At 43.4% G+C, this 110,253-nt stretch overlaps 3 protein-coding genes and 2 long non-coding RNA genes across 9 annotated transcripts; 3 read left to right on the plus strand and 2 right to left on the minus strand.

Moving 5' to 3' along the window:
* The first annotated feature begins 10,730 nt into the window (after window positions 1–10,730).
* LOC115340410 lies at window positions 10,731–11,990 on the plus strand. Its single transcript, XR_003923045.2, has 2 exons — window positions 10,731–11,013; window positions 11,474–11,990. It is a non-coding gene; the product is annotated as an uncharacterized LOC115340410 (long non-coding RNA).
* Window positions 11,991–18,262: 6,272 nt separating this feature from the next.
* Window positions 18,263–25,939, minus strand: LOC115340409. Its single transcript, XR_005932195.1, has 3 exons — window positions 23,760–25,939; window positions 19,174–23,309; window positions 18,263–18,385 (listed from the first exon to the last, which is right to left on the minus strand). It is a non-coding gene; the product is annotated as an uncharacterized LOC115340409 (long non-coding RNA).
* Window positions 25,940–34,703: 8,764 nt separating this feature from the next.
* On the plus strand, window positions 34,704–36,502 carry CCDC166 (coiled-coil domain containing 166). Its single transcript, XM_030012003.2, has one exon. It carries the CDS (start codon window positions 34,927–34,929, stop codon window positions 35,968–35,970), a length of 1,044 nt encoding a protein of 347 aa, XP_029867863.2. The 5' UTR covers window positions 34,704–34,926; the 3' UTR covers window positions 35,971–36,502.
* A 2,409-nt stretch (window positions 36,503–38,911) lies between these two features.
* MAPK15 (mitogen-activated protein kinase 15) lies at window positions 38,912–65,794 on the plus strand. Of its 2 annotated transcripts, none has more exons than XM_030012381.2 (14): window positions 38,912–39,108; window positions 42,877–42,975; window positions 43,425–43,454; window positions 46,118–46,208; window positions 46,757–46,887; window positions 47,061–47,224; window positions 48,156–48,295; window positions 49,675–49,732; window positions 54,759–54,896; window positions 55,149–55,254; window positions 59,405–59,705; window positions 60,167–60,318; window positions 63,324–63,551; window positions 65,114–65,794. In XM_030012381.2, exons 1-13 carry the CDS (start codon window positions 39,040–39,042, stop codon window positions 63,528–63,530), a joined length of 1,686 nt encoding a protein of 561 aa, XP_029868241.1. In that variant the 5' UTR covers window positions 38,912–39,039; the 3' UTR covers window positions 63,531–63,551; window positions 65,114–65,794. The 2 variants fall into 2 exon arrangements, with proteins under 2 accessions (XP_029868241.1, XP_029868240.1); XM_030012380.2 differs by lacking the exon at window positions 65,114–65,794 and adding an exon at window positions 64,760–65,011.
* A 1,404-nt stretch (window positions 65,795–67,198) lies between these two features.
* Window positions 67,199–102,006, minus strand: FAM83H (family with sequence similarity 83 member H). Of its 4 annotated transcripts, none has more exons than XM_030012544.1 (5): window positions 101,704–102,006; window positions 77,370–77,830; window positions 76,189–76,353; window positions 75,710–75,834; window positions 67,199–72,029 (listed from the first exon to the last, which is right to left on the minus strand). In XM_030012544.1, exons 2-5 carry the CDS (start codon window positions 77,814–77,816, stop codon window positions 69,383–69,385), a joined length of 3,384 nt encoding a protein of 1,127 aa, XP_029868404.1. In that variant the 5' UTR covers window positions 77,817–77,830; window positions 101,704–102,006; the 3' UTR covers window positions 67,199–69,382. The 4 variants fall into 4 exon arrangements, with proteins under 4 accessions (XP_029868404.1, XP_029868407.1, XP_029868403.1 ...); XM_030012547.1 differs by lacking the exon at window positions 101,704–102,006 and adding an exon at window positions 97,198–97,392; XM_030012543.2 differs by lacking the exon at window positions 101,704–102,006 and adding an exon at window positions 80,053–80,832.
* Window positions 102,007–110,253: the final 8,247 nt, after the last annotated feature.

The raw sequence follows: 110,253 nt of genomic DNA on the forward strand, positions 1-110,253 counted from the left end.
AAGAAGGTGTCCCAGCAATGTACAGATGTCCTCAGGGGATGAGCGACTGAATGGAGACATCCAAGATAGCAGTGAATAAGGTAAGAGTGCTCTGGGGCACAATGAAAGCCTCAGAAGAGTTGTCTCTGAATAAGAAAGAAACAAAGCCTGCTACAGAACTCAAGGATAGTGATTGAACAGAAGGATGCTCGCAGGAAGCATTGTGACAGAATAGTGGGGTGCTGAGGTAGACAGAGACACAGAAGAAGGCTCGAGGGCACAAAGATACTCGGGAGGAGATTTGAACATGGTAATCATGAGGGAGACTGACCCACTGGAGGCAAGCGAGATGGAAGAGAGGACAAAAAGACTGCTCTGAGGAAGAGGTGATGTTCTGACAAACCAAGAGGGGTGCAAATTACACCCCAGAGATAAAAGCGTGCTGAGGAGACCCTCTAAAGCCTGAGGATGAACCAAGAAAAGAGCCCCCCAAAAAATAAAAGTAGACATAGAAAGAAAATTTTTAAAAACCAAAAGGGTACAAGGCACAGGAGAAAAATTTAAAAATAGGGACAGAAAACTAGATAAAAGTAGACATAGAAAAGAAATTCAAGAAGGAAGGCATTAAAGGAGGAAAAAAAATTAAAAATAGGGACAACAAACTAAGTAAGTGGAGACATAAAGAAAATTCTAAAATTGACAACCTACCCTACTGTTGTGGTTTAACCCCAGCCAGCAAGTAAGCAGCCGCTTGCTCACTCCCACCACCACCCAGTGGGTTAGGGGAGAGAATCTAGGGGGGAAAAAAAAAAAAAAGTAAAACTTGTGGGTTGATATAAAGACAGTTTAATAGGACAGAAATAAAGATAATAATAAAATAATTGGAGATAATAATATACAAAACATAATACTTGGAGATAATATACAAAACAAGTGATATGCAATGCAATTGCTCACCGCTCACCTACCGATGCCCAGTTAGTTCCTAAGCAGTGATCAGCATGCCCACCCCTGCCCCCACCCCAGCCAACTCCCCCCAGTTTATATACTGTGCATGACATCATAAGGTATGGAATATCCCTTTGGCCAGTTTAGGTCAGCTGTCCTGGCTGTGTCCCCTCCCAACTTCTTGTGCCCCTCCAGCCTTCTTGCTGGCTGGGCATGAGAAGCTGAAAAATACTTGACTTGTTTTAAGTACTACTTAGCAACAACTGAAAACACCAGTGTGTTATCAACATTCTTCTCATACTAAATCCAAAACATAACACTATACCAGCTACTAGAAAGAAAATTAACTCTATCCCAGCCAAAATCAGGACAACAACAGACAAGAAAGAATTAAAAAGTAGGGACAGGAGGTAGATAAAAGCAGATGTAGGAAAAAAAAATTAAAAAGCAACAAGATTAAGAAAATAAAGGAAAAAAATAAAAAACAGGAACATCAAACTAAATAAACAAAATTTTAAAAGTGACAGCATTTTTAAATTACATAGCACAGACTAGAATAAAATATAAAGACAGTGAACTGGATAAAAGTAGATAAAAAATAAAAGCAACAGGACACAGGAAATAAAAAAAATAGGGTTAGACATCTTGATAAAAGTAGACATAGAAAATTTTAAAAGTCATAACGTAGAGAACAGATAGGGAAAAAGGAAACAATAGAAACAGAAAAATACATAAAAGTGAACAAAGAAACAAAATTCAAAAGCGAAGGCATTAAGAGAGGAAAAAATTTTAAAATAGCAAAAACCCCTAAATAGACAGTGTGAGAGGCTGAAAGAGTTAGTGTCTCAAACATCATGGTGGGGCAAGTTCTGCTTAACAAACTCTGCATAACAAGGAACCCTGCTTAGCAAGGAACCACAGGTGAAAAGAAGCAGATCAGCACCCATCAGCAACAGGAGAGGGAGAGCATGCCAGAGGGTGCACAGCTCCCTGTTCTGATAATGCTGTTCTGATATGCCGAGCAGGGCAATTCACCATGCTGTTCTGATATGCTGAGCAGGACAGCTCACCATGCAGGACAAAAAGATCATGTCTGCAGGAAAGGGGAAGTTACCCCCCAAACGACCCCCAAGTCCCAAAGACTCACACACTGCTGCTCAGGACACCGAATTAACCTAATAAATTCGAGTGCCTGCCCAAAGGAGGGGCAAGGACAATAAAAGGACACAAACTGAAGCCCCAGGTGTGCAAGCCCACAGGGACTGGACCCCTCAGCTGACTGAACCAATGCTGGACCCAGGACTGGTGAAATCTCTCTCTTCTCTCTCTGTCTTGTTTCTCTCTTTCTTTTTCCTTTTCTGTAATCCCTACATCTTATCCCTGTAAACATAAACCATTGACCAAGTTTGGGACTAGGAGTGAATCCAGCTGCCCCTAGGCTCCTCTGTGAGAAGAAAAGCAAAGGGGTCTGCTCTGAACCTCGTGACTCAGCCGGAGGGCTCTCCTTGTGTTCCCTGAACTGATCCAAAAATAAGCAAGGCCTGTAGTATATGTTTGGTGATGTAGGGTTAGCACATGTTACACAGTTTACTGATGTAGTTTCATGCGAATTTTTGTGGTGAGTGAATAAAGTTGAGTTTTGTGAGTTAAAGGATCCCTGGTGTCGTTTCACTTTAATCCTGACCTGGGAATCAGCAAACCTGAGTTGTCATCCTGAGAAATTGAGACGTGACAGACAGAGACATAGAGAGAAAATTTTAAAAGCAAGTGGGTATGGGACATACTAGAATGGATTAAAAAATAAAGACAGCAAACTGGCTAAAAATAAACGCGGAAAGAAAATTTAAAAGAGATGGTGTACAGGACAGACAGGAAAATTTTAAAAAAGGGAGTGACATCTTGATAAAAGTAGACATAGAACAGAAATTTTAAAAGCGACAAGATACAGTAAACAGGAAAAAATTAAAAATAGGGACAGAAAACAAGATAAAAGTACACCTTGAAAAAAAGATTTGAAAAGTAAAAGAATTATGAGAGAAAAAAATTAAAAAATAGGGACAGTGAACTACATAAAAGTAGACATAGAAAATGTTAAAAGCAATGCAGTTCATGACAGACAGGAAAGAATTAAAAAATAGAAACAGATACTGGATAAAAGACGACATAGAAAGACCATATTAAAAGCACAGCATTAAGGAAATAAAGGAAAAAAAATAGGGACAGCGAACTAAAACAGAGACATAGAAAGGAAATTTGTGGACACATATTTAGCTAACATCGGCCGCAAGAGCATTCCAGAGGCCTTTAGAAGACCTTGAACAGAATAAACAAGAAGACAAAAAAAGAAAGATGCCAATTAGAACACAGGTGCGCATTCCACGATAAAGGGAACTTGGCACAAAGAACCTCAATTCGGCAGTTTATCTTGACCAATTAGACTGAGACAAGTTTCACGTGTTTTAATTGGTATAACCAATTATGTCCTATGTTTATGCGCGTGTACAGAGTTAGTATAACCAATTATATCTTATGTTTATGCGCGTGTACAGTGTTGATATAACCAATCATATTTTATGCTTGTGCGCGTGTACAGTGACTTTGCAGAATATGTGACTATAAGTATGTGTGTGTTTTAGCAATAAAGGGTCGTCTGTTGTCTGCTCTCAAGATTACAGGCGTCCGTCTACTTCAATCTCCTCAAATGGTGACCCCGACGTGATTGCGGGCCGAGGAAACGCTGGAATTGCTGGAAGTGCATCCAGAGGAGACTCTAGCCGAACGATCGTCTAGCCAGCTGGACTGAGCGGACAACTTTCTCCCGGGAGATCAATCACCCTGCTCGTTTGGAAGTAAGGTGAGCGGCTAGAAGGATTAAAACGGGTGCCCAGATGTCTGTGGAAGAAGGGGCAATTGTACAAATGCTTTCGCATATCCTCTCCGTGAGAGGAGTTAAATATGATTCAAATACTTTACGTATGATGCTGAAGTGGCTTAAGGACCATGGTGCCCCCACTTCGAATATAGAAGTCTTTGAAATTAAAAATTGGGAAGAAATGGGAAAAGTAATTTGGGACTTTATATCGCATGGGGACGTGAAGGCTCAGAAAATCTCCGCTACGTGGAGACTGGTGCTGGAAATGTTGAAAGCCCTTAAGGCAGAAAAGGAGGTGGCTGCTGCTGTAAAAATTTCAATTGAAAATACCCCAGAAAAAGAGAAAAGTGTGTGTGGCGAGGTGGTAAATAATTCGGACAGTGATGAGCAATTAAACACCGAGGGAGATGTCATTAATGGAGGCAACGATCAATTTTTAAATAACCTGCCTCTCGAGTAGAGACCTATCCCCTCTGCACCTCCCTATGAGGCAGATACATCCCCAGGAGAAACTATAAAAAAGTGATGGAAGGACATAAATGATAAAATGTTAACTGAAGGTCTAAATCCTGTGGCTTTTCCAGTTACAGTCAGGCAGAATGCCCCAAACGTGTGGCAACCTTTCAATTGGGATTTAATAAAAGAAGAACAGAAAACAGTAATGGCTAATGAACTGTCTGCTCCGTTTAGTCAGGCGTTATTGGAGAATATATTTTCTGGTCAAATTTTAATGGGCTTCACCTGATCACATTGGTCTGTGTGTGATGTCCTGAGCCTCCGCAATTGGTGCCCGAACAAGGGACCCTCGGATCTGTGTTGAATTTTTCGACGGGAGCCAACGGAGAGAGGGAGCGGAGAGGCCGGCCGAAATTATTCCTGCTGCCCCAGCAGGATGACCAGCTGAGCTGGGGAAGACAAGGAAGCGCGCGCAAGTGAATAGAAAAACGGAATCTCGCCCTAATCAGGTGAGCGGTCGGAGAAGGAGATGGGGTTGGACAAAGAGCAAGAAGCGGTCCTAAATCTCCTTCAACATATTCTCTCTAAGAGAGGCATAAAATATGATGAAGCTTGTTTAAAGCGGCTTTTACAATGGAGCAAGGACAGAAACCTTTTAATTAGTGTGGGTACAGCTTTTGAGCTTAGTACCTGGGAAGCTATCGGAACCTCCCTATGGGATGAAATTAGTGACAGGTCTAAAGAAGTTAAAGGTCTTGCAACTTTATGGAAATAAATTAAGACAACTCTGCAAGAAATGAAAGCAGATCGTAAAGCGTCTGCGTCTGCTTTTGCTGCTCTCTCTCCAACCGCATGCGAAGGGGAAACGCAGGGAGAAAAACATAATGCAGCGAGAGAAACTTTTGGCTTCTCCGGAGCTTGTCCACCTGCTCCTGTGCCCTTGACTTCTGCTCCACTCCCTGGGACTGCCGATATTAATCAGCCACCTGACAGTTCCCAAGCCTCCCTAACCATACGTTTTAAAGGAAACCCTACAGAATCAGGAAGCGAGTAAAAATCTGCCTAAGAAAAAACAGCCCCCAGATATCGCCGCTCAACATGAACAAATTATACCTAGCATATACCCTCCGTTGCCTTTGTTTACGCCCAGGTTGCCTCAAGAGCACGAAAAGGGGCCGGAGCTCATTTCGCAGCAGTTGCAGTCAGTAATAGAAAAGCTGGCACAACTGGAAGCTGCTGTGAAGTGAGAAAAACCACCAGCCGTATCCTTTGATGCACCCCTTCCCCCCCCCCCCCCCCCTCCTATCTCTGCCCCTTCCTTGTCCCAGGGAACCGATCCCCACCTTTCCAGAAACAACGGACCCCCGGAATAGATAGTGAGGAATTATTCACGATGCCTTAATTGAGGGGGAAATCATAGCAGCTCCCACAGCGTTTCTGGTTATTGCTGGGGCTGGGGGTAAACCTAATCAATGGGTTCCATTTGATTGGAAAATCATAAAAGAAGGTTGCAATTGCTCAGTATGGTTTAAAATCACCTTTTACACAGGCAGTTTTGTCCCATACATTTTCTGGGTCAACCTTAACTCCACATGACTCGCTAATGCTTGCTAAAACCTTGTTGTTGACATGGAAATTTATTTATACTACGCTGGTGCATTTACAGCCGGCAGAGAAAATCATATCAATACAACCATCTCCTTCTCGCTACATTTAACCTGTTATGAATAACACACATAGTGAAGAATGGATGATCCAAAAACCAAAACAGAATGTATGGGTAACTTTGACAAACATGATGCATCAAGAAGCTATATGTCTTTCTGTCGCTACCCCTGAAAACCCTTTTTCTACCTGTTTGGTGGGGTTACCTCTAGACACCTGGCCAGATCCAATGCCTGAAATTTCCCTTTGTACTAACCCACAATCCTGTATCGATAATTGGGACGGTGTGCATGCACACCTGCCTCAAGTATTACAAGAACCTCAAGAGTTAGAGTTGTTAAGATCAGTCATCATGAATCCCTGTGTGATGTTTAATTACATCTATAACACCACTCGAAAGGGTCAGAATGTAAATGCTATTTTGCCTGTATATAGAAATGCTACAGCTTGGTGTAACTATATCTATTCCAGAATATCACACTATTTTTTCTATTCCAGCTGCTTTACCTATGGAGATGCGAATCTTAATGGGAGGCCATGTAGCCTCGGACAACTTACGTTACTAACACCCGATATCAATATGATTCACAGTAAAAGGCTCACGATAACTGACACAGGGTTAAGTGGATGGCTAACAAGTTTTGGAATTACGGGATAGTTGAAAGATTTGCTTATGCATGGCTTAGTTATTTTAATTGTAATATTAGCCGTTGTAATGATTGTACCACGTATCATAAAAATAGTTGAACGTATGATTGCAAAAGCGTTTCTTGTAACTTAGCTTGCAAAAAAAAAAAAAAAGGGGGGGGGTGGGAATTGTGGGAGATTTCATGGAAAATGGGGAACATTTCTTTAAGCCTGATTATTTAGAGTTAGCATAAGTAGGCCACAGTTAGCATGAGTGGGCTGGAGTACATGACAGCTGCAGTATGAACGGACTTTGAACCACCAGAGAAACAACGGACATGAGGAACTTGGACAGTGGAGCAATTAATAAACAAGGTAACAGAACTGCAGAGGCAAGAAGGAGCTGCAAGAGTTTTATCGTAATTAAGAAAGCTGTCATTCGGCTTAGAGCATTTAGCTGCGGTATGGGGACTTAGGAGTTGGTTTGTATCTTTGTTAAAAATCGCGGTTTCTTTTATTCTTGTGTATTTTATTAGGTATAATGTTGCTTTTACTGTGTTTAATTAATTGTGTTCATAGATCTTGTAGGTCACCTTGGCCAACATAACAGGTCAAGATTCTCTGTGCATTGCAACCGCATCACAAAGCCCATGAACCAATTAGACAGGATGGCTATGACTCGTGCAGCGCGCCTGGCCAGCGAGCGCATGCGTCATAGGCTCCCCATGTTGCAACCGAGGCGAATTTTGGCAACCGCTGGCCATGTGTGCTGAAATCCGTTCCTCTGCAAATGTACAAATACCGGGATTTTCCGAAGAGCATCGGGTTGGTGTACGGCAAGGCCATCGCTGCCTCTGTGGGGACGCCCACGTAAAGCTGGCACCTACTGATTGCTGGGCTGAGTTCGCGGAACAAGACAACACAAGAATGTACGGATGGTCCATCTTCTTCACAGTCCTCGGAGGGACGTAGTCATGGATACCACCGCAAGCCAAAGAAAACATCTGGATGACCCTGGCTGACATGACCGGACAAGATTGCTTATGCCTCTGTACAGCAACACTAAGCAATCCCTTTTTCACAGGTTTAATAGGGGGTTCCACTGGCATCAGCAAAGTTTAAGAACTTATTGATGGAGACCCCTGTGCAGCAGGTCATGGACTCAATGGATGGGAATGCCTGGTTTCCACGGATCGGGCATTCACCCTCATTGCCACCCCAGGAATCACAAATTCTGGGATCCCTGAATACAGATTGGTGTAGTATTATCTGATTTACTGTTAGATGTATATAGTATTAGACACACACAACCTTGCAAAATAGAGCTGCTTTTAAATCATGGGTTAAGATAGTTTTGATTTATCTCGTAGTGGGGTTTTTTTGTATTTTAATTTGTGTGCCTTGTATGTTGCAATGTGTTTAGGAATTAATTGATGGATCAAGTAAGGCTGTGTTAATTGACAAAAAACAAAAAAGGAGGAATTGTGGACACATATTTAGCTAACATCGGTCGCAAGAGCATTCCAGAGGCCTTTAGAAGACCTTGAACAGAATAAACAAGACGACAAAAAAAGAAAGATGCCAATTAGAACACAGGTGTGCATTCCACGATAAAGGGAACCTGGCACAAAGAACCTCAATTCGGCAGTTTATCTTGACCAATTAGACTGAGACAAGTTTCGCGTGTTTTAATTGGTATAACCAATTATGTCCTATGTTTATGCACGTGTACAGAGTTAGTATAACCAATTATATCTTATGTTTATGCGCATGTACAGTGTTGATATAACCAATCATATTTTATGCTTGTGCGCGTGTACAGTGACTTTGCAGAATATGTGACTGTTACTGATTTGTCATTGATTTATTATTAGAATTAATCATATTTAATTTTAATATTTTAGCAAAATCATATGTATGTTGTATTTTTTACATTTAACCACCAACCAGTGTCTGCTGTGAAATCCCCTGTATAGCCCCATACCAAGACCGGAGAAATTGGCTAAAATCATCTAGTAGGAACATTTAGAACTTAGATAACAAGATAAAGAAATTAAAATCTGATTATAAAAGAGTTTGGTTTGACTAAAAAGTAGAAAATTGTGAAGCATAAGTATGGGAGTGTTAAGTTTGAAATGTAGCCTTAGGAACTTAGGAGCTTAGAAAATGTATAATGTGTAACCATAAGTATTGTTCAAAATCATTTAACCACAGAAGTTTTGACAAAGATTGGTAGTCTTGTAGTGTTTGTTTTGAAAACTAAGGAAACCTTTATGGACACCAGTTTGCTGCTTGGAGACACCTGAGAGGTCAAGAAGCGGACGAGTGAGGAAGACTATGAAAGACTACCAGAGAACTCCTGAGGACCACCAGAGACCTTCACTGCGCCTGCATAAAGGACATTTACATATGCTAATGATTTCCTGGAAGTCTAATGAATATGTATAACTTTTCTTGGAAATCTAATGAATATGCATCAATAAGTCTTAATATAAGGTGTATTGTTTTGGTGACAGGTGTGCATGGTTTGTGAGAGGACTCGCCCGCGCACCCGGCCATCAATAAAGAAGTGTCTGCTTATCTACACTAAATTGGTGTTGATAAGTTCTTCATTCCGAGCTTTTCGGTAACATGACTATGTGTGTGTTTTAGCAACAAAGGGTCGTCTGTTGTCTGCTCTCAAGATTACAGGCGTCCGTCTACTTCAATCTCCTCAGAAATTTTAAAAGCAATGGAGTGTAAGACAAAGGAAAAAATTAAAAAATATTGATAGGCTGAAAGAGAGAGAGATACATAGAAAGTAAATTTTAAAAGTGATGTAGTATAGGACAGACAGGAAAGAATTAAAAACCAGTACTATGCAGCATCATAAAAGTAGACATAGAAGGAAAATTTTAAAAGTGAGGGGGTACAGGACAGGAAAGAATTAAAAAACAGGGACAGAACTAGTTAACAGAGATAGAAAATTTTAAAAAGTGACGGAATAAGGAAAAATGGAAAAAGAATGAAAAATAGGGACAGCAAACTAAAGAAATGAAGATGTAGCAACAAAATCTAAAAAGCAACGGGCTACAGGACAGACAAGAAAGTATTAAAAAATAGTGACAGCAAACTAAAACAGAGAAATAGAAAAGAAATTTAAAAGTGATGGAGTGCAAGACAGGAAAAATTAAAAAACAAAGTGAACTGGATAAAAGGTGACAGAAAGAAAATTTTAACAGTGACAGCATTAAAGAAAGGCTAGGAAAAAAAATAAAAAATAAGGATAGAGTGAACAACAGAGAGACACAGAGAAAGAAAATGTAAGAAGTGGCAGGGTACACGACAGCCAGGAAAGAATCAAAAAGCTGTGATACACTGCTTGATAAAAGTAGACATAGAAGGAAAATTTAAAAAATTATGGCATACAGGACAGGAAAAAACTTTAAAAATAGGGAGGGAAAAATAGATAAATAGAGATATGGAAGGAAAATTTAAAAAACAATGGGGTGCAAGACAGAGATGAAAAAACTAAAAATGTATAGACAGTGAACTGTATAAAACTAGCCATAGAAAGAAAATTTAAAAAGCAACTGCTTACAGGACATACAGGAAAGAATTAAAAAATAGGGACAGCAAACAAGTAAACAGACAGACACAGAAAGAAAATTTTAAAAGTGAGATGGTACAGGACAGAGGATAAAATTAAAAAACAAAGACAGTGAATAGGTTAAACTAGGCATAGAAAGCAAACTTGAAAAAAGTGACAGGTGTCATGGTTTAACCCCAGCTGGCAACTAAGCACCACCCAGCCACTTGCTCACTGCCCCCCTGCAGCAGGATGGGGGAGAAAAATCAGAAAAAAAGTAAAACTCACAGGTTGAGATAAAGACAGTTTAATAGGTAAAGCAGAAGCCACACACACAAGCAAAGCAAGACAAGGAATTAATTCCCCACTTCCCATCAGCAGGCGGGTGTTCAGCCATCTCCAGGAAAGGAGGGCTCCATCATGTGTAACGGTTATGTGGGAAGACAAATGCCATCGCTCTGAATGTCCCCCCTTCCTTCTCCTTCCCCCAGCGTTATACACTGAGCTTGACATCATATGGTCTGGAACAGCCCTTGGGTCAGCTGGGGTCAGCTGTCCCAGCTGTGTCCCCTCCCAGCTCCTTGTTCAGCCCCAGCCTGCTCGCTGGTGGGGCAGGGCGAGAAGCAGAACAGCCCTTGACTCTGTGCAAGCACTGCTCAGCAATAACAAAAACATCCCTGTGTTAGCAACACTGTTTTCAGCACAAATCCAAAACGGAGCCCCATACTAGCTACTGGGAAGCAAATTAACTCAATCCCAGCCAAAACCAGCACAACAGGGTACGTGACAGAGACAAAAGAATTAAAAAATGGGGACAGCTAACTAAACAAACAGACATAGGAAGAAAATTTAAAAGGTGATGGGCTACATGACAGACAGGAATAACTTAAAGACTGACGTGCGGAAACGGACTCCACAATCAGTGAGACTGTAAAGTAGGTATGTTTATTCAGCGCTGGGCAGCACGGGGGGTAGTCCCACCAAAGTCGTGCGCACCTGACGCGGCAGTTCGCTTCAAATTTATACAGTCAGGTGTTACATATACATGAAGTTTCGCAATACGCCTATACATAGGCATGATCTATCCCCGCTTCATATTAAAATTAGTTCCAAAAGTCACAAGGCCAGTCTTGGCTGGTTTTTGGGGTGGACTGCTGCTTCTTATCAGGGACTATCTCCTACCCCAGCCAGCCTCAACAATGCAAACATTAAGCACCACTTCTCATCCTCTTGGGCCACGTCTACCTCTATTGAAATTTCTTTAACTTCATTATAAGCTAGATAATTATTAAACAGTTCTTATCTACATCCATATATCTACTATATCTACTAAGGTTCCTTTGGCTCCCCGTTTCAAGACAGTGAACAGGTTAAAGTAGACATAGAAAGAAAAAGTAAAAAGCAATGGGGTACACAATAGTGAGGAAAGAATTAAAAAACAGTGATACACAGCTCGATACAAGTAGACATAGAAGGAAAATTTAAGAAGTGATTGGGTACAGGACAGAAAAAAATTTTAAAAATAGTCACAGTAAACTAAAACTGAGAAATATAAAGGAAATTTAAAAGTGACACAGGGGCACAGGACAGAGAGGAAAAAAATAAAAAATAAAGACAGTGAACTGGATGAAAGTAGACATAGAAAGCAAATTTTCAAAGCAACAGGGTACACGACAGACAGGAAATAATTAAAAAATAGCAATAGGCAGCTTCATAAAAGTAGATGTAGCATCATGGTTTAACCCTGGCTGGCAACTAAGTACCATACAGCTGCTCACTTACTCCCCCACAGTGGGATAGGGGGAGAATCGGGAGGGTAAATGTGAGAAACTCAAGGGTTGATATAAAAAGTTTAATAATTAAAAAGACATTTTTTTAAAAAGTTGTAAGAGGAAAAAAAAAAAAACAGCAAATGAAAACAATTGCTCACCACCAACTGACCGATGCCCAGCCAGTCTCAAGCAACTGAGTACAGGACAGAGAGTGAGGAATTAAAATATAGGGTCAGGGAGACAGAAAGGGGAAGACATAGAAATTAAATTTTAAAAGTAATGGGGTACAAGGTGGTGCAGAAAAAATAAAAAACAGGGAGAAGAAGCTGGTTAGAGAGAGCCATAATAAAAATTTAAAAGGCAACAGGGTACTGGGCAGAGTTGACAAAAGAATAACAAGTTTTGAGGAGCCATACACATAGGTGGGCAGGCAGAGAGGGAGATAGAGGAAGGGAGGCAGAGGTGGGCCAGGATGTAGAGGAGAGAACGTGCAACTCACCACAGCTCCTGGTGCCGGCAGGAGACCTTCACCGCCCCGATGCTGCTCTCTCTGCCTCTGCCCCTTCCTCCTCCCCAGTGCCGGCTGCCTGACCCTCACCCACTCGGCAGCACACAGTGGACGCCTCAATGCTCCTCATCCACAAGGCTTCCTTGATACATGGCAGCTCACGCATGTAGCCAACAGCGGCCAGGGACAGCTCAGAGGGATCCTTCCTTGCCACAGGGACTGGCCATTCCTCACTGCAGGCACCTACCAGCCAGTTCCCCTGCCCAGGCAGCCCCCTTTACAGCTGGAGCCCCTTCACACAGTAGGGCCAGCCCCATCCTCAGCCTCACTGGCCACACCTGGGGCCATCCCAGCCCCAGCTGGAGCCCATCAGGAACAGGGGCAATTGCCAAAGCCCCACAGCACATCATCCCTGTCCCTGCACCTACCCACATACAGGGACACAGAGGAGGCAGGAAAAATTTATTCATTAATGCATATAAGAAATCCTGGCAATGAGTTGGCTACAAGGCTCAGTGCCCAAAGGCAGCAGGATGGGGGGATAAAAGGGAAGAGAAAAGCAGGAGGAAGGACAGAGGGACACAGACGTGCAAGACAGGGAGCCAGGAAATTGGATGCTTGGAACAAGAGAGGGACAAGAAGCAGGAAAACGGTGTAGAGGGAGAAGAGCAGAGAGACTGAGCAGAAAAACAGGGATGGAGATGGAGGAATAAATAATAGGAAGCGGGGGAGAGAAGGGGAAGGGACTGGCAGGACAAGAAGATAAAGACAGGACAAGGGACAGGGAAACATTCTCAAGTGATACAGGAGAAGAAAACAGCAAGAAGGAAGGGGACAAAAGGGAAGGGAGCAGAAAGGAAAAAAAGAAAGGACACAAGGAAAAAGTGACGGAGAAACAGCAAGAACTAGAAAACAGAAACAGGGAACCAGGTAGAGAGAAAAATTTCAAAAAGCAACAGCATACAAGAAACATAGGCAAGAACTAACAAATAGGCACAGGGAGATAGAAAGAGGGAGATGTAGAAAGAAAATCTAAGAAGTGACAGGGTACAGGATGGAGAGGGAAGAGTTAAGAACTAGAGACAGGGAGATGGATAGAAGGAAACATAGAAAGAAAATTTTGAAAGCAACAGGGTACAAGAATCAAAAAGTAGGTACATGGAGCTGCATAGAGGGAGATATGAGAATAAAATTTGAAAAGCAACAGGGTACAAGAAACACAGGCGAGAAACTAAAATAAGGCCAGGGAGACAAAGACAGGGAAAAGTAGCAAGAAAATTTAAAAAGCAAGGGGGTTTAAGAAACATGCAAGAATTTAAATAGAGATGGAGAGGTAGAAAGTTTCAAAAGTGATTACATACAGGAAACATAGGCAAGATTTTAAAAATAGGGACAGGGAGCCTGATAGAAGGAAACTGTGGTGGGTTGACCTTGCCTGGCTGACGAGTGCCCACCAAGCTACTCTATCATTCCCCCTCCTCAACAAGACAGGAGGGTAGACAATACAACAAAAAAGCTTGTGGGTCAAGATAAGGACAAACACCTCACTCACCAATTACTGTCACAGGCAAAACAGACTCAACTTGGGGGAATTAATTAATTGTCAGTCAAAATCAGAGTATGATAATGAGAAATACAAACAAATCTGAAAAACACCTTCCCCCCACCCCTCTCTTTTTTTCCTGGGCTCATCTTCACTCCTCACTTCTCTACCTCCTCCTGCCGAGCAGCACAGGGGGAGAGGGAGCGGGGGGTTGCCGTCAGTTCATCACAAGTTGTCTCTGCTGCTCCTTCCTCCTTCATGCTCTTCTTCTGTTCCAGTGTGGTGTCACTCCCATAGGGCCACAGGTCCTGCCAGAAAACCTGCTCCAGTGTGGGCTCCTCTCCACAGCGTCACAGCCTACTTCAGGTGCCTCCACTTGCTCTGGCGAGGGGTCCTCCATCAGCTGCAGGGTGCATATCTGCTCCACCATGGACCTCCGTGGGCTGCAGGGGGACAGCCTGTGTCACCATGATCTTCACTGCAGGCTGCAGGGGAATCTGCTTTAGGACCTAGATCACCTCCTCCTTTTCCTTCTTCACTGACCTTGGCGTCTGCAGAACTGACAGCTTCTGCACATCATTTTTTTAGCCCTTCTTAAATATCACAGAGGTGCTACCAGCATTGTTGGTTGACTCAGCTTTGACCAGTAGCAGCTCCATCTTGGAGCTGGAACTGGCTGTGCCCAACATGGGGGCAAGTCCTGGTGTCTTCTCACAGAACTCACCCCTGCAGCCCCTGCCCACTCCCCTGCCCCAGCTTGCCACACAAACTCACAACAGTGATTGGCTACAGGGCAGAGAGGGGGGATTGAAAAGTAGGGAAAGGGATACAGAGAGAGGCAGGGGGGGGGGGAAATAGCAATGGGCTACAGGACAGAGAGAAGAAACTAATAAAAAGGGAGAGGGTATCAGAAAGAGAGATGGAGAAAAACAAAGATTAGTGATGAGCCACAGGGCAGAAAGAAGAATTAAAAAAGGGGACAGTGAGGTGGATGAGAGAGACTGAGAAATATCAAAAACATTCATCATCTAAAGGGGAGAGAGAGGGGAAATAAAGAATAGGGACAGGGAGCCAGACAGAGAGAGAATGATAAAGACAAAAATGGGCTATGGGACAGTGAGGGAAGAAGTTAAAACACAGGGACAGGGACCTGGAACAAGAGAATCTAAGAAAGTAAAAGTGTATGTAGAATACAGGGCAGAGAAAAGAATTTAAAAATAGAGACACAGCGTCAGAAAGGTGAGAGTGGCGGGAATTGTGAAGGGCTAAAGGGCAGACAGGGAGGAATTAACAAGATTGGGATAAGAAGACAGACAGATAGATGAAGGACAAAGTAGTGATGGGCTGCAGGGCAGAGACAGAGGATAAAAAAAAAGAGGGATGGGACAGAAGTGCAGAGAGAAAAAGAAAACAGAGAGGCAGAACAACAGAGAAAGAGGGGGACTTGGAGAACAAGAGAGGGAGAGGTGCAAGAAGAAAAAACAAAAAAATTAAAGCAGTGAGAGAAAGAGAAGGTGGGGGCAGGGAGGGACTGGGATGCAGAAGAGGGGTGACACAGCCCCAGGGGTCCAGGACTCACTGTACCTCCTGCTCTTGGAGCTGCTGGGAGAATTTGACAGTTCAGACATGTCTGTCTCTCTCTCCCTCTCCTTTCCTTCTCTGTAGCTGCAGTCACTTGACTATCATCCACCTAAGAGAATAGATTGGTGTCTTACAGCTCTTACAGTATGAGGCTTCCTAGAAACACAGCCTCACATGCACACACACTACATGGCTGTACTGTGATTTTGGTTATGCATACAGACCCTGCCGTGCACGTTGGTAATCGGATCTGCTGAGGACTACACTAAGAAAGATCCATCCTCACCTGGAGAGGCAGGCTATCTCCTGTCTGCAGCTGCTGGCTGGATCCTCTTTATTTTAATCTGCAGCAGCTTTACCACTCTGTGGCCTCTCCAGCTTCAGCAGCTCCTGCCCACAGCCGGTAAGTGCCCCGCCTGTCCCTTTGTGCTCCCGCGCCACGAGGAGAGGGAGGCCAGGCAGAGACAGCCCACGCAAGCCTGAGGCTGCTGCAGTCAACGGCATCCCCAAGGGAGGAAGAGACAGCCATGCCCTCAGCGCAGCCTCTGCGAAAGAGAAGCATCGACTCATTACCGCAGATCGCCCCTGGCCAGAGCCCCTCCTTCTGCAGAGGCTTCTGGAGATGCACTGAGGGCCAGCTTGCTGCCCTCACGACAGGGCTCGGGGGCTGCCTGCGGCCACAGCACAGGCTTCAGGGGAGGGGCTGGAGCTGGGGGCAGCCGCACGGGCCGAGCGGGGCCGGGGGAGCTCTGGCGACTCGGGGAGGCGCCCGCTGGCCGCGCCTGGGGGGTGCGCGCCTCCATCCCCTCTTCCCTTCTACCGGCGGCTCTCGGGGAACTCCCCGGCCCGGCTCGCCTCCGGCGGACCGGGAGCCTGCCGCGGCGGCCGCTTCGCAGCTTCCCGGCCCGGCAGCCCCGAGCGGGCAGGAGGCACCCGCCCTCGCCCCCGCCGGAGGAGATCGCTCGCCTCACCCGCGGTCCCGGCGCTCGCCCGCTGCCCCCGGGGACCGCGCATGCGCCGGAGGGGTGGGAGCCGGCGCGCGACCGCCGGGCTGCAGTACCGCGCTTTGGCCACAAGGCGGCAGCAGCGGAGGCGGCGCTGCTGCTGCGCACCTGTGCCGTGCCGGCGCTGCAGTTCCGCGCTGTGCGCGCCGAGCGCCCGCCGACACCGCGCACGTGGGGCGGCAGCGGGGTTTCCTTACTGGGAGGAAGCAGCGAGCGCGGCGGCACCTCCCGCCGGTGCCGCATTGCCGTTACCGTCGGACCACGGGTGCCGTTACAGGGGCACCACCGCGCATTCGCAGCCTCCGAGCTGCAGTACCGAATTTTGGTTGCCGGGCAGCAGCATCCCCATAACGATCCTCTTCCGAGGATCAGCTGGATGAGAGATGACTGACAGCTCAGCCCAGTATAGACCAGCCACAGGCGGTAACTACTTACTGGGGGCACAGGGCTTACATTTCCCTGCCCTTTCCCCACTCACAGCCCGGGCAGTCACCTTCATTGCCTCCCTTCCAAAAAGCACACGAGTGGCCGGAGCGGCTACAGCAGTCAAGCACAAAGAACAGACAATTCGGGCGGTCGCTTCTGTCCCTGCCCCCCCACCCCATTATCTAGACAGGAGAAGCAGCACAGGGAACCTGCAAACAGGGCGGGGGGGGTTCCCCTGGACCAAGCCCCAGGGACTGCTGTATCCGTCTGCACGTGGCATCAGGGTTGTGGGAGGGACAGTAGCCAGTCAACAGATGCTGGCGAGAGATTTAAAAAAAAAAACAAAAAACGCCTGGTTCAGGTGACAGCCTGAAGGCAGGCCACAAGAGACCCAAAGCTGCTTCGTGCCGGGGGGCAGCTCTGTTCAGCAGGAAACGGCGCATCCCAGCGGACCAGATGCGAGCGGCCCACCTGCAAGCGAGCGATACCCTGGCGATCCTGGGGCTCTGTTGGGGTGGGTGTTTCACAAATTGAGCATTCGGTGATGGAGTTAAGTATTCTTTATTGCAGCGCTGGAAGCACGGGGGATCGCTCCTCCAAACGTGCTTAACCACGAGCTTAACTGTATGGGTTAAATACATGCCTTACATACATATTCACTAGATTTCTGAGAAATGTTATGCATAGTCATTAGTTATCTGAAAAGCTATTAGCATATGTAAATGTCCTTTACGCAAGCGCATTGGAGGTCTCTGGTGGTCGTCCGGAGTCCTCTGGTGGTCGTCCATAGTCTTCCTCACTTGTCCACTGTTTGACCCTTGTTGTATGAGTTTGCGCAGTATGCTCCTCTTCTGGGCCTCACAAACAACTTCTCTGCTTATCTCCTAACTTTAGCTCAGACATCACAAAAGACAGAACATCTCCCCTTATCACACAGCATACCTCCACAAACAAGACATATCATTACATACACAGGCTTATGTCCTTGGCTTGTCTACGTAAATCAACTTATGAAGACAGTTGTTAATCTTCTAACAAATTCCGAAGTCCTTTACCTGACAATACACTGAGTCAAAGCATATGTTCTATTTCTGCATCTACTAGGCCTAGTGTCAGCCTCTGCATCATGGGTGCACCTTTCCTCACCTCTGTGCTATCAGAACTCTGCTCTCCTACTCCTGCATACACCCAAAGCTTTCTGTGCAGGGCTTGTCACTTATCTAAGAGACACTGCACAGTGTTACTTACCACCCTGCCCTCCAGCGTGCAAAGTAATTAGACATGAAGCAGAGAAAGCAAAGAGGCCTGTTGGTATATTAGATGTCCTCAGTAGATGACTGTAGAGCCCTGAAGGTTCCATCTTTGCTCCGTACAGGAGCGAGGCTCCGCACTCCTTGCCGCTCCTGCCAGCAAGTGTCACGGTTGCACTTTGCTGCCTGCAACACACAATACTTAGTAAGCTGGACAGGCCGTTCTGCCAATGTGTCGGGTGAGCAGCTCTGTTCCTTTGGCTGCCTAATCTGCCTCCTTACACACTTCAACACTGGGTTTCTTTAATTCAGACCCCTCTAAAGATCTCCCGGCCTGCAAGCCATTTTCAGCTAGCAACGCAGCTGAAATACACTGCTGGTAGAAATCTAGCTGTCATCATGCTTTGATATCAAAAGGCTTTTGTAGAACCCCTGATTGTTTTGGCATCAAGACTGCAAGGCAAGAAACATGCCTCTACTTGGACAAGCAAGACACCTGCCAAAAAGCTGTGCACAGTGATATGTGCCTGCCTGTGACCAACACCTCTTTCTGCTAAAACCAGAGCACGGTTCCTTTGTGACGAGCCATTGCCAGTGCAGAAAGTACCTCATCTTTCCCTGCACTGGGTCCCCAGAGAACAGCATCTTAGGCTGACTGGAGCAGCAGCCTGTTTTCATCCCAGCTCCTTGCCCTTGAGAAAGCAGCTGCCTGTAGCAGTGGCAGGACTGCTGCTGCCCAAGGGGAAAAGCGCTCCAGGATGCCTGTGACCCATGCAGATGTTACCGTAAGTCAGCACTTCAGAAACTCTCTAAGACTCAATTTTGGAGTTTTAGAAAGCAGGCATTCTTTATTCCAGTGCTGGATGCACGGGGGATCGTTCCACCTATCGTGCATACCAATTCTTTCAACAGTTGAGATTATATACAAAATGGATATACATATTCATGATTTTTCCTAGAAATAATTAACATACTCATCTGAATTCCAGGAGCTCATCAATATATGTAAATGTCCTTGGCACAGGCGCACTCGAAATCTTTCGTGGTCTTCAAGGGTCCTCTGGAGGTCTTCAATAGTCTTCCTCACTTCTCCGCTAGCTGACCCTCTTCTAGTGATTCTCCGCAGTGGGACACTTTACATGTTTGATACAACTTAACCTAAAGAACGTTCGTTAGTAACTCTACTACCTACCTTTTCTTGATTTACATTCTTTTGTCACAAACCATATTGACACTCTAAGCTAAGTTAGCTGAAAAGGGCCTAAGGGCTTTATCTTCTCAGGGAATTTGCAAGGTCGGCCAGAAGTAATTTTCTCTGGTATCTTACACATTTTGCAACATACAGGATTTCTTATCCACCACTAGTCAGTATAACAAAGCCACTGTGTTCTTTTCTTAACACAAGATGTAAAACATCTAGTATCACAGACTCGATCACCTCAGCAGCCTGTACACAGGGCCAGGCTAACAACCTGAGAAGGAGGCACAGGGCGTAGCAGTTTCTGCAACAACCGCACTTTCCAGCCTCGCTGGACAGAGTGAGAGGTGAGAGAAAGGGGCCTGCTGGGTTCCTCGAGAGGCAGAATTGCTGTAGATTGTGCCGTGGCTGTTTTGCTCTTTGCCTTTGGCAGAGAGACTTCCCAGCAGCTGGGAGACGGTAGGCTCCCACGGCCCGAGTACTGCTGCTTACAGAGCAAAAGGCACTCACTATAAAGCAGCAACAAAGAACAAGAACGGCCAGTCAAGATGGTAGGAATAACATGGAGAGCCTCAAGCATTAGCCAGTGTCCTGGTTTCAGCTGGGATAGAGTTAATTTTCTTTCTAGTGGCACCCAGATGGGACAAGGCTTCTGAGACTTGACGGACACGTGATCGCAGGACTTCCAGCTGGCACTGAGATTTCTCGGGCAGACCCTTGATCCCCCGTTCCCCAGGCTCACAAGCCAAGGCCACTGGTAAGATTTTATTCAAAGGCATTCTTTTGATTAACCTGGTTCTGGTATTCTGGTCTGATATTCTGTCTGGTACTCTTACCTGTAAGCCTGACTAAGAGAAGACAGCAAGGAAGAAATGCAAAAGGATCCTTAAAAATCTGGCATTCTGGTAGAAGTACTTTACTGATAAAGGGTAGTTGACTCGCTGATTGAAGACAGAGATACCCATCTGGTTTAGTTTCTGAGAATTGCTCTATTCGGTACTTTGATTAAGGCTTTGGGATTTGATTATTGATTTTGGATTTGACCTTAGATCTCTGACTAACTCTGCTTGGTACTTTGACTTAGGCTCTGATATTTGGCTTTCCGATTTTTTATTTCTGTATATTGAAGGTACTGATAATGGGAACAGGGCAATCAAGTGAAATCCCTAAAAAATCACCTTTGGGGTGCACTTTGAAACACTGGAAACAGCTGGGAGTGTTCCAGGTGGCAACATGCAGAGAGGTTTGATTAAATATTATAATCATTGGTGGCCTTTGTATAAGCTCAATGAAGGGGAGAAGTGGCCTGTGAATGGGATGCTAAATTATAACGCCAGGTTACAACTTACGTTATTCTTGAGATGTGAGCAAAAATGGGATAAAGTTATGTATTGTAATTTGTTCTTTACCTTAAAGAATCATCCTGAGCCGGCAAAAGGATTGTGGAATTAATATACCACCCAGCAATCCTTTTGTGTTATCTTTAGAAAAAGAAAGAAATAAAAAAGTTGACAATAAGCTCAAAAGGTGTTGTTCTGCATGTAGTATTGGGCAAAGATGTTTAAAGTTATACAAGCAAGAATGAGAGGATGATACTGAAATGATAATTGGATCTCAAAAAGCCCCACCTAGAGCTGTTCCCAGAAGTAGTGATGAAAGAGAGCCCATGAATAGTCCTGTCACAGGGCGAACAAGAGCTAAACAGAGCGAAGTTATTCAAGCTCCTCTTCATCAGGCGCTTGGGACTGAGGGTGTGGCAACTATTAAAGTACCCTTTTCTATTGTGGATTTAAATAATTGGAAAATAGAAGCTGGGAGCTATCAGGAAAACCGTGATCAAACAGCCCATGCTTTTGAAACAATGATTCAGACTCAGGATCCTGATTGGAAAGATATATAAGTAATAATGGAAGTACTTTTTGATAGTGCAGAAAGAGATATGATCCAGAGGGTTGCTAAAACCCAGGTAGAAGCACAAGTAGCTTCTGGAGTATTACAAGGAACAGTGGAACAAAATTTTCCATCTACAGAACCCAGATGGGATCCTAATAATTTGGCTCAGAGAAGACTGTTAGATCAGTATCAAAAATGGGTTCTATTCGGAATCAGAACTGCTATGCCTAAGGCAATTAACATGTCTAAATTATATGAAATTAAACAAAATAGAAGAGAGTCTCCCACTCAATTTCTGAGTAGATTAAAAGAAGCTGCTAAGAAATATACTAATCTGGATCCTGAGTCTGAAGAAGGAAAAGCTCAATTGGCTCCATTATTTATAGGACAATCCTCTGATGATATCAAAAGAAACTTACAAAAATTACAAGGAGCAGATTCTCGAGATTGGGGGAAATTATTAGAGGTTGCTTGGGTGGTATACAGAAATAGAGATGAATTACAGAGTAAAATGAATGCAAGGTTAGTGGCTGCTCTAGAAGTAGGAGCTGGCATAGGACAAGGCAGAGGAGTTACCCTCCGAGGAAGGGGACATGGTCGAGGAATGGGGCGAGGAAGAGGAACTGGATTGGGCTCGCCAGTGGGATTATATCAGCCCCTTGGACCAAATCAGTGTGCGTACTATAAACAAGAAGGACACTGGAAATGGGAACGCCCCTTGAGACCTACAGGGTCACAAGTGATCCCAATTCCAACCGCGCAACCTCAGCAAGTTCCCCCTTTTCTGGGAAAGTTGAGTGAAAGTATTTGACGGGGACTGGAGGGGAGGCAGAACCTTGGGTTACAGCTAACCTGGGAGAACAGAAAATTGAATGTTTAGTTGACGCTGGAGCCACCTTTTCAGTTTTAAATACCTTAGAGGGGGAATTAAGTTCTGAGGAAATTAGTGTTGTTGGTGCGACAGGTGAACAAGAGACTAGACCCTTCTTCAAACCTTTGGCAATGAAATTAGGAAAGCAATGGGTCACTCATCAGTTTCTGTATTTGCCAAATTCTCCTAAAGCCCTGTTAGGGAGAGACCTACTTGAGAAATTGGAAGGAGAAATTAAATTTAAAAATTGAGAGATTAAAATTTTACTTCCAGAAACTAAACGTATTGAAGCAGTGGCTTTGTTGTTACAAGACAATTACTGAAAGCAGAAGATCATACCAGTCGAAGTAAATAATGCTGTAATTCCAATCGTCTGGGCTGGGGAAGTTCCTGGTAAATCCAAAAGAGCAGAACCTGTGAGAATTGATTTAAAGCCAGGATCGAGTCTGGTACGAATTAAACAATACGCCCTAAAACTGGAAAGTCGGAAAGGGTTAGTACCGATAATACAAAAATTTCTAAAGTACAAATTGTTAATAGAATGTGAATCCAAATATAACACCCCGATCTTGCCTGTTAAAAAGGCTAATGGAAAAGATTACAGATTAGTTCAAGACCTCAGAGCGATAAATCAAATAGTACAAGATATTCATCCAGTAGTAGCGAACTCTTATACTTTATTAACAACCCTAACAGAGAAACAACAATGGTTCACAATGTTAGACTTAAAAGATGCCTCTTTCTGTATTCCCTTGGAGCCCAATGTCAAGAGCTTTTTGCTTTTGAATGGGAAAATCCTGAGACTGGGAGAAAAACACAATATACATGGACAGTCTTGCCTCAAGGCTTTAAGAATAGTCCTACCATTTCTGGAAATCAATTGGCATGAGAATTAGGGATTTGGAAGAAAGGCAATAATCAAGGAATCTTGTTGCAATATGTTGATGATCTGTTAATTGCAGCTGAGACAGAAGAACAAGGCACAAAGTTAACTATTAGCCTTTTGAACTTTTTGGGAATCAGTGGATATCGAGTGTCAAAAGAAAAAGCCCAAATAACCCAGAAAGAAGTAACTTATTTGGGTTTTGAAATCCTAAAAGGACAGAGACAATTAGGAACTGAGAGAAAAGAGGCAATTTGTCGTCTCCCTGTGTCGTGGTTTCAGCCCAGCCGGTAACAAAGGACCACGCAGCCGCTCGCTCACTCCTCCCGCCCCCCTCCGGTGGGATAGGGAGGAGACGGAGGAGAGAAAAGAAAAAAAAACCAAAAAACTGGAACCTCGAGGGTTGAGATAAGGGCAGTTTACTGGACAACACAACAAAAGTTACAACAACAACAACGGTACTAATGAAAGAGTATACAAAAAGAGTGATGCACAGTGCAACTGCTCACCACCCGGAACCCGACGCTCCGCCACTTCCCCCACCGAAAGTTGAGAGAGAGCCCTCCACCCGCCCGCTCCCCATTTATATACTGGGCATGATGTCACACGGTATGGAATAGCTCCTTGGCTAGTTCAGGTCAGCTGCCCCGGCTATGCCCCCCCACCTCCCAGGTTCCTGCAAAAATTAACTCTATCCCAGCTGAACCCAGGACACCCTGAACCTAAGACTCTAAAAGAATTGCGAGCCTTTCTGGGAATGGTTGGGTGGTGTTGCCTGTGGATTGCAAATTATGGCTTGCTGGTCTGACCTTTATACGAGCAGCTCAAAAAGTCAAACAATGGGTTTATAGATTGGACTGATGCCGGGAAAGCTGCTTTCAAAGAACTGAAACAGGCTCTAATGGGGGTGCCAGCCCTAGGCCCGCCAGATCTCACAAAGACATTTTAACTTTTTACTCATGAAAGAAGGGGTATAGCTCTGGGTGTCCTGGCCCAATATCTGGGACCAAGTCGGCAAGCTTCTCGAAGCAATTAGATAATGTGAGTCTGGGATGGCCTGGTTGTCTGAGAATCGTCGCTGCAACTGTGCTATTGATCCAAGAAGCTCGTAAGTTCACCTTAGGACAAAGAATTACTGTGTATGTTCCCCATATGGTAATTACCGTGCTAGAACAGAAAGGGGGGCATTGGTTACCCACTAGTAGAATGCTGAAATACCAAGTGGTGTAGCTGGAGCAAGATGATGTTTACTTAAAAACTACTACCATCGTTAACCCTGCTGTGTCTTTAACAACTGATCAAGTTGAAGGAGAACTGGAACATGACTGCTTGCAGACAATCGAAGAAGATTACTCCAGCCGACCAGATCTCCGAGATGTGCCACTGGAAGAAACAGTTTGGGAACTATATACCGACGGAAGCAGTTTCATCCGTGAAGGAAAATGTTTATCAGGGTATGCGGTAACCACTGCTGAGAAGGTAATTGAATCACGAGCTTTGCCTTCGAATGTATCTGCCCAAAAAGCTGAATTGATAGCTCTTACTCGAGCACTGGAACTAAGTCAAGGAAAGCAAGTCAACATTTGGACAGACTCAAAGTATGCTTTTGGAGTAGTACATGCACATGGAGCAATATGGAAAGAAAGAGGACTGTTATCTGCACAAGGAACCACCATTCAGCATGCAGAACAAATACTGAAATTGTTAGAATCCGTTCAAAAGCCAACAGCAGTCGTGGTAATGCACTGTAAAGCACATCAGTTAGGTAAGACAGTTCCTGAAACAGGTAACCAATTGGCTGATAAGCTGCTAAAGAGGGTGTAGAAAAAGGCATCCTAGCACTAGTTCCAGAGAAAAGTGTAAATTTGCCTAAAGAAGCTCCAAATTATAATGAAAAAAGATGAAGAATTAATTATTAAATTGCAGGCTAACAAAAATGAGACAGGATGGGCTGTAACACCGACAGGTCAAATAATAATCCCACTTGCAATAATGAGAGAAATTGCCTAAGCGGAACGTAACAAAATACATTGGGGAACAGAAAACCTTGTTAAACATTTACAAAAGTGTATTTTGAATAAAGATATGACAAAAATTATTCGAACAATTACAAATAGATGTGAAATTTGTATACGCAATAATCCCCAAACCAGTAATAAAATCATTTTTGGAATTACTAAGCAAGGAAATTCTCCAGGAGAATATTGGCAAATTGATTTTACAGAATTGCCTCAAAAAGAAGGATATCGATATATCCTAGTTCTAGTTGATACCTTTGCTGGGTGGCCTGAGGCTTTCCCTTGTCTCACCAAGAAAGCAAGAGAAGTAGTTATCATCATTGTTATAATCTGTGTCGCTTTTGGCTGTCTTAAATGAGCTGTGACACGATCTAGTTCAAGTGAGACTACTAAAAGAATTAGTAGCCTCAAACAGAAAGGAGGGAATTGATAGCATATGTCCATACATTCTGTATGGTATGTCTAAATATTTTTATGGGTTTAATATTTTGTACCAGCCCTGGAAACTGGTTTGCTGCTAGATGACTGTAAAGGTGAGATTTGGCAAATAATTATTAGAAATCTTATACTAACACTATGATTGAAACAGTAGACAAAAGTGTAGCCAAGTAATTAACGAGTAGAGGTAGTTACTCATAAGCTTTACAGTTCTTTGCTCTTATGACTGGATGTTCCTGTACATTAGATAAGAAATAATATTGAAACTGACCATATGTGACTGAAACCACGTTAAGCTCCAAGATCAAAGGACAAGGATGACTAACACAGACTTGAAGGTCAGCCAACAGAATTTCAAACGGGTCAGTGGTCGCAAAAGCAGCCCTTCAACTCAAATGAAGAACCATTGCGCATGATCGGATGTAGGCAGTACTGTGATAATCAGTTACAGTAATTTTTATGTATATGTATACTAATCTGATTAATAGGCAATTAGTTACTCCATATAACCTGTTTGTGCTGAAGCTGTGGCACGCACGCTATGTGGAATTATCCCCCGTGCATCCAGCACTGCAATAAAGAATGCCTGCTTTCTAAAACTCCAAAGAGTCTTAGAGAGTATTTCTTTACAGGCCGTGAATTTCGGTATCACTAGTAGCTGGTATAGTGCTACATTTTGGGTTCAGTATGAGAAGAACGTTGATAACAAACACTGACGTTTTCAGTTGTTGCTAAGTAGTGTTCATATTAAGTCAAGGATTTTTCAGCTTCTCATGCCCAGCCAGCAAGAAGGCTGGAGGGGCACAAGAAGTTGGGAGGGGACACAGCCAGGGCAGCTGACCCAAACTGGCCAAAGGGGTATTCCATACCATGTGACATCATGCCCAGTATATAAGCTGGGGGGAGTTGGCCTGGGGGGATCGCTGCTCGGGGACTAACTGGGCATCGGTTGGTGGCTGGTGAGCAATTGCATTGTGCATCACTTTTTTTGTATATTCCAATTCTTTTATTATTATTATTGCCATTTTATTATTGTTATTATAATCATTATTAGTTTCTTCCTTTCTGTCCTGTTAAACCGTTCTTAACCCACGAGTTTTACCGTTGATTCTCTCCCCCATCGTACTGGGTCGGGGGGGAGGGAGTGAGCAGCTGCGTGGTGCTTAGCTGCTGGCTGGGGATAAACCACGACAGCCAGGCAGGGCTTGCAACTAACCTCTTGTTGTGGTTTAACGCCAGCCGGCAACGAAGCCCCACGCGACCGCTCACTCGCTCCCCCGCCCCCAGTGGGATGGGGGAGACAATCGGAAGGGCGAAAGTGAGAAAACTCGTGGGCTGAATAGCCCCCTCTGCCAACCTCCCCTCTAGTTTTATTACTGAGCTTGATGTCAAATGGTCTGGGATATCCCTTGTGCCAGTTGCGGTCGGCTGTCCCAGCTGGGTCCCCTCCCAACTTTCTGCACACCCCCAGCCGCCTCACTGGTGGGGCGAGGTGAGGAGTGGGGTGAGGAGTGGGGTGAGTGCATGGAAGTGGGGGGGGGGTAGTTTGGGGAGGGGGGCAATTTCCATAGTGGTCGCTTTATTTTTTATTAATTTTTAGTTGTTTTTGCTGTTAATGTTAGACCATTTTCTATAGCTTTGGAGGAGTGCTGCCACATCAAGTGCGACTCCTGGAGGACCAAAGGGCACTCCTGGGCCTTAGGGCGGCTTTGGCGCGCGTGGATCGCCTTTTCTGGCGTGCGAGCGGGAGACCCCGGTGCCGAGTGCCGGCCACTCGGCCAACCGAGTCCGGCCACTGGCGCTCGCGGGTCGGCCGTCGCTCCGGGACGGCGGGAGCGTCCGTTCGTCGCCGAGAAGCCAGCCCGTGTGGCGGGGAGCCCGCCGGAGCCCCGGAGGTGCTGGTTAGTCCTCCGGGTGCGGGTCTCTAGGACCCGGCGCCCGCTTTCCTGCGTGATTTCGTTTCCCCGCGCCCGTGGAACCTCTGGCGCAGGCTGCAGCCGTGACGGCCGCCGGTGTCGCGGGCTGCGGCTGCCCGCGGAGCGCGGGCGCCGTGGCGGTGCCGCCGCGGCGGTGCCGCCGCGGTCGCGGTTCTGCGTCCAGGTCGCTTCCCTTCGGGATCGGGGCTGCGGCCGGTGATCGGCAGGGGTGTGTGTGGGGAGGGCACTCAACTGAGGGGTGGGGGGTGGTTTTTAATTAGGAGGCGAGACTCAGGCAGTGTGTGCTGCGGGACAACGCCCTGATTTGCATAATCGCGTTCCTTGCGTATTTAAGCAATAATTGGTATTTAACCGACTTTGCTAATTGCAGGTTACAGTAACCTCCTCTCATGATTATTCTAACCAGTAGTTACTCCGAGTTAGAATAGCAAGTACTAGTATGTGAATGCATGACAGTCTAGTAAGAAAAAGAAGTATAAAAATGACAAGTCTCAGCACTGGTGCACCATTACTAAATGGAATACTCCTTGGGTGCAATTAATTAATTCCTTATATTATCTCATTATTTGATTGGCTAACATTATATTAAATGGCCTAATTAAGTAGTTGAATATTATAAAATACAACGAATGAATGGCTCGCACTCCAAGAGTGCTCCATTTACTACTGCTGCAGGAACAATGGAAAAGGAGACAAAGCGCAAAAACCAAGGGACTGACACAAAAGGAAACATTAATTACTATTCTAAATCACGATTTCAGATTATGAATTAGAAATCTAATTAGGAGTACTTTAATTACCACAATTACAATAAGATTATTTTAATAAAGGTTTTATTTAATAAAATAAAATAAAAGCTATTATTATAATAAACTGCTGCCAATTAGTATTCTACTTCATAACTGGAAATTTTTATTATGGTAATACTGCTTGGGCATTGTTAATGCATACATTTTAATATTGCTATTATTAAATAAATAATAGGTATTAATGATGCCCAATTAGTTTTCTAAATGTTTTTAAAACTAAATTTAACTTTTTGTTAATCAGATTTAATTTGCATTATTTTTATTTTAGCTCTACTTGAAAGTAGTTAGTACCTGTGATTCCAGCCCTCCCCGCCCCCAAATGGCTCCTGCCAGGAGCCTGCTGCAGCACAGGCTCTCCATGGGGTCACAGCTTCCTGCAGGCATATCCACCTGCTCCAGCATGGGGTCTTCCACAGGCTGCAGGTGGATATTTGCTCCACTGTGGACCTCCATGGGCTGCAGGGGGACAGCCTGCCTCACCATGGTCTTCACCATGGGCTGCAGGGGAAACTCTGCTCCGGCACCTGCAGCACCTCCTCCCACTCCTTCTTCACCGACCTTGGTGTCTGCAGAGTTGTTTCTCTCATATATTCTCACTCCCCTCTCTCAACTGCTGTTGCACAGCATTTCTTACCGCTTCTTAAATATGTTATTACAGAGGCGCTACCACTATTGCCGATGGGCTCAGCTTTGGCCAGCTATCCAGCTCCAGTCCTTGGAGCCATCTGGAACTGGCTCCATCCAACATGGGACCAGGGTCTGGTATGTTCCCACAAAAGCCAACCCTGCAGACCCCCCCGCTACCAAACCCTTGCCACATAAACGCAATACAAGGGTGCTTCACTTTCACACATTTTCATGTGAAACAATCAACCACTGCAGAAAACAACCAAAGGAAGTAGTGTAGTCTCCGTTATTATTGTATTCAAGCTTAGCTGCCTTTCTAGAAAGTTGTAATTTAGTCACAAATAGCCAGGTTAGATAAGTAAACCAGTGAAATTCCATGCCCTATGCTACAGAGATGCCAAGTCTATACTGTTACACACCTAGAGAAACAAAATTTCTCATGTACGAAGATTAGCTTGTTTTCCCTACAAAATGCAGGAAATGCCACCCAAACTACTCCTTTCCTTTCCAAAACAAGAAACCCCTCCATAAGTAAGGACTGCATTTGCAAAAATCCTTTCTAGCATTTGCTTTTCAAATATCACAAACATTCCCATGTATACACACCCCTTCCTAACTTTGTGGGACTCCTTGCCAACCTGTTGGAAAGAAACCCCAAATATATGGACCAGAAATGCTTGAGTACATATTGGCACCTAATTCCCAAGGAGGACCATGTCTCAAGTCACACCTTTTCCTTCAGTACATCCTAATAGCGAGCTGAGGCTGTTTCCTTATTAATACAGCAACCACTATAAATCATATTCCTATAAGCCAAACTGCCTTTGTGTTTATGCTTAACTGACGCCAATAGGTAACAAAGCACATCACAGTCAGGCCTCACAACCAAGCTGGGAACTGAAATGGCTCTGAGAATCTCACTGCAGAGCCTCCCTTGTGACTTCACGTGTTTCATCACCATGGACACGCACAGCTTACAAACACCACCATTCTTCAGAGATCACAGTTTGGCTATCAGCAAATGCTGTCCAGGAAAACCAGGAACAGCAAGCCAGAAGCAGCTATTTGAAAAATCTGTGAAGACCACAGGAGCAGGAAAGGTCAGTGCTTTTTTAAAAAAAACACATTTTGTATAATACCATCTTTAGCAAGGCCTGTTTTTTCCATGCCGATATAGTAATTTCTCTAACATTCATACAGATCTACAATTGCCTTTCCCCCGTAACTACACAATTAGTATTAAGTCAGTTCTACTACTTGTCCATTGTGACACCCTTCTACCTCTTCAAGTCTGTTTTCCAAAGCAGAAGTGCACAGATTTCTATACAGATTCTTATGTCTCCCTATACCCACTCTATTTCTGATGCAACTGCCACATTCCCAGCTTGAAACCTGTTCTGCTATTACTATGACAGGCGATTTCAGTATACTTATTCTATCTTGTTCACCTACCTACTTGAATTTTGCATACTTTCTTTAAAAAAGGGCCACCAGCTGTGTTAGGATACAACTTTTATTAGGATGTATTAGGGTGCAACTTTTAGTTGCAAATGTTCATTAAAACCATTAGACTGAGCAGACTTCTCTCCAGTTCTAAATCCTTGATTGCATTGTTCCACTTCTGAGTAAGTAGTTTAGAAATTCAGCACACAAAGTACTACTCACTCCTTTATTTTCTGATTATGTCTGCAAGAATCATTAATACTGATGCATTTTCCTTCCTTTAGTATCTGTTGTAGACTGAACTGTGCCTCTTACATTGCAGGTATCTCAGCACTTTTAAAACATAATGTTGCATGTTAAAAAAAATTAATCCCCCCCTGAAATGAATGCTTAAAAAAAAAAATTAGCAAATTCTTAATGTAGGATTGTAGGCATAGTGCTCACACTGTCTGAATATATATTCAAATAATTATATTACCACTTACTGTTATTTCAACAATTCCTTGCCTCATTCAAATCACAAAAATTACGTCTAATTACTAGACATCCCTTTCCTATGATGTATTATCTTTTAATAACAATATATACTGAAGATGGATTTTTAAAAGCACTATATAGGCATCGACCATTATTCCGTCACCTTCACTTGGTTATCTCACAAATGTTTCAAAACATGTATTAACTTATTTCTCAAATTCAGGAAGCATCTAGCTGTATTTACCAGTGTGAACCTGTGCCACACAGACAACAAGACCAACAAAAGCAATATTCTGAACCTAAAGGAAAAAGTGTGGATTTCAGACATGTACAGCTTCTATCTTGTTGCTGCACTTCATCATTTGTTATTCAGTAATGTTTGACCCTTCCGAAAAACAATCCTGTGCTCTAAACTTGCATCTTACTGTGGCCAATTTTACTACCAACTTGGTAAGTTTTATCATTATTTGCACTACACATGCGTTTTCTTATCTGGGATGTTGTTCTCTTACCATGGAAACCTGGGTGTACATCTAAGAATAAGCACAGAGGTCCTATCCTCATGTATATGGTACCTAGTCCAGAGCTGGCTCTTCCTGCCACCTGCAGCCCCAACCTCTCTGATTGGTCAAAGTTATCTCACTGAGTCTTTTGCACCCTATTACAAGTTACCCTCATAATTTCCTGCAGAACAGATAGCTCTGGCACACTACAAATTAGCTTCTACATTTTGGCTGCTATGATGCACGTACATGAGACAAGAATCCAGGGCACCATTATCAACCTTTCACAGAATCCCAGAGTCGCAGATGGTTGAGGTTGGAAGGGACTGCTGGATGTCATCTGGTCCAAACACCCTGCTCAAGCAGGGCCACCTGGAGCAGGTTGTCCAGGATTGTCTCCAGACAGCTTTTGAATATCTCCAAGATATTTCAGTATCTTTATTCTTGCTCTCTGGGGCCACTGAAGTTTCCCAGGATCCAGTAGGGGTATCCCTTCCATAGATGTTCAGTTTTCAGATAGAAAGTAAGTGGAGGTTTATATATGACACTGTGGGGGTGGGGGGTGCCTTTGCGACTGAGTTCACTTCCCCCCTTCCTCTCCCAGTCTACAGCTGTTCATCAGTGCAGACAACTCTTAAGGGGATGCATACTGCTGGGGAGGGGAGGAAGACAGGATGACTGGAAAAAGGTAACTGCCTGCGTGCACTAACACTAGCACTTGCTCAGCACTGGTGAGGCCACACCTGTAGTGTGTCAAGTTCTGGGCTCCCCAGTATGAGAGACATGTAGCTACTGAAGAGAGTACCAGGAACATGGTTAAGGGACTGGAACATCTCTCATCTAAGGAAAGGTTGGGAGAGCTGGGACTATTTAGCCTGGAGAAGAGAAGGCAAGGGGGGATCTTATTAATGTATATTGATAACTGAAGGGAGGGTGCAAAGAGGACAGAGCCAGGCTCTTTTCATAGAATCATAGAATCATTTAGGTTGGAAATGACCCTTAAGATCGAGTCCAACCATTAACCTAGCACTGCCAAGTCCACTACTAAACCATGTCCTTAAGTTCCACACCTACACCACTTTTAAATATCTCCAGGGATGATGACTCAACCACTTCTCTGGGCAGCCTGTTCCAATGCTTGACAACCCTTTTGGTGAAGAAATTTTCCTAATTTCCAGTCTAAACCTCCACTGGCGCAACTTGAATCCGTTTCCTCTCATCCTATCACTTGTTACCTGGGAGAAGAGACCAAGCCCCACCTCGCTACAACCTCCTTTCAGGTAGTTGTAGAGATCGATAAGGTCTTCCCTGAGCCTCCTTTTCTCCAGGCTGAACAACCCCAGTTCCCTCAGCTGCTCCTCATAAGGCTTGTGGCTCTAGACCCTTCACCAGCTTCATTGCTCTTCTGTGGATATGCTCCAGCACCTCAATGTCTTTCTTGTAGTGAGGGGCCCAAAACTGAACACAGTGTTTGAGGTGCGGCCTCACCAGTGCTGAGTACAGGGGAACAATCCCTTCCCTGCTCCTGCTGGCCACACGATTTCTGATATAGGCCAGGATGCCGTTGGCCGCCTTGGCCACCTGGGCACATTGCCGGCTCCTATTCAGCCAGCTGTCAACCAACACCCCCAGGCCCTTTTCCGCCAAGCAGCTTTCCAGCCACTCTTCCCCAAACCTGTAACGTTCCATGGGGTTGTTGTGACTGAAGTGCAGGACCTGGCACTTGTCCTTGTTGAACCTCATACAGTTGGCCTCAGCCCATCGATCCAACCTGTCCAGAGCCCTCTGTAGAGCCTTCCTAGCCTCGAGCAGATCAACCCTCCCTCCCAACTTGGTGTCATCCGCAAACTTACTGAGGGTGCACTCGATCCCCTCGTCCAGATCATTGATAAAGATACTAAAGAGAACTGGCCCCAAAACTGAGCCCTGAGGAACACCACTTGTGACCGACCGCCAACTGGATTTAACTCCATTCACCACAACTCTTTGGGCCCAGCCTTCCAGCCAATTTTTTACCCAGCAGAGAGTACACCTGTCCAAGCCATGGGCAGCCAGTTCCTCCAGGAGAATGCTGCGGGAAATGGTGTCAAAGGCTTTACTGAAGTCTAGGTAGAAAACATCCACAGCCTTTCCCTCATCCACTAAGCAAGTCACCTTGTCATAGAAGGAGATCAGGTTAGTCAAGCAGGACCTGCCTTTCCTAAACCCCTGCTGACTGAGCCTAATCACCTGATTGTCCTGTACGTGCTGTATCATGGCACTCAAGATGATCTGCTCCATAACCTTCCCCAGCACTGAGGTCAGACTGACAGACCCATAGTCCTCCAGATCATCCTTCTGGCCTGTGTTGGGTGTCACATATGCTAACTTCCAGTCAACCAGGACCTCCCTGGGTAGCCAGGACTGCTGATAAATGATGGAAAGAGGCTTGGTGAGCACTTCCACCAGCTCCCTCAGTACCCCTGGATGGATCCCATCTGGCCCCATAGACATGTATGTGTCTAAGTGGTGTAGCAGGTCGCTAATCACTTCCCCTTGGATTATGGGAGATTCTTTCTGCTCCCCGTCCCTGCCTTCCAGCTCAGAGGGCTAGATACCCAGAGAACAACTGGTCTTACTATTAAAGACTGAGGCAAAGAAGGCATTAAGTACCTCACCGTGACCTGATAGGACAGATTCACAGAACCACCAAATAGTTGAGGCTGGAAGGGACCTCAGGAGATTGTCTAGTCCAGCCCCTTGCTCAAGCAGGGTTAACCAGAGCAGGTTGCTTAAGACTGTGTCCGTGGCACACATTCCCTAGCCGGATCTGGGAGGATGTTTCATTAGCCATTATCCCCTTTATGGTCATTCTTTGACTCTCTCTGTATTCATAAATACTTAGTTATCTGTGTCATATCTCAAATGACGGTATAGTGAAGACGATGTCCAAGAAGATACCGGTTTATGTTACCTCAGGCAGCAGAAGGATAAGAATGTGGTCACTCTCCAAAGTGAGTAAATGCCTTGATTGATCTTTGAAGCCCTAGGTTAAAACTGGTGGCAACATTTCCTTTTCTGCTCTCATTTTGTAAGACAATACTGACTTAACTTTCTAAATCCAGGAAAAGGATGCAGCTATCTCTTCAAATACAAATACAGGAATCTAACATTGATGGAGGGACAGGGCTTAATGTGTACTACTGTCCATAACATTTTCTACAGGTAGCTTCCAGTCCAGCATGATGACTTAGCAGTTGTATTTTAGAATTTGCTTTATGAATTTCTAAGTTTCAGGCATGTCTCTGTTAGTACTTCAGTACTTACCTGCTGCTGAAGTTTTACGGACAACATCTACTGCCTACAGAAAGACAGTACACAATATACAGCCATAATAATTCACCAGTGGAATTTGACTTTGTACTCCAAACTACAGAAATAACACAACATTATATGACCAAAAAAAAGTCTTAAAAAGATGTGTATTTTTAGATTAGCAGAACTAATCCTCCATTAACTAGGAATGTAAAAATGCACATGCACATGTGCATGTGTGCTTCAACTCAAGACATAGACCAGACATGAAAAATTTTAGGTGAAACATTTTAGCTGCCAAAATGATCAGTTGAAAACATAAGAACATAAGAGGGTATGACTAGGGAAAAAAGCAACAGTCATACATGTGGCATAAATGCTCGCTTAGAATTTGTAATTTTTCATTCTGTTACAGTGTGCCAGAGTTTGATACTCCCAGTGTGGAATATGACATCCAAGACAAAGCAGATAAAACAAGATACCATGCGTGCTGGGAAAAACAAGCAAGAAGCAAGAACCAAGAATGGAGATATATCCAAAGGAATAAGTGACATGGAAACACTTGTCAAAGAGAGGAAATTGTACTTGCAGAAGGAATACAAGATTCTCACTGAACATATGAACACATACATGGGAAGACTGGAGCATTTCCTGCAGGAGAACAAATTTCTAGAAAAGGAAGCCCAACGGAATCAGGAAGAGAGCAATGCTTACCTCTCTTATATAACAAAACACAACCAGAAGTGCCAGAATCTGATAATAACACTAAATGACCAGAATCACACTGATCTGTCTCAAGTTCGGATGCAGAAAGAGAAGGTAATCTCACAGTATACAGAAAAAGAGAAGGAGGTAAGGAGCGCTCTGATGAATATGGAGACAAAGTATTCTCTTATGAAAAAGGAGGTTGAAGACCTGCAGCCTTTCAAAGATCCATCTGTTCAGCTGGAACAGATGAAAAAGATTAAAGAGCTGGAGAAGGAATTGTTGGTCACAAAGATACAGCATTCAGATGAAATGCAGAAAATCAAGAGCAAATTTCTGCAGGCCAAGGCTGACTGTGAGATGGACTTTCATCAGAAGATCCAAGTTCTCACCAACAGAGCAGAAGAAGCAGCAATACAATCTCTAATTCAGCATATCAAACAAGTAAAAGCAGAGAATTGGCATCTGCGCCAGGAATTGCTCAGACTCATCCAATACTCAAAAATCCTTAAAGAAACCAAAGTTCAACTGAGAGAGCAGCAGCAGCAGCTTCTTCGGGAGAACAAATACACTCAGGACATGGCACACATGCGCCACTGGTTACACCAGCATGAGGCACACAACACAAATGGCGAAACCTACAGCTCTCACAGCCCGTTCAGATGTGTCCATTAACCTAAAAAAACACTTCTCCACTCCTTGCTCATGCCAATATATCAGTAGACATAGCTGGACTGTCAGCTGTTGCCACTATTAGTTAGTTAACAGAGTATACAGAAGTAAGCGTTCTGCAGGTGGATGAAAGGATTGATTTACATAGCTCATGCTCAGCATGCAATCCAGACCACAGATCTTAAAAGTAACCTCAGCTTTAGCTTTCATGACATCTGTATTAAGACATTTGAAACTGCAATTCTTTCACATCCCAAAATAAACAATGACATTTTCTCTTTGAGATCAGACTTTGATGTTTCATTAATTAGTAATTTACCATGGGCAAATTATATTCTTAGACATAGTGAGGCAATCTCTATGTTACTTTTCACTACAAAGTACATCTACTGATACCATAGTATGAACCAATGTCAGCCAGCTCTTCCTTTCAGCAACATTCATTTTCCCAAATCTTCTACGTGGCAAGGACTTTATTTTACCTTCTCCTAGTCTCCAAAGGAGAGAAAATAAATATGCAAGCAACCAAATCCTTTAAACAATATAAGCAGTTGAGGTATTCGACCGTTGGTCATAACTATCAATAAAATACATTCACTGAATATATTCTTAACAATTTTTACTTTCTTCTCATTCTTTTCTTGCTTTAGTGTTTCACTTGAGAAGCAAGACGTAGAGAGTTCTGTTTCTAATAGACTGCTGCTACCTTCACTTTCCAATTTGAACGCTTCTGGATTTTGATTACCTCATCAACAATGACACCAGAGGTCGCCCTTACTTTAAGTTTTAACATTCACACAGGGATCTTTTATACAGAAGGAGACCTTAGCTGAGATTGGAAGAGACCTCAAAGAAGGGTCAAGCAGAGCAGGGCCACTTTCAGTGGCTTTTGAGTATCTCCAAGGATGGAGACTCCACAGCCTCTCTGTGCAGCCTGTTCCAGTGTTTGACCACACTTACAGTAAAACAAGTTATTTCTTACATTTAAATGGAATTTCAATTCCATCACAAATTTCAATTTCAGAACAGTCCGGCTCTGTCTTCCCCCCTGCTCCACCTGATATTTAAACACTTTAGTAAGATCCCCTAAGCCTTTTCCAGGCTAAACAATCCCAGCTCTCAGCCTCTTCCTGCATCACAGATGCTCCAAGCCTTAATCATCTTTGTGGCCCTTTGCTAGACACAATCCTGTATGTCCACGTCTGTCTTATACTGGGGAGCCCAGAAGCGTACAAGATACCCTATGTGTGGTCTCTCAGTGCTGAGTGAAAGGGAAGGATCGCCTTCTTCAAACAGCTGGCAAGGTTCTTCCTAGCACAGCCCAGGATGACGTTTGCCACCTTTGCTGCAAGAGCACATCTGCTGGCTCACGGTCAACCTGGTGTCCACCAGGACCTCCCGGTCCTTTCCTGCCAAGCTGTCTTCTAGCGTGATAGCTGCCAGCCTGTACTGGTGCAGGGGATTATTCCTCCCCAGCTGCAGGACTTGCCTTTTTCCAGTGATGAAGCTCACAAGGTTCCTGTTGGCCCACTTCTCCAGCCTGACAGGGTCCCTCTGAATAGTAGCACAACCATCTGCTCTGTCAACCACTCCTCCCTGTTTGTATCATCTGCAAACTTGCTGAGGCTGCACTCCAGCCCACCATCGAGCTGATTAATGAAGAAACTAAGCAGTACTGGCACCTGTATTGACCCCTTGGGTACACCACTAGCAACTGACCTCCAGCCGGACTTCATGTCACTGATGACAAACCTTTGGTTCCAGCAGTTCAGCAAGTTTTCAGTCTGTCTAACCATGCACTTAACTAGTCTGTACTTAGTCAGTTTGTCAACAAGGACATTGTGGGAATCAGTGTCTGCCAGAACACGCTGTTACCAAGAAAAGATTTGCATTGTTGGCATTAGCAATAACGGTTGCTAGATTAAAAAAAAGTATGAATTTTTTTTACAGTGCATTTGAATGATACCAGGTGCTGAGAGCAATGTCTGACATCCCCTGCTGACACTAGCACACTTTAAAGTTATCGTGGTTCAGGCCCAGCTGGGAGCCAAGCACCACACATCCACTCACTCACTCCCCCTGCTCCCAGTGGGATGAGGAGGGGAATTGAAAAAAAAGTAAAACTCATGGGTTGAGCTAAGAACAATTTAATAACTAAAGTAAAATAATATATAATCCTAACAACAATAATAATAGTAATGAAAAGGAATATAACAAAAAGAAAAAAAAAAACCAATAAGAAAAGACAAGTGATGCACAACGCAGTTGCTCATCACCTGCTGAGCGATGCCCGAGCAGCGATCCGCACCTCCCGGCCCACTCCCCCCAGTTTATATACCGAGCATGACATGCTATGGTATGGAATATCCCTTTGGCTAGTTCGGGTCAGCTGTCCTGGCCATGCTCCCTCCCAGCTTCATGTGCCCCTGCTTGCTGGCAGAGCACGGGAAACCAAAAGATCCCTGACTTTGGATAAGCGCTACTCTGCAACAACTAAAACACCAGTGCATTATCAACATTATTCTCGTGCTAAATCCAAAACACATCATTATACCAGCTACTAAGAAGAAAATTAAATCTGCCCCAGCAAAAACCAAGACAAACGCTTATCAGATGAAGGCAGAGGACGCGCTACGCTGCAGAAGTTTCACCCTTGGCCTGCGCCGCTCCCCCGCCGCACTCCTGGGAGCGGAAAGCGGCAGCGCGGTCACGGCCCGCCGCCGCCCGAGGGGAGTCGTCCGGCGGCACGGTGCTCCCCCAGCAGCCGCCCATGGAGCCAGCAAGCGCGGCCGAGCCCGCGGCAGCACCTCCGGCCGCCCAGCGCAGCGCAGCGGAGCGGAGCGGAGCGGAGCGCCCGACGGCGAAAGAGAAGGAGGAAAGGCCGCGGTAGCCCCAGCATCACGCTGTGCGCCTGCGCGGCCTGGGGCCGCTTGGCGCACGCGTTGTGCGGCGGGGCTGTTTCCATAGCAGCAGAAGGCAACGGGAAGAGCGCCGCGGGCAGCCTAGCGTGCCGTGCGGCGGGGCCCTCGTCCGCTCGCCGGGCGCGGCGCCAGCCGCCTCAGCTTGCCCGCCATGAGCGTGCCGGAGGTGGAGGTCCTCGTCTCCCAGAAGTATGAGATCAAGAGGCGCCTGGGCAAGGGGGTGAGTGCCCTGGGGGGGCCTCGGGAGCTCGGGGAGCCGGGCGGCGGGGTCCAGCGCTGCCCTGCGGGTCGTCCCGGCGGCGCCTTTGTCTGCGGTCTCCCGGTCCCTCCCGCGGGCCGCCGACCTGAGCCGCGTCTAGTGCTGGAGGTCTGAGAGCTTATAGAGCTGAAGAAAAACTGGACTCTGAAATATTTATTATGCCTAATAGAGAAAAAAAAAAGTTAATCGTAGCCTGATAACTTTCTGTGACTTCTTATGGTTGCTTCGCAGCTAGATTTCAGAGGAAGGTAAGTGTTACGATGTAGTATGTGGAACTGAAAATACCTTTAAATTCCCCATCAGTTTTTTTCCCTGTAATTTACTGGAGAGCTGCCACACAAAGCACCGACCTTGCATGTACACCTGGTTTATAGCCAAATGAATCTGAGTCTCAAAGTATATTCTGTTTGTGCCTGCCACATTCTTTCACATTTACTGTAACCCCATTTCTTCAAGTATTGTGCTGCATCAAGTAATTTTTCCCCATAAAATCATGTATTTTTATATGTGAGCCAATGTTAATTTCTAAGATCTTTTTCCTCAGGCAGCCTTTAAACACTTCCTGATTATCTGCTTTTCTATTCTGGCAGCTCTTTGCCATTGTTTAGTTGTGTTAATACTAGTAGTTAAGTATTTCATGTGCAATTACAAGGGGGCACTTGAGAGAGGCTCAATTTCTTCATTATCCTCTAAGACAATGTTTTGTTTTTCTCCTTTTGAATTCACACTGATCGTTCTTATGGCTATATTTAATTCTAAGTTTGGCTCTGACTTGCAAGGTTTGCTACCATCTTGTTACTAGTTATCAGCTTTCTCCCTTTGACTGAATGTAATATATTACATCTTTTAACATGCTAGGTTCTTTGAACAGAATGACATTATTCTTTCATCTGAAATATCAAATTGTTTGAGAGTTCTATTTGGAGACTGTTTCACAAACATAACTCCATACATTCAGGTCTTGAAAGGACTTTAGTGGCTTCAGGTCCATCATGTAGGCATCACTGACATTATCAAAACTACTAGTCAAGCTCTTAACTCAAGTGGTTCCAGCCTCCTAAATACCTGTGTTTTCTGCCTCTTGTATGCAGAAAGTTCTGTATGTATTGTGTATGTACACAGCTGATGCATGTACCTGAGCACTTAAAAGGCTCTTGGAGTCCCTGAAACACGTGAGGACTGCCCAAAAAATAGAACAGAGAAGTGCAGCAGCAAAGGAGATAAGCTGTTCCTGTACAGTGAGGGAATTCAAAGAGTTCTTTTTTTCACTAAGGGAATGGGAAATTCTACCTGAGTATTCCCTATTCAGATGACTATGTGATACTTGCAAATGGTGATTACTCAGTCTCCCTTGTGGTACAGATCCAGTTTTCTTATTTTTAGGTCATAGATTTGAATCTTAACTTTCCACATTCTAGGAGATGCCTTACATCTGCACAATGGGGTCATTTCTCACTCAGAAATGCCCAGTTAATGTTTAAATACTCATACAAAGTAAAACAGCTACAATATGTGATATTGAGTGATTTTCACGCTTAAATACTCAGATAGCGACATCAAGGCAGACTTCCCAAGAATACATGTGATCCTGGAGTATGGGTTCAGGTCCTTTGCCATGCATCAGGAAGTATAAACAGTTGGCATATAAGTGTCTCGAGTAAGTGCTATAATACTACACTGTTGGCAGTTGGGATGTCTCTTTTCTTTTTTCCCAAGTAACACGTGATAGGACAAGAGGAAATGGATTCAAGTTGTGCTAGAGGAGGCTTAGGTTGGATATTAGGAAAAATTTCTTCACCAAAAGGGTTATCAAGCATTGGAACAGGCTGCCCAGGGAAGTGGTTGAGTCACCATCCCTAGAGGTATTTAAAAGACCTGTAGATGTGGCACTTAGGGACATGGTTTAGTGGTGGACTTGGCAGTGTTAGGTTAACGGTTGGACACCATGATCTTAAAGGTCTTTTCCAACCTAAATTTTTCTATAATTCTATGATACTGTCACTAGAGGCCTTGGTAAAAAGTCTCTCTCCATCTTTCTTGTAAGCCCCCTTTATGTATTGAAAGGCCGCAGTAAGGTCTACCCAGAGCCTTCTCTTCACCAGGCTGAACAACACCAACTCTCTCAGCCTTTCTTTGTAACAGAAGTGTTGCAGCCCTCAGACCATTTTCGTGTCCCTCCTCTGGACCTGCCCTAACAAGTCCATGTCTTTCTTGTACTGGGGACCCCAGAGCTGGACGCAGTACTCCAGGTAGGGTCTCACCAGAGCGGAGCAGAGGGGCAGAATCGCCTCCCTTCACCTGATGGCCATGCTTCTTTCGATGCAGCCCAGGATACGCTTGGCTTTCTGGGCTGCAAGCACACATTGCTGGCTCGTGTCCAGCTTTTCATCCACCAGTATCCCCAAGTCCTTCTCCGCAGGCCTGCTCTGAATCCTTTCATCCCCCAGTCTCTGTTGATACTGGGGATTGCATCAACCCATGTGCAGGACCTTGCACTTCACCTTGCTGAACTTAATGACCATGTACATCTGCTATTGGCTGCTTTGGGGTCCAGGATGCTTGACCTTGTGGACCTTTGGTCAGACTCAGTGTAGACATTCTTAGTCCTTGACTCAAGCAAGTATTGCTCATTGGCCTAACCTCTCTTTCTTCTAGGTAGCTGGTAATTACCTCTTCCTTCAGTCCCTCTGTTGAGTATGTTCTACTTCCATACTTGTCGTGGTTTAAGCCCAGCCAGTAACAAAGCAGCACGAAGCCACTCGCTCACTCCTCCCCACCCCAGCCCTGGTGGAATGAGGAGGAGAAAATACAAAGAAATGTTCATGGGTCAAGACAAGGACAGGGACGGATTGCTCACCACTTATGGTCACGGGCAAAAGACAGGCTCAACTTGGGGAAGAAACAACATCAATTTAATTTACTACAAATCAAATCAAACCAAGGATAATGAGAAGTAAAACCCAAATCTTAAAACACCTTCCCACCACCCTTCCCTCCTTCCTGGCTCAACTCTGCTCCCAGTTTTCTCTACCTCCTCCCCTCCAGCGGCGTGCGGCACAGCCAGACAGGGAATGAGGGTTGCAGTCAGTTCGCCACACATTGTCTCTGCCTCTCCTTCCTCAGGGGGAGGACTACTCACTCTTCCCCTGCTCTAGTATGGGATCCCTCCCACTGGAGACAGTCCTTCACGAACTTCTCTGGCATGGGTCCTTTCTGTGGGCCGATCTTCAGGCACAGGCTGCTCTAGCACAGGCTTTCCCATGGAGTCACAGCCATCTTCGGGGGCATCCGACTGCTCTGGCATAGGGTCCTCCATGGGCTGAAGGTGGGCATCTACTCCCGTTCACCTCCGTGGGCTGCAGGGGCTTTGCCTTCATGGGCTGCAGGGGCACCACCTCCTCCAGCGCACCTCCTCCTCCTCCTTCTTCACTGACTTGGGTATCTGCACAGGGGTTTCTCTCACATTCCAATCTCCTCTCCCGCTGCAGGTTTCCCTTCTCAAATGTGTTCTCCCAGAGGTGCTACCACTGTGGCTGATTGGGTCAGCCTTGGCCAGAGGCAGGTCTGACTTGGAGCCAGGGAAGCTTCTAGCAGCTTCTCACATGAGCCACCCCTGCAGCCCCCTCCCCTGCTACCAAAACCCCTCCACACAAACCCAAAACAACCCTGAAGGTCTGAACTGTGCTTAAGATGTCATAGTACACTTCATCTGTCCTTTTTTCTCCCTAGGCTTATGGCATTGTATGGAAAGCAATCGATCGCAGGACAGGAGAAATAGTTGCTGTTAAAAAGATTTTTGATGCTTTCAGGAACAGAACAGATGCTCAGGTGAGAAATCGTTGTTCTAACATGTCCTGAAAGATGTGGTGGGTGTTCATAGATATTTTCAGGATTTATGTCTCTGAAAGTTAGTTATTTGACAATTATGCATGTAGTAATACAGTCTACAGCTATATTAGGATAAAAGGGAGCAATAAATGTCAAGCTTTGTTATATCATGGCATCTACAAAATACTGTTTGATGTCCCTGAGGAAAAAGTGTCTTTATAGGCATGCACAATTTGATTCTCCCTGATGTTGTTATGCTATAGTGCCTAAGCACAGAGAGCACACTTGTGACTCTCTACTGAGCAACTGGGTTTTTCCTAGCCGGTCTACCATATAAGGGTTTCCTCTGCTTTAGAGATTAGAATGGATTTAGCCCTCTCATTGGAAGTCCATATTCTGTTCTGTCATTCTGTTGAGGTGACAATAAACTTTTTTTTGTTTATTTCCAGAGAACATTTCGAGAGATTATGTTCCTGCAGGTAACATCCATTTTTCCCCTTCCTCTGATTTTTAATTATCTCTGATATTGTTCACATATTTTCTTCCCATTCTTTTTCAAAATGTGCTGATCATTGCTGACAATTCTATTCACTTCTTTTCTGCACCATCTTGGCAAACAGTCTTTCCATCACTGGGCAAAAACACCTGAATGAAATGGAGAGTTGGTCTTATTTTTTCTTTGAGACATGCTCTGTCCTTTCACCATTTTTAGCAGTATGTGTACTCTAGGATAACCATATTGACTTGCACTCTCTGTCACTTTTTACATCTTTGTGGACGGAAGGCTTTTTTCTTAAATTTTAAATGCCATGATTGAGAGGTGGGACTGGGGTGTAGAAGAGATTTACATGCCAAAATTTTTTTCCTCTGTCATGTGGGAAGCCACTTGACCACTTGAAATAATCAAAGCAAAACTAAAAGAGATGTTCTGTATGGAATTACTTAAGGCTGCTTTTGGTTTGATATAATTGATCCCACACTACACCTTAGTACCTTATCAGTGGCATTAAGTTTACCTGTCCATTACTCCACAGACTTACCATGTAGAAACATCAATGTTTTTGAATAGTGATAATGTTGTTATAACTATGATTTTCTAAGGACACAAGCAAGGCAGGGCTCATAGGAAGAGGTATTTCCTAAGACTGTCAAGTTTAAGTAGGAAAGAGATGGGTTTTTTTAACTTTTTAATCATTCTTTAAGCCTGAAATAGAAGCTGCAAACTTAAGAGCTAAAAATGTATGAGAACAATTCCTTAGAAGTTAATTACCTGTAGGTTAGATCGTCTCTGAAAGTATAGCACTTCTGGAGTAGATGGGTGGAGGAGGAGTTGGGAGAAGAAAAAGAAGGATACTTCTCCTGAAGGAAAGGATGAGTCATTTTGGGGGAGGGAGGTTAATGTGCCATTAAGCCCTTACTTTCATGACTTTAGATGCTCAATAGACTTAAGAATTTTAGTTTCCCCCCCTATTTTTGAAGGTATATTATAGCTCTTTCTTGAGGTTCAGGACTGAGAGATCAAAAAGGGAAAGACGTAAGAAATACTCTTTCATTAGTGACTGGATGTTTGTCTTAATTTGCTTGTCTGTGCAAATTCCTTCCTGTGCATAATGATTGCTGAGTTTAATCTGTATGTTTATCATAAGGGCATTTGATGGACTGGATGAAGTTTATTTTAATTGAGAAGTGTTGATGTAGAATCTAGGCATTTTGATGATTTTCTTCTGGGTAATACGTAGTATGCTGCTCATTCTGCTGCTTGCAGTTTTTATGCTTATAGTTCAGTATGGCTGCAGATCTATTTGCTGTATTTTGGGCCACATTTTAGAATGTTATTTTTGGTAATTACTTTAGTGAGAGCATTGTTCTGTAAGCAAAGATAAGTAGGACTGGCTCTGACTAAGATTTTTTTCAAGGTAGGATTTTTTTTAATATAGGTTGAAACTTTTTCATAACTTTCTATTATCAGTTCCAGGGCAAGACAGGGTGAGACAATGGGGTTTTCCTTCAGTGTGAAGTAAGTTCTTAAACAATACTCAAGTAACACTGTCAAGACTGATCTGCATCTCTGGAAAAATTTACCTTTTGGGTAAAAACTTTCTTTAGATTATTTGGATGGGCATTCTGAATATTGTCCTCAGAATAAATGCAAAGGTATTTGATGGCCTGGGTGTATATTACTGCTTTGCAAGTGTATTTTCATGAGTCGCTGCAGGTGAGTGTGTTGGTTTGTGGATTTTTCTAGACGATGTACATTATAACCAATTCTTTTCTTGGCCTCAGAGGCTAGGAAGGTGATGGTGTTGTAAGACTGTGCTGGAGAGAGCTTGATATTATGATTTATGATACTGTTTATAACTGAATTTGTGATAGATATAGATAAAGAGTCTATATTACTGGTTCAAATAACAAAAAAAAATGTGTGTATTTTAGATTCAAGCATAGGTTTTATGGTGCAGCTATTTATGATTTTATACTTGGGGTAGTTCATGAAAATGTTGGCATATTGTGAAGTGTTCACAGTGCCTCTAGCTGCGCAGAAATGTTAGCTACAGGAAATAAAAGTTGTTAAGACTGAGGATGAAGTAAATGATCTTGACAGTATCATCAGTCTGCAAATGTGAGGATAGAATTCACCTACAGTTTAAGATACCTGTATTTAGGTATCTCTTTGTATGCTGACTGTCTGACCTCCAATTACAGTCAGTTCAATCAATGCAGCCTGTAGTGTTTCAACATACCCTCAGATAGACACTTCCTGGTTGGTTGGGTTTTTTAATTATGAACGTTGATGGCAACTTTGTTCTATTTTCACTGCCACAATGTTTCTTTGCGTTCAGTTGGAAATACGAGGTGCGTAAAGTTGACTGGATTTTATTCAGACAATGGTATGGAGGGATTTTTAGAACTAATGTCTCAGACAACAGAGATTTTGAGGTTTTAGATTAACTGGCTGGTTTCATACTGTGGAGCAAGTTTAAATCCTTATTATTATTATTTATTTCATTAGAAACATAATGAAGGAAATAGCATGTTAACATTTGTTCTAGACAATAATACAAAATGCGATAGGTTATTGTCCTTTTTTATGATTCACAAGCAAGACACTTGATTTTGACAGTTGGGTCTCTTCCCTCTGCAGGAATTTGGAGAACATCCAAATATCATCAAGCTGCTTGATGTTATCCGAGCTCAGAACAACAAGGACATCTACCTCATTTTTGAGTCCATGGGTGAGACTTAGCATTGCATCAGCCATTTAAATACAGCCTGTCTTATGAGTTAGTTACCTTTGTTCCCTACTTTGATAGTAGTGTGTTGATAATTTACATGAATATTCATGTAAGTAGACATATAAGTAGGAGCAGTACAGGTTTTTTATATATATATTGGTTGTGATTAGATGGGAATAGCAGTGAAACTTTTAAAGGACTAATAATTATATGAGAAGTGGCTGGTTGAGATGAAGACAGCAGAGAGCAATAAATTAGAAGTCTTGCAGAGACAGAAGAGTTGCATGTGGAACAGACTATGTGCAACTTTATTATAACAAAAGTATGCAATAATAGAACAGTAACTGTAGCATGAGCTGCAAGTCAAACTCATAATATAGAGAGATTGCAGTACTATTAATAATTACAGTGTTAACTTCTGTTGAGAATGCTCTTGAAAGATGACAGTTTCAACTATGATCTATTCTGGCCTTGCTTTGAGGAACTTATATTCACAACTGGGTAATCCTTTACTGATGTAAATATATTACTGATGTAATATATTACAGAGACAGATTTACATGCTGTGATTAAGAAGGGGAATTTGCTGAAAGATATCCACAAGTGTTACATTCTCTACCAACTCCTGAAGGCAACTAAATTCATCCACTCAGGAAATGTTATTCACAGAGATCAGAAGGTATATTTCAGTCATAGTCTTTATCCTTCACTCAAGTTTTCTGTTAAACACTAAATTTCTGTTAAACACTAAATTGAAAAATATGAAAAGGGAGACTAGCAAAAGAACCTTGATAATAATCTTCTGCCGTTCAAAGAGTAAAAAGCTTATTAATTTTCCTTTTTTCAATTCAGCCTTCAAATATCTTGCTGGATGCAGACTGCTTTGTTAAACTTTGTGATTTTGGGCTGGCCCGTTCTTTATGTCAGATGAATGAGGACCAAGGCAACCCTGCTCTAACAGAGTATGTGGCTACACGCTGGTACCGAGCCCCTGAGATCTTACTTTCCTCTCGGAGGTAACTGCTTAATATGAGTAAAGGGATGGGTTTCTATAATTTCTTCACCACTGGGAAGATTTATTGTCTAAAAGTCTTAAATCTTTTCATTTTAGATGTCACCAGATGCAATGTCATGTCAGCAGTCCATTTTCTCAATATGCATTTAAACTTCAGTTCTGCAACATAAAAATCTCTCATTACATGTACATTTCCTTCCTGGCTTCTTAGATTGTCCATTTACATACATTATCAGCTCATCTGTTTGTCATCCTTTCTCCCACTAGACTTATTCTTTCTCCCCTTAAATCTTCATCTTTACAAAATTTGGTTGAGTACCTTAATCCTCTTCTCCAAGTTTAAGGAGAGTTTTTTGATAAACCTTCAGAAAATATTCTGTAATCAAATGTTAAATCAGCTGCCTGTTGGTCAGGCTTAGTCCTTTTTTTGACTTAAATATACAAAATCTTATTGATCAGAAAAGAAAATAAATATAGGTTGAGTTAGTATCCCAAATTTGAAACGTGGATGTTTTGCAAACTGTCATTTACCCTTTGTTTGGCATTTACTTTGCTTAAGTAATTGTAACTACTTTCTAGATACATTATGCCCTGAAAAGTCAGCTGTTTCCAAACAGCAACTTGTATCTTCACTGTTGGTCATCTGAAAAGTATATATTACCTTGTCCTGGCCTTTATCTTTAATACACTTCCTTTTATGGTTTCCTAGAATAGGCTTCTAGTAGGATAAATCTCCTTTCTGTTTTATGCTTGCCAGTTTCATGATTCCCAAATCTCATTCACTTTATAATTAAAACCTGTGAGCATTCGTATTCAAGGAGTCATCAAGCTTGTTTTTCTAGCAAAATAAGCTAATGTAGATGATGTGAATACCAGGTACAGAAAAATATTTGATTGATTTAGTCCTAACTCTGTTCTATTCTTATTTGTAGTTACACTAAAGGTGTAGACATGTGGAGCATTGGCTGTATTCTGGGAGAGCTGCTACTTGGAAAACCTCTTTTTCCTGGAACATCAACAGTGAATCAAATAGAGCAGATCTTGAGGGTCATTCCTGCCCCATCCCCAGAAGGTAGGACTCTTCTACGGGAAAAGGTATTTAGAGAAGAGATTAAAAGAGTGAAAGAAAGCAGCCCAGCTGGATCAGGGAAGAAGGTATCTCTTGTGAGTCATTCTAACATCTTTTCAAGGAAATTAAAGACTTAATTGTGAAATGTTAGTGTCAGAGGAAAATAAGCCCATACTTGATTAGATGAGAAACAAGAACTAGGCCTTCAAAACATTTTTGAGATTTATAAGAGGATGACAGTTTAAAACACAAGTTTAATACTTCTGAGGGATTTTCATAGTAAAGCTAAATTGGACTTTTTGGTCTGGAAATCTAAACACAGAAGTGAAAACAAGAGTAAAAATATGTTAAATCCAAAAGAGGGGATGATGATGATTATTAGTATTGTCTTCCATGAGTTCCAGTCTAACAGCCCATATGCTTTATAAACTAGTACAATATTCAATGTTCTAACTGAGCTAGCAAATAGTTTTTAGAAAAGTAACTACCTTCAGTTTAAGGACATCACAGTTTTGGAGAATTCCATTCGAGCTTAAAGTTACTTATAGTTTTTATTAGAGATTTGGTCACTGTGAATGAAATATGAATGGAAATGTGTGCGTGAAAACACCAAAACAGGAGTTAGAAGAACAGCCAGCACTAATAACAAAAAATGCTATTCCATTCTCAGCAATACAGTTGAGGAATGTGTTGATAATGTCAGAACCAGAAGGTCTGCACTCTAAGACAAGACCACAGGACAAATGACGCAGTAGCAGAAGGTCCTGTATCCTTACCACAGGACAATGGCTGCAAGGTTGCAGCATATCACAGGCACAATTTCCTTTTCTTTTAGCCAAACAAGTGAAAACAGACACTTGTTCAAAACTTTATTGCAAACAAGGAAAACCAACCTATGAGCAGCAACTTTGCCTAGGATTTATGGGGACCAAAGAAGCAAGATTCTGAAGCAAAAAAAACATTCCATAGCAACTGTTGACTCTTTGAGAGTATGACAGATATGTTCAGAGAAGAGTTCATGATCACCAGTCAGAAAGAACCCCAGCGGATGTGATGAGGAAATCAATATCTGGTATCCCTTGTTCCCTGTGTCCCACACAAGTGATCCTGGCCAGATCATTTGGCCTCGAATATCTTGGAGCTTCTGCATATGTGGGTATAAGAATGCAAGTTTATGAAATCTATGATAGAATGAATAGGAATTGAGAAAATCAGCTTAGAAAATTTCTAAGTAAATATTCCATCCCCCTTCCATAGGATCTCCCATTGAGTTTTATTAGCATGATTTCCTACGTTAATATCAAATATTTGCTTTCCTTCATAAACTGTCTAGCTCTGGTAATCCTAATCTTGGCATTAACAGTATCTTTTCATTATTGCAGATATTTTGGCTATGCAATCAGATTACAGAGCCTCAGTTATTAACCGCATGAGTTTCCGGTAAGCCTTGAATGTTCAATGTGTCTCAGAAGTCAACAGTCTACTGTATGACGTTGACGAAAAGTTCCCCTGAAGTTCACCTTCTAGTGTTCACTGGTAGAAATTATTACTGCTCTCTGCAGATTCAACCTACCTCTAGGGAAGGGATGTAAAGTTTAAAAAAATTAAAAAAAGAAGATGAGAAGACCAATGGCAAAATCAGGGAATAACAAAAAATATTAGGTTGGGCCTACATTCCAAGCTATTGTCATGTGTACTTTCTCAAAATTAGAATATTTTCCTATCCTGAGTCATTTGGGTATCTGCTGACATTGGTTCACACATGGAAAGCCCGAATCTATTCAGGCCGACTGCCTCATTCCAGCTGCTTAATGACTCTCCCTGTGATTTTTTTTTTTTTTTTTTTTTTTTTCCCTCCTTATATCTGTCATGGTTCTTTTGGATCCTCCAGTTATGTACACAGACTACCACATAATTCTGCATTTATTACATATCTAATTAGTAAACATTAGTAAACTTAATGCTTTTACACTATCTTATGGCCGCAGCAAGTTACTCACCAGTCTCTAAGTATTCTCCACTGGTATCTGCCATGATACTCAGTGGGCATCCCTTCTCACTGGGGAGTCTGCAATATGCATAGCCCAGCTATGTGTGGTATGAGTTCTCTGAATGTTTACTGATAGGTTTTTATAGGTTTAGCTTAGGGTGGCTCAAACCATAAGCTCTAGCAGGTCCCTTGCTGTTCACATGAATAGCATATGCCTTTTCATGATGACTTTTGCCGACTTTTTCAGTTGGCATTCAGTTGGAGCATTACTCCCTTTCATTCAGGGTTGCCAGGATTCCTGTATCAATCTATGCCAGGTATCTGAGGAACTGAGACCCTTTTGTCCCTGCTGATTCAACTGTCAGCACAGCATGTGTGTTTGACCTTGTCAGCAGGAAGTGGATGGTCACAGTATCCCATAGGAATTTCCCTTGATGCACTTGGGAATGTTGCTTCTCATCCTTTTGCTGTGCACCTGTACTGGGTTTGGTTGGAATGGAGTTAGTTTCCTTCACAGCAGCTTGTGTGCTGCTGTGTTTTATATTTGTGACCAAAACAGTGTTGATAACACAGCAGTGTTTCAGCTGTTACTTAACAATGCTTGCACAGCAGCCATCAAGGCCATCTCTGTTTCTCACTCTGCCCCCACAGTGAGTAGGCTAAGGGTTGGCAAGAGACTGGGAGGGGACACAGCTGGGACAGCTGACCCTTCTGACTAAAGAGATATTCCATATAATATAGTGTCATGCTCAGCAATAAAGTGAGTGGGGAGGAATTTCACCAAAGTAGCTATTGCTTGGACACTTGCTGAGTATCGGTCTGCTGGTGATAAGTGATTGCTTTTGCACAACTTGGGGTTTTTTTTCCATTTTTCCCTTTTTTTTCCCCTCTACTTATTGAACTGTCTTTATCTTGACCCATGAGGTTTTCTTGCTTTTGCCCTTCCGATTCTCTCCCCCATGCTACTGATGGGGAGAGAGTGAGTGACTGGATGGGGTCTTAGCTGTCAGCTGCGGTCAACCCACCAGAGTCCTTTTGGGTGTCCAGCATGGGGCCAAAGGGGTTCGACATCTTAATAGATTTGATTGGAGTGTACTAGACAGGATTTTATAGTAGTTACACCTGTTTAGCTGTTGTTGGTCATAATATTGATGTATTTGTTCTCAGCACTGGTTTATTTGTTCCTTTACCTGCTCCATGGCATGCTGCCTCTCTTGCTGTACATCAAATTTGAGGGCTTGTAATGGCTGCTTTCAGCTTTTGCAGTTTGCTGTGCTGTTTAGCACCTTTTTGTGTTTTGCCTGGGAGAGTTATGATAAAAGCACTAGCCTTGAGCCTAATCTGGTATTTAGGCCCTGCATTGGTTCTGTCCCAGTACTTTGGGAACCATCCCGTGGAGAAAATTAACAATTTCTCCTCTTCTCATCCGAGAGCAAGTTTGTAGAGGAAATGAAGAATGGTACCTCCCCCTTCCTCTCTCCTGGGGTAGATTGTTTTTCTGTCTTGTTACAACAGCTCTTCAGTTTCTTGAACATCCTTGGGTAACTAGAATGCTTATATTGGTATATGTCAAGAATCTGATTCTGGCTTTTCCTAAGGATAAACAACTATTTGTGAATGCCACACAGGGATGTGCCCTGAGGTAGTCAGGTCATGGGTCACAAGTTGTGTAGGAGAATTTGTGCAGGCACCTAGAGCAATTTTCATGTCCGATGGTGTGAGACTTCACACCTGAACAAGCGTGGCATCCTGTTGAAGTGACAAAACACCTGAAGAAAGGATGCCTTGTCTATGTCAAAGAGACACAACTTCTCACACTGTGCTGGGGCCTGGCCTACACCTACCTCAGCAGGGTGAAAGGGTCTCTGGATCTGAGGACATAAAATTGGACACTGTGGCTAAGTCAGAGACCCAACCCTTGAGGATAACAGTTGCTCCTAAACAGTGGGAGAGGAAGTCAATTTGGTTTGTAAGAGAGGAAGAAGCTTCTAAGAGGGAGCAGGAGGAAGAATCAGAAGAGGCAACCAGTTCTGCAGTAGAGCAGCCACAAGGACAAGAGGGGGAAGAGACAGAAATCATGAATGAGTGTAGAAACCACCCAGTCCCTATCCCTGAACAAGCAGCATGATATGCGGAAAGATTACAGCTGTCATCTAGGTGAGCAAATTATCACTTGGTTGCTGTGATGCTAGGATACTGGGGCCAGTGCTGAGTCAGAAATTAGAGGGTAAGAAAGCCCAGCAACTGGGATCTCTCGCTAAGGACCGGGGAACTGGTGAAGGGATTGGAAAAGGGGCAACAATCTGCAGCTTCTGGAGGCAACTTCTGTCGAGCATGAAGGCAAGGTATGCCCTCAAGGAAGATCTTATAAACTACTGAGGCAAGTGGATCACCATTGAGGGAGATATCCAGCATTAGGGAATTGGTGGTGGAGGTGATCTACAGCAACCTGGGCAATAACCATAGATCCAGGTGAAATCCAGTGCACACGGTCAAAAGTTTGTACAGAGCACACCAACATTGTATGTCAGCACCCTGACAATAATTGTACAGACAGTGAGGCACCAACTGTGGACAGACTGGCTGGCCAGCTCTGGCAATACGAAGAGAATCTCTCTACCTCCCCAACCCTATGGTCCTGTATCTCAGCTGTAGAAAAACTGCCCCAAAAGTTCCAGCAAATTCAAAGGGAGTTATGTTTTCCTCCTTACCCATACAGGTTGGCATCTTAGCTATCAAGAGTGTCACATGGAGTCAGCCTTTCTCTGCTCAAAGGAAAGGGAACCATGCATGCCACCTTGTGGTTCTACCTGCATGACAGTGGGAAGGACAGGAGGAGGTGGGACAATGCATCTATCTCAAGCCTAGAAACTTGTGTATGTGAATTGCAAGGAAAAACAGCAGCCCAAAAGGGTTCATTCAGAAAGATGACTGCTCCAATTGCTGTTGAGCAATTGCCCAGATGCAGTGGAAGGACTGATCCTACTTCTGATCCTGGTTTGCAATTACAGGAGTCAGGTAATGAATGCTCTGACCAGGAATAGACAGGCCATGCCTCCAGCCAGGCAGAGGAAAGGCATAACTTGGGTTTATTGGACTGTATGGATTCAATAGTCACAGTAGGCACATTGGACCCACAGGAGTATAAGGCTTTGCTGGACACCAGTGCACAGTGACCCTAATGCCATCAGGATACAAGGGGATGGAACCCACCTGGATTTCTGGAGCGACAGAATGATCCCAACAGTTATCTCTGTTGGAGGCTGAAGTGACCGTAACAAGCAACAGGTGGCAAAAGCATCCTATTGTGACCGACTTGGAGACTCGGTGCATCCTTGGCATGGACTACATCAGGAGAGGCTACTTCAGGGACCCAAAAGGGTACCAGTGGGCTTTTGGTGTAGCTGCCATGGATACAGAGAGGATTAAACAGCTGTGCCCATCCAGTCTCTTAGTGAATCCCTCTGTTGTAGGGTTGCTGCATGTCAAAGAGCAGCAGCAGCGGGTGGGGGCTTAGCTGCCAGTGGGGGTCAACCCACCACAGCACCTCTGAGAAGAGCTCTCTCATTTCTATAACCCTTCTCTGAGTAGTGAGAGACAGCAGCTGGAACTCTCCATTCATTCCTGGCTGAAATGCACTTTTATTTGACAGCCCTACTCTTTGGATGTTGTCGTCTTCCCCCCCCCCCCCCCCCCCCAAAAAATGTGAAAGTGGCTAAGTTCTGATAGATAGCTCCAGCTAGGTAAAAGAGCAAGTGAATTCTTAGTCTTCAAAACGGAAAAGTTTTTTTTCTGAGGCACTCAGTCCAAATGCTATGTTCAGTGATGGATCATTTTTCTAAACTAAAAGAATGTTGTCATGGAGTAACAAAATTATTTAAAATATGAGCAAGAATCGTGTTTTAAAACTGATTTTTCAAATGTATTAGATATTCTCATGTTCCTTATGTTAATTATTATCTTTAGGATTTCAAAATGCAAAAACAGATTTTTAAACTTCATCTTCTCATTGCAAATTATACAGAAATATATTTCTGTGGTCTCAGGGCTGGATTCATGGGATCTTTAACAGTTCAACTGAAACATCCAAGTTAGGAGTTTGGGCTTCCTGCATTGTCAAAAGAACAAAAGAAGAACTTGTTGTCCAGAGGACTCATTATTCCCCTGTGTCTGATACTGTCTGATATCTCTCACTCTCTCCACTGAAACAAGAGAAAGACTAGACTTGCAAGTTAGGCACTTCATGTAGGTTCCTAGTGCAGGGAGGAAGGCATTCAAACCTAATCAAGGGGGTAAAAGACTTTAACATACTCACAGGCCTATACTTTAGAGTGTTCCAGGATTATGACACACTATTTGTGAGTGAATGCTCAAAAGGAGTCAGGTGTCACCTTGCTGTGATTCCCAGAACTGTAATTCATCCCTTCACTGTAAATTAGACACTGGGAGCTTATATCATTGTTTTCTGACTTCTAGGCAGCGAGTAACATTTGAGGAGATTTTACCATCCTCTACTCCATTGCCTGCCTTGGATCTTCTGAAGAAACTTTTAGTATTTAACCCTGATAAACGACTCACAGCAGAGGAGGCTCTGCAGCATCCTTATGTGAAGAGGTGAGAGTAATACCAATGTGCAATTTCCCCTGATGTCTTCTGAGATGTTATAGACCTGCTCTTGGCGCAAGTTTTCTTTATATGCGTGATAGAAAAAAAAAAAAAAAGACAAAGCTAATTCTTGATTTTTCTCTAATGCTATTTACACTAGAGGTCACACTAGATGATTTAACAATCCTTTTAAACATTATATTAATCTTTGGTGCTATTCTTAGTCTTAGTGAATTACATTATGTGTTATCATCTTCTTAGATTTCACTGTCCTGCCAGGGAGCCCTCTCTGGATTATGATGTGATTCTTCCTTTAGCTGATGATATCCAGCTGTCTGTGGCAGAATATCGAAATAAATTATATGAGGTACTTTCTCTTATCCTATTTTCCAAAATCCTAATCCTCCAGGTAACCTGCCCTTCTTGCACACACTTAATGAATTCTGACATTTTCTTCTATTTGCATTCCCATAGGCTTTCCATACATGTTTACAGTTACATCTTGGTGCTTCCTATCAGTCAGTTCCATACTGTCATAATTTTTGAGAGGTCTTTAAATCTAGGTTCCCACTGGGAAAAGAAAAGTCTGTAAAGCGTGATGACTGAGAAAGACTGTGTTAGAGGAAAATGTATTATGCTGGATCCAACAGCCCTAGAGGGGCAAGGCTGCTGCCACTCTGTGTCCCTAGGTCCAGCCAGTAGCAAGGCTGAAGATGTATTCTCAGTAGGCACATGCATACAGAAAACATGTACACACTAGGTATATACATATACACAGGGCTGGCCACGTGGATCAGAGACAGGCACTCGGAGCACTCACACAAACATAGACAGCACCAACAGCCTCATCCTGCTCCCTTCTCTGGCTGAGCAAGGTGGAACTCCACTCGTGAGAATATATATACATATGTACAAGGTGGATCCCTGCAGCAGCTGGTCTCAGACACTCAGTCTGATCCCAGTCTCCTCAGCTGCTGGCTCTTGGATACACAAGCCCCCAAGGCTGCAGCCCCATTCCAGTTGCTGGTACAGATCATGCAGGCAAACAGCTGGCCAGGACTTTCCAGGTCCCTTAGCTGACCTCTGTCCCCCTGCCCCTAGTGTTCTCACCCCTAGAGATACACAGGTGCTCTCACACCCAGAGCTGGTCCTTAGAGGCCTGCTCACCCCGTGGCTCCCAGGCCACTTGATCTTTGCTAGGGATCAGACACTCACTCGCACACCTGCACTCTCTTCAGTTGCTGGCACCATGGACACACAGGCCCTCTGACCTGTGATCTGACTCCAGTTGGTGGCACTCACACCTGCATACACACATGCAGACAGAATAGACAGCCTCTCTTCCAGGAAAGAGAAAGGAATTTAAGAAGATGGAGCAAACTGCATTGATCAGGTGCAGGGCATTGCCAGGCAAGCTTATTGACCAGCCAGCTATTTACACGACTGACCGTTTTTATACCTCTTACCCCCTATTTCCCGTACTTGTTCCTCCCCAAATCACCTACACCCCTCTCTTTTCCTGCTTCTGGTTCCTACCCTAAACATCCCATAGTAAGTCCTGTGTGATCCCAAATGGCTTTCCCCTGCATCCCATAATGTGTCCAACCCCTAGGCAGCAACCTCCACCCCCCCCATACCCTGCCACTCTTAGTCCAGAAGGTGATCCAGAGAAATCTGGATGACTTATTGTAATGAGTTTCATGCCCAGACAATGGGGCTGATAGCTTTGCTGGGACAGTCCTGGCAGGGGCCCAGACAAGGTGTTGAGAACCCCTTGATTTGGGTTCCCATCTGCCATGGTGCATCCCTGTGCTCCTCTCAGCCTGTGCAGATGGGCTTTTGATGGGCTGATGGCTTCTGTGAATGGGTCAGGGTGTAGCTCAACAGAGTATTGTTTGGGCTCCCCATCCTGCCATTGTCTTTCTGAGCTCTGTTGTGGGTGTGCAGACAAACTGTTATCACATAACCTAACACACTGAGGTTTTTTGCTGGACCTTCGTCAAATGCAATTCCATGCCGCACCACATACAGAGAACTATCAGATTTCAGAATAATTAATTAACAGAGGAGGAAGAGTAAGTGAAGGATCAGTGTAATGTGCTAATAATAAAGGACAGTGATGTTTTAGGAGACATATTTTGAATGCATTAACATGGGGAAATAGTAGTACTTGAAAAATCTGGAAATGGTGTTATAATCAAGCAAATAAATAAAAAAAAGCTGATGCAAAATCTTTAGTGGTACAGGGAAAAGGAAAAATAGTACTTTTGATGCCATTTGGTATATGCAATAAGATCAAGAGAAAAACTGAAAGCTGTACTTTCCCTGTAGACAGTGGGATCAAGTGCACCCTCAGCAAATTTGCAGATGATGCCAAGCTGAGTGGTGCGGTTAACACACCTGAGGGACAGGATGCCATTCAGAGGGACCTGGCCAAGCTTGAGAACTGGGCCTATGTGAACCTCATGAGGTTCAACAAGGCCAAGTGCAAGGTCCTGCACCTGGGCTGGGGCAAGCCCCGGTATCAATACAGGCTGGGGGATGAAAGGATTGAGAGCAGCCCTGTGGAGAAGGACTTGGGGATACTAGTGGATGAAAAATTGGATATGAACCGGCAACGTGCGCTTGCAGCCCAGAAAGCCAAGCGTATCCTGGGCTGCATCGAAAGAAGCATGGCCATCAGGTCAAGGGAGGGGATTCTACCCCTCTACTCCACTCTGGTGAGACCCCACCTGGAGCACTGCGTCCAGCTCTGGGGTCCTCAGTACAAGAAAGACATGGACCTGTTAGGGCAGGTCCAGAGGAGGGACACGAAAATGGTCCGAGGGCTGCAACACCTCTGTTACAAAGAAAGGCTGAGAGAGTTGGGGTTGTTCAGCCTGGAGAAGAGAAGGCTCCGGGGAGACCTTATTGCAGCCTTTCAGTACTTAAAGGGGGTCTATAAGAAAGATGGAGAGAGACTTTTTACTAGGGCCTGTAGTGACAGAACAAGGGGCAATGGTTTTAAACTGAAAGAGGGTGGGTTTAGATTGGACATGAGGAAGAAATGTTTTACAATGAGGGTGGTGATACACTGGATGAGGTTGCCCAGAGAAGTTGTGGATGCCCCATCACTGGAAAGCGTTCAAAGGTCAGGTTGGACAGGGCTTTGAGCAACCTGGTCTAGTGGAAGATGTCCGTGCCCAAGGCAAGGCGGATCGACTAGATGGTCTTTGAATGTCCCTTCCAACCCAAACCATTCTATGACTCTACGAACATTTGAATAATGTCTAAAGAAGTGAAAGAAGAACAAAGATAAATGCAAATCAGAACTAATTATAAGAGACACTGAACTGATCTGGATGGTGTTGTTGAGGCAGTTGGGGGAGGATAGCCAGAGTGAATGCTCTAACAATGAAATATGAGGAGCAGCAAAAGTGGAAGTAAATCAAGCCTTCAGAAGGAGAAATTGGTTTTGGCTTAGTTTGGAGGGGCGGGGGGCTGGTTCCCCTTTTTGCAGTGAAAGAAATTATGTAAATGCCATGTTATGAGGCAAAGGAACTGGAAGATGGTGGGAAGAGCAGGAGTTGGAATGTAAATGTAGTAAAAGAGGCACTGGAAAGAATGACAGTGGGAAGAGAAGATTGAAAAGGAAGCTTAGAGATCAGAAAATCCAAGACTGGGAAAGACTGATAAGCGTGTCCACCTTCCTAGAGAGAGATGAAAAGTGTTATTGCTTCTATTAACAGCAATTTAAATGGAAGAAAGAAAAAATAAAATTGAATTTAAAAAGTTGAATCTACTTAAAATTTCTTTTAAGGTCTTTAATAGAGGGAAACTAATAAACTCTACTGTGTTAGAATGTTAGGACTCATGAGCAGATGAATTAGTAAAGTGAATACTGAGCACAGATAGAAAAGATATTCTAAATGTCAGTGGATTGGTCACAGATAATCTAGGTACAAGGTTAAGAAACAAGTGAATAGTTTTGAATAATCTTACTGATAGGGTGTCAAATTTGGGATGACTGTGATTACAGGAAGTTGAGAGTAGACTGTCTGCACCAAGACCCAAAACCTTGGCAAGGATTCTATCGCTAGATAATAGTGTGTAGAGGTAGGTGAGAAATAATTATGAACTAACCGGAATGAATGTTGCTTTGACCATTAAAAAATCAGCTTTGCAAAGTCCTAGAAGGGGATGGTAAGAAAGAACATAGTGTTAACCTTTTGGGCACACAAATCCTGTCTTTTCCAAGGCTAATGCCCATTTTATTTAGTCATGTTCTCCCTCAGGATATATTGAAATTGCCTGTTTACCCAATACTTTTTCTTAATGCTTCAGCCTATTCTTTCTTTCCACTGAGAATATTATTTCTATCTTCTTTCCAACCCTAAATTAATTTTAAAATTATACTTGTTACCTATCCTGTGAAATAAATTGAAGTTATTTGTAACTCTTTCTCTTTGTTTCTATGTTTTGTTCCTCTGCTCTGCTGTGCAGCTGTGTTGTGTCTAACCAACTTCTCCTTTCTGTAGATGATCCTTGAAAAGAAATTAAATAGCCATCGAAAGGAGCAAGTGCGGAGAGAAAATATTCAGCTAAGTCAGTCTGAATCCAGGCCACTTCTTCCAAATTCCAGTTCTGTGAATTTATCTACCAGGAAAGGCCAGAGAATACCAACACCGCCTCTTCTAAAAACTTCAGATGTGCATGCTGGAACTACATCTAGTGTCCAGCCAGAAGTATCCAGCCAGAGTGAAGATTTAGCAAGAACTTTATGTCAGAGATCAAAGATCAACGTGATATACAATCCCATAACACATACTGCTGTTCAAAGTAGGTACTACCCTCCTACAGTGGGATGTGATCCACCATGAGTCATTATTATGGGGTAGAAAGAAGAAAAGAGATCGAGTGGGGAAAAAGAAATAAGGGGAATTTACATGGCAAAATGAGAGGGTGAAAATGTGGGAGGAAAATCGCGTAAGAACAAAACACTGTTGAATGAGTTTTGAGTGTACGACATTCTCTTTGGCTTTTTCCTGCCTCAGTCTTGTCTCTATGTTCCTTTCTGTTTTCTCTTTGCTTCTCTGCTGCTATTATCTTTTCCCATGCCCATTTGAACTGGTTTTGTTTGCTAGTACATTCTAATTTTATTCTGAATATTTTTGTTCTGTTTGTGAGATGAAGCGAGGTGGCAGGGGCTGACTCAGTTTTTGTGTTCTATCCCTGCATCAGTCAGTGTGTTCTCTGTCCTCATGATTTTCCTACTTTCTCTCATGTTTTTTCTTCTGCAGGTAATGCAAATTCTGGTGCTGTGATCAAGAACTGTTCTGCACCACCTTCTCAACAGGCCAGAATCTCCAACAATAGGAGACTGGGGAGACAAATCACATGGGCAAATGCAAATGCTCAGCTACCTCCCACAAGTGTACAGAACCTTTATAATGTGAGTAGCAGTTAAAAAAAAAAAAACAAACCTTAGCTTTTCATGGGCCAAAATGATATAGACACAAAATATCTTAATTTGCAACTTTGTAAAGATACTTAAATGAGAGGCAAGACATATTGCTCTGTGAGTGACTAAATTAATAATTTTTTACTAGTTAAAATTACTTATGACAAAGATACACACTGCAATTTCATTGCTTGTATGTAGTGTCAGTCAAATGGTACCAGTAACCTAGTTTGAGAAGGCAGTTGGGCTTGTATAGAGTATGTTCCCATTACTAGAGAGCTGAAGAGTGTGCTAACTGAAGAGTTTCTGCTAGTAGGGGAAATAACTAGACATAACTTGCCTCTAATATGGGGCAGATTCATATAGGAACTGCATATTGCAGTCTTCAGTGTTGCAATACCTACGTTTCGGGTGTTTTGTCCACTAATGAAGTTTGTGACCCTGAGTTAAGTTCTGTGCATGAGGCAGAGCGTTGAGAGGAAGACCATCTAATAGTAATCACCAGGAAATGCCAAGGGCACAGATGTGGCTTAAACCTTATAAGTCCAGCATATGTAATGCTGATCTTCAGCTAGTCTGGGTTTATAAACACTAACTTTCTCCTGGAGTTTTACGTCTAATCCCAGTCTTTCAAAAAACCCTATCACCTGTGACTTGAGGAGCAAGAGTATTTTGCTGCCAATAGGATTAGGCAGGAGTTCTGTGAATGATTGTTGAATTTAAGTACAGGAATTAAGTGTTTCAGAGAACATGAAGTAACACAGCCCTTTTGTAAATCTAGGTCTCTTCCTCATTAGCAGTATTTTTTTCACAAAGATTAATTGTAATGGATCATATATGTCAGCTAACTGTAATCAAAAAGAAAAGTAGAAATATCTGCAGATTCTCTGCCTCTACTTCTTTTTCCCCATCTTGAGTTTTTAATGCAATGTCTTTGAGATGTGCTGAGATATATGACTTTTTTTCCACTGCCCTTTTCCTAGAGGACAGGCTAATTTTGGACTCCATTCTACTTTCAATTTTATCACTTCAGACAAGTGAGGATTTGAACACCATTTCAGATTATCACATTGTTCAGGTTGTCAGCAGCACCAAAAACTCCCTTTGACTTTGAGAATCACAGATCAGTTGCTTTTACATTATCTTCAGCGATGGCTTGTCCTGTCCAAAGTGTGTAGGTAGCAAATTCTTTTTTAACCAGATTGAGAATGTTGGATATTCCAAACTTTGCTGGAGAATTCGTATTACCTCTGGAATCAACCTAATGGATTGCTGTTGCTGAACAGTGAAGGCTTCAGTCCTGTCCTCTCTGCTTGTCCCTCTTCCCTGTCCTTGGCCACGCTTCCTTGCAAAAGTTGTTATCCTCGCTGGGTTCTTAAATGACCTCCTTGCCCCTGCTTTTTCTTTTTCCTGAGCTAGATCAGAGGAAGCTTATGGCAGAGGAAGAATATGGAAGGAGGGACCACAGATGACTTTTTTTTTGACACTAAAGATTGACTTTTTTGTCATGGGACTTTCTCACATCCCCACAAAAGAATACTTGAGTGACTATGTGCTGGAGCTCCAAACCATTCAAAATGTGTACTGAGCACAGTTGTATGAAGGGATTTCTGACAGACACCACTATCAAAGATGAGTTGGGTGGGATCACCTGCTTCGTGTCAGCATGCAATATCACATTTACCTTAAGGCAAAGCATTTCTTTGAACACAGCTCTGGATGATCTGAACCATTTCAAGCCAGAAACAAGCTGCAGACACTGTTAACAGTCAAGCTTGTTCCTACTGGATCTCTTCTTACTGTTGTGATTGATACGAAAATACATATGAATAACTGCTAAAAGGAGACATGATTGCCAGTAACTTCCAAGTATGTCCACGTGCACACTTGCAACCCATCTTTCAGCCCCTCTGCTTTGGAATCCCATTCAAAATGTTTTGAGAGTGAGAGGAACCGTTTATTCCACAAGTGTGGAGCAAGTGTGGAAGCCTTTATTCCACAGTAAGAGATTGTGGAGGTTGCTGCATGTGCAGATGTACATATGAACAATGCATTTTGAAGAATCTTTAGGTAATTGTGACCAACTTCCTGTTACTGGAAGAGCATAATAGGGAGAAGATCACCCTACACATGCCCTGTGCTTTATATTTGTTCCCTGAGAGGCTAATACTGACTAGTGTCAGAGACAGGATATTGTGGTAGAAGGTCATCAGCATTGTGGCTGATCTTACGTAAATGCTGACTTTTCCATCTTTCTCATTCAGCCTCAGCAGAAGCTGAAAAGTTCTGACATTCCAGGTTGCTCTGCATTCAGTCTGCGTTCATTTTCAATATCCTAGCAAGCTCATGAAACTCTTGTTCTCAGCCATTTGACCAGAAAAGACTCCTGTAATGGCTGGGGTGACAGCAGCCAGTGCCACAATAGTGAGTGGACACTCTTGCCTTTCAGTTAACTATAGAGGTTCACAAAGCATAAGCCGCAGTGAAACAGCTCTCCTCTTGAACTGCAGATTCAAATGTATTGTAATGTATTATGTATTGTAATGTATTAATAACTTTTTCCCACAGGGGCTGATAAACACAGTATCCATATGTAGCTTCCAACTCAGAAAGTCACCAAGCTATTTGATTGGCAGAAGCCAGGAGGATATACTGGGGAATGATGATGATCTGTCTTTTGTACATATATTTAAAGCATTCACTACTGTTGGAAACAAGATATTAGCCAAACAGGACTTTGGACTTTTGCTCCAGTGCAGGATTAGTTTGTTGTATTTTGCTCCTTGTTCTCAATACGCCCATTCTTAAACCCTTCTCCCTCACATCATTCTCACCATCCTATTCTTGATCTTACAAAACAGTCTGTTCTTTTATTATTCATACAACATTCATGATCTGTCCTGCTCCTCAGCTGAAGCAAAATCTGTGTTCCTTATTTGTATTTTAGAAAGCTGATTACAGGTTACTAACTATCTTGGCTTTTCTTTCTCACACAGAATCCAAGAAATACTCAGTTTCACAGCAAAGATGTTCATCCGTTTCTGAAGTCCAGTAAAAAGATGTTCCAGATTACTGCAAATGTGGGAGCTGCTGGTGATCCAAAAGCATCAATGGGCAGTTACTCCCAGGCCTATGGAACCATATATAAATCTGCACTGCAGAGTCTTCCAATATCAAAATCCTCCCAACAACATGAGCAGTGAATATGGAAATGTTCTAACCAGGTGAAGTACAGCTCATCTTATCAGTCCCCTAACTGAGCCAGTAACAGCAAGTGAGAGCAAAATATAACAGGCATTTGACAGTTACCCCAGCTGAAGGAAAATGCTTTATTCATTGTATGGAACAAGGTACTACTTTCTTCTGGACAAACTAACAGGAAAGAAAATCTAATCCCTTTGCCTTCTGGTCTTACCAGACAAGGGCACAGCACCATTTGCTCCCATACTGTGAGAACAATGAATGCTGTCAGTTCATATTCCTCATTTGAATTATTGCAAAAAATTACAGAAAACTGCAATATTGTGATACTTGAATGTATTTAGACATATTCAGAATATTCAGGGCCTTCAGATATACTCAGACACATTCAGGGCCCATGTAAACCTCATGAAGTTCAGCAAGGGCAAGTGCAAGGTCCTGCACCTGGGCTGGGGCAAGCCGCGGTATCAATACAGGCTGGGGGATGAAAGGATTGAGAGCAGCCCTGTGGAGAAGGACTTGGGGATACTGGTGGATGAAAAATTGGATATGAGCTGGCAATGTGCGCTTGCAGCCCAGAAAGCCAAGCGTATCCTGGGCTGCATCGAAAGAAGCATGGCCATCAGGTCAAGGGAGGGGATTCTACCCCTCTACTCCACTCTGGTGAGACCCCACCTGGAGCACTGCGTCCAGCTCTGGGGTCCTCAGTACAAGAAAGACATGGACCTGTTAGGGCAGGTCCAGAGGAGGGACACGAAAATGGTCCGAGGGCTGCAACACCTCTGTTACAAAGAAAGGCTGAGAGAGTTGGGGTTGTTCAGCCTGGAGAAGAGAAGGCTCCGGGGAGACCTTATTGCAGCCTTTCAGTACTTAAAGGGGGTCTATAAGAAAGATGGAGAGAGACTTTTTACTAGGGCCTGTAGTGACAGAACAAGGGGCAATGGTTTTAAACTGAAAGAGGGTGGGTTTAGATTGGACATGAGGAAGAAATGTTTTACAATGAGGGTGGTGATACACTGGATGAGGTTGCCCAGAGAAGTTGTGGATGCCCCATCACTGGAAAGCGTTCAAAGGTCAGGTTGGACAGGGCTTTGAGCAACCTGGTCTAGTGGAAGATGTCCGTGCCCAAGGCAAGAGGGTTGGACTAGATGGTCTTTGAATGTCCCTTCCAATCTATTCCGTGATTCTATGATTCTTTAGCGCTGCCTAAATGCAGATTTTTTTTTAACAGAACGGATAACTAACTGTTCTCTGAAGACCAAGACGACTAAACTCTTCACAGATAATCTTAAAGCACTTCACTTTGTTTTCCACTAATTTCTATGACTCTTCTGGGGTAAATTAACATAATCAATGGTGGCTTATTTTCATTAAAATCAAGTAGAAGAGCATTTTAAATATAGGTGGGTTGTGCTACAATCTTTAATAGCTTACCTACCATGTAATATTGTAAATATTGTAATAATAAATACTTTATATGGCACTACAGAAAATCTTTGTCCTTCAGTGTTTGCTGTGTGTGAAAGGGAAAAATACAGGGGTATCTTGTTCAATGAATAATATGGTAAATTTTTTTGGCTTTCAGAAAGCAGTGTTCCAAGAGATACTGTTGCTGAAACGTCATGAAGTTGTTATCAGGCAACAGTGGGACTACAGTAAACTTTAAAACTATATTCCTGTTTAATGCTGATTTTTGGTACATTCTCCTCCTTAACTTGAAGTTCTTATAAGAAGTCTCTGTCCCTGAAATTTTACTTCACCTAAGATAAATGATTGTTATTCCAGAACATTGGGACTACAGTTACAGAGGGGATTCAGGCACTAAATTCCAACACGTGAGTACCACTGCCATTGATAGCATATCCATTTTATCTTTTAGTACCTAAACACCAAAGGCTAGTAAAAAAATAGTACATTCACTTCTGGTACCAAGTGTGGTCACTTAAGTCTGATAATACAAGGGAGCTGGGAATACAGCTCACAGGAAGTCCTGGTTTATTCTGGTATATTCATAAAATAGGCATTTCCTGTCTATCTCAGGTACAGGTAGATACAGGGAACGGCAATGACAGGGTGAACATGTTGTGCAGGCAGTGCTCTGTGCAGCACGTTGGCTCTTGTGAGGCCAGTTCTCATGCACAGAAAAGGGAGCCTGCTGCTTAATTCAGAGTTGTGACTTCCACTGAATGCCTAGCACCTAGCAATTTGACGATACAACATGATATCTAAGATCCTCTGTGAGCTTAGTCTCAGACCGAGAGGTGATGGGCTGTAAAGCTAACTTTTTATTCTTAAAATGACTTTTGCTATGTCCTAGTTTCAGCTGGAATAGAGTTAACTGTCTTCCTAGTAGCTGGTACGGTGCTAAGTTTTGAGTTCAGTATGTGAAGAATGTTGATAACACTGATGTTTTCAGTTGCTGCTAGTAGTGTTTAGACTAATGTCAAGGATTTTTCAGCTTCTCATGCCCAGCCAGCGAGAAAGCTGGAGGGGCACAAGAAGTTGGCACAGGACACAGCTAGGGCACCTGACCCAAACTGGCCAACAGGGTATTCCATACCATGTGACGTCCCATCTAGTATAGGAACTGGGAAGTGGGGGCGGGGAATCGCCACTCGGGGACTAGCTGGGTGCCAGTCGGCGGGTGGTGAGCAATTACACTGTGCATCATTTGTACATTCCAATCCTTTCATTATTGCTGTTGTCATTTTATTAGTGTTATCATTATCATTATTCGTTTCTTCTTTTCTGTTCTATTAAACTGTTCTTATCTCAACCCACAAGTTTTACTTCTTTTTTCCCGATTTTCTCCCTCATCCCACTGGGTGGGGGGGGAGTGAGTGAGCAGCTGCGTGGTGCTTAGTTGCTGGCTGGGGTTAAACCACGACAGCTATTACCAAGTGAATTAGTTATTCTGCAATATTTGTATACACCTACAACATCTGGTAATCAACGTATCACTAAAAGAGTCATTCTAGTTCTGGTCAGGAACATACTTTTACACTGAATGCACCATGCTGAGCAAGATTAAATTCTACAAATCTGAACAAATACAGCAAAATTATAAATGTTAATGTAATCTGTGATTATAGAAATATTAAATTTCTAACTTGTCTGTTACAGAATGATGCCGGAGCAGGTAGGTTTGGGAAAGGCTGGGGAGGTATGGAATGACGTAAGAATTACACAAAACAGGGCTAGCATATATATATAATAGTATATATATATCTATGTCCTGGTTTCGGCTGGGATAGAGTTAATTTTTTTTCTAGTAGCTGGTATAGTGTTATGTTTTGGATTTAGTATGAGAAGACTGTTGGTAACACACTGATGTTTTCAGTTATTGCTAAGTAGTGTTTAGACTAAGTCAATTTATACTAACTTTATACATAAAGTCAAGGATTTTTCAGCTTCTCATGCCCAGCCAGCAAGAAGGCTGGAGGGGCACAAGAAGTTGGGAGGGGACACAGCTGGGACAGCTGACCTAAACTGGCCAAAGGGTTATTCCATACCATGTGACATCATGCCTAGTATATAAGCTGGGGGGAGTGGGGCTGGGGGGAGCCGCCACCGGGGAACTGGGCATCGGTTGGCAGGTAGTGAGCAATTGTATTGTGCATCACTTGTTTTCTATATTCCAAGTCTTTTATTTTATTATTATTATCATCGTCATTATCATTATTTTTCTTCCTTTCTGTCCTATTAAACTGTCTTTACCTCAACCCAGGAGTTCTACTTTTTTTTCCAGTTCTCTCCCCCATCCCACTGGGTGGGGGGAGAGTGAGCAAGTGGCTGTGTGGTGCTTAGTTGCTGGCTGGGGTTAAACCACATCAATCTATATAGCCTATCTTCCTCTCTAGAGTAAAATAATCTCTATCTGCATCATCTGGCAGAGAACAACTGTATTTATCATTACAGTTCATTTTGGGACCCACCAATAAATGGATCTGATTCATTACTAAGAGCAGACAAAATAAGTATACATACAGCATTCATTTATGAATTTGTACATATGTAACAAATTATGGGTTGTATCTGAAATGGTATACATTTATACAATATGGAATAACTGTAAGAAATCCATTTCAGCTTTTTTTCCAATGTTGGCCCTTCTTCCCTCCTTTTTTTTTTTTTTTCTCGCTTAGCTTTATTTCTAGGTTTACCTCCTCATGTTAAAATGATAATTCCTCTTGATTCTTGCAGATTTTTATCACCATCTGTATTAATATGGAAATCTGCTTAATTTTTTTTCAGATCAGACAATCTATCTTTCTGCACATTCACTTCCCAACATTTTCAACAAACAGTAAAATAATCGTTAATAGTTACAGATATGTAAATTATATAAAGCCTGCTAAATTATATAAAGACTGCTACCATGGGAGCTGGCATCCTAAAAAAAAGAGCTGAAGTTTTAAAGACCCTGCTGAAGTTACCTTCAGGAACCGATGCAGCCTCTTGCCTCCATCTGTCAGCCACGTAGCTGAACTGGTTTGCTGAGCTTGCAGCTAGCATCACAACTGGGTAATCATGAAACCCAAGCTAATGGGAATGGGAAATTCAGAAGCCTAGTTCCATGTGAGAGCATTCTTCCCTGCCATCTCTTTAGACTATGGCACAAAGATCGGGGGGGGGGGGGGGGGGGGGCGGACGGAATCCCAATTTGGCAATGCTGCTGGATGCCAAGCAGAGACAGTCCAAGCTGAGGAAAAAAACCCAAACAGCTAAGTAACCAAACATTATGTACAGCGTTTTCTTGACAGCCTCTGTCTCTACGTTCTGTCCTGCAAGACACTAACACAACAGCATGAACCTACAGGCTAATCTGGAGTGTTTTAAAGCTGCATGGTTAAGCTTGGTACCAAACTACTACAAGAAAGTTACATGAGATGAAACACTTCTGAGCTTGTAAATTCCAGCAGCCTTATTCCTTCCATTGTTATGAGTCCCTTCTTTCCTTGTCTTCACATGGAAAGATGTGCTAGCAAATGAACGTCCCCTCCTCCCCACAGTCACTTAATGAATTGGAGTTACATTGTCAAGAAAGTTACTACTTGGCCAAGACAGCATTTTAGATACTTAATTAAACTCCCCACTCAGCTAAAAAGGAGCCCTAAAAACAGGTCTTTCTCCATTAATAGTGTGTCAATTTCTTTTTTTATGGCCTTTCAGCTGCTTCTTTCAGCTCACCCCCTAAAGCAATACTTCCATTATACATAAGGAAACAAACCAATAACAGAACAGAACCAATAGGCTTAGAAAATGGTAAATACGAAAGCTGAGCATGTACTGCTGGACAAGACCATAACCATAGATAAGGGCAAAAAGTTGTTTACAATATTTTTTCTCCTGTAAACCAAAAAGGTGCCTCCCATATTTGATTCATTATTAGATACAAAGAAAAGATAACTGTACCTGAGAAAAAATTGGGTTTTGAACAGTTTTTCCAGTTAACGCACATGTGCGCCGTGTCTGTGTGTATTTGTATTTTTCTTTCCTGGATCGCACCGAAGTATTGAATTTTCTATTTTTCATTCTTCCCTTCTGAAAGTGGAATTTTTTTGTCTGCTGAAAATATTTCTGAGCATAACATAAAGAGACTCTTACTTTAGTTCTTTGTTTTAAGCATCTTGGCAATTTAATAATTTTATTAGAAACATACTGTGATAAGGCTGCCTGATACCACATGACTTTAATGGGCAAATTGTGCCATAGGAGTCTAATGCTGAACACATTTCCACTCACTAACCACGAAGAGTACTGCCTATGGTGCTTAGAGGCATCATAAACAAGTTACTTTCTCATTCCCCTTTGACAGTCAGTGATTATATGGAATTAAATAGTATTTCTATGATCATTTTTTGGTTTTGAAGGTCCCCAGGATTTTGGGCATGAATTTTCCCATCTTCTTGTCTTTGGCATCTGTGTCATATTCCTCTTCACTTGGACTTGTATGTTCATCCTTTTTGCAGAAGACCTCAAATCTACTGTAGACTCGCTTCTCCTTCCGCATATTCTCCATTTTTTTCAGAAGGGTATCTCTATCCTCTGATGGTTGCCGCTGAAGATTTCGTTTCTGGCTCCCAAAACTCTCTGACCTGTGGATGTTACAGCTTTTCTCCTTCTCGCCTTTCCTTTCCAAGCTTGTAGTTGACTTAGAAAGATCAGGATTACTAGTGGATGGTAGTTGCTTGGCCAGTTCAGCTCTATTCTTCTGACTGTTTGCAGAGATTTGTTCCAAAATCACCTTGGTATCATCACGGAGGTTGCTGCTGTACAGGATGTTAGCTGTGGATGAAGGAAATCTACCCTGTGTTAGCTGGCTGCTTTTGGGGGGAAGTGGTGTTGCAAATTTAGGCGTTTTTTCTTCCTCCATCATTTCCTGACAATCCCCTATGGAAGATCGTTTAAGAACCACAGACTGCTTGTCAGATTTTCCACTCTCAGAAGTGGATTCCTCCTCCAATTTCTTTTCACCTTTTGGGTTCAAAAGCTGCTTCAGCCGTAGTGACCCTTTTCTTAAAAATTCCATTGGATTTTGTTCTTGTTTTGAACAGTCTTCCTCAGATTTATTGAGAGAGCTGTCAGATCCTTGACTTCTAGATAAGTTTTCAAGAACTGATGTGGTACTTGTCCTGATCTGTGGTTTCTTCAGTTCTGTATTGACTAATTTTTGAGAGTCTTCTTTGAATGTCACTCTTTCCTTCTTCTCTGGAAGAGTCAATTTCTGAGTGTCTCCTACAAATATAAGACTCTCCTTCTCTGGAAGAGCAGGTTTATTCTCTATGGGGTAAAACCGAGATGATAATTTGTCCACCTTAGTGCTAATGTGTGCCAGGGGATCTTTACTCAGTGTGTCAACAAGCTGGGGGGTTGATGAGGCCATTCCAAATGGTCTGTCAGCCTCTCCATGCACTTTGTAAGTACTGCAGGAGTCTTTAGAGTCTAGTATCCTACTCTCCAGAATCTTATATTGCACAGATTTGGTACATTTCTTCTCTGTGTTCTGTGATTCTTCCTGTAGATAACTGGAAACAGCTTTGGTATGCGTGACTGCAGCTCGCTCTGTGTCTTTGCCCACAGCTTTGTACTTCTCTAAAAGTTCTGCCACTTTAGATGAGGCAGCTGTCTTTATAGTTTCATTGTCTTTTGTCAACTCACTGGACATCTGTTCTTTTTGGATCATCTGAACCTTTTCTATTGCGGTGTTAGGCTGATCTAACTTGGCAGCACTGAAAATCAGAGAGGACCTGAGTCTTGAGCTCCTCTGGATCAAAGGATTTATTCTGGACCTAAAAGCATCTTGTTTCATTATAGGGGTTTCTTCACCTACTCTATCAGGATCTGCAAATTCTTTGGCACTTTCAATTCCCAGTGACTTGCTATTAAAAGACATAGGGGATTTGAATGCTGGGATCAGGTCAGTGGGGTGCTTTGTGAGGGTATCCCCAAGAACATCATTATATGCCTCTGATTCCATAGGCATTGGAAGACCTTCTTCTGGTTCGGACTGGTATGCACTAAGGTATGAAGAAATCCTCCAGTTACGTAAACCTGTTCTATTTTCCTGTGTGTTCTTGTCTTCATCTTGGTCCTCATCTTTGTCTTGTAGGAACAGGCGCTGTTCCAGACTTTGCTTCTGTGTAGGAGATGTCTGGCAAATAAATTTCTGTCCTATATTCTGCCTTCTTAACATCATTCCCATTGGGCCGTTGCCTGCAGGATTCAGCTGATCAGAGCCATGTCTCACTTCCCTGGAAGAATTTGAAGGTACGTAATCCAGCCTTAAGGGGAAACCCTCCTGTGGAAAACTGGATTCAAGTTCAGGGTATCTGGGTCCCTCTCCATAGTCTTCCAGTTCATTGAATCCTGGCCTACCACCTCGGATTCTCTCAAAGAGTCCCTGAGGTCTGCCAGAAAGATGGGGATGTTCAAACTGATACTGGTAGAACTGATCCTTCTGAAAATGACTAGACTGGATTTTAAATTCATCCATATTGTTCATGAACATCTGCCTGGCATACTGCTTAGAAGAAGCAAAATTTTCAAATGTTCCTTCTGCAAAACTGTGTCTCTTAAAAGCATCCAACTCCAACTGCTTGGAACGGAGAAAACCCCTGACAGGATCCATCTGAGCATTCTCCATTTCTACCTTTTTATACATTCGCATAGCTGACCCCTCGACAGTATGGCGCAACATGTCATCCCGCCTGAAATTTGACAGGAAGTACCTGTCGGGATCAATTCTGTCCATAAAGGAGGGAAAAAGATTGTCATCCCTCTGGAACATCAGGGGTGCTTTTTTGGGAAAGAAAGGCATGTTACTGCCAAAGGGAGTCATGGCAAATGCGTTCTCTGCCTTTGCCAAGACATTGGCTGGAGGAACAAGAGGTTCTGACTGTGCAAACAAAATTCGGAATTCTTCATCAAAGCTGGCCACCAGCTCCCCCTGAAAGATGTGTGCAATGCTTCTGTGAATCTTCTCAAAAGACCACATAAAACTACAAAGAAAAATAGAAGTAATGATAGTGCATTAGCATCAAGTAACTCGATTGTACCACTTTACATTAAACCATTTGCTTGCCTGAAGAAAATTCTCCTGATGTTATTTACTGCTCAGGCAGCCATTCGTTACACACTATTGTTTCCAAGCCTCATAGTTATGAATTGATTTGGCATCACATCTTTGCATAGGATTTTACAAGGCAATAAATGACTTCTGTTCTAAAAAAGCCAGTCAGTTGTAACAACAGCAAGAGAGTGAGCTGATGATAATCCTTATATGAAGTAGATGTTCCTGCAATTACTTTGGGTTGTAATTGGTTTTTATAACTCAAATGTTGTGCCCATCTTTGAAAAGAGCAAAAGGATCAACTAGGAACTACAGCAAGTCAGCCTTACCTCAGTGAGGGAAAGTTGTGGACAAAATCTTCCTGGAAGCCATTTCCAGGCACAAGAATAACAGAAAGACAACTGGGATCAGACTGCAGGGATTTACCAAGGCAAACCATGCCTGACCCAATCTGATCGCCTTCTACAAAGAGAAGGCTGGCTGCGTGGACAAGGGGACAGCTGAAGATGAGGTTTTTCTTGACTTTCGCAAGGGTTTCCACATGGTCTTTACATAAGTATCTTTGTAGCCAAATTGGAACACTGCAGACTGAACAAGTGTGCCACGCAGTAAATGCGAAACTGGTTGGATTGTCAGGCTTACCTGGTGGTGGTCAGTGACTTGAAGTCTGACTGGTGGACAGTTACAAGTGGTGTTCCCTGGGGGTCAGGGCTTGGGGAACTAGTCTTTAACACTGTCATTAATGACCTGGACAACAGGACAGCGTGCACCCTCAGCAAGATTGCAGATGACACCAGATTAGGGGATGGCGCAGTTGATGTGCCAATCAGGGGGACCTCAACAGGCTGGGGAAATGTGCTGACAGGAACCTCATGAAATTCAGCAAAGGCGAATGCAGAATCTTGCACCTGGGATGGAACAACCCCATACACCAATACAGGCTGAGGATGACTATCTAGAAAGCAGCTTGGCTGAGAACGACTTGGGGGTTCTGGCAAGCAACAAGATGAAAAAAGACAGCAGCATCGTTGCAGCAATGGTGGCTCAACACGTACAGGGATGCAGTAGTAGAAGTGCAGCCAACAGGTCAATGGAAGTGATTATTCCCCCCTAGTCAGCACTTGTGAGACTGTATCTGGAGTACTGAGTCCAGTTTTCACAGAATCACAGAATGGTTGATATTGGAATGGACCTCTGGCAGTCCAACCCCCCCCCCCGTCACGCAAGGCCACCTAGAGCCAGTTGTCCAGGCATTTTTTTAATACTTCTAAAGAAAGAGACTCCACAAGGTCCCTGGGCAACCTATTCCAGTGCTCAATCATCTGCACAGTAAGAAAGTGTTTCCTTACGTTCAAATGGAACTTCCTGTGTTTCAGTTTGTGCCCATTGCCTCTGGTCCTGCCACTGGGCACCACTGACCAACCCTAATCCAACAGCTCCCTTCAAAGCAGAACAGTTAAAGAAACCAAGGAGTAGGCATTTACGTTTCAAAAGCAAGTTACTCGTATGGAATTACCCATGCCTTTATTGTTAACAACTATACTATACCCATGTTATGCCCGAGTATCTCAATCAAGGGATGTATGTTATTGTGTCTCATTTTCTATTGTTAGACCAAAGCATATCTTATATCCTTGCTTGTAACCAAAATCTACTCCAGTCTGTCAAAATCATTAGAATAGGTTGTCCAGGGACCTTGTGGAGTCTCTCTCCTTAGAGATACTCAAAAACCATCTGGACACAGTCCTGGGCAACTGGCTCTAGGTGGCCCTGCTTGAGCAGGGGTGCGTGGAATGAGTGCTGGAGGTGACTTATTGGTATGTGTCCCCCACTTCTTAAGAGGAGGTAAACCTCCAGGGTGGAATCCAGTGGATATGCAAGGAATCTGTTCCATAATAATTCCCTAAGCAACATAACCTGCAACCTTAGATGTTAGCAACACCAAGGGAGCTTGGTGTGCTGACCCTAAGAGAAGCAACACAGAGGGTCAAGCAGAGTGGAGATGCCACGGCCAGGCTCTGTGATATCATTGCAGGGACAGGGAACTGCAAGGATAGGAACAAGAACAGTAGGTCCCTGCACTGAATCCACTGAAGCAAGGAGGTGAAATAATGGGGGTTCTGTCAATGCTACTGTCTTACTTCTGATTTATATCATAAGTGCCCAGTTCTGGAGTAGTGACACGCTAAATCATGTTCGCTGGGTGAACTTTGCTCATTATAATACCAAAACACACCCCCATCCCAAAAGCTACCTGTCTTCAAAGTGCAACCACCCCTCACTGAGCATGTGCTCTGAATTTTCTCTAGCATATACCTTTAAAAGTAAAGCAATAAGATTTTACACCAATCATAATAAAGGTATGTATGACTAGAGTCACTCAAGCTCCACCTAAAAATAAGAAAATATAAAAGGGCTTAAGAGAGGAGGAATGTTAGGGAAAACACCATCATAGACAAGTTGGGAAGACATCGCTGACTTCTGGGATCAGTCGATGGGCTGAACCTCTCTTCTCTGCCATAGGGATGCCTATTGGGTAAGATTCGAACCCTCAGTTATACTGAGTGCTTCCCCAGGAAACTTAGAAGTCTCTATAGAGTTTTTTCCATAATTTAGTGTGGTCGTAGTCGACTGTATCATTATTTGCACGTGCTTTGCAGACAGTGTATTTATCACTGGCAATCCAAAAGAACCTCTACTCCTGTTGCTTTAATAAACTGTATTAATCTAGCTGTGATAGTTCATTGAACGCAACCAAACTCCCTAAGTCTGGCAATTCTAGTCCATTGAATGTGGCTAAATTGAAAGTACAGGGCACTATTAGTGCATCCATAATTGCGATAGTTCAATATATTGAACGCGACTAGACTTACAGTGCTGAATTGGACATCACTCAGAATTTAAACCTAGCCACCCCCAGCCCCTCTGACATCTGAGGATAAGCTGGAATGCAAGGGGATTTATTTTCTTCCAAACTTATTTACGCTTTAATGCAACAGGGGGGTTGGACAAGACGACTGCCAGAGGTCCCTTCCAACCTCAACCATTCTGTGATTCTGTACAGGAAGGAGGAAGATGTTCAGTGTTATGGTGTTTGTCTTCCCAAGTCAAGCTCTGCTTTCCTGGGAATGCCTAGATATCTGCCTGCCAATGGGAACTAGTGAATGGATTCCTTATTTTGCTTTGCTTGCATGTGCAGGTTTGCTTTAGCTATTAAACTGTCTTTATTGCAGCCCATGAGTTTTCTCACATTTGCCCTTCCAGTTGTCTCCCACATCCTGCTGGGAGCAGTAAGCAAACATCTGTGTGGGGCTTAGCTGCCTACTGGGGTTAACCCACACCACCTTATAATTACTGTATCTTTTTTACAGATCGTTTAGACTCTTGATGTGAAGGAAGCTTGGCTTTTGGTGTCAGGGCTTGTTTAATTGGTGTATCTACCCTAGTTGCAAAATGGTGTATTTTTCCTGAAAATTGCTGCTCAGTATCCTTCAGTGATAAAAACTTTTGCCACTGACGTTCATGTGGAAGTGCCAAAGCACCGCTTTACCAATTAACCAGCCTCTTTCTCACTGAAACTGGAACATGTAACATTGCAGGGCTTCTCACCTGTAGTTGCCACTCAGCACCACCATGCAGTCCACCAAGAGGAATTTCTCTTTCACGTGGCCTTTGAAGGACATCCCTGTGCGGCAGTAGTAGGTTGGACCAGAAACTGTCCTCACCCTTAGGAACTGCAAACCAGACAAGGCACTGACTCAGTTGGAAGCTGTTACTTCCCTCCACCTGCCCCTCCTTCTTCCCCTTTCTCTTTTAATTTCCATCCTGCCACCATTTTTATAATTCAACTCCAGTGATTCTGTCTGCATACACAATGGATAGATAAACCCATTTATTAGCGTGTCCCCAGCCTTCAGCCCTGTATTGTTGTGCCAGCTCTCCTAGCTTTCTTCACACTCAACTTTCCCTAGGCTCTGACCCATTTTCCCCTTTCTCAGGTTTTTACTGTGGTAACAGCCCTCTGCTTCCCAGGACATATCCCCCTCAGGATGTGAACTAGGAGCAGGGCAGGTCTTCGGTTTGCTCACCTCCACATAGTTAAGATTGACTCTGCATTTAGCAGCTGTATCAAGAAAAAGTTGAGAGTTCATTTCATCCAGCAAGATGTACACAGGCACTCTGCGAGCAGCAGCATCCAACACCTCAAAAAGCAGATCCACATCAGTGAAAATGTCCATCACTATGGCTACCACCTAGGAAAAGAACACAAGACAGACGTCAGTGATCTGTGCCTGCTCCTGCCCTGACTGATCATGTTGCCCAGCACCTCACATTCCAAAGCTGCACTGCTGCACCATCTCCATTTCAACTTCCTTTTTAAGCAGGGACCTTCCCATTTAAAGGTTCCTTTAAACATTGTGGGCCCCAGAACCGGAAACAGAATTGCTATCTAAGGCACATATTCTGTATATGAGGGTGAGAAGTGAGGGTAAAATGTCACTGCCACTGAGCGTTCCCTTACTTATTCATCCAATGATAGCAGGTATTTTTTTTTGGTCACGTAACCACACTGGAAGGCTGTATTGAGCTGCTTGGCCACTACTTGCTCGCCCCCTCCAACACACCCATGCCATTTTTAGATACCTTCCTGGCCAATGTTTAGTCAGCCACTATATAGCTGCATCTATATGCTGATAATATGGGGAGTAGCTTCAAAGCTCTATCTCCCTCTCCTTCCCAACTCTTATTTTATCAGTGCATATAAAATACCTGATGGAAGGGTGTAAGGAAGATGGAGCCAAACTCTTCTCAGTGGTACCCAGTGAAAGGACAAGTCACAAGACACAAATTGAAATATAGGAAATTCCAGTTAAACATAAGAAAAACCTCTTTTATTGTAAGGGTCATTGAACACTGGAACAGGTTGCCCAGAAAGGTTGTGGAGTCTCCATCCCTGGAGATACTCAAGGACATGTCCTAAGTAACCCTCTCTAATCAACCCTGCTTTGAGCAGGGGGCTGGACTAGACCTTCTCCAGAGGTCCCCTTCAACCTCAACGATTCTATGAACTCTTGGTATATTTTAGCATGGCTTTACACACTTTTCCATGAGATCAGAGAGCAGAGAGTAACAGTTAGAATCATCCTTCCCCTCTGTCAGGTCCTGGGAGCAAAGTAAGGGAATTAGTAGAGGATCAGATGCATTCTGATTCATCTTTTGCACATATATAATTTTATCTCTGCTCTAGCTGGGCTCTTCACTGTCTCACCTGTTGAGCTGCTCGAATCATTCTGCGAGCCTCCTCCTTAATGCTGGGATTGTCAGGGGGTGGTGGTTGCACGAGGGTTGTCACCTCTGTTCCCCTGAACCCAAAGACCATTGGCCAGCCCAGGTCAAGCTCAGGAACAGCAAGGTCTGAGTTCATAGGCCAGTAAGTCCCAGAAGATCCATCCATGTCATTGTCACCTGCGGTGTCTGTGCTACCTTCCTGGTTGGCGTACTGGGGTTTCTGGAGATTCTGTATGATGTGATCCACCTCTGAGTTGCAAAGAAAATCAGGGGCTGCTTCATCTGCCAGGAAGCGTTGATAACTCTCTTTGCCCTCTTCAGTAAGCACATCCAGAGCTAAGCGGTAATACTCCTTGTAATGGGGGGGAAGATAGTTAGGGTCAAGGGGATTGTCCCCCTGTGAGGAGCTTTGAGATCGACGAGCCATGAGGGGAGGGAGAGCTGTAAGAAAAGAATAACCAACAGTGAGAGCAGTTTCACTCCAGTGACACATCCATCCTCATAAATGGTGAGAGTTGGGAGTTCATGATGGCAAAATCAAAAAGGAAGAGATTCAAAGCACACAGACTAATGTTGGAGAAAGTTCATTCCAAATGGATGGGGAGCCTTAAATTAGGCAAAGGCAGTAATCACTTAAGCATTACTTTAACACAGTTAAATGGTTTGGGGCAAAAATAAGGAACAAATCGAATCAGGCAGCAGTGATGAACAAGGATGATGCATCTAACCGAATGCTCAACTTTCTTTTTTAGGCTGCCGATTGCTAAGCTTAAATTTATCTTTTGTTTTAAAGCTACCTTTTTTGGTTTGGTTTTTTTTTTCCCCTCTAAAGAATAATGCTGCTGGTTATTATCTGGGCTCCATTAAAACTCATTTCCAAATGCTACAAAAATTATTAACTGTGTGTAATATGGCACTAACCAAAAAGCATATGCATGTATACAAATGCACCCTCTGAATCCTTATAAATTGAGTGTTATAATCACCTCAGCATATGAATAGAAGCAGGGTATGAGTGGAACATAGGCAAGTATAAGGGTATCCTGCTGTTGTAACATGGTCAGAAGTCAGACAAGCCTTCACGAGATCCATGAAGAAATAAAAAACAAGGGACATGATTGCTTCTTCAGTCTCTTGATGTTAGGAAAAATCTGAGCTGAAGGGGCTCATATTCAATATTTGACAATTGTCTGTAGGGAACCTATTATTTGAGACTAAAGACAAATTTTATTTTAACCAATTTTTGGAAAAAAAGGTTGTCGTGCCAGAAATACAACTCGATAAATAATATCCTACTGATTTGCAAAGAACTCCAAAGTACTTTGGCTTCTGACCCTCAGTTAATGTCAATGCTCAGACACACTTTTCCTGGGGCCCCAGCACTGACATGCCAACAGAGGCTTCCTCATAATCAGAAAAAGAGCATGGCTGTCCTTGACCACTCATGCAAAATTACAGTAATAGGAAGTGTGAGTATAGAGGGTGAAAGTGGATGCTATTGTCATTGCCCTCCAACACTTCTGCTCCCAAAATGGAAGGGATTGCCATGGATGTGGGAGGAATTAAAAAAGACTTCAGGCCCGTACTATCACTCTCATTAATAGCTGTCAGTATAAAGCCAGAATAGTTTCAAGATAAAGCCTAGAGTGGACTTTCTTATCTGACTACCTGCATAGCACTGATAAGTGCTATGTTACTCCTGCCTCAAACTCCCACAAGTTACTCCTGCTTCAGACTATAACTCCTAGTAGAGCTGCATGATACAATAGGAAGAAATATGGTCTTAATATAAAGATAGCACCTGAATCTAATAGGTCCCCGTGCAAAGTATTCCAACAGATAATTGTCTTCATAGCGTACACATGTAGCTTTATTTGTAGTCGAATTGTCTAGATTTATTTTCCCACTCTAATATCTCATTCTATCTTTTTTCTCTTAAAATAAAAAGCAGTCCACTATACACCTCCATTTTGGTGTGCTCAAGTCACCCATTTACCTGCTCTTAACTATTTTAGTAGTGTCTTTAGACTTTCATTTTAAGGAAATGCTCCCAGCATTCCATTCATTCTTGGATATGAGACCAACATATTCAGGTATAACCCACAAAGGGGATGAATGGTCATGCAGACAGCAAACTGCTCGTAATGCTAGCTTGCTCAGAACAGTAATGATGAGAGCCAACTACAGAAACAAACGAAGCAGCAGCAGCAGAACCTTATTATACTGACTGGACAATCAAAATGGCAGAGGGAATATAATGTTGATGAAGTGGTGAAGCAACCTTAATTTTGTATTTTATTGACTAATATGATTATTTCAATACTGTTATAAATCAAGGAGAAGATGCACCTTTAAAGGAGAAGTGTCAGCTAATGCTAAGCATTATTAGGTGAGGAATAGAGAACGTAATACCACTACACAGGATCAGAGGGAACTCACAACCCGAGTGTGCTGTGACTATGAAAGTCTCACTCCTCACGTCTTGAAAAAGGCTACTATAAATCTGAACTATGACTCTTTAGTCTAGAGAAGACATTTACAAAATATGACCAGGGACAGCTGTCCATTTTCTACTCCAGTACAAGAACTACAAGGGCATAAAATTGAACTAGCAGGTAGTGGGTTCAAATTGAACACCAGGAAACACTTCTTCTCAATTGTACCTGCTCTGCAGAACTCCTTCCCACAGGATGTTTTAGGATGGTTAGAGAAAGAATGTACAAAGAGGACAGGCACGCAATACTCTGTCAGAACACTTTTCGACCATCCCACAATTTGTGGCTGGAAAGGTAGGTCAGGAAACATAGGGGGGAGGCTACGTGGGGTAGCTTTTACAATAGGAGAAGTCACCGAGGATCCGTGGCAGTCAATGTATTCCCGAATAAGCAGGAAAAATAGCACCAGCGAAGAAACAAATGTGATGCAAAAGCAGAATGATCCTGGTGGTTTTCTCGAAGCCACTGGCCCCAGGGAGAAAACACACGCGGAGCCGGAGGGACTGCTGGCACGACTGAAGATGGCTGTCGTAGGCGAAGCGGGACGGAAGGTGCCAGGAGCGTCACCGGCCTGTGAGGGACGCTGGAAGGGGACCTGCGCTTCTCCCGTAACGCCGGGGGACACCTGCGCCTGACCGTGCTGCCAGAGTAGGAACAGTCTCTCGGGAGGGCGCTGCCTCCCCGCCTCTGTCGGAGGGTGTCATTTCGCCGTGTGTGGACGGAGGAGCGCCAGCCGCCGGCTGCCCGCTCCCCTGGGCGCTGGGCGGGCTGGGCGCGGCCGCAGTGGCCGCGGGGCGGGCAGGAGGCCGGTTTGTCAGCACCCAGCCTGGGACGCTTTTTGGGCCACCGGCCTTCACGCTGCTCGGCCTATCTCCCACCTCAGGCCGTGCCCAGGAGTCTCCGGCCTCCGGGGAGTCCGCCAAGAGCGCAGCACTGCCCGGAGGCAACCCGGCCCCCCTGAGCCTGAGCCTGAGCCTGAGCCTGAGCCTGAGCCTGAGCCTGAGCCTGAGCCTGAGCCTGAGCGGGCGGGCCGGGCCGGGCCGGGCCGGGGCGAGGCGAGACGGCCAGGCCTCCGGACGTCACCTTTACCTGCGAAAACAGGTCCCGCGGGCCGCAGCAAACACCCGAACTGGATTACACCAAACACCGGAGCACGGACAGACCTCTGGCTGACTAACAAGGCTGGAAAATCTGCACCGTCACCCTCTTTGGCTCACAAGGAGAGAACGAAGGAGGGAGATGCTGCGTCCTACTTCAGCCAGCTCCTTCTTAGAAGTTAATGCTGAGAAAGCACCATCAGATCCTGCTTGGAAAGAACCTGCAGCCTGCTGAGTGTGCCATTCCTGTGTTTGCCCAGGCAAGGTTCTAGTCATTAAGCCTCCTCACTTCCTTCAGGTGGTTTTAGTTTCTTCCAAAATAGACGCACAATCTCAGAACTGTGAAATAAAAACCAGAAATTATGTTTCTGCCTCCATAAGCCTAAGCAACTCGTGACCTGCAAGGATGTAAGGACAAGGCCCCAATCAGTGGGCATGATAAATTTAAGAGTAGCTACAGGAAGTGTGGTTGACCACTACGTGGTTTCTAGGGAAAGGCAGGAAAACTGGAAGAAATGTATCCTGCCCCCCGCCCCGCAGGAAGACCCTAGGTTACCCTGAGCCTAAGTGTGAAGAAATTCTAGAATTGCTCACTTTTAAAGTACGGCTGTCATGTACTTTGATTCCCCTGAATAGATCCTCATTTTTCTTTTAGAAATGAAGTTCAGGAAGAATCTGAAGATTTCATACTTTTGTCTGGATTGTGTGACAACTTGTTTGCAGCAGCAGTTGTAACTCTGAGTGGGCAGCCTGCTATGCACGCATAGATGAACTCTACAGTGTCTTCACAGAAGTTCAGTGCCCCCAGGTAGTGCCACAGTAATAGCACTAGTGCTACACAGAAAGTCTGTGCGTATGCAATGAGGCAAATACTCTCAGGACACTTGTCATAGTTGCATGGATAGTATAGGTAAGCAAAAGCAGCAATTTCAACCACCCCCACACACTGCACTTGCTGTGTATGCACTGGAGTATATCTCTTCACAGGATCCTTGATAGAATTAGATCAATTCTGGTTTGAAACAGCTTACATGATAACTAAGCGGGACTTTAATTTAAAGAATATCTTAAATATTCTGCAACTCTTAAGAGAAAACTAACTTACTGAATAGGATTCCAGAGAGTGAAAGCACTTGAGAGTTCTTGGGAATTATCTGGAATGCATTCAAAAAGATATGGTCCTGTTTGCACTTGTGATGTATCTGCTGGTATGGCAGAAGTGGAACAAGCATCTGCACCTTATGTGTGTGCAAAATGGGAAGCCGATGGTCTACTGATACAGATTTAGAGTCTGGGGAATAAAAACAGTTTCAAGAGTGACTGCTTGTGTCTACATCTGTAAGGAAAGATTACCATAGACTCTGGATACAAACAAGAGTTGAAGAGGTTGAAGTTTCTACACATAAGGAGAAAAAGCCTGAGCTACTCAAGGTATGTTAGTTACCTCAAACACACAGGCAGCTGATTTCCTAGACCAAAAGGACACTATATGGGCAGGAGTTTGTTTATGGAAGCAGAGAGGTATGCTACAATGTTCCGTTTTATTCCATATGGCAGTTTTCCTTACAACTACTCATCTAGAGTGCTTACTAGTTAGTAGCTATTACCATTTATACAGCTAGAAAAAATTTTAGATAATAGGTAAGGCAATGTGATGTGCTTTGTGTGTTTTCTTCATGCTGCAGAATTAATATCTTCATCAATGACATGGAGAGTGGGATTGAATACACCAGCAGCAAGTTTGCTAAGCGATGCAGTTGATCTGCTCGAGGGAAGGGATGCCATCCAGAGGGACCTTGAAAGGCTTGAGGAATGGGCCCATGTAAACCTCATGAAGTTCAGCAAGGCCAAGTGCAACGTCCTGCACATGGGTCAGGGCAATCCCAAGCACAGATACAGGCTGGGGAAGGAATGGATTGAGAGCAGCCCTGCGGAGAAGGACTTGGGGATACTGGTGGATGAAAAACTGAATATGAGCCGGCAATGTGCACTTGCAGCCCAGAAAGCCAAGCGTATCCTGGGCTGCAACGAAAGAAGTGTGGCCAGCATTTCAAGGGAGGGGATTCTCCCCCTCTACTCGGCTCTCGTGAGACCCCACCTGGAGCACTGCATCCAGCTCTGGGGTCCTCAGCACAGGAAAGACATGGACCTGCTGCAGCGGGTCCAGAGGAGGGACATGAAAATGGTCCGAGGGCTGGAACACTTCTCCTGTGAGGAAAGGCTGAGAGTCGGGGTTGTTCAGCCTGGAGAAGAAGATGCTCAGGGAGACCTTTCAATACTTAACTAATACTTTAACTAATTTGATATCCTTCTACGACAATGTCACCCACCTAGTGGATGAAGGGAAGGCAGTGGATGTATTTTTTCTGAATTTTAGCAAGGCTTTTGATACTGTCCCTCACAGCATCCTTCTGGACAAGTTGTCCAACTGTGGGATGAGCAGATACATGGTGTGCCGGGTGAAGAACTGGCTGCACAGCAAGGCTCAAAAGTTGTACTGAATGGGGCTACATCTGTCTTTTGACCAGTCACCAGCAGTGTTCCTCAGGATGCAATTCTAGGCCCAGTCCTGTTCAATGTATTTATCAAAGATCTGGATGCAGGAGTTGAATGCACCATTAGCAAGTTTGCTGATGATACTAAACTGGGAAGTGCTGTTGACTCTCTCAAGGGACATGAGGCCTTGCAGAGCAATCTAAATAAGATTGGAACATTGGGCAATCATCAATGGCATGACATTTAACAAGAACAAATGCCAGGTTCTCTACCTGGCACAGAGTAACTCTGGACACAAGTATAAATTGGGAGAGGAGTGGCTGGAGAACAGCCCTGCAGAAAGGGATCTGGGGGTGCTGGTCGGCAGCAGGCTCAACAGGAGCCAGCAGTGTGCCCCGGCACCAAGAGAGCAAACTGCATCCTGGGGGGCATCAAACACAGTATAACCAGGTGGCCAATAGTGGTGATTATCCTCCCGTATTTAGCGTTGGTGCGGCCTCACCTTGAGTACTGTGTGCAGTTCTGGGCCCCACCATTTAAGAAAGATGTGAAGGTACTTGAATGCATCCAGAGGAGGGCAAGAAAGCTGGTGACAGGGCTGGAAGGCATGTCCTATGAAAAGCGGCTAAGAACTCTGCGTTTGTCTAGTTTGGAGCAAAGGGGGCTGAGGGAGGGCAACCTCATTGCTCTCTGCAGCTTCCTGAGCAAGGGAAGTGGAGAGGGAGGTGCTGTTCTCTTCTGCCTGGTATCCAGGGACAGGACGACTGGGAATGGCTCAAAGCTGCACCAGGGGAGGTTCAGACTTGACATTAGGAAACATTTCTTTACAGACAGCGTGGTCAAACACCAGAACACCTAGAGAGGTGGTCGATGCCCCATGCCTGTCAGTGTTTAAGAGGGATTTGGATAATGGCCTTAATAATATGCTTTAACTTTTGGTCAGCCCTGAATTGCGCAGGCAGTTGGACTAGATGATCATTGTAGGTCCCTTCCAACTGAACTATTCTATTCTATTTACTCTACTTAAAGGGGGCTTATAAGAAAGATGGAGAGAAACTTTTTACTAAGGCCTGTAGTGACAGGACAAGGGGCAACAGTTTTAAACTGAAAGAAGGCAGGTTTAGATTGGATGTAAGGAAGAAATTCTTTATAATGAAGGTGGTGATACACTGGACCAGGTTGCCCAGAGACGCTGTGGATGCCCCATCGTTGGAAGTGTTTAAGGTCAGGTTGGATGGGGCTTTGAGCAACCTGATCTAGTGGAACGTGTCCATGCCCAAGGCCAGCGGGTTGGACTAGGTGGTCTTTAAAGGTCCCAAACCCAAACCATTCTATGATTCTATGATTCTGTTAATTGGTTGGCATGCTTTAATTCCCTGATCTGCAACAAGAACTATACTAGGTTGATGAATTCTCAGTTTGCATGAAGAATGCTGGTTTTTATATATATATATATATATATATAATTGATACGGTGCATTTGTGTTACACCATTTCTAAGCCTTAAAAAGTATGGGTAATTTCTGTGAAGAAGTCTTTCAGGAACACTTAGCATTGGCATCATCCCAATAATCTCCTTCTAGCTTCTCATGTGCTGCTGTCTATCTACAATGAATATATTCTATGCTTTGCATGACAAGATGTCCTGGGTTCAGCTGGGATAGAGTTAATTTTTACAGGAACCTGGGAGGTGGGGGGGCATAGCCGGGGCAGCTGACCTGAACTAGCCAAGGAGCTATTCTATACCGTGTGACATCATGCCCAGTATATAAATGGGGACCGGGCCGGGTGGAGGGCTCTCTCTCAACTTTCGGTGGGGGAAGTGGCGGAGCATCGGGTTCCGGGTGGTGAGCAGTTGCACTGTGCATCACTCTTTTTGTATACTCTTTCATTAGTACCGTTGTTGTTGTTGTAACTTTTGTTGTGTTGTCCCACTAAACTGCCCTTATCTCAACCCTCGAGGTTCCAGTTTTTTGGTTTTTTTTTCTTTTCTCTCCTCCGTCTCCTCCCTATCCCACCCGAGGGGGGCGGGAGGAGTGAGCGAGCGGCTGCGTGGTCCTTTGTTACCGGCTGGGCTGAAACCACGACAGTCCTTTTTGGCGCCCAGCGTGGGGCACGAAGGGTTGAGATAACGACAGATCTGGCCAGAGCGTGTTGAAACAAATTTGTCATACGCATTCCTTATATTAGATAAATAGATGTTAGTCACAATGTTGGTTCATTTGTTTACGTGGTGGCGTTTTGTAAGTTTTTATATGCTCTATGTATTGCCTGTAGTTACGTTTCTCACCTCTGGGAGAGTGATTGGGATTATCATTTTGCTGTACTGGGCGATGTCGACTTGTGAAATGATTACATCACTGGTCATGAGGTTAAGCTGGTATCTGTATGAGGCAGTGATATCATTTCCATACTTTGGGCACCTTCTATCGGATTTTATTGGTAATTACAGCCAATCCATGGGGAAGTTAGGGGGGGATGCTTCCCCCCGTCCGTTCGCCTCCCTTCTTTCCTTCCGACTAATTACAACAGCTTTTGAGAACTTTGAATATCCTTGGGATGCGCAAGCCAGTGTGCTGTTAGTGCTATGCCTCCTGAATATGTTTCAGGTCTTGTTTAGGGCTACAAAAAGGCTCTTTAAGAGTACCACCCAGAGATCTGCCCCAAAGCTGGATATTCATGGGTGGCATGGCATGTGGGAGGATATGGGCAGGTATCTAGAGAACTTCTCACCCCCAGTGGCTTGGAAGTTCACTCCCGAACAACTACAGAACCCTCATGAAGTGGTAGAATATTTGAAAGAAAAATGCTGTGGCTATTCCAAAGACGTACAACTTGCTGCACTGTGCTGGGCCCTGGCCAGTATCTACCAAACACTGCTTGATATTAGGCAGCACCCTCAGGGAGAAAAGGGGGAAAAGATGGAAAACAGGGCAACAGGCACCGTGGCTACCCCAACCCCGACAACAGGCACCATGGCTACCCCTACCCCGGTGACAGATACTGCAGCTAAACCAGAGAACCAACCTGTGCCAGTATCAGTCACCCCTGTACAGAAAAAGAAACACACAAAGAAATCAGTTCGCTTAGTGAGAGATGAAGATGAACCAGGGTCATCATGAGAACAGGAGGAAGAGGCAGAACCTGAAATAATTACCCGATCTCTATCCCTGAGTGAGTTGCGTGACATGCGAAAAGATTTTAGCCGCCACCCAGGTGAGCACATTGTTACCTGGCTGCTCCGATGCTGGGATAATGGGGCTAGTAGTGTGGAATTAGAGGGTAAGGAAGCCAAGCAGATGGGATCTCTGTCTAGGGAAGGGGGCATCGACAAGGCGATTGGGAGAAAAACACAAGTCCTCAGCCTCTGGAGGTGACTTCTGTTAGGTGTAAAGGAAAGATACCCCTTCAAGGATGAAGTTACATGTCACCAAGGCAAGTGCCATGTGCTTACAATGGTGGAAGCAACCACTGGATGGCTGGAAACATATCCTGTGTCCCACGCCACTGACCAGAACACTATCCTGGGCCTTGAAGAGAAAGTTTTATGGCAACACGGCACCCCAGAAAGAATCGAGTCGGACAACGGGACTCACTTCCGAAACAACCTCATAGACACCTGGGCCAAAGAACATGGCATTGAGTGGGTATATCACATCCCTTAACACGCACCAGCCTCCGGAAAAATCGAACGATACAATGGACTGCTGAAAACTACATTGAGAGCAATGGGGGGGTGGAACTTTCAAACATTGGGATACACACTTAACAAAAGCCACCTGGTTAGTTAATACTAGAGGATCCACCAATCGGGCTGGCCCCGCCCAGCTAAGACTTCCACATACTGTAGAAGGGGATAAAGTCCCTGTAGTGCGCATGAGGAGTATGTTAGGAAAGACAGTCTGGGTTAGTCCTCCCTCAAGCAGAGACAAACCCATCCAAGGGGTTGTTTTTGCTCAGGGACCTGGGTACACCTGGTGGGTGATGCAGAAGGATGGGGAAGTTCGATGTGTACCTCAGGGAGATTTGATTTTGGGAGAGAATAGCCAGTGAATTAGGCTGTATGATATTTAACTGCTAAATAACCTGCCAATTTATGTCATTGTATCTATAGTGTCTATATGCCATATCAAGGGTATTACTGTAAGAATTACCCAAATGACTGAAGGATGGACTTTGAAACTGAGCGAAGTACAACAGTGATAGAACTTGAACTGGCGCCCACAATTTCCTCAAGATCAACATCTTCGACCTGCAGACCAAGGGTGTGGGTTGCACCAAATGTACCAGCCACAAGTTCCAGAGGCAGCATACAACAACCTAACACCTCACACCATCTCTCTTATCCTGAAGAACTGTTACAACAGATGGAGCCCCAAAGTCATGGACTAAATAAAATTGATGGACACAGTGGAGGGATAGCCCATCGACTAAGGGAATACTATTTGTGTGTGTGTGTGGGGGGTGTCCATATACATATATATATAAGACAAGGAAAGTGGTAGTGGTTGATTGGAAAATGTAAGATCTGGGCATGATGTAGATGGTATAGAATAAGGGGTGGATGATGTCCTGTTCAGCTGGGATAGAGTTAATTTTTGCAGGAACCTGGGAGGTGGGGGGGCATAGCCGGGGCAGCTGACCTGAACTAGCCAAGGAGCTATTCTATACCGTGTGACATCATGCCCAGTATATAAATGGGGAGCGGGCCGGGTGGAGGGCTCTCTCTGAACTTTCGGTGGGGGAAGTGGCGGAGCGTCGGGTTCCGGGTGCTGAGCAGTTGCACTGTGCATCACTCTTTTTGTATACTCTTCCATTAGTACCGTTGTTGTTGTTGTAACTTTTGTTGTGTTGTCCCACTAAACTGCCCTTATCTCAACCCTCGAGGTTCCAGGTTTTTGTTTTTGTTTTTTTCTTTTCTCTCCTCCGTCTTCTCCCTATCCCACCGGAGGGGGGCGGGAGGAGTGAGCGAGCAGCTGCGTGGTCCTTTGTTACCGGCTGGGTTGAAACCACCACACAAGAGATGCACAAAATGATTGATACTCTTTCAGTAGTCTTTCAAACTACTTCCCAGTCAATTTAAGCAGAAGGGGAAAAGTTAACTGGAACCTCAAAGGTTATTATCTTTCATAACTATGGTAAGCGTGAGCTGATCTCAGGTCAATGAATAAATAAAACTTTACAAAAGTGATCTAGGTAGCTCCTAGGCAGAAGCTCTGCTAAGAATGCTAATTCACTATGAGGAAGCAGAGTCACCCGAGCTTTTGGATTCCATGCACTTGCTTGCAGTCTTTGCAAGTACACTCCTGCTACTGTCCATCTTGCGGAATTCATCTAGATTCTGCATTTAGGTAAGGTATTTTTAATGTTTTTTTTGCTAAGTTGCAACTCCTGGGAATAGCTATCTGCAGCTGGCAGAACTCTGAGATGCTGGTTCAAATTTGATGTTGTTAAGCTGCCAACTGCAAGGCTGTGTCTCTAGTTCTAGGTCAAATAATCCATCATTTGATAAGTAATTCCCCTACAAATTAGCTGAAAATGATAACATACCATTTATGGCCAATATTTGTTTGCCATAGTGAGGTTTCTAAGATACAATTGTTTTTTTAAACTACTGCCTCTTTACATCTATGTTAACTAGTTTTGATCCATTCAAAATGTGTCAGTTATCACAGTGCAATGCTGGATTTTGTGGAGTACCACTTCCCATGCCTTAGAGAAGATGAGATATATTATTAAGTATGCAGTGTTGCCTTGTTATTGTTTGACTCTAGAACTACATATTCTGTTTATTTTGTAGGGCATTCAGGATGTATAATGCCAGGAAGGGCAGCTGAGTATAAGTACTTTCTCATTCTCTCTTAAACCTTTGGCTGTTGTCATGTAGGAGGCCTGGAAAAGCAAAATGAAGGAATTATTTGGCAGAAGCAGCAAAATTTGCACGAGAGCTCTGTGACATGCATAGCCCACATGGGCCCTTACTTCCTTTGAACCGATTGTCAAAGGCTCTCATTAAAGTTAGACAGCAATTCTTTGCTTTTATGCCTTGGTTCCTTTAGCAGGAATTCACTGCACACCTTGTCAGATTTCTTCAGTCCAGAGTGACAGAAGATTAAGGCACACATTATTTACTAGTATTCTTGCGTGATGGCTGTATTTTCCTAGATTATGGTGGCATCTAAAACAAAAGAGGGACTCCAAGAAGAAGTTGCCTCTTTGCTTGAACTTCACCTGCAAATCTATTTTCTGCAGCTTCATTCACCCCAGAAAAAGACAGATGTCGTATTTTTGAAAATCTGAACCACTATAACTGTCAAAGAAACTAAGCCACAACTGGAAATATACCAAATGTATATGGAAGCCTGTAACTACTGGTTAATAGAAAATGTCACTTATTTATATGCTTGTTTATTTTATTTAATTAGGGATTTAATTTTATTTTAATTGCTAGTCACAGTTTACAAATTTTTATGACACAAGCTATAGGGAATTCAGTGAAAAATGAAGATGCTAAAAAGACTAATGTGTGGCACCCCCACATTGCCCTTGAGGGTCTTCATAAAGGGTAGTAAGATATTCTGTAGTCCAGTTATATTTCAGGAACTGAACTGTATATGGTTACAGGAGGAGAAGAGATCACATAAATCCAGCATCTGCAATTGTGAACAAGCTACGTGACATATGATCAGTCCAAAAGGAACTACTGAACATCCCTCCTTCCATTTACATGACAAGTACTGGAAAAAGTAAGACCCTAAAGACCCTTAGTACAAAGGCTCCAGAACCATAAAACCTACAATGTACTACCAGAAGAGAACAGGAAAGCTCAAGCACACCACCGATGTCTCTCATGCCTTCAGCAGCTGCAACTTTATCAGGAAAAGCATCCCAGGAAGAGTACTGCCCCTATATTGTACAAGAAAGCAGAGGACTCCTATTACATCCTGCCAATATGACCTGGGAAAAAATACCAGCAATTGTTTTAAACTCGATTTTATGAGCAGAACACACCAATATGGGACCTGAGAAGTTCTTTGAGACCACTAAGCATACTGGCATATGCCAATACTTATCCTGCTGTTCAGTCCCTGTTGTCTTAAAGGAAGATGAAAGAAAAATTCCAGAAGCCAAATTAGGTAGCAAGGGGAAGAATTCTAACTTCTTCCCAGCACCTAGCCCTTAAGCCTTGGGTAAATTAAATATAAATAAAGTGCAAACAAACTATAACCAGGGGAGCAATTCAGGTGTCTACACACAGGTGTTTAATGTCACTTCAGATGCCCTAAGGCATCTTGCCTGGCCTCCAGCTGCTGGTCAAGAAGGGTGTGAGTCTCTCACAGGGCTTGTGCCACATCTGCTGTGTTTTAAATACCCTAAGGCACCTAAAATGACACTAAACACCAAAGTCTAGGAACCAGGATTGCTCCTCAAGGGTCAGATTCATTAAATAAATGCAGGTGTATAACATGCCTACATGCAAGCTAATTGCCTTGTGTTCCCCTTTATACTTGATGGAGAATAAGTGAATAAAATCAGAGCATGTGTTGAGATTCATCTTCTAATATAGATGCTTACATTTGGCCAAGTCTTCTTTTAATCTTTCTCCCAGAGACATTAACAAATCAGTCTTCCAAAGCTTCAGTGCTCAGTCTTCAATTTTTTTAACTCCAAGATTACCTTTATCCTCTCAGTTGTACTTTCAAACCTAACTTCTACAGTACGACAGATCAGTCTCACTCAACTTCAGGCATCTTCATTGCAGAACATCTCCATGAATGTCTGATGTCCATACTACTATTGCCAACCACCAAAATCTAGTCAATACAGTGAAGTGAGTAATCGTCTCACACTAAAGTAGACACCCTCATCAATGCTGATGAATCCTACCATTACTGCACAACATTTTGGGACCCATCAAATTGTACTAATAGTTCTGTACTCTGTTGCAGGTCCATTTTAAAATGCAGGATCACAGCTGAACACAATATTCCAATGGTTCTCTTACCAGTGCTGTATTTGAGACAAAACTGCCTCCCTATTCCTGCTTGTACATCCGTGGATGTTGCCATGGCATTGCACTGCAGCTCATTGGCTACTCTGATACCCATTAGTTTTTGCAGTGGTTGTTGGGATACAGTCTCCTTTTTATAAATAAGAAATGGATTCTTAGTTAGTACGTGTAATAACTAATTGTGATGCATCAGCTTATCAAGTGATCTAAGTAGCTCTGTATACCTGCCCTATCTTCTATCTTTACTTACTTTCCCAATAACCAAGTACCTAAAAGCTTTATCACAAGTGTTTTTATACTTCATTGATCAAAATATTAGAGATAAAATGTAACACTGAACTTTGTGCAAGTCTGTTAAAAACAAATCTATCCAATGATGATTTTTTTTGAAGCAAAACTTCTTAATAATTTAAAGTGCCTATTTTAATTTTGAACTGTCTATTTTAATTTTGAACTGTCTGTTGTCTAGTGTATATCACAACTGATTTTTAAAAGATTAGGAGTACATGAAGGGGGACTATTATATCATCTGATGTAATACTGCAAACCATTAGCTTAGCATTACCTTTTTACAAGGGCATGTAGTGATGGGGCAAGGGGTAAAGGCTTTAAACTGAAAGAGGGCAGATTTAGATTAGATGTAAGGAAGAAGTTCTTCACTGTGAGGGTGGGGAGGCACTGGACCAGGTTGCCCGGAGAGGCTGATGGATGCCCCATCCCTGGCAGTGTTCAGGGCCAGGCTGAAAGGGGCTTTGAGCAACCTGGTCTAGCAGAAGGTGTCCCTGCCCATGGCAAGGGGGGTTGGAACTAGATGATCTTTAAGGTCCCTTCCAACCCAACCTGTTCTATGATGCTATGATTCTATGAATATTGCAAGTCAATGAGTAGCTGGCTTGCATATTGCAACTCAGCATTTCACTATCCCATTCTGCCTGTACCTGTGGTCAGCTGGGTCAAAGGAAGATGAAAAGCCCTAAATACAGTTACCCAGTTGTGCAATGAGGAAAGCTATTTCCTGACTCCTTCAGAGAAGTCCTACAATATGAGACTTGATTATCATTGCTATTTTAATGTATAGATGGAAGAGCAGTAGCCATGATTAGCATGCAGCACACAGACCTACTCTACAAAAGGCCTGACCGATAGAGAAAAGCACAGCGGAGTAGAGTAGAAAAGTGCAGATATAAAGGGCAAAAAAGAGCCAAACAATCTTTCAGCCTGAACACCCTAATCACTTGTACACACAGGCAATAACATTCCTCCCAGTAACTATATTTTAATATATATATTAGAAAGATTATTTAAAAAAAAAAAAAAAAAAAGCTGTGAATCAACCTTTTTCTTAGCAAGTGACTTCAGTGTTCATTTCCTTTCATTGCAGTGAAAATACATCTTATTTCACAAAGTAATCTTTAACTTCACATTTTAACTGTATTATAATGCCTCTATTCACACGATTGACAAATTACCTAATATCAGCTCTTTTTGTCTGTTCAAATGCAGTGTAAATCACTTCTCAGGTTTTTCCATGATAGATTGAACAGACCTCCTGTTGGTAGGGCTTGTCTCCTGTCCCTGGACAATGTTTGTGGCTTTTTCTTAAGAATTCTCTGAACTTTTTCTGGTAATTTAATTCATCCTCACATCACTGAATCTTCAATTCTATAATTGCAACCTTCATTCTGGATTTCTGTATATCTTTTTATACTTGACAGTATTAAAATACATTCAATCAGATAGCAGCGTTGTGATTTTTACTGTTATTCAGTAAATATGAGATTTATAAACATATTTACTGTTTCCTCAAACTTTGTGTTACCCTTGAACTTTACTAGACTATTTACTGATTACGTAAACATTTTATTGAACTCCTGAGCAGCACTGTAGAAAGACTCAATTGCTGGTAAGTCTGATAAAAATGAACATTATTAATAACTTCTCTTTAATAATTGATATTAATAAATTACTATTTCATTAACTACATAATACAAGACCTGTTAATTTAGCATAATGTAGGATTTTAATCACATTTCAGAAAGCATTTATTTAGATGATTTGGAGAAGTCGAAGCTTATTAAAATAAGTATACTTACACCTTCACCAACCAAAACTGTGTATTTCCTCGAATCCCAGAGGCCACACAATTAGATCAGGGTTTTTCCTTTGTATAAATTACCTTGCACTGGCAGCACATGGTTTCATTTGCATTATCCTGGCCTTTCAGCTCATTTGGTTAGTTTTTTTCCAAAGTTCCCTGCAATTATCTCTCGATTTAATAATTTCAGTGTTTATTACCGCTTACTTTCAGTAAACTTCATGAGAGATCTTATTAATGGTCTTTTGAAAGTAATGCACTTTTACTCCCTGAAATGATTTTAGCATATTTATCCAGCTAACAACTGGCCATTAGGGTATGGATTTGTGATCAAATTACTGCGAAGTAAACTAAGTTTGCACAAACATAATGATCCACAGTACCCACCATACACGTTCCTTGTCATGAATGAAAGACAATTACTTCTTCAACAAAAGTGAACTGTAATACCTTGCATTTACCGCAGGGTATTATAAAGTAAAGGTACATGCATGCAGACAGCTGCTATGTAATCGTTACTCTGTGATGACACACCTGTGCATACAGCGTTTTTGTGTGCACCCACATCCTTAATCTGAAACTGTATTCAAAATAACATATTTCCATCAATTTTCTCTGTGTAAATTACTGACATGTCTTTTCCTCACATAAATCCTGATGATTTAGATTATAATCCTCCAGAAAGAGTACAGTTTTTCCCAATCCCATGCCATGCAGTATACTATACTTTATACTCCTGTGTATTGTCTTCTTCTATAGTAAATGTTTGTAATGTAAAAGCCCCTCTGAACATCTTTGCATTTCACCTGCCATTTACTCGTATCAATTTCTGTCTTTTCTTTCTGGTTTCTCTAAATAAAGAGTGCACAAATTCTAAGTCTCTCCAGGCTTCATTCTCACTATGTCTGAACCCTCACTTTACTGTATGTTCCTGGGAGAACAGAACATAAAATCAGCTGTACTGGATCGGATGAAAGGTCCATCAAGCCTAGAAACCCATCTCCAATAGGGACTAAGAACAGATGATGCGGAAAACATATAGGGACAGGCCAAGCATTTATGATGCTTCACCAGCTTCTCTAAGTCAGTTTTAGCTACTTGAGGCTCAAGAACCTCCTGACCCAGATATGCTTTAATGACTGTAGATAGCTTCAAAGGATTTTGCTATCATAAACTCACACAGAGTTTCCCTAAACCCATATAAAATTTCAGCATCTATAACAGCCAGAGGCAAGGAGTCCTATAGCTCAGCAATACAGTCAAGAACAGTCTCCTTCTCTTTTGAATCTGCTGCTTGTACTTTGTTTTTTTTGCTTTAGATAGGAAAATCAACATCTATTGACCTGTGTCATGCCACTCTGATTTTATACATCTGTCAACTCTCCTGTCACTCATCACCTTTCCAATGGAGAACCCTAACTTACTCAACTGTTTCTTACAGGGAAACTGTTCTGTGCCTCTGATGATCCTCCAGTCTAGTTTCTTCTCCGAATATGTTTCACTCTACTGTATTCTTTTTTGAGATGGTGGGACTGGAACTGCAAGATGGAAGTGAAATATATTGTGTTTGCATTCCATTCCTTTCCTAATATGTCATTTGCTTTTTGACCACTAAGGAGCAATGAGCATCCTGCTCATTTATAGGATAGGATTACTATGCTTTGTGTTTTTTTCTTTTGGTCCTGTTGTTGCTGAACTGCCCCAGTGACAACCAATTGATTTTCCTGAATCCCAAGAGGCTACAGGCAAACAGCCTTGCTGGTTTGGTTGAATACACAGTTACAGTAAAAGATTCTGATGAAGAGTCAGAATCCCATTGTACTAGATGAAGTACCAGCAATTATTAAATTGGGTCTTGCTTAAGATGGTCTCATAATCTAGGCCCCATTAGACATGATAAACAGATGAAAGAGAAAAATGAGCCGAGAGGTACAAAGGAACAACTGGCAGATGTGCAAATTTAGCATTGTACATATAATCAGTTGTGGAATTAAGTGGTCTGTAAGCACTGTACTACAGATAGCTTCTATAAGGACATTTGAAAAACAACTTTTGATGGAGTTTCTTAACGTAAAGAGAAGCATGGGAGAACCATCACAATGCCTAAAGGACAGGCATCAGTAACTGGCATCAGACAGATAAAGAAAAAGTCTGTTAAGGAACCATATGCATGGCCCATGTGGTCCTCCATGAAGAGCACATGGACCAAGATGAAATATTTGTGAATTTATTTTTACAGGGATTCCAGACCAGCTTTCATTTATCATTTGACAAGTCACCACATGGCCTCCCATCTTCTCCATACAAACCCTGCAGTACTTTGCATTTACTGTTCCTCTGATTTTGCAGTCACTCAGAATTCGTATTTCATTAAGTCAGGAAAAAAAGCACTGATCCACAGTATCTTCTCTCCATGCATTCTAGAAGGCTGTTATCATTATTTGGCATTTCATGCAGTTCTCTGCTATCCTAAGCAATCATTTCATAAAATCATGTTCATAAATTTAGAAGTATCAAGAACACCAGTCATAATCAGAACCTTACCATATTAGATAATGAGTGAACCGAAACTACAAACTTTAGTTCCTTCCCAATAAATCCTTCCTCTAAGTATAGTAGATGGGACAATGACAAACACAGACAGGTACACAGGAAGCTATAGAAAGAAACAGTACACCAGTTCTTTAGAACTTACTTTTTAGCATGCTAATATAGGATAGCTGTTGGGTTTTTTTCAGGAGGAAGCTGAAGGAGAAAAAGAAGGTAGGCTTTGTAGCTGTTTATGAGTAACTCCTCCCATGCTTAGGGGCAGTGGATAAAGGAGAGCACGAAGGAGCTTGTTGAAAACTTAACAAGTGGGAGATGAAGGCTGATATAATAGGCTGATGAGAGGCAGAATTCAATCTCTCAGCAGCAAAGGTCTCCTCCACCCGTCTGCCTGGGCTTTCCCAAAGACACTGGGTTGGTTGCTACTGTGCCAATGCACCTCTGCACAGGGAGTACTAATGCAATCGCTCACCTCCTCGGCCAAAAAAACATTAGCAGGGGAGAAACAGGAGGAGGGAAAGAAGCATGCAGCTATCCATGTGCAATTATCAAGAGCTTTTTTGGAGGAGGGAGTCTCCAATGGAAATTTCCTTTTGGCTTGGCCTGAGGCCTACTTCTGTTCACATTGGTGTCATCGGGAGTGACTTTACTAGCTTTGATACTTATCACAAGCATTCGGTTTTTGTGATCTGCAAAAGCTATCAGACCCTCTTAATATTCGAATGAGTAAGCAGAGATGTGATCACAGTCTACAACTATCTCTGCACAGAAAAACGTTCAACCATAAGGAAATGTATAATGTAGGCAGAGCAGGGAAAAGTAACTGACAGATGAAGCTAGATGTAAAAATTCTCCTTTTACCTCTGGATTAACACTAAGAGCAGAAACTGAAAAAAGTATAGACCTGTTGGTTTGTGCATCATTTGCTGCCTGTCCATATTATGTTCCATTTCAATGGACTTTTAACTGTTTTTTTTCCTAAAAGACTAGCATGAAATTCTAGTTTCAGCTATGCTGAGTGGATGCCCTACAGATTAAAAAAAAAAAAAAAAAAAAAAAAAAAGGACCTGCATTTTTCTTGATTCTTTGTGCCAGGTGTGAATCAAGAGCGATGGACTGTATTTATCCAGTCTAGGCAAAAGGAAACTGGCTGAGTGTTTCCTTTCTCTCTCATCTGCTGCTGCCTGATGTCAGCCCCTGCTGATGTCTCAGCACCTCAGGCTGGCTCTATCTTCCTTCCCAATGCTGACTCCAGTGCTTGTTGTTACGTGTTTTGCCTGCACAGCAAGTTCCCAGACTGCCTCTCTCAGATGATCACTTCCCTGGATGGACCTGCTTCTCTGCTTCAAGACACTCCCAAAAGCTGAGGCCTTTGTCGGTCTTTATGCACCAGCGGAGGGAACTGCCTGAGAGGAAGCAAGGCTGTATCACTCCAGCCTGAAAGGGCTAGTAAGATATGATCTCTGCCTGAGACCCCATGCTTATGTGCAAGTATAGGCACGATTTTCTGGGCTTAAACACCTTGTCTTTTCATTGCCCTGGATACCAGCAAGAAGAGAAAGGCAACACAGACAGAAGAATTTACTTTAGCCTGATGGACTCCACAGCCAGCCACAAAACCCCTCTGTGCTATTACCATTTGAAGGACTCCCAAACCCTGGTCAAGAAATTAATCAAAATGATTTTGAGAGTCAATGAAGCAGCAAATGGTACATCCATGAGAAAAATGTAAAGCAGCAATTTCCAAACAGTGGTCCAGCAGGCAGGAGTGTGTGGGCCACAGCTGGGCCATGCACCATGTTTGATGACATCACTTACATCTCTTATGGTGGGCTCTGAAAAATTTTCAGGTTTCCAAAACATCTAGAACCCCTGGAGTTTAGAAATCAATTATTTAAAAAAAAAAAAAAATTATTTGGCCTGATAAAATAGCCTGATAAAATAGAAAAGATTATATGAAAACGGGTTGCTAATATTCTGGAAGGGTCAGTTTTAGAAGAGGACAGTAATGCCTAAGGTAAAACTACTTGAGCAGACATTGTGACAATAAGACATGGAAAATGTTGCTTTGCTCTCAAGAAAAGGTTGTACTAGGTAAATGATTTGGGTAGGGACCTGTCTCCTGGCATATGGTTTAAGGTGTGAGTTTTTTTAATTCTGCATTGGATGATGGAGGGAGAGCTAGTGCCTTCTAATCCTGCTGCAGCAGACTGAATAACCTATATTAACAGTGACAGATATGCTCATCTTTTCCAGAAGCTACTCCTACACGTGCTAGCTTTCTGTACTACGGATTGGACTTGTGCTGAGAAAGGATCTCTCAGTTTAAGGCCTCTCACTTGCCAAGCTCACAGTGATGTGCCTATAGCACCTTTAGTTTTCAAGTGTACCCCAGAATTTCCTGGTTTAGCCATAGCACATTGCCATGGAAATTTTACAAGAGCTATAGCAAAGGATGCTGGTTACCTTCCTATTACCTGCTCTTCTCACCAAGCAAGGATCAGATACATTCCCCAGAACAGTATGGTGAAATTTGGGTAATAGTCTGAATTAGAACCCTTTCTCAGCCACCACTGTGTCTGCTAAGTCCTCACAGCAATTATTTTTCCTTTTTCGAAATTCCTTTCTGTATTTTTTGCTGTAGTCTCTGTGTTCTCATTCTCAATGTTCTTTCAGTTTTAGGCTGTAGGCTCAAAGCCTGTTGTTACTGTTAAAATTTCTGTTTGGAAGATGAAAATATAGAATTTGTTATTCCTGTTACAATGTCATGTATACAACCCCCAGGCCTTTTCTTTTGGTCACCTGACCAGCCTCTACTGATCACCCTGAGTGATTGTGATCCCATTCTTTACTCTAGGTGGTCTTATAAGGATCTCAGTCATCATTTTAAAAAATGGTATGTCTGCCTGCTGTAGTCTAGGAGTTTCACTTCATCTGAAGTCACAGTTATCAGATGAGAAATTGCTTCAATTAATTTAATCAATTCATTCACTGAGCTTCCAGAGATTACAACCTTATCTTCCATATTACATACATTTGTCAGAAGACCCTACAAACTGGCATAATAAACTCTTTTTGTGTCTAAGGTGAGTAGTAAATGGACTGAATGCTACAGGCATGTGGCAGAGTAGAACTGGGAGCCCAGTCAGCACCTCAGAACACCTACTGGACTCCCACTCACCCCTGCTTAATAGTCAGTGCAAGGCATCCCACAAAATATTCTTTGCTGGACAATCAGAAAATTAGCCGGACAATCAGAAAATTATCCAGACAATCAGAAAATTAGCCAGACATTCAGGATGTCCAGGGGATCTTCCTACAGGCCAGAGGAAAGGAAAAGTAGCAGAAAAATTACATGTCGTAATTTTCCTTGTGAAGTGGTTATTGAGACAGCATGTCAGCGTGTCCATCTTAACTGTCCTATGCAATAAAGGGTACGGAGTGGCATGTGTAAATCCAACCTGTAGAGAGTCACTAGGACAAAACCTGATGTTTACAGCTACTGAAAAATGAAATGTGATCCTGCGTGCAAAAGGGGCCTCTTACAGAGAGCAGATTACCTGAAGAGATAGATTCATAGAATCATTTAGGTTGGAAAAGACTGTTAAGATCACTGAATCCAACTGTTAACCTAATAATGCCAAGTCCACCACTAAACCATGTCCCTAAGCGCCACGTCTACCACAGCAATGCTCATGCGAAGCTTACTCTCTCTCAATCAATCCCTTTCCTTGGATTTTTATTTACTAGGTAGCAGGTATGAGGAAGTCTAAAACAGAGAACCTCAAGAAAAAGTCCAACAGCGTAAGGTATAATTTGGAGGAGAACTACATGCTGCCCTTGACTTTTACTTTCCCCCACATCCTGATTTTAGAAATGCAGTCATGAAATTCCTATTCCTCATTAGGGTTACAAAAATCCAGCCAAATGGGGCCTGGTAAGTGGTCCAAAAGTGTTCCATTTAACCGAAAAATACAAGGAAGTCCAATACTGCAAGGTGTGGAGGTGCATTTCAGTTGCTTGGAAAGTTGTGATTGCCTGAAAAATGATCTATAGAACACAAGTGTCTCTGTCCTCAAGCATGACACTGCTCTGGCACAATCATACCAGACTCTGGTACATGACATTTTCACTTTTTCTTTTGACATGCAATTTTCCCTACAACCACACAAAGAGCATAACTTTTTTTTTCCTCAGAATACTACTATTTCCACTGCCAGATGACAGCAAATACAGCTCTCTCTTAGTCCTCAAATACAACTCTAAAGCCCCTCAGACAAATGGGAGTTAGGCCAAAATGAAAAAAACTTTCTCTCCCCAAACTGCAGACCTTCTGTGGCCTTGTAATAGGGTGAATGTTTTCATGGTACGTTTTTTCTGTCTGCTTGCCTCTTCAGCCAATGAAAACACATGCTATTGTAGGCTGTGCAAAGGGATCCCAGGCCACCAGTGTTCTGCACTGCTTAATTGTCACTGCTCTGTTTTGGAGCTAGCTTGTTGTCTAGAGTTGTTACTCATGTATGTTTGGCCTCTATCACAGATAAGCTTATTGCAACTTTTCATGAATTAGATGTCTTCAGCAGAAGGATGCTATAGGCACTTCTGTCCCTTTCCAAGTGCCTCCTCTCCCTCTAACTGTTTTAGAAGATAGAGAACCTCGGTCCTCAGGCCAGACAAAAGCCATAATTGACCATTTAGGGTGATGGGAACACAATACCTTCCCCTTCCTCTCTGCTCACACTCAGAACCTGAGGTCTGTCAGACAGGCTCACATCTGTGGAAAAACTTAGTGAGTATATGCACGTGTGCCTGTGCACGCATGTGTCCACACGCATCTGTCTGTGCTTTTGCATGTACGTGCATGAATGTCTGTGTCGCTGCTTGCAGGCCATGTCGGCAGACAGCTACACACCCATGCGTGTGGAGTGAGGTCAAAGCAAGTAAAGGTGCGGTGGGCCTCAGGAGCTGTTTCTTGGCTCTTAGCCTACTGCAGACCTTGGCCTTTCCAGCGCTACCACCAGTGAAGTCCTCTTTGTCCCCATCTCTTGACCACACATCCCTACAGTGTTTCCCACCCAAGCAGAAGGCCAGCTCAGGCTCTATCGTGGGAAGCTGGGCCAGGCTGCAAGATCTCTTCCCGAAGACTGGGATAAGTTCGGAAATATCCACTCCTTGGGGCTTTCTCACAGGAGACGGGACACAAGTTCGGTGAAGTGTTCGCTAAGCAGTTTTGACCAGGCTACCTGAAGACTGACAGGTCTCTTCCCTCACCAGCCCCAAAGCCTGCTGTCTGTGCTGGGACGTTCTCCCTCCCCCCTTGCCTCTCCCCTCTCCTCCTGGGACTCTCCTTTCTCCCACGGGGGCAGTCATGGTGTGGCTGGGAGCTCCTGCTGCTGGCGCCTTTCTGCATTGGAGCGGCCACCTCCTGCCCCCAGACTGCCTGCAGAAGTCCCTGCCCCAGATCCCGAGCGCCCAGCCCTGCGCAGAGGAGCAGGACAGGACCTCCCCAGCCCTTCACCCGCCAACTCACGCGGCCATTCAGGTACCCCAGGAGGTGCCAGCACTTCTCCTACCTTCCCAGGTGAGCCAGGGCAGGTGGTGGGTCGTGCTCTCCGGCTCTCCGCTCCCCTGGACGTGCCTGCAGCCTGATTCACGGGCACCTCTGAGCCAGAGAGAATCAAGCTCCACCCAGGGCAGAGGGTGAGTAAGAGCGAGAGAAAGGCAAACTCCGGAGAGTTATTCCCTCCCAAGGATTGCAGGGGAGCCAGAGATAAGGGCTGCACATTCCTGAGCCGCAGGCGGCCTCTCCCTTCCCGTCTGCCCTGAGCTTGTCAGACCAGCTCGGGCCTGGCTGCGGAGCAGGCCTGGGAGCAGGGTCGGTGCTGGCAGCAGGGCATGGACCCAGGCCACCGGTCCCAAAGACTCGGCCCAGCACACCTCAGTCCATCAGCCGCCCAGGGAAGGAGGGTTTGGGCTCATCAGGGACTTCTCACGCTCCGGGGTCCATTTCGGGGAGGCAGCGGCGTGCTGCAGCAGTAGCTCCATTGCAGCAGGAGCGATCAGGGTGCAGGGCCCTGTGCCTCCCTCTTCCACAGCAGCATGCTGGCGAGCTTGCAAAGGCCACCTGTGCCCCGCGCCATCTCCCTGGGGGTGCCGTGCAAAGGGTATCTGAGGCCGTACCCGTGGCCCCCCCGGCTCCCTGGGGGTGCCGTGCAAAGGGCATCTGAGGCCATACCCGTGGCCTCCCTGCTCCCCCCCATAACTGCCTCTCGCGCCCCGGCCTCGCTGATGGAGGGGCAGCCTGGCTGGCAGCGCAGCCTCCCCTGCAGCCGGGCCCACTGCGGGCGCAGGCGGAGAAGGGTTAAGCGAGATTCCCCGCAGCCCCGGGCGTGGCAGCTCCTGTTATTTCGCCTTTCATGTTCTATCTTATTCAGCCTGGCAACCGCCGCGGCTGTTGTGTGCCGGGCGGTGCCCGGGCGGCTAGGAGGGCGCGGCGGGAGGCGGCTCGGCGGGAGGCGGCGGTGACTCAGGCCTGGCAGCCCGGTTCTGGCGGGCCCGGGCACCGCGGCGGGTGGGGGCGGGGGCGGGGGCCGGGACGACACGGGCGCCGTGTGATGGAGGCGGGGAGGGGAGCGGTGCCGCGCGGCCGGCCGCGGGCGGGCGGGCTGCCGGCCTCCCTCCGCGCCGGCAGAGCTCGGCCGACGGGGGCCTCCGGCGGGAGGGCGTGAGGGAAGAAGTCCGCGCGTTCGGCGGCCGAGGGATAAGCGCCGCAGCAAGGCCGGACACGCGCCCGGCGGCGGTAATGCGTGGTGGATACGCACGTACGGCGCAGGGAGTGCGTGCCCACACGTCCAGTCCTCTGCGCTCCGTAAGGCCCTGTACTTGTGTGGCCATTTGGTGTATGCATTATAAAGAAGTAATTTAATATTAAGGTGCCAAGATGAGAGGGGGTGTCCTCAGAATTCGGAAATAAGCATGGTGATACAGACTTCAATTACATATTTGTAGGCTATTTTTTCTGTAGGAACTTCACTCAGTGTGAAGGATGGAGAGTACCAACTGAGGAGGTAACCAGTCAATACTGCTTTTAATCATCCTTCACTGTGTCGCCCTGGGCATTATTCACCACATGCCACTTAAACGCCGCATTGAATGGAGTTACTAACTTCCACGTAGGTGTTGCCATGCAGTTCACCAGTATCCTACTGGAATGCTTCACAAACATCAATTAACTTCTCAGTACTCAATTGGGCTGTGATGGTGTGATTATCCCTATTTTGGAGGAAAGGAACTGGAGCAGGAATATCGCATTTAAAATGCTCCACTCGCTGTAAGTAGTTCAAGGTTTCAAGAATCACACCTTTTAGGGTCTCCGGCAGTTGAGGATGTAAGGAATGCAGGTTGGATGGCATCTATACACATAAGACCATCTTAATTGCGTAATTCTTTTTTCAGTGATTTCAGCCTCAAGTACCTGCTCTCCAGTAGCACATTATTGTGTGACTAATGTCTTTTCTCTGCCTTGTTCTATTCTCTTCCTCTCCTCTTGGGTATAATTCTGTATGTCCTGGAATATTTTGCTTTGATAGGGCTTTTATGTTCTGTTCTTGTTTTTAATGTGCAGGTTGCTATCTGTGTTAGAAAAGACAAGATCAAAGAAGTGTGTTTTGAAATACAAGTAAGCATAAGCAAATTTGCACTCTGATAGACAAATTTCTGTTGTGCCATTGGGATGATTATGGCAGTCTTTATCATAATTTAGAACATCAGATGAGCTTTGTATATTCTGTGTGCACACAACTTAGAATTTGGGTGTTTATCCAAAGAGAAGCCAGTACAAATAGTACTTGGTCGTTTAATCTTCTTGTGGTTAACACACTGCTGAGGAAATATTCTGCAGTATTCTGTAAAGTTAAGGTCTGATTGGTTAATCCAACTCATCATCCAGTGGGATAGGACTGAATCCTCTAGGAGAAAGTGTTATTCATTAAGAAAGAAATAATAGAATAAAGTCAGAATAATTTTGGTTGGAAGCATCTCTTGGGAGTCTTCTGATCCAACAGCCCTACTCCCTGCAGATCTCATTAGATTAAGTTATTCAATGCCTTGCTTGTTTGTTTAAGTGTATCCAAGAACAGATCCCACAGCCCCTGTGGGCTCCTGTTCCTGTGCTTGACACCCTCAGTGATTTTTTCTTTCTAATATTTAATGAGAGTTTTCTTTAAAGCTGCGTATGTCTGAGAGTCTGATAATGCGTCTAAACTACACACTGACTGCTCCAATTGTGCGTACCTTCAGCCAAGGAAGCGTACATGTGATAGAAAGCTTTCCAAAATACTTTTAATTTACCTAACATTATAACCACTTTCTTGCTCAGGTTCTGCTTTGACTAACTGGTTTTCATCCATGAGCTGATCTGAACCTTCTGTGCTGTCTTGATAATGTAGGCAGGCTGTGGCAAAAGACAGGTAGGGCTGTGTGCATCACTTGCATGCTGCTTGTCTTTGAGTCGTGTCATCTGACCATTTTCCCTAAGTACAAAGAAAACTGACATTGTAAGTGAAAGGTCCGTTACAGAGATGCAGATGATTCCTTCCCTGACTGAAGTTATCAGCAGTTCAGTCATAACTGGCACTACAGTTTTAATGCAGCATCTTTTAAGAAGGATGTATGTCAGACTCACAGAGAGCACAGCCGAGGATATACTTCCTGAGTTACCCAGTTCTCTGCTGCCAATGCTGAAAAAGCAGTTTTAGCACCCTTGTCTTAAAGAAATTTCAAGGTCCTTTCATATTCAACTCGTAAGTCTGAAGAGTTACACTCACCTCTTAATTTGTCAGAATTTCTCCCTTTTGTAAGTGAGCAGCTTAGATACAAGCCTGTTTTTATTCATCCTTCCATTTAATTTTAAACTGAATCAACATTCAAATGGAGATTGGTTTTTTTCCTATGGTCAGAGGTACAATAAAATCTCTCTTAGCAAAACAAAATTTTAAAGTATATCCCTTTCTACTGGTTCTAGGATTATTCTCTGAGGAAGTTGTTGGTTACCACCTGTGTGACTGCTTAGACCCAGGCATTGCTACTACCATCTGTTTTCCAATCTCTGTCTGGGAAGTTAAGGATTTTCGTAATTTTCAGTAGCATCATTCCTCTTTTAATACCTCCTGATAATGTATATATGGATATAAACCTTTTGATGCTCTTTGCAAACTCCTGGTGGGCTCTCAAATTTATGTGCACCTGAAGAGATCACTTTATCCATTATTTGGTTTATTTACATTATGTGGTTGCACATATAATTGCTGCCCTATGATCTTTACCTTCATTTCCATCTTCCTATGCAGAAAATATCTTTTAAAGTCGTGCTCCAGTTACGATTATTATATTTTTATTGTCATCTTACAATGCAGAGTTTTATGCTTAAAGCTTGGCCTGTGACTATTTTTTGTGCTTCTTAGGTCTCCTAGATGACTGAACAGATAACTCCACACTTGAGTTTGGGATACTCATGTCCAAACCTGGCTTTAGGGTACTTGAAAGCAGACTGGAAGGCTTCAGGCATGCAACACAGCTTCTGCATAGATTATTTTGTTTTATTCAGCCACTGTGTCTTCAATTTCTTCTTCTTTGTATTGATCTCCTGCAGGATGCTAGAAAATGGAGATGCATAGACAGTAGGGAAGGAAGAAACTACCTGAAGGCTAACACATTCACGGTTGAGGCAGATCTATGAAGGTAATGATTCATCAGTTTCTTGGCTTCGCTTCCTGTGGACAGGGCATTTTTGCTCTCTAATAGAATGTAGAATTTTATTTGATTATTTAAATCTTTGAGATAATGTATCTTTTCTGTTATCAGGAAACTGCAGAGGATCTTTTTTGAGGCCCAAAAAAGTTATGAGATTGCTGGTAGTGTCTTGGTTATGATGTGAATGTTTAAGGCAGAATTTACCAGGCTGAACATTGGTGACTGCTACGTAGGTGTCTACATCAGGGCAAGTCATCCCATTCTCATTTGATAGTGTTTGGAGGGCTTGTCAATATGTCTGTGAATGCAATCCAGACCTTCAAAACCAGAAAGATGGAACTGCGGCTAAACCCCACTGGGTACAGAGGGAGCCAAACCATCTATCTTGGATATGGACACCTAAATTGAGATCGAATAAATAGCACTTCTAGTCTGAAGATGAGATTCAGAATGAGTTGAACCAAACATGATTGTAAGGAAAGCAAGTTTCAATATGAGTTTGGGGCTTTTCCATGTATGATATTGGAAATATGAATTCTTGAAATCCCCCCAAAAGTCAAATCTAGATTGTTTCACAAAAATTTTCTACAAGGTTTCAGTGTGTAGCTTTACAAACCTTTTATTCCTTAAATAATAATGATTTGTAATAGAGCCTAAAATTATCTGTAAAGGAACTTAAAAATCCATGTGAACTTTGGCTCTAGATTCTATCAGCAAGCAAGGTCCTACTTGAATTACTCTTCTTGGATATTTGTTACTTGAGGAAAATCCCAGTATAATGGCATTTGCCTTCATAGAGTTTATGGTCAAAACAAACTTTTCTGTTTCAGCCTTCTATGTCATACCGTACATAGAATTTAATCATCTAATTAATTTTGCATTGAGTCTGATAACCTATATTTGACTAAAGTACTTCTCAGTAATGTAACTAAAATAAACATATCACCTTTCAATCTTCTCTTTAATTTATTAAATCTCTTGTTTTCTGTTTCCCCCTATCCTTTAAACTGTATTTGTGGACCTTTTTTGTTCCAGCTTTTCAAAACTAACTTAAAAATCTGATTAGCAAACTCAACACTTACTTTTACTTTTAGGTTCACTGTTGCTGTATACATCACCAAAATTATAGTGCTATTCCAAGGTCTATAAACTTTATTTGAGTAGGTTTGACATCTCCTGAGCCAGTTTCCATTGCACTCTTGAGAGAAAATTACCTAGAATGGCTAATTTCAAGAAGGGTATTCCTGATGGTCTAAAAAGGCCTTCATCATCACACTATAATATGATGGTATTACCTACATCTTTCCAATTGGTAATTAGTAATAATGTTTTGCTGCTTTTTTATTCTGAAGGTTGGTTGTGTTTATTTTTCTATATTATTTCCAAGATAATATGGGTTCTTTTTAAAGAATCCTCAGCCATTGCATTCACTTGTAAATTTTGTTTGCTTTTTTTACTAATTATAATGTACGTATGCATTGTTATACTGGATTAGTTTAGTAATGCATCTAGGTAATTACTATTTGTAACTAATGTCTTCACCAGGGCTCTTTTATGCTAACTGCCTTCAAACAAAGAGCCAGTAGTAAAGAGACATTTGCTGTCCCAGATTGCTTATAATCTGGGTTAATGACATGATGCGACGGGGATAAAACAAAGAGTATGAAATGAGTGAACCTAATTCAGATTGTAGCAGTTGCTACAGCTGTTAGACTTGAGCACTCTAAGAGTAAGCAGCAAATGACACTAACAGTGAACACCTTGAAAAGGTGGGCAGGCCACTGCATTCTGCTCACACCAGTCCAAGAGAGCTTGCTACTCCATCCTAGAGAATTTTTTCTGGATCTGTATTGCAACTTGGTGATACATTGGGCTGAACCCAACACATAGCACAAGCATGTGTGTGATCAGTAGTGGTATATTGGGTTTACATGGCAAGGTTTTGGTAGCTGGGGGGCTGCAGGATTGGCTTCTGTGGGAAGAGACCAGATGCTGACGCCATGTCAGACGGAGCCAGTTGCAGACAGCTCCAAGACAGACCCACCGCTAGCCAAAGCTGAGCCCATCAGTGACATTGGTAGCACCTCTGTAATAACAAATTTAAGAAGGGGTAAAAACTGCTGTGCAACAGCTGGGAGAACTTTGCTGCACTGCTCTTTTAAGGAAGCGACACAGCACACAAGGTTGTTGATCAGGCACACGCTAGAGTATTTCTGTGAACTCCATTGTTGGCAACAGCCTGAACAGAAGTACTATTAGGGATCCCAGCAGCATTTAGGAGGGTATTGCACAAATTTGTGTTTTGAAGTGCCACAAAATTGACACTTGGATCTTAAAAGTTTGTGCTCATTTGGCAAAGTGACTCTTTTTTCCTTTTTGCTTAGGGACATTCAGGCTTCTAATCTGCAAAGGAATAAGTATGCATAGTAAATTGCACACACATTCACCTCCATGAGTTAAATAACAGCAGCAGTGGCAGAAGCATAAACAAAACCGATGCTGTGGCATCAAGTAATTTTGGTGAAGTTACATTGAGTTACTTCTGTTGTAAAATAAATGTATATAAAAACAGCCCACTATCTTATGCAAATGAGCCATACAATTAAAGCGTCCATGAAGCCACAAAACTTCCATTGCTGGTTATCACTGCAGTACATAGGCTTACCAGAGATGGGGAGGATACTGAAAACAAAGAAGAATTTGAATAGCTGAGATGCCAACATTATGCATAAGCTGTAAGTCAATGCAGGAAATCCAGACCAGGGTAATTAGTTGAGAGAGAGAAAGAATTCATCCAAAATTTGAGGAAGCTGCTTGAAATATCATTATTCCATCAAAAATATTACTGGCTTTCCTTGGGTGGTCCACAATAATAAAGATGCTCTGTATTGTTATATACTAGATTGCATCTTGTATTTCATTGGAATTTTTTTGTTTCTAACAAACACCTGCACCTATACATCTGCCACTTCACCTTAAACCTTGTTAAAGTAAAATTTTTGTTTTAAACTTTTTAAAATTTGGAATTGTTTCCTGATCCAGTTCACGTAATGGTTCCACAAACTAGTGCATTGGTACAACTGGCAGGAAAGGAAAGAAACATATTATAACATGGGAATGCATGTCCAAGGGTGTCTTGTCCTCAGTCCAATTCTAGATTTTTGTTAGCATAACACGTAGATGAACCTGGCTGTCACGGAGGAGTGATTTAGATCGCTTGAAGAATCACTGTCAAAGGTATTAGCAAAAGTGATTTTAATATGATGTTGTAAAAGTGCGACTAACAAGGTTCTTTGGCAAGGTTCACTCTATTACTTACTACATGGAGAAACATACAAAGGAAAAATCAAATTAGAATTGAGGTAGAATGATTTACACAGAGACTAGAGACACAAAAGGGTAAGGGAGACCCACCCATTGAGTCATGAAGTTCAGAGTGGACCACCTTGCTTTCTAAACTCCTGATGGAGCTTAGGTGCAGCTAGGTCCAAACTTAGTCTCAATCTTGGTCAACGGTTTATGCTTAATGGAAGAGATAAAAAGGGTAAGGAAAACCTCCCATTGAGTCATGAGGTTCAGAATGGACCCCCTTGCTTTCTAAACTCCTTCTCAGAGAGGAGTCTAGGTGCAGCTGGATCCAGACTTAGTCCCAGACTGGGTCCATGGTTTATCTCTAATGGAATTAGCTACATGGATTTCATTAGTATTGATTCAGCAGGCTATCAGTCACTTACCAAGGATCTGTTGTGAATAAGGGGTCTCTGCGCCTTGGGTAAGGAAGGATCTTTTAGTCTCTGGTAAGGAATCTCAAACCTTGAGAGGCATCCCTGCATGCAGTCCAGTTGCAATTCAGGGAGAACTCAAACCGACCTCATGCAACAATCTATCGTTGGTAAAAGGTCTCTCTACCTTGAGGAGCAACCTTGAGAGGCATCGCAGCTCAAGGAGGGATCACCACCATGCACAATGCTAGACAGTGTGTAAAAGACATTGACACCTGCCTCTAGGGTATTACTGTTCATCTTTCTCCTTTGGAAGTCACAATGGACTGGAAGAAAATGACAGCCTGTGCTTGGAAGGACTACTGCCTCTTAACTGATCAAGGTGAAATCTGTGGCCAGGAAGCCAGTTGTTCAGAACCATTCTCATCAGTGATTTATTCTGGCTGGATTGCATCATGAAAATCTGGCCTGACAGGAGCTTGTCTTGTACCGTGTCCTCGCTCCCTTAGTATGCCTCTCAAGCTTCAGGAACACAGCAGTTCTCTCTTCATTTTGACCACTGCCTGTCCTGACCGAAAACTGTTGTTAACAAGTTAGGAGGGAAGTAGAAACTGGAAAGGCATTAGTTTTATTCATAGCACTGTTGTCATT

Source organism: Aquila chrysaetos, chromosome 4, assembly GCF_900496995.4.
Source record: "Aquila chrysaetos chrysaetos chromosome 4, bAquChr1.4, whole genome shotgun sequence".
Classification (NCBI taxonomy): domain Eukaryota; kingdom Metazoa; phylum Chordata; class Aves; order Accipitriformes; family Accipitridae; genus Aquila; species Aquila chrysaetos.

Excerpts from the sequence above, each read along its gene's own strand:
- CCDC166 (XM_030012003.2), top strand. The coding sequence starts at position 34,927 with ATGACTAGGGAAAAAAGCAACAGTCATACATGTGGCATAAATGCTCGC.
- MAPK15 (XM_030012381.2), top strand. The coding sequence starts at position 39,040 with ATGAGCGTGCCGGAGGTGGAGGTCCTCGTCTCCCAGAAGTATGAGATC. Across the intron at positions 46,888-47,060 it reads TTATTCACAGAGATCAGAAG|CCTTCAAATATCTTGCTGGA; the intron begins GTATATTTCAGT and ends TTTTCAATTCAG. Across the intron at positions 59,706-60,166 it reads AACACATACTGCTGTTCAAA|GTAATGCAAATTCTGGTGCT; the intron begins GTAGGTACTACC and ends TTTCTTCTGCAG.
- FAM83H (XM_030012543.2), bottom strand. The coding sequence starts at position 80,194 with ATGTTTCCTGACCTACCTTTCCAGCCACAAATTGTGGGATGGTCGAAA. Across the intron at positions 76,354-77,369 it reads TGATTCGAGCAGCTCAACAG|GTGGTAGCCATAGTGATGGA; the intron begins GTGAGACAGTGA and ends TTCTTTTCCTAG. Across the intron at positions 72,030-75,709 it reads GTGCTGAGTGGCAACTACAG|TTTTATGTGGTCTTTTGAGA; the intron begins GTGAGAAGCCCT and ends TTTTCTTTGTAG.